Source organism: Mesoplodon mirus, assembly GCF_964341445.2.
Source record: "Mesoplodon mirus genome assembly, chromosome: 6".
NCBI classification, from domain to species: Eukaryota; Metazoa; Chordata; class Mammalia; order Artiodactyla; family Ziphiidae; genus Mesoplodon; species Mesoplodon mirus.
In genome coordinates, this window is record NC_138982.1 from 38,701,405 (window position 1) to 38,845,583 (window position 144,179).

At 42.3% G+C, this 144,179-nt stretch overlaps 1 protein-coding gene across 5 annotated transcripts; it reads left to right on the top strand.

Moving 5' to 3' along the window:
• Positions 1-2,472: 2,472 nt before the first annotated feature.
• Positions 2,473-114,321, top strand: MB21D2 (Mab-21 domain containing 2). Of its 5 annotated transcripts, XM_082624536.1 has the most exons (5): positions 2,940-3,019; positions 59,045-59,175; positions 60,692-60,742; positions 61,590-61,706; positions 111,164-114,321. In XM_082624536.1, the coding sequence occupies exon 5, from the start codon at positions 111,166-111,168 to the stop codon at positions 112,426-112,428; it is 1,263 nt and encodes a 420-aa protein (XP_082480662.1). In that variant the 5' UTR covers positions 2,940-3,019; positions 59,045-59,175; positions 60,692-60,742; positions 61,590-61,706; positions 111,164-111,165; the 3' UTR covers positions 112,429-114,321. The 5 variants fall into 5 exon arrangements, with proteins under 5 accessions (XP_082480661.1, XP_082480662.1, XP_082480663.1 ...); XM_082624537.1 differs by lacking the exon at positions 61,590-61,706; XM_082624538.1 differs by lacking the exons at positions 60,692-60,742; positions 61,590-61,706.
• Positions 114,322-144,179: the final 29,858 nt, after the last annotated feature.

The following is a 144,179-nucleotide window of genomic DNA, read 5'->3' on the forward strand; positions in this document are numbered from 1 at the left end:
ATGTTTTCGGTATTTAGTTTGTAATTTGATTTAAAAAAATTTAAAACCAAAAAAAAAAAAGTCTCCCCAAAGACCAATTCAGGAAATTACGGTCTGATCCTCTTTCCCTATTTTGCCAATTGGACAAGGGATATTTATATCATCTTATCAGAGTTGTATAAGAGCATATAAAAGGTATTTAGTTTACTATTCAGGACATTCTCCAAATATATAGACTCACTGAAGGTCAATGATTCTTAGAATTCTGATCTGGCTGATGGAAAGTAAACAGAAAATGTAAAAGAACAGAGAGACCATTTGTTGACTCCCTCATTCAAAACATCCAAAACCCAGGGCTGAGGCACAATAAGGCACAATTCCTGCTAACTACCTGTTTTACCTCTATCAATATAAGTATCACAAGGGAGGAGCATTGCCTCATTCACACTTTTGGAAATTAACGAAGAAAAAGTGTCTTGACTTTTTTGTCTGAATTCTTTCAAACTGTATTAGGTTGGAGGTTGTTGCTTGCATGGGTGAACTAGGATCATTCTGATCCATGAAATGACTGTGCCTCAGCCAGCTGTCTCACAGATGCCTACCATTGATCATGAGAGAAGCACTGACAGATGGGAGTGGATGGATTTGTGTTGGAGTTCCGACCGCTTGCATAGCTTATCCCACTGCCCAGTTAATGGTAATACCCTCTCAGATGAGAAGTCAGGGCAGCATAGCAGACCTGCAAAAGCCAGGGTTTTAAGTAGCTCCCTCATCAGTGCACCAACGTTCATGTGGACATGTATCCTCCCTCTTTAATATTGAGTAGGTAAGGAAGCTTGTTTCGAAGAGAAGGAAACCAAAAGCAAAAGAAATTAACTGGTTATGCCAAAGTTCTTCACTCATCACTTGGTTCAATAAACATTGAGGACCTTCCTGCAGGGACAAATCTGAAGATGAGTAAGATGTAGTTCTTATCCTAGGGAAGCTCATAGTTTGAAACTTGCATTAATGATAAAGTAGGGTCAAAATTCATCAGAGGCATATGAAAGTTTCTGAAAGGGTGCAGTGGAGGTTCTAAGGAGGAAGATGTTGTCATCAGTTTGGGGGAGGGTCTTAGGGAAGGCTTTCGAAAAAGGCATGTTATGGAATTGGCATTGGTATAAAGTTGGGGAGGGAGTAAAGAGGAGAAAAATCCAGGAGGATGTCAATACCCAGATCTGTGTTTTGTAAAAATCACCATGGCAACAATGTGGATAGGTTGGAAAGAGGAAAGATTTAAGTTTATAACAACAATAATAGTAAAAGCTAACATTTAATTAAATGTTTATTATGTCAGTCATTGCACTTAGTGCTTGACCCACTTTATTTAATGTAATCCTTGAAACAACATATGAGACAGGAATTATCATCTCCATTTTATAGGGAAAGGCATGACAGAGCCTGGACGAACAAAAGAGTTTGTATTATTGGCCATGAGAACCCAGGTAAGAAAAGGCTTTTATCTTATATCAGGGACTGTGGGATAGAGATGAGTTGGATTTTGGAGAATTAGGGAGGAAGATAACCTTTTTTTCTAAGAACAAATAGGTCTCCTTAGTGTCTGAGTCAAAAACCTCATAAGCACTGAAAACACCTCTGAGATCCTATTCTGTCTAAAGGACCATGACTTGGTAAAATCTGCCTTGTCAGGTGAGTATGACTCCATCTCAGGAACCATGTCCTTTGGCTTATCCCTGTCCACTGAGATTCTGGCACTCTGCCTGGCAAATAGTGGATGCTCGAATGCTGTATGAGAGAATTTTCACCTGTCATTCAACATTCATTGGAACCTGGGGCAATTCATTGTTCTTCTCCCTCCTCCACACCTACTCTTGAGTTTTCCTATCTTTATATTGGAGGGGGCTGAACCGCATTAAGTCATTGTATGTTAAGTTTAATAGGCTGTTATCCAGGAAAAATTAATTACCTCTGGCAAAGGTTGGGATACTTTAGTGGCTAATGGGCGTGTCTATACGGGACGGGGTGGGCACTGTCTTTTTTTTTGATACGCTTAATCATATCGTATTTGGCAATCTGTGCAGAAACGGCAGAAGATTGGTTTATATTCCTTAAGGCAGGTTCCTTCACCACCTAAAGGCTTTGGAGTTCTAGAGATGGAAACGCTCCCATAGGGATGCCCTCGCCCAGGACACCGCCCTTAAAATCAGACAGAGGAAGGCTCCCTTCATGAACGCGCTTGGCAAGGCAAGCCCTGCCCCCAAAAGGGGTGGAGGTAGAGAAAGAATACGTCTACACCTCTCTCGTCTGCCCGAGTACAGATTGGCAAGTGGCCTAGGCGCTCAGACCTCTGTCATTTATTTATTTTTCTTTCCACTGGGTGCGCTGTCCCTTTAAATGAGGGACGCTGGTGCTGGCTCCGTAACACCGGAGCCGGCAGCTTGTTGATTTCAGAGCTGGTGAATTTCACATTGTTTCCACTTCACTTTCCTCGCCCGGGGGAGGCTCGGGTTGGCTCCACAACCGCTACCGCAGTTGCCAGCTAGGTCCAGGGGAGGGCAGAGACCTGCAGCATCTGGGCGGGCGTGGGGCCGCAGGGAAGGGTGTCGGGGCCACACACGCACTCTCGCTGCAGTCCATATCCTTCTGAAGCCCGGACGCCCGGAGCGCACCGAGCCAGAACCGCCCGCCTAGACGCCCGCCCGCCAGCCCGCCCACGGGCCCGGGTCACAGCCAGGGAGCCGGCGAGGGGAGGAGGCCCAGGGGGGCTGGGTGGGGGGGGGCGGGGTGGGTGCTGCCGCCGCCGCGGAGCTGCTACTCGGCGCGTTTTGTATGAAGATGGCGGCTCCCACCGCCAGCAAGGCAGCCTCCCTGGGCTGTAACAACAAGCCTGCGTTCCCGGAGCTGGATTTCAGGTCGGGAGCTCGGGTGGAGGAATTGAACAAACTCATCCAAGAATTCACGAAGCACGACCAGCGGGAATATGACGACCAGAGAGCACTGGAGATTCACACAGCCAAGGATTTCATCTTTTCCATGCTGGGTAAGGAGGAAAAAGAGGGAGGGAGGGATATGTGTGTGTGGGGGGATGTGTGTGTGTGTGCGTGTGCGTGTGCGTGTGTGTGTGTGAGAGAGAGAGAGAGAGAGAGAGAGAGAGAGAGAGAGAGAGAAAGAGAAAGAGATGGGAAGCGGGGTAAAGAACCCATTCCCCCTTCTCGCGCGCTCTTTCCTTCTTGATTTTCTTCCCGGAGCCGCCGGGTGCCTGGGGTATAACCCATCTCTGTTCCGCCTCTTCCCTTCTTTCTCCGCGGCAACCTGAGCTGCCTTCCCTCCCCTCCCTACTACACTTTGTGCCGGGTCCCTTTTCCACCCCAGTTCGCTGGCTCTTTTGTTAATTTCTCACCGACGGGGGGCTGGAAGGCAGGTGAAGTGTTCGTGGTGAAACATCTCACTGTTTGGGGGAAGCCCCTGGAAGCCGCGCGGTCCAGGTGAGAACCGGCTGCGCCTTTCAGTTAAGGGATCTGTCACCAGAGACACGGATCTGCTCCTTCCCAACGCCGAGTCTCGAGTCCTCTCCAGAGCTCGGGGCGCGGAGACAGCCTGGGGCTCTGGCTCGGCGCCCGAGCGACAAGTTGCTCTCTAGTCTCGCTTGCGGCGCGGCGCTGTCAAGCCGGGCCCCCGGTGTCCAAACTTGTTGGGTGTTCCCTGGTAACCCGCTCAAGTAGGCTGGGCGCAGGGAGTTCCTGCAACTTTGATTTGCAAGTAGATTTCCCATTGAAGCGGTCGGAAGCATTTCCGGTGCTTCTCCGGGCTTCTTGCTGAGCTCGGAATTCCTAATTCCCAGATCGAAAATGACCACGCTCAGTGCTCTGACCCCGAGGAGCGCCAACCCCTTCCTCTTTGTGTGTTGTCTATGCACCGGCCGAGAGAGGTGTCCTGGGTTTCGAACCCCGGCGACGTCCGGGTTTAGAATAATGCCGCCCCTCCCACCCCCCAGCCTGGCAACTACAGTTCCTTAACAGATTGTTGAATGTTGTGTAAAGGAAAATAATTGAGTCAGGCCGGGGAGACCGAACCCCTCCCCAGGTGTCCTGTCGTTCGTATTAGTGCTGTGAGTGTCCGCTGCTGGGAGCCTCCCGCGTAGCTTGCGACTCCACCAGTGCAACTCTGGCTGCATGCAGTACGTGGCCTGGCGGTGAACACTCCGCAGAACTGGGACTCCAGTGTAGCGCTGCCCTACCGCGTGTCTCTGTGCGCTTGACAAATACATTCTTAGGCAATTTTCCGGGTAGTGGGAAATTTAATTGAAAAAGGTCTTGGACCACAGAGGAAGACTGAGCTTTTGCCTTCCTCCTGCCGTCTACTTGGATTTCAGCCGGCTGTCTGCTGTCCTTGCTGGTTCTATTATCGGGTATTACCTCTCGGTTTGCTTCCTCCCCACAGCCCAGGTTGGGGGTAATACAAATTGTACGTGTGCCGGCGGTGGGTAGTAACGCTTTGGGAAGTTGGATGAAGCATGTTAAAACTTGGGGCTGGATTTTACTTTTTGCGCCACACTCCCCAAGTGTGTATGGGGTTGAAAAGCTCTCCGTTGAGAGATTCGACCATTCAACTAATATTGAATTAAATGTGGGGTGTGTGTGTGTGTGTGTGCGCGCGCGCGCGCGTGTGCGTGTGTGTTTAAATAAATCGCTAACCGTGCGGTGGGAAGCTTACAAGCTTACAAAGCTTTCAGATCTGAAAACCAGCACAGTGATTGTCAGAAGGGTGGGACACACAGAGAAGGCTCAGAGCAGTTATTTAAGTTGCTTAATCATGTCCTTTCTCTTTGACGTATATAATGGAAGTCTGCCATTGTGTTGTTATAGCGCCGGCCTCAATTCCAATGTCTCCTGTCCTAGGTCGTTCACTAGGAAAAGGTGCTGGGTCACCATCAGTCAGGATAGTCATGGAACAGAAAATGGGAGGCTGTGGGGAGGGGTAAGTTTAAGTGCCCAGCTCATGAGGAAATCCTGTGCTAACCCCACGGCTGATACACTGATTTCTCAAAGCCTTTACGAAGGGTGAATTATTGCAGGGTGCTTAATTTATTTTGTGTTTAATGTCATGAGTGGCATGGTGTTGACAGGTAAACGAAATTCCCTTTTATTCATTTTTACCCAGTTGATCTTGCAGGAGAAGTCTTTCTTGCCCCCTGGGAATTTGATGTTTCCACCTGCGGGAGAGAAAATTCAGGAGAATGTCGTTTAAGCCTCTTGCCCCTCTGGACCCTAGAAGGCAGATGGCGAAATGAGCCTGCCTGTGTGTGGTGCTGCATTCATTTGTGAGTTGCTTGCTTTCCTTTAATGAGGTGCTGGCTGCTCTAGACAAGTGAAGGTTTGGCAACAGCAAGGGTCCCTGTGTGGATTCACTTTTCCTAAAGCGGATTTTCACTTGGCTTGAAAAAACAAAATCTCTTTTTGTGCACTTTGTTTCACTTGCCACAGTCCAGTCTTTCATGAATATGCGAATGATGTGTCTTAATGACCCTCAGCTTGTTAAGGTGTTAACAGGGGTGGCGCCAGGCCCTTATTTCTGGGAGTTTTTGGGGGGTGGGTGTAAGTCCTCTTGGCTTTGTTCTGCTTCTGTCTGAGCGGCACCTGAGGATTGTCAGCAGCCTGAAAACATTATCCTCTCACACAGAACGAAAGGGCAGAGGAGTTTGCTGCAAACCTCTTTAATGGAGCTGTGGATAACGCTACCTCTGTTTTTAGGCAGCTGGCAGGGGCAGCCACTTTCTGTATGAGATTGTTAGCCTGAACTAAAGCCCCCGCCCACCGGCTTCCCAGATTCTTTTTGTTTTATCGAGATTGGAGGCAACTTTACTACGCAGAAGGGCAAAGTTGTGGTAGGCTATTGTCATAAACAATGACCTGTCAGCACCAGGAAACTCCACTGTCCTATCAAAGCAGGGTCTGCATAGGCTGTGGAGTTGATCTGAGCCTGCTACTGGTCACCCAGCTGTCCATGGTCTGTCCTGACCTTCTCTGATTGTCCGGAGATTCTGATTCCTTTGGAGGCAGGTATTTGCGGGAGTCATCTAGATTCACTATTTATTTCTCTACACCTTGGTCTTTTAGGAGAATGATGGCTGTTATTATCTAGTTAATATGTGAGAGCCCAGATTGTGGGAGAGGCTGGCAGTGCATAATAAACACCATTTATCAAAATTCAGGGAAATTTCCAGAGTTCATTAATATTTTAATAATATTTGGTATTTGCATAATGTCTCTGCCAGCTCTTTTGTTATCTTCATTCCCTGGTGAGGTCAAATGAAGACTGGTTGTGTCCCCATTGAACAGATGCAGAGCAGGGGTTATGAAGAAGCTAGAAGAGCCAGGAAGAAATAAGAAGTCGCTTCCCCTTCAGTCCAAATGTTTGGTACCATGGTGTGGTCATTAAGTAAGTTATCACTTACTGACTGCCTTCTCTGTGCCAGGAACTTCACACAACCTTAGGAGTGGTATTGCTTTCCCATTACCCAGATGAGGATATTGAAATTTACCAGGGTTAAGAATCATCCAGGGTCCCATGGCTAATAAATGGAAGAGACGTTGCTAAAACTCTCTTGGCCCGATTCTAAGTCTTTTTCTATCAAGAATTGATGTATTAAATCCAGAGGAAGGGCTTTGTTTAAAAAAAAATATTGTCTCTTCTTTCAGAAATTTGTTTCTGCTTTCAGCTGTATCAGGGTAATCCAATCAGCATTTGACATGAGTTCTGGAGCAGTCTGAGTTGGAGTATTTTATTCCATAGAAAGATCATACATTTGAATTTCAGGTTAAGAAACTGATGGTCATTAGAATAAAATGTTAAAATCTATAGTTCCTGTCTCAGTCTGCCTCTTGCTGGCTAGATGGTCTTAGTTTTTTCATCCATTAAACACAGATAATAGTATTTTCATCTATTAAACATGGAATCATAGTAATGCACTGTTTCAGAATTATGTGTGTGAATATGAAGTTATTTTGTAAACTGAAAAGTTTATTATTTATTTAAAGAAATGGGCATTGTTAGAAAATCTAGTGAACTTACACTGGAATTATTTCTGCAGCTTCCTATCAGAAAGACTATAGAGTATGATTAGAGGTGACCTAGGAGAATATAGGCTCTGGCTGGAGAGGGCAGGATTAATTCCAACCCACATTGCCATTTGTTAAGTTCATACTGTATGCTGGCCCTTGTGCTAGCTACTTTGCATAACTATATTCATGTAATTTTCTTCCAGAAACTTTTTTAAGGATAAATACCATCATGCCTGTTTTAGAGGTGAAGTAGGTGGTATTAATCCCCCTTTAAAGATGAAACACTGAGGCTCAAAGAGGTCAAGTACTTATGCCAAGATCATACGGAGTTTGAGTTTGAACCCAAGTATTCCTGACTCAAAAGCTCATGTTCCTTCCGCTGTGTGGGCAATCAGTTTCTATAGCTCTTGGCCCAGACAACCAAAAAGGCCCCACCCCGTGGGGAATGCTATACTCAGTACCCTGCTTAGCCTGCAGGAGCAGAGATGGTCTCTTTTGGCCTGTCTTTCTTACTTTCATGCGTTCAACAAATATTTACTGAATGTTATACTGTTTGTCAAGCAGTATGCAGGGTCCTAAGGATAAAATAATGAGAAAAATCTTTAATTCATATGAGCCTGTGGAGACCCTTCCCTCTTCTGCTTTGCCCATCACCTTTAAGAGAATAGTTTGCTGACTCTTGTCTCCTTTCAGGCACATGGTTGTGGTGTTTCTGAGTACTGTCGGAACTACCATATTTTTAGGTACTTTCTATATCTACAGAGTAGGCCATTTTGAAGCCCTGTCTTTCGAGTGTTTGAATGTCACTTTTCCTTAATGAATTCATCCAGCAGTCTTTACTGAGGGAATTTATTGTGAGTCTTTGCTTTGTGGGCCTCCAAGTCTTGGTACGTTCCTCAGTGTTCTAGTCACTAATGTGCTGTGGTATCTGTATAATGGACGTCATCTTTGAAGTCCGTTCCAGCTCTGAAAACATTATGCATCTGGGGCAGGGAAGTCCCTCTGAACATTTGTTTTTGCTTCTGGTTTGAGTTGGTTTCAATTCTCCCTCCATGGTTCTGGGCGTTTGCTGTCCTTCATGACAGAAGAGCCCTGGAACCACTGATGATCCCTGGTCTTCCTGTGATGCCTTGTTGGGCCACCCATTGGATAATGCATTGCTTGTGATTAGACTGGGTCCCTTTTGTAGTCACAGAAATAGTAGAGTCTCTCATGTCAAACTAGGAATTTGTCCTTGAATGTTAGCTCTTTAGATTCTCCTGGAGCTTTTTAACAATTTGGAATCTCTGGTCCTGTTTCAGACCTATTGAATCCGAATCCCTAGAGATCCCCAAACTGGCTGCTCAGCACTCTGACATTCTGTCCCGTGTTAGGCCTGACGTTGTTCATTTCCTGCCCAGTAGAGCTGCTTGTGCACACGATGAGCTGATCCCAGTTGACTTTTGAGACTAGAACTGGGCTGCTGTGTCTAATGAGCAGATATGTCTGCTGGCTTCTGGTAGAGCTGGAGTCCTTCCCCCTGGGACAGAGGCAGGGAGGCATAGTGATTGAGATGATTATTAGAATGTTTCCTCTGTGTCAGAGGTTGTAATAGGGTTTCACATCATTGGATGTTTTCCCAAGGACACCATAACCCTTTGAAGTAAAGAAGTATGGAGAACTCTAGGATTAGAAAAATTCAGGAATTTGTCCAAGTTTACTAGCAAGTAAGTGGTATAGCTGAGACTTAACTAAGGTCAGGCTGATGCAAAACTCTTGCTTTCAACAGTGATACTATTCTGCCTTCCAGAGGGGCAGGAGAACTGGATTCTAGCCCCAACTCCTCCAGTTAACTTGCTCTGTGATTTTGGGCAAGTCACTTAACAGACTCTGAGTCTCAGAGTCTGAATATGTAAGTTGGGGCAAATAGTTATACCTACCTCCTGTGTTCAGATGCATTCAGTTCTGAAGATGAAGGTACAAAAAAAGGACATTTCTGAGTTCTAGTAAAGCTCTGTTTTGTACTGTGTGGAATGTGTGTTACCCTAAGTCACCTAACCTTTTCTGGGCCTTTTTTTGGCCCATTTTCCAATTGTAGAAAATACAAAGAAGAAAGTAAAATCACCTCCAAATTCTAATTACTGTTAATATTTGAGATACATTTTTTCTGGACATCTATGTTTATAAAACATGCTTACACCCACTCATACTTACATGCTTACAGTTTTACATACATAATCCTATTGGATATGTGGGGTTTTTTTTAGTAAATTTATCAATGTGCTGTCATCTACTACACTTTTGGAAAGGAGCTATAACCTGTGTTAAGATGTTTTCTTACTTCTTTCATTCATCTTTTATTTCAAAAGAAGATACTGTTCTGGAACTTAGAGCACATTCTGTGGTTTAATGATTGGGGAATGAAGAACCTTCTTGTTGGTGACTTCTGAGGGTTTGGCCTGCCTTTCAATGCCATCTCCTATTTGTGTCTTTGCATGTTCTACATGGTCTCATAACATTACCCGAATTTCTCACTTTCTTCTTTTGCTTGGGCTGTTTTCTCTATCAGGATTTCTTAACCTGGGTCCATGGAAACAAAAAGTTGGAACCTGTGAACTTGATTGGGGAAAAATTACCTCTTTATTTTTATTGACCGCTAACTGCAGTAGCATTTACTTTCATTATAAAAGTAGGTAACAAATCATAGTGGTATTAGCAGTACCTCTGTTTTTTGCTTTTGTTGCCAATAGAAATCACAGATATTTTCACTTCACATTACAGATATTACAGACGTCTCAAAAAGCCATTCACTGCTGCTTTGAAATTATGGTAGATGTTAGACTTGCTGCTAGATTTTATTGACTGCATTAATAAAGAATCACATATGGTACTCTATCACAAATTTGTTTTTTAACTGCATTTTGTGTGTTTTTTTTTTCTTTTTTTTCCGGTACGCGGGCCTCTCACTGTTGTGGCCTCTCCCGTTGCGGAGCACCGGCTCTGGACACGCAGGCTCAGTGGCCATGGCTCACGGGCCCAGCCGCTCCACGGCATGTGGGATCTTCCCAGACCGGGGCACAAACCCGTGTCCCCTGCATCAGCAGGCAGACTCTCAACCACTGTGCCACCAGGGAAGCCTGCATTTTGTGTTTTAATACCAATTTTCTTTGAAGTCCTGTGTAATTTTATCATTTATTTAAATATACTTGTTTTTTTTGCAGGGGTCGCCAGGCTTTTCTAGCTTGTCAAGGCATCTGTGTCACAGAAGCAGTTAAGAGTCTCAGCATTCTGACATCTCATCTCTGCTTTGTTTTCTTCTCCCAGCTCAAATGCCACTTGACTCATGAAGCTTTCCTATATCTCTCCAAGGAGAAAAGAAATTTCCCTTCCCTCTGTGTTCTCCTAACACCTGGTCCCCTTTCATAGCCCTTACCACATGTTCCCCATGCTGTAGGCTAAATAATCCCTGCTCATTTACCTTTGCAGCGCCCAGTGGGCTTATGTAAACAGTAGGTGCCAACAGAGTGTTACGTGACTTCATGCATTTTAAAAGAGCCTTTCTGTGCACAGCTTCTGATTTCAGGCTCTGTTTAAGGCATGAGTGCTTTCTGACATTGTCTCTTTATGGTTGCTCCCCTCATTAAGCCATATTCCGTCATCTTCTTTGGAGTCAAGAAAATCTTGATCTGATCTCCTCATGTGGTAGGGGAGTTTTTTCCTAGATTCCAATAATAACATCCTTAAGGCTTATCATAGGGCAGTTTAAGAAATGTCCCAATTAATTGCTGTAGCTTGTTGACCAGGAGCGGCAAACCGTGACTTGTGGGAAATTCCCCTTTCTTGTAGACCCTGACTTTTCTTCCCTGGGCATCTGGGGTACTTGCGAACCTCCTGCATTCCCACACTTGGGGCTTTAAAGGATGCATAGAAAGCATAAGTCATCTTTCTCATGAAGGTGTTCCTTGTGCTTATCAGTCAACCTCCAGCTGTTTGGATGCCTATTCTGGAATCCTAACTGCAGCAATTATTTATGATTATAAGCTAATTTGCCATCAATACTTTATCTTTGTGCAGTGCTTTATAGATTCAATACATATTAGCATCTGATATGGTGTGGTATTATTCTTTGGACCAGCCTTTGAGAAAGGAACTAGTAACCCCCCATTTACAAATGGGAATACTGAGACTCTGGAAGGTGAGTTGGAGGTTATAGAGTAGGTTGTAGAACAGGACTCAACCCAGATCTTCGGTGTCTTCTGCTCCAGCATATAGCCTGCAAAGAGCTTGTGGCTTTTCTACCCAGATATCTTTCATGGTTGCTGGGGTGAGTCTGTGTTCCCAGACCAGGCAAGGGTAGCAGCTTTCATACCTCTCTGGCTTTTCTACTCTCCACGGGGCCAAGGGTACACAGTGGGTAAGGCTGGCTGAGGGTGGCATGGCTCAGTACATACCCTGTAGGCATGCATTCTTCATGTCTGTTTGTTAGCCTCGCATATCTGAGGGCCTGTGACAGCATTCACAATGGACTTGGGTGACTACTTGCCAGCTGAGTGATCTCTTTAAGGACAGTTCATAATTATGCCATTATGTGAGGCCCTGTCTCCAGGAAACAGCTATCTGTTTTTCGTCCACTTAAGTGCCTTTTCATGAATTCCCTCTGCACAAGATAAAGAGACAGATTACTAGGGACAGTGCTGCTATGAATAAAGCTGGCATGGGGAGCTGTTGTTCAGTTTGTTTATTTTTTTATAGTTTTTTTCCTCAACACAGGAAGACATGATTAATACTTGTGAGTTAAGTCAATAGTGGGAGTTGGTGTAAGGCTTGTTGAGGTTTTTGTTTCTTCTAATGAGTATTTGAATATCTAGTGTGCATAGAATTAAGTATTCATTCATTAATTCATAAAATTCATTCAACATATGTTGGAGTGCCTACCATGAACTAATGTAATTACTATGGTGAAGTTACTGTATTGTAAGAGCACAGAGTGGTGAATTAGAGAAGCAAGGTCACTACCTCCATAAGACTTATGTTCTCTGGGGAATTCAACAAGATTTAAGCACATGAATAAATAGGGATGTGCGCTTAAAAAAAAAAAACACAGAACCTTATGATGGAAGGTCACTGGGTAGGATGGAGTGAAGAGTGATAGAGAAGGCCTCTGAAGCAGAGACATTTGAACTGGAAAGATAAGAAGGACCTGGCTACCTGAAGACTGATGGAAGTGTATTCAAGTAGGTAGAACAACATGTGCAAAGGCCCTGGGGTGGGTCCATTTGAAAGCAGCTTTCAAGGCTGCTTAAATTATAGCAAGTCTGATTTGGTCTCTACAAGGAGGAATGGTCTATGTTTGGATTAGGCCCACGGGGGAAGGAATGGGCTGCCTGCCTTGGAATATAGTGAGTTTCCTGCAGGTGGAGGTATTCCAAGTGGGGCCACCCTTTGGCTAGGCTCTTGTTGATAGCATTCAGGGACTGGTGCAGAGGGGGACAGTGTAGAAAGGTTGGATTACAGGTCCTCAAAAGGCCCTTTGTAGCCATGTGATTCTCTGATTTCACCTCTGATAGCCCTAAGCTAACAACAGTGAATTCTGTATTAGATGGTTTACGCATCAAACTGCAGTTTTCATGGGAAAATGATAAACTTGTATTTTTTCATCTGGACTTCCACAGTCTACAAAATACTTTCATAAGCATAATCTAGTTTTGACTTCTCACAACAACCCTTTAGAGTAGGTATTATTATTGTCTCTATTTTAACATAGGAAGAAACCCATGGTCAAGAGAAGTAACTCACTCAAGGTCACTGAATGGTTGAGGTGGAATCAAATTGAAATCCTTTGAAGTTCACCCCAAATTCTTTGTATTAGGCTGATTCTAGAAACCTCCCTTAACCACGCCACCTCAGGGTATGGAAGAAGGAGGATTTCTGGTCCCGAGAGAGGCACTGAGGATCGGTAGGAAGAACCAAGCCGATAGACTGCAGGTCTGCACGTGCCCGTTGTCGGTATGCAACTTGGAAGCACTTTTCTAGGCTGCTTCAAGATCACCCTTTTAGCAGCTGCAGCTGTTCCTGATAGCAGCTGCTTGTACGGATGATGCTGTGATTAATAAAGAAATCTCAACAGTTTGTTCTCAACTGTGCCCTTGGTGTGCGCAGCCTGCTTTAACACAGGCTGTGTTTCTGATCTGGAACAACAGAGTCCTGCTGGCATATGGTGCCCCAGGGGCTCATAGCCCAGTTGTGAGAAGGGGTGGTCCCTCTAGATCTGAACCAGGGAACCAAAGGCGCACCAGGGACTGGGTGGTAAGGAAAGTGTGTGTGGTGTGCCGCGTGGTAAATGCCAGCTGGTTCTTGATGTCAGAGTCAGGGATGCCGGGCAGTAGGGGGCTGCGCTGGTGAAGGAGATCACCTCTCACCTCCCTTGTAGGTCAAACTGTGGCTGCCAGTTTATCACCTCTGATTTGGAATCTGAGGCCCCAGAGAGGGGGCCATAGTTCATCCGCTACTGTACAGCTAGTTTGGGGGCAGAATCATGGTTAGAACCCAGGTTTCCCATCTACCTGCTGTGTGTGTTTGTGTGTGTTGGTGTCACTTCTTGCATGCCATTTCCAAATAAATTTTCCCTTTGAATGAAAAACTATCTGTGTAACTGAAAATAATAATAACCACACTCAAATAATGTCTACCATATTCCAAGAATAGTTCTAAGTGCTTTATACTTTATGTACATTATCTAAATTAATCCTAGCAACAACCCTATGAGGAAGGTATTATTCTAATTTACTGATGAGCAATCCAAAGCACAGAGAGATTAAGCAATTTGCCCAAAGCCACAAAGCTAGTGGTAGACTGGCAATTTGAACTCAGGAAACCTAGCTTCAGGCAGAAAATAACAAATAACTATGGATCTTTTTTTACCTCATTAAGAAAAAAAACCTTTCCTCCTGCAAAGTGGAAATCATTGATGGAATACTACAATATATTTTTTAAATTAATTAATTTATTTATTTTTAGCTGCGTTGGGTCTTTGTTGCTGCACGTGGGCTTTCTCTAGTTGCAGTGAGTAGGGACTACTCTTCGTTGTGGTGTGTGGGCTTCTCATTGCAGTGGCTTCTCTTGTTGTGGAGCATGGGCTCTAGGCGCAAGGGCTTCGGTAGTTGTGGCACGTGGGCTCAGTAGTTGTGGCTTGTGGGCTCTAGAGCGCAGGCTCAGTAGTTGTGGCACAAGGGCTTAGTTGCTCCGTGGCATGCGGGATCTTCCTGGACCAGGGATTGAACCCGTGTCCCCTGCATTGGCAGGCAGATTCTTAACCGCTGTGCCACCAGGGAAGTCCTGGAATACTACAATTTTAACGCTGTTAGGAAACTTGGAAGTTAGGTGACCTGAGTTGCTGCCCCCTCCATTTTACAGAAGTGCAAACTGAGGCCCAGAAGGGAAAGGGGACTTGATCATCCTGAACACTGATTTTACTTTTGGGCAGAGTGGAGGTGAGTTAAACGTCTGGCAAGTGACTGCTTCCTGAGAAAGGTGTTTGTACCTAAGACTGTCTACCCAGTAGCATCTGCTCCCTGGGGAGCATCTGCCTGGGTTTAAAGTGAAGGGAAATCCCTTTGAGAGGGCTGTGCTTCTAGATAGGGAACATTTCCCTGCCTCAGAGCTGCCTTGTAGTTTGAAGGTTTTTTAAGCTATTAGGTGAAGAATGCTGAATAAATAACCTGGTGGGCACAGTATTTCTGGTGTGTCATGTTTGCTTTTTGTCTTTTGATTGTTCCTTGTCTTTCTCTCTGGTTCCCCCTGCCGCCCACCCTGTGACGTGTGTCCTTTTCTCACACCTCTGCTGTCTACACAGCTTTGAGTATCACAATGAATATTTTTGTCTCTGAACAGTCTGTATCTACGGTAAGAAAGGGGACTGGCTGAGTAGACTGTGGGGCGCTGTGTCCAGCCTGTGTTTGGGAGGAGTTGAAGCTCCATGGGCTAGTAAGACTCCTGGCAATGGATCTTCCTTCTCTGCTGCTGGTCTGAGAACTCAGAGCCTTAGGAGGATTTCGAGAGTTGTAATAGGATTCAAAGAATTATAGAGGAGTTAAGCTAGTGGGGATCTTCCTGAGATCAGTTCATCCACCCCATCATGTCGCTGGTGGGGAAATTTAACCCCACGGTGGACAGTAACTTGCTCAAGGTCAAGCTGGTGGTGGTGATATAATGACTGTATTGGGAAACTCTTCCCTGCTGTTTATCAGGCATTGTTCCTAGTGCTTTGTAATCATTAACCCATGTAATCCTCACAATAATACTGCGATGGTAACAATGCTGCTACCACCCCCCTGCTTTACCTGTAAAGCAACTACATCAGTTAGGTCACTTGCTCAAGCTAGTGAGAGGCTGGATTCAAATCTAGGCAGTTGAGCTCTTAACCCCATGTACCTTTCCATAACATGAGCGCCATCACCATGCCAGGCGCTGTGCTCGTTGCTGGCATAAAACATGAGGTGATACTAAACATTGAGGGAGAGGATGGAAGTGAGGGAATAGTGGGCAGAGTGGAGAAGAGGTTGGTTTGATTGTCCGGCGAGCCAGTTGCTAATATGGCTCCTGTTCCAGACTCTTTTCATTCTAACACTTGGCCTTTCTTGGCAGCCCTCAGGACAAGCATTCTTTTGATGCTTGTGGTTTATGTTTATTGAAAGTCCTTTGTGTGAAATACCATCTTATCCATGCCATCTCCTCATTTTGAAAGTAAGAAGGTGTGTCTCAGCTAATTGATTTAAGGCTCTATAAAGGTCAACTGGGCCCTTGATGCTAAGTAAATTAGGGCAAGTCTTATGAAGGTACGGGCTCTGCCCCCCTCTTTCCCCCCATGTCATTCCAGATTTAGAACATTTAATTAGGACATAGTTAATGTAGTCTATCATTGTGGGGGGAATGGGAGCTCATCTTTTTTCAGTGAAAGGCAGATGCCAAACGTACTCTTAAGACAGTTACTGTGAAATCAAAATTTATAAATCAAATTGGGTTTTAAGTGAACTAAGGGATCTGACTCTTTAGTGCAGTAAGTGACTACTTTTGAAAAGGGAATAATTCTTTAAGTAAAAATTGGATCTAGTTGCCCTGCTTTGTAAGGGCAGATGTTTGTACGTTGACTTGACTTACAGCACTGAAGCACATTGGCTTCATGCTACAAAATCAGTCGTTGGGATGAAATCACTTCTTGAAAATCTGGTGCTCGTGATGCAGAGGATTGGAACTAGAATCCTCAGAGAAACCTCATCCCCAACCTACTTACTCATTTTTTCCTGGAATAAAATCTCAGGGGAATGGAGCATCTGGGATGGGCAAGCCCATCTGGACAGTGTAGAAACTCATGGGAGAGAATTTTTATCATCTCTGGTTCTTGGGGAGGAGGATGGATGGGAAATGATCTTTCTGAGTATCTTTGTGTCATTCAGGACCAACCTACCTCTGTTCCTGTCTCCTGGGTCCCATCCTCTCTGCCGGACCAGCTTTCTTCCCTGGGGATTATTTCTGCCCCTTTTATCTGCAGTTTCTCCTTCATTACTGATTCCTTCTTAAACACTCACATGTGCATTCTACATATTCCTTCAACAGAGATCTTTGAGAATTTCTGTGCAACAAGCCCTCTGTGAGCAGTAGGAATACAGTGGGGAACAAACCTTCATATTTGGTTACAAGTCTTAGAAGGAGATGGACAGTGAAAAAAAGTTGTAGGTTATGATTAACGTCCTGAAGGAAATACCAACCAGAACAGAATGTGGTGCTGTGATCTGTCATTCCTTCTCCAACTTGACCTTGTTGACCATTCTCTCCTAAACTCTCTTCCCTTGGCTTCCATCCAGCATACTCTTGCTGGGTTTCTCCGTTTCCTCAGTCTCCATGTAGGGGACAGATTTGTATTTCTTTGTCCAGCCCTTGGTGATCCTTCTGTCTTTTCTCCCCTCACACTTTCTCTGATCCTCTCGTAGTATCATTTTCCATCTCTCTTGTTGCCTTCCGAGCCTGTGGCCCAGCCCGGACTTGACTGCCTCTTGGACAAGTCCACTTGGTTGACCCAAAGGTGCCACGAATTGAGTGTCCAAAGTGAATCTGTCTGTGCTTCAAGCCTGCTCCTCCTGGATCAGCCACACCACCTTTCACCAGTCATAAGACGGGAACTCGGGAATCATCCTGAGCCCCTCTCTCGTCCTCCTACCCCGAAGCTGAAAAGGAACTGAGGCCTGTCCATTCTGCCTCATCCTTTAGGCTCTGTTTTCTTCTCTCCATTCCCACTGTCACCACCTTAGTTAGGGTCACTACTGTCAGTTTCCTGGGTTACTGCAATAATCTCCCTGGGTTTTCTGCTTCCAATCCCTTAAACCCATTCTCCACGCTGAGTCACCTTTTAAATAGGCCTAAACCCTCAGGGACAACCCATCATTCTTCACAGTAAAGTTAAACTGCTTAGCGTGTTTTACAGAGTCTTTGGAGACCCAGCTCCTGCTCACATCTCTGGCTTCACCTCCTGCTACCCCTTCAGTTTCACTGTATGTTTCTTATACACCTGCTTTGAGATGGGCGCTCTGTAAGGTGCTGACACTGCAATCTCTCTTGAAGTAAAAGCCTAAACATTCTGAACAGGATTAGAAGGCCTCAGTGCTCTGTTTCCTAAGGCCTTTTCAAGCCCCATCTCAAACCTCAGATGTCCTCACTCTCTTAGTTTCAGCCACACAGGCCTTTCAGTTCCTTGGAAATACCATATCCCCACCACTGAGGCCCTTTGCTGGAATGCACCATCCCTCCTCCCACACACTCATGCAACCAACGCCTTAACTTCTACTTCCCTAGATGATCTCAGCTCAATCCAAATGTCACTTCTCGAGGAGGCCTTTCAGGCTAGCCCAGGACAGGTCACATTCTCCTAAACCTGCATTCTATCTTCATAGGTGTCTTAGTTGCACTGATCCGTTATGAGTTTGCTGATGTCTGACGTTTCCCATTGTCATGAAGGCTCAATGATAGCTTATCTCGGACTATTCTTGCTTGTCTTTTTCTACTTGCCTGAAACACAGTTGTTCAATGAACATTGCTAGTGTGGTTGGCTACTTTGCTTTTGTTCTTGAACTTGAACAGTTAGGTAGAACATAGTTCACAATAGGCATTGAGTTAGTCATTGTGTGCCAAGTTTTAAGGACATACCTTGGTGTGTTCAGGGGACTTCTCTTCCTAGACTCCCACCTCTCTGCAGCTTATAGCCATGGAATTATAAAAATGTACACCTTAGAAATTATCTAGTTCAGTCATTTCCAACCTTTTCTAAACATGAGGGTCTTTTTTTTTTTTTTTTTTTAATTAAAAAATGATGAGGGGCTTCCCTGGTGGCGCAGTTGTTGAGAGTCTGCCTGCCGATGCAGGGGACACGGGTTCGTGCCCCGGTCCAGGAAGATCCCACGTGTCGCGGAGCGGCTGAGCCCATGAGCCATGGCCGCTGAGCCTGCGTGTCCAGAGCCTGTGCTCCGCAACGGGAGAAGCCACAACAGTGAGAGGCCCGCATACCGCAAAAAAAAAAAAAAAAAAAAAAAAAATGATGAGGATTCAAATGGTAGTGGTTATATTTTTACTATCAGTTTATTGGAGAAAAATGAGTAGTTATAGAAAGCTACTATGAATTTAGCTAACCATGTGAATTACTTTGAATTTTTTCATAATAGTGTCTATATATACTTGAAAAATAGTAGTATGTAGGCTTGAGAGGTAGTGCTTGGTGGGCACATGGATTTCTAGCACCAATAACTCCATGCCCTTGTGGTCCCTTAGTTAGGAACTAGCTTGGTCTCGCCCTTTATTATGCAAATTAACATCAGATTTAGAACTGGTTACCTGTGGGTTTGGTTTCCCCTGTATGTGTTTGATTTGACCAACATGGTGTTTTTAAATATTTAGAGCAAACATTTAAAAAGTTGGGAGATTTTTCACAAAGCCAGATTTCCAGCTTGAAAAATGAGAAGGACTACATTTATTTCCTGTATGGCCATAATCTGGTACTGAATAGCAGCTGTGTCCTTTAGAGGCACCACACTTTCTCCAGTTTGTCACAGTCCTCACTCTATCTCTGTCGCTATATAGCAAGTTCATGGTAGAATGGGGACTAGAAACCCAGTGACTTCACCTGACGTGAGTGAGTGAGGCCAACTCCATCTCCACAGAGGCTTGTGAGCAGAAAGAGCCCTGGGCCCAGAGTCAGGAAACCTGAATCCTTGTCTGCTCGCTGTTACTGTCTAGCTTGGTGACCTTGAACAAGCTACGTAACTTCTCTGAACCTCATTTTTGTCTTTTGTCATTTTGTAGTAAATACCTCTTAAGGCTCACTGAGTTGCTGGATCTCGGGACGGAAAGTTGTTTAGTCTAATGGAACATGTTTGTTATTAACTCCCCCATCTTCTCTTTCCTTGTCTTTTTTTTTTTTCCTCTCACTGTTATAGAGGAATCTACCATTTATTGTTGCACCTTGATGTTCATTTTAGAAATATGAGAAGGGAGCTATTGATTTCTCTCCCCAACCCTTTCTTATCCACATCATGTCTGGAGGCAGCTCTAATCCTTTCATCCCATGCCGTGTGCTCCTGCTGGGGCTCCCATGGCCATAAGCAAGCTCCTGCTTGTGACATCCAAGACACCCCAGAGTTGAAGTCCAAATATTAAAGAATTGGAGCCCACTGATTACCTGTGGAGATGCTCAGTAACTAGCCAGCTCTGTCATTGCTCACATCTATGAAATACTAACAGGATACCAGGCTAACATGGAGGATTTCATTTTTAGTAGCAATATCCTTGTAGCCAGATTTGTGGAACAAACAAATTTCATTGTTTCAGAGGAACCATACTGGTTATTTTTGTCCTTCTGGATCTGGAAGGGAGAGGAGGCATCAGTACCACAAGAGGACATAAATAGGAGTGTCAGCCTCTGAGATTACAAGAAGCAGGGTGATCCTGGAAAACAAAAATGGGGACTTTGGAGTCAGGCAGACCTGAGTCTGTTACTGCATAGCTGTGTGACCTTGACTAGCTTGTGTGACCTTGAGCCAACTAGCCTTTTTGATGCTTTTCTTCATTCATAAAGCAGGGATAAAAGAATGTATTTCATCTTTTAATTTTATACTCAGTTTTAGTTTTTAAGGATTTTGAATAGAATGCCAACTTCATAGGGTTGTTTTAAGGATGAAATTAATGCATGTTTAATATGTTAAATGAGCAACACAGTACACGAAACTGCCCTTCTCTTCCAACTTTTGGCTGAAAATCCTTTTTTACTTCCTTTAGATAGAATTAATGGGTCAGCCTGTGAACAGGGAAGCAGAACATAAAGTTGCCTGAATAAAGGTCTAGTGTACTTCTTTGTGCAAACCTTTTGGTTTAACATTTTACGGAACAGGTAGAGTGGAGCTCCTACTGATGGTTTTTTTTTTTTTTTTTTTTTTAAGTTTTGTAAATAAAAAGCTAGGTTTTCCAGGAAACTAAAAGAAATTTCTTCTGCCTTTATTAGTTTCCCAGACATTTCGAAAAGTGTAGGACTGACCAGCAGGATGCTTACTGTGGCCACCCTGTGAACCCAGCCCGAGGGGCCTTTGGAAGGGGAACAGAACACCCCTTGCTTGGCTGGATTAAAGTAATTGAAGTAAAGCTGAGGTTTTCAATCTGATGCTTATACGAACAATTTTCACTTAGAAGAGAGGGAGATAGTTTAGGGGAGACCTGACTTGGAGATGGTTGGGTTGTGTATTCAGCTGTGGGAGAATGTGGAACTCTCACTCAAAAGTCTGCATATGGAGTTTAAGGTTACACTAATCCTTTTGAGAATTTAGGGTGGTGCTGGAGATTGCGCACCTGCTGGTGAAATGAAGAAGGTGGGCACTGGACCGGAAGTAATGGTATTAAGAAAAGGCATCCCCATTTATACGTCCCTTGAGAAGTGAGGGCCGTGGTGAGATTCCCTAGCAGGTCCCCCAGTCCCTCACCCACCCCCCAGTTCTCTTCATTTCCTGAATCTGTAGGAAATCCCTGTGGCCAGCTGGTTGTGCGGAGAGGGTTGATGAAATTGGATTGATCATGAGTTGGATACCGAGAAGAATCTTTTTTTTTTTTTTTTTACTTGAAGTACCCTTGATTTATGGTGTTGTGTTAGTTTCAGGTGTATAGCAAAAGTGATTCAGTTATACATACATACATTTTTTTTTCAGACTCTTTTCCATTATAGGTTATTACAAGATATTGAATATACTTCCTTGTGCTATACAGTAGATCCTTGTTGTTTATTTTATATATATTAGTGTGTATCTGTTAATCCCAAACTCCTAATTTAGTCCTCCCTGCCTCTTTCCCCTTTGGTAACCATAAATTTGTGTTCTGTGTCTGTGAGTCTGTTTTGTAAATAAGCTCGTTTGTATCAATTTTTTTTTTAGATTCTACATGTAAGTGATATGATACTTGCCTTTCTGTGTCTGACTTACTTCACTTGGTATGACAATCTCTGGGTCCATCCATGTTGCTGCAAGAGGCATTATTTTACTCTTTTTAAAGGCTGCGTACTATTCCATTTTGCGTACGTACCACACCTTCTGTTTCTGTTCTTCTGTCGATGGACGCTTAGGCTGCTCCCATGTCCTGGCTATTGTAACTAGTGCTGCTGTGAACAGTGGGGTACATGCATCTTTTCAAATTAGGGTTTTCATTTTTTGTGGATATATGCCCAGGAAGGGGATTGTTGGGTCACATGGTAACTCTATTTTTAGTTTTTTAAGGATACCAAGAAGAATCTTGAAGAGACTGAGAAGGGCTTGGAAATGTGCTCCAAGATTTCAGACAAAGAAGAGATTTCTTACCAATCCTTATCTTTCTTATTAGTCTTACCTTTTTGCATTGTGATTGGATGAGAAGAAGCCTAAGGGGGTCTTCCCCTTGAGGGATAGCTGCCTCATGAAATGGGGGCATCTCTGGTCAGAATGCTTGCTCCTGTTGCTCAGGTGGGAGATGGAGGGGTGGGGTGCTGGGTGGAGAGAAGAGGGCTTCTTAAAGAACGGAGAGGTGGAGGTTCATCTCCAGTTTGAGGAACAGAAGGGGAAACTCTAAAAATGTTCTCAGGAAAAAAATTAGACTGTACATTATGGACCATGGGCAACAAGTTTATAAGATTCTGGCAGCTTTTAAGCTTTTAAATGTTCTTGGGTTTGGTGTTCTATTTACCTGTTGTCTCTCTGTTGTGATGAGAGGTTGAGATCTTCCAGGATGAAAAAGATCATGTATTTGTCTTCAGGGAAACCAGGTAGAGGGTTGGTCAGAAAGCTGGGCGGCACTATGCTGTACTCCAGAATCAGCTGGGGAGAGAAGAGCCTGGGCTGGGCTCTGAGAGATGGTCAGCGAAGCCTGCCTCAACAAGGCTAAGGATTGTTGAGGACGTTTCCCAAGCATTGCAGGAAATGGAGTATTGTTTTATATGACCGGCATTGGATATCTCATTCTGTTACTGTGTCTTCATCTTCAGCAAGGCACTTCCTCTCTCCAGCCCTGACTTTCCCCAACTGTCAAATGAAGAAATTGGGCTGCCCTAGTCTGTGATGCTAGGATTCCATAAGTAGAATCATCTCTCTCTTAACTGATACCAAAACTTGCATCAAATAGCTCTACTTTTGAATCCTGGGATAGACATGGAGATTTGCTGCAGTGGTTGGTTTGGGGGCAGTTATTTATTTTTCGAGGGAGTGTCTGGAGGGCAGTTTCTGTTCTCATTTGAGGCAGTCCTGGTGTCTGTCACAGGACACATGGGGAAGCCCAGATCCCCTCCTGAGGCTCTCAGAAGAGTGACTTATAGATTCCAGGGGAGTTTGGCCCCTGTCAGGGTTTGGTCCCTTGGCCTCTTCTGCTGTCAGTGGTACAAAAGCTCAGGGCTTTCTCCTGAGCAGCCTGTGTCATTGCTATGGAAGGCCCCAAGGAGGCAGTTTACACTGAAAGTGACAGCCAAATCTTTTTGTGCAAAGTAAGTAGGACACCAAATGGGAAATTCATCTTCATCTTCTTTAAATACTTCCTGCTCATCTGCTAAGGTTCTAAGTAATACAGTTTCAAAGGTTCAGAGGTGTCTAATATAATTTCCCCTCCACCCTGTACATAATTCTGTGCCCATTGTGTAGCTCTATTAGAAGCACTAGGGTAATTATGGAGCTACTTTCTGCTTTTCAATTGCTGTAACATTAGCCCCAGAGTCTGCCCGGACTGGCCGTATTAATAAGCAATGACTGAAAATTAAAAAGAATTCAACAGAATTTTCTGAGGCTTTCTCCCTCAGAATGTGCTACTACAGGCAGGCAGTGTGGTCCACGGGGATGCACTTTGGGTTAGGAGTTCAGAGGCTCAGTTTCTAAATCTTCATCTGTAAAATGGAGACAAAAGTCTCTGAACTCCGAGTCACTTGTGGGTGACTGGTGGGTGAGGACTAACGAGCCTGTTGGGTGTGAAGGTAGGTACTTTGGAAGCTCATGATGGATCGTACATGTGATAAGCAGTGGGGGTTGTCTGAGCAACAAGGAGCTGCCACTTTCTCATGTGCTTCTTATGTGTGTATTTTGTGGAATAGAAATATTATATTTCATATTTGGGCTAATAGTTGTAATATTTGTTTGACACGGAATAGTGTACAAAGTGCTTTTACCCCCAAACCCTGTGAGGTAAGTAGTTTTGTTTTTTCCCCTCGTACCAACCCAGCAATTAAGGTGTAGATGGGTTAAATAATATGCCTAAAATCAGATTAAACTATTGGAAAGTAATTTGTTAAAATTTTGCCTTGTGTTCACAGCTTTTGGAGCTTTTCTTTTCTCATGTAGCTCATTTTTACTTCGGGAAGGGCTTCCCATCACCTCTGTAACAATAACAATAGTTGACATTTATTGAAGCTTGGTCTATTCTAGCACATTTTATAGATGGGGAAGGTGAGGCACAGAGAGGTTAAGTAGCTTGCCAAAGGTGACACAGCTCATGTGGAAGACCAATTTGAGCTTTTTCTATACTATTACTACAACTACTAAAAACATTAACATTGACATTTCTTGTTAACTCCTGTCTCTGCCCCTCTCTCACAGTCGATTTGATTTTCAGAATCCCTCTTTTGCTTTTCTCTTACTGATTTGGAAACAGGAAAAGTCAGTGCTTTTCTGACTCTCCTATTAGATTTGTTATTCTAATCCAGATGTTTTATGTCAGCTGTCTGCAGCCTGAATGTTGCTTGTAGACCTATTGTGTTTGGCCCTGATTGTATTAAAAGCAAACACAGAGTTGAATTAGATGACAACATCTCAGGCGACTATTTAAAACAAATCTAGTAGCTAGTGGGAAGCAGCACAGGGAGATCAGCTCGGTGCTTTGTGACCACCTAGAGGAGTGGGATAGGGAGGGTGGGAGGGAGACGCAAGAGGGAGGAGATATGTATATGTACAGCTGATTCACTTTGTTATAAAGCAGAAACTAACACACCATTGTAAAGCTTTATACTCCAGTAAAGATGTTAAAAAAATTAATAAACAATATAAGGAGAATCCAGAATTCAAAGGTGTAAATTCAAGCATAGAGGTAAAATAAAGGGAGCGAATTGGATAAATTTATTGCTACTGCCTAAATGACCTGCCTTCTATTACCAAAGTCAAAGATTATGTAATAAATCTTTTGTGTAACTAAAAAATAAATAAAACAAATCTAGATTTCTGGTTTCTCATGTAAAATTGTGGCAAGGACTTCCGGGTAAGATGGCGGAAGAGTAAGACGCGGAGATCACCTTCCTCCCCACGGATACACCAGAAATACAGCTACACGTGGAACAACTCCTACAGAACACCTACTGAACGCTGGCAGAAGACCCCAGACCTCCCAAAAGGCAAGAAACTCCCCACATACCTGGGTAGGGCAAAGCGGAGAGATCCGCGCACAGAGGATCGGTGCCGAGCGGCACTCACCAGCCCGAAAGGCTTGTCTGCTCGCCCGCCGGGGCGCGCAGCGTTGGAAGCTGAGGCTCGGGCTTCGGTCAGAGCGCAGGGAGAGGACTGGGGCTGGCGGCGAGAACTCAGCCTGAAGGGGGCTAATGTGCCACAGCTAGCCGGGAGGGAGTCCGGGAAAACTCTGGAGCTGCCGAAGAGGCAAGAGACTTTTTCTCCCCTCTTGGTTTCCTGGTGCGCGAGGAGAGGGGATTAAGAGCGCTGCTTAAAGGGGCTCCACGGACGGGCGCGAGTCGCGACTGAAAGCGCGGAGCCCAGTGACAGGCGTGGGACGCTGGGGCTGCTGCTGCCGCCGCCAAGAAGCCTGTGTGCAAGCGCAGGTCACTGCCCACACCGCCCTTCCGGGAGCCTGTGCAGCCCGCCACTGCCGGGGTCCCGGGATCCAGGGGCGGCTTCCCTGGGAGAATGCACGGCGCGCCTCGGGCTGGTGCAACGTCACGCCGACCTCTGCCGCTGCAGGCTTGCCCCGCACTCCGTGCCCCTCCCTCCCGCCCGGCCTGAGTGAGCCAGAGTCCCCGAAGAGGCTTCTCCTTTAACCCTGTCCTATCTGAGCGAAGAACAGACGCCCTCCAGCGACCTACACGCAGAGGCGGGGCCAAATGCAAAGCTGAGACCCAGGAGCTGTGAGAACAAAGAAGAGAAAGGGAAACCTCTCCCAGCAGCCTCAGAAGCAGCGGATTAAAGCTCCACAATCAACTTGATGTACCCTGCATCTGCGGAATACATGAATAGACAACACATCATCCCAAATTGAGGAGCCCGGAGTCAGTGCTGTGCCTCTGAGGTGGGAGAGCCAACTTCAGGACACTGGTCCACAAGAGACCTCCCAGCTCCACATAATATCAAACGGCGAAAATCTTCCAGAGATCTCCATCTCAACACCAGCACCCAGCTTCACTCAACGACCAGCAGGCTACAGTGCTGGACACCCTGAGCCAAACAACTAGCAAGACAGGAACACAACGCCACCCATTAGCAGAGAGGTGGCCTAAAATCATAAAAAGTCCACAGACACCCCAAAACACACCACCAGACGTGGACCTGCCCACCAGAAAGACAAGATCCAGCCTCATCCACCAGAACACAGGCACTAGTCCCCTCCACCAGGAAGCCTACACAACCCACTAAACCAACCTTAGCCACTGGGGACAGACACCAAAAACAACAGGAACTACGAACCTGCAGCCTGCAAAAAGGAGACCCCAAACACAGTAACATAAGCAAAATGAGAAGACAGAAAAACACACAGCAGGAGAAGGAGCAAGATAAAAACCCACCAGACCTAACAAATGAAGAGGTAATAGGCAGTCTACCTGAAAAAGAATTCAGAATAATGATGGTAAAGATGATCCAAGATTCTATTTCCCAGATCCAAAATCTTGGAAATAGAATAGACAAAATGCAAGAAACAGTTAACAAGGACCTAGAAGAACTAAAGATGAATCAAACATCGATTAAAAACACAATACATGAAATAAAAAATACTCTAGATGGGATCAATAGCAGAATAACTGAGGCAGAAGAACGGATAAGTGAGGTGGAAGATAAAATAGTGGAAATGACTGCTGCAGAGCAAAATAAAGAAAAAAGAATGAAAAGAACAGAGGACAGTCTCAGAGACCTCTGGGACAACATTAAACGCACCAACATTCGAATTATAGGGGTTCCAGAAGAAGAAGAGAAAAAGAAAGGGACTGAGAAACTATTTGAAGAGATTATAGTTGAAAACTTCCCTAATATGGGAAAGGAAATAGTTAATCAAGTCCAGGAGGCACAGAGAGTCCCATACAGAATAAATCCAAGGAGAAATACGCCAAGACACATATTAATCAAACTGTCAAAAATTAAACACAAAGAAATCCTATTAAAAGCAGCAAGGCAAAAACAACAAATAACACACAAGGGAATCCCCATCAGGATAACAGCTGATCTCTCAGCAGAAACTCTACAAGCCAGAAGGGAGTGGCAGGACATACTTAAAGTGATGAAGGAGAAAAACCTGCAACCAAGATTACTCTACCCAGCAAGGATCTCATTCAGATTTGATGGAGAAATTAAAACGTTTACAGACAAGCAAAAGCTGAGAGAGTTCAGCACCACCAAACCAGCTTTACAACAAATGCTAAAGGAACTTCTCTAGGCAAGAAACACAACAGAAGTAAAAGACCTACAATAATGAACCCAAAACAATTAAGAAAATGGGAATAGGAACATACATATCGATAATTACCTTAAATGTAAATGGACTAAATGCTCCCACCAAAAGACACAGAGTGGCTGAATGGATACAAAAACAAGACCCATCTATATGCTGTCTACAAGAGACCCACTTCAGAGCTAGAGACACATACAGACTGAAAGTAAGGGGATGGAAAAAGATATTCCATGCAAATGGAAACCAAAAGAAAGCTGGAGTAGCAATTCTCATATCAGACAAAATAGACTTTAAAATAAGGACTACTAGAAGAGACAAAGAAGGACACTACATAATGATCAAGGGATCGATCCAAGAAGAAGATATAACAATTGTAAATATTTATGCACCCAACATAGGAGCACCTCAATACATAAGGCAAATACTAACATCCATAAAAGGAGAAATCGACAGTAACACACTCATAGTAGGGGACTTTAACACCCCACTTTCACCAATGGACAGATCATCCAAAATGAAAATAAATAAGGAAACACAAGCTTTAAATGATACATTAAACAAGATGGACTTAATTGACATTTATAGGACATTCCATCCAAAAACAACAGAATACACATTTTTCTCAAGTGCTCATGGAACATTCTCCAGGATAGATCATATCTTGGGTCACAAATCAAGCCTTGGTAAATTTAAGAAAATTGAAATTGTATCAAGTATCTTTTCCGACCACAATGCTATGAGACTAGATATCAATTACAGGAAAAGAGCTGTAAAAAATACAAACACATGGAGGCTAAACAATACACTACTTAATAATGAAGTGATCACTGAAGAAATCAAAGAGGAAATTAAAAAATACCTAGAAACAAATGACAATGGAGACACGACGACCCAAAACCTATGGGATGCAGCAAAAGCAGTTCTAAGAGGGAAGTTTATAGCAATACAATCCCACCTTAAGAAACAGGAAACATCTCGAATAAACAACCTAACCTTGCACCTAAAGCAATTAGAGAAAGAAGAACAAAAACATCCCAAAGTTAGCAGAAGGAAAGAAATCATAAAAATCAGATCAGAAATAAATGAAAAAGAAATGAAGGAAACGATAGCAAAGATCAATAAAACTAAAAGCTGGTTCTTTGAGAAGATAAACAAAATTGATAAACCATTAGCCAGACTCATCAAGAAAAAAAGGGAGAAGACTCAAATCAATAGAATTAGAAATGAAAAAGGAGAAGTAACAACTGACACTACAGAAATACAAAAGATCATGAGAGATTACTGTAAGCAACTCTATGCCAATAAAATGGACAACCTGGAAGAAATGGACAAATTCTTAGAAATGCACAACCTGCCAAGACTGAATCAGGAAGAAATAGAAAATATGAACAGACCAATCACAAGCACTGAAATTGAAACTGTGATAAAAAATCTTCCAACAAACAAAAGCCCAGGACCAGATGGCTTCACAGGCGAATTCTATCAAACATTTAGAGAAGAGCTAACACCTATCCTTCTGAAACTCTTCCAAAATATAGCAGAGGGAGGAACACTCCCAAACTCATTCTACGAGGCCACCATCACCTTGATACCAAAACCAGGCAAGGATGTCACAAAGAAAGAAAACTACAGGCCAATATCACTGATGAACATAGATGCAAAAATCCTCAACAAAATACTAGCAAACAGAATCCAACAGCACATTAAAAGGATCATACACCATGATCAAGTGGGGTTTATTCCAGGAATGCAAGGATTCTTCAATATATGCAAATCAATCAACGTGATACACCATATTAACAAATTGAAGGAGAAAAACCATATGATCATCTCAATAGATGCAGAGAAAGCTTTCGACAAAATTCAACACCCATTTATGATAAAAACCCTGCAGAAAGTAGGCATAGAGGGAACTTTCCTCAACATAATAAAGGCCATATATGACAAACCCACAGCCAGCATCGTCCTCAATGGTGAAAAACTGAAACCATTTCCACTAAGATCAGGAACTAGACAAGGTTGCCCACTTTCACCACTCTTATTCAACCTAGTTTTGGAAGTTTTAGCCACAGCAATCAGAGAAGAAAAGGAAATAAAAGGAATCCAAATTGGAAAAGAAGAAGTAAAGCTGTCACTGTTTGCAGATGACATGATACTATACATAGAGAATCCTAAAGATGCTACCAGAAAACTACTAGAGTTAATCAATGAATTTGGTAAAGTTGCAGGATACAAAATTAATGCACAGAAATCTCTGGCATTCCTATATACTGATGATGAAAAATCTGAAAGTGAAATCAAGGAAACACTCCCATTTACCATTGCAACAAAAAGAATAAAATATCTAGGAATAAACCTACCTAAGGAGACAAAAGACCTGTATGCAGAAAATTATAAGACACTGATGAAAGAAATTAAAGATGATACAAATAGATGGAGAGATGTACCATGTTCTTGGATTGGAAGAATCAACATTGTGAAAATGACTCTACTACCCAAAGCAATCTACAGGTTCAATGCAATCCCTATCAAACTACCACTGGCATTTTTCACAGAACTAGAACAAAAAATTTCACAATTTGTATGGAAACACAAAAGACCCCGAATAGCCAAAGCAATCTTGAGAACGAAAAATGGAGCTGGAGGAATCAGGCTCCCTGACTTCAGACTATACTACAAAGCTACAGTAATCAAGACAGTATGGTACTGGCACAAAAACAGAAAGATAGATCAATGGAACAGGATAGAAAGCCCAGAGTTAAACCCACGGACATATGGTCACCTTATCTTTGATAAAGGAGGCAGGAATGTACAGTGGAGAAAGGACAGTCTCTTCAATAAGTGGTGCTGGGAAAACTGGATAGGGACATGTAAAAGTATGAGATTAGATCACTCCCTAACACCATACACAAAAATAAGCTCAAAATGGATTAAAGACCTAAATGTAAGGCCAGACACTATCAAACTCTTAGAGGAAAACATAGGCAGAACACTCTGTGACATAAATCACAGCAAGATCCTTTTTGACCCACCTCCTAGAGAAATGGAAATAAAGACAAAAATAAACACATGGGACCTAATGAAACTTAAAAGCTTTTGCACAGCAAAGGAAACCATAAACAAGACCAAAAGACAACCCTCAGAATGGGAGAAAATATTTGCAAATGAAGCAACTGACAAAGGATTAATCTCCAAAATTTATAAGCAGCTCATGCAGCTCAATAACAAAAAAACAAACAACCCAATCCAAAAATGGGCAGAAGACCTAAATAGACATTTCTCCACAGAAGATATACAGACTGCCAACAAACACATGAAAGGATGCTCAACATCTTTACTCATTAGAGAAATGCAAATCAAAACTACAATGAGATATCATCTCACACCAGTCAGAATGGCCATCATCAAAAAATCTAGAAACAATAAATGCTGGAGAGGGTGTGGAAAAAAGGGAACACTCTTGCACTGCTGGTGGGAATGTGAATTGGTACAGCCCCTATGGAGAACGGTATGGAGGTTCCTTAAAAAATTACAAATAGAACTACCATATGACCCAGCAATCCCACTACTGGGCATATACCCTGAGAAAACCATAATTCAAAAAGAGACATGTACCAAAATGTTCATAGCAGCCCTATTTACAATAGCCCGGAGATGGAAACAACCTAAGTGTCCATCATCGGAAGAATGGATAAAGAAGATGTGGCACATATATACAATGGAATATTACTCAGCCATAAAAAGAAATGAAATTGAGCTATTTGTAATGGGGTGGATAGACCTAGAGTCTGTCATACAGAGTGAAGTAAGTCAGAAAGAGAAAGACAAATACTGTATGCTAACACATATATATGGAATTTAAGAAAAAAAAATGTCATGAAGAACATAGGGGTAAGACAGGAATAAAGACACAGACCTACTAGAGAATGGACTTGAGGATATGGGGAGGGGGAAGGGTAAGCTGTGACAAAGTGAAAGAGCGGCATGGACATATATACACTACCAAACGTGAGGTAGATAGCTAGTGGGAAGCAGCCGCATAGCACAGGGAGATCAGCTCGGTACTTTGTGACTGCCTGGAGGGGTGGGATAGGGAGGGTGGGAGGGAGACGCAAAAGGGAGGGGATATGGAAACATATGTATATGTATAACTGATTAAATTTGTTATAAAGCAAAAAAATAAAATAAATTAAAATTAAAGACTTTCAAAAAAAAAAAATAAAATAAAATAAAATTGTGGCAATATGGGATCTGCTTATCCACACACTACAAAGGGAGTAGCATCACACTACTCTCTTTAGCCTGGAAATGATCTTCATTTTTTTCTCCCTATCTCCTTTCTCCATCCCCCACCTAACTACTAGACTGAGATCCCTAGGAGTATATACTTTATGCAAGAGAAAAAATAAGTAAATTTTGGCATAGAGATGAAATGCAGTAAGTGTATGTTGGGTTGAATTAAAGTGGGTGGCTTAAGAAATAAGCCTAGTTTGGTAACAGAACATTTGCTATTTGTGAGGTGACTTGTTCTTATGGTACTTTTTGCGCAGGTGGGCATATAGGGCTTAATCTGTTATGTAAGAGAATAAGGGCGCTATCCCTCTCCTTGAAGGTCTGTGACTCATCAAAAGTTTTAAAAGGTCATATACTCAGACCTGCTCTTAATAAAAGTACTTGATTATACTGCCCAGCATTTTGGAAATATGAGGAAACTATTTTCTTTAAAACAAATGGTAGAATTGATGAGTTAAATGAGATAACATATGTGAAAGCCCTTTCTATATTGTTGGGTATGAAACCAATAAGTTATTGGAGACGTTTGGAGAGCGTTATCCCCTTATTACCATTTCAAGCTCAAGATAGCCTTTGAAATCTTTGCTCACTGCCACTTTGTCCCTGGCTCAACAAGCCACTTAACCTCTCTGAGCCATTTCCACAAATGTATGTAAATGTGGCTAATGCTATCTCCCTCCTCCCCTTTGCCAGTGCCTGGCAAAGACAAAGTGTTCAATATATATGCTGAATAAGCGAATGAATAAATAAATAAATATGGTGATTTTTGAGACCTCACACACACATTTTTGAGACCGAGCTAATGCACATAAAGCATCAAGCAGAGTGTCAGCGTATATTAGACAGCTTGCAGTTATTAATTTAGGTTGGTTTTTAAACCTTTCTCCTGCATGCAAGCTTGAAAATGATCTAAATTCTTGGATGAAGGGAGCTGAGGGCTGGCAGGTATGCTGGCAGGCAGGTGACAGGAACCAGAGAGCCCCAACTACATGAGAGACATTGGATAGAGAGAAGCAAACTCATACCTGTGCCAGAGCTGCCCTTGATGCTCTGATCCGTGTCTTTTCCCATCCAGAGCATGCTGCAAGCAAATAATTAGGCACGGGCAAGATGAGTTCAGACGTATGGAAATCTGGATCTGAACATGAAGACTATTGGAAATAAAATGTCAGATCTGGAAGGGCCCTTAACAGTCATCAGGCTGAACACTTTTCTTTTTATGAAAGCTGTGTAGAGATGTGGAGAGAACAAAGAGCAAGGACTTTGGAGTTGGACAGTCCTTGGTCTAAATTTCTGCTTTGCCTTTTCCTATCTAAATGTTAGCATGAGTCTTAACTTCCTTGACCCTCATGGCAATTCACTGGATGTTTGTGAGGTTGAATTAAGTATAAAACATTCTTAGCCCAATGCCTGATGTGTAGTTGGTACCTAAGAAAAATGGCCACCATCCTTGTTATGGAAAAGAAATGGAAGCCCAGAGAGATAGGACTCGTTGGTCAAAGGTACCAGCCATGTGGGTGGAGCTGGTGCAGACACTTCCTGATGTGGGAGTGTGTGGTGGGAAAGGACAGGGTGAAGGGGAGGGGGGGAGGGGATGTGGACTTACTATGACCAAGATTGAGTTGCCTCTTTTGGGGAGGGAGCTAAGACAGTAAGTTTAGGACCATCAAGGCAGGACCTTACTCGCCTGTTTGAAATAAAATGGCTCAACCGATTAAGTTGAGCAGGAAGCTTCCAGTGGAACTTTCTATGAGTCAGAAGATGATGTGTGTTTTTTAGTCTAAATAAACCTTTTGTTTCATCTTCCCCTGAGTGGTGTTCTTTTTCTTTGAGATAAGCTGTTAAGAAATGATGAGAAAATGACCTCTAAAAGTACAGCTTTGAGCATGTCACCATCATTTTTCCTCCACTGAAGACAGTCTTTGAATTTTTATTATTAATATGTTAAAATCTCCATTCTTCCTCTCCCCATTGCTCTGCCTGGATCTGATATTTCTGAGAGGCCTGCACATTCTATAACATAACCACCTGCCATGGGAGATGTGAGGGCGGCCGTTATGACTTCACGCCATGTTCTCATGTCATATATCGTTTTTGCTGAAATTCACTTGTTTCAGAGGTTTTTACAAGATAGCACAATCACTTGGCTTCATGGCTTTCAGAATTTATGATCCTCTGCAGTCAGGAAGAGGCATGGTTTGCCAACTGTTAACTTCATAGGTAAGGTTTTTTCTTTACTCATTTCTTACAAAACAGACTTTTTCAATACCTAGAAAATTATCTTGCAGGAAGCTCAGGTTGTTTTCCTCCTTCCTGTATTATAAGTACCCATATTTCAAGGCCCAGCCTGAAAACCATCTTAATGGAGACCTCCTTAATCCTCTCGTCAGAAGGATTCCCTCTGCCTCCTCTGAAGAGAATTATAGGATGTGCATGTGTGAGGGGGGAGTGAATAAATAATATTTTAATTTTTCTGCTGGTGACATTCCACTTGTCTGTTTGTTGAAGGCAGGGACGATGTGGATTTCTTCCATACCCTTCCTGTGGCTGGTCCCTGCTCTGCCTGTGTGAATGGTGAGGGAGGGGCGTATTCTGAGTCTTTCCCCTAGACTTTGGATCCCTTGGATCTGGAGTTCAAAGGGCAGAGAGCTAGTGCCTTTTGTGCAACATCATTCCCTGCTGAGAAAAGCAAGAATGAACCTTTTAGGAAAAATATTTGCAAAGAGGCGAGGGATTTAGAAGCTTGTAATTAGATTGCAAAAGACAATGAGTGAAGACAAAGCATTTTAAGTGAAATAATTCATATAAACTGCTCAGTGCTTGCCTAGCACTTAGCAAGCTCTCAGGGAGCTGTGAGATGATATGGTAATGGCTTAATCACATATCATACTGGCTAAAGGAGGGAATCCTCGATTATAAATTATAATCCCTGCCCTCTGGGCATGCCTAGTCTAACAGATAATAGAATAGTCTCTGAGGACCAAAGACTTTGTCCTCAAGTTTACCTGATGACCATAAAACATTAGACAAACTAATTGGATTTTGTGGTAGGATTTTTACAGGTAGAAATTCTTTTTTTTTTGGTTCTTGAGAGATTGATGGTTGTTTAGGCATGCTTAAATGGATTTTTGTTTCTTTTATCAGATGGAATTTACTAGAGTTTCTAAGATATTTTGCTCTTTTAACCTCACAGCTTGTTAATGATTCCCAAGTCTTGCCTTGGCCTCTGAGCTTTGACTTCTAGAAGCGTTTCTTTGGTTTAGTCATTACTTAATAGATTTAAAAGCAGAAGACTATCAGGGCAGGAAGTTTTCATTGTTACTTAATGAGTTTAGGTGTACAGGACTGGCCCTGAAAAAAACAAACTTGATTCCTGGGATTCTTCTGTTCTTGTCCTGTCCGTTTTGGTGGTTACCACTGGGTAAGTAGTGGTGCCTGGTGCTGGGCTGCAAAGGAGTGGGGAGACCTTGCTCCAGAACAGGGCAGTAGTGTTGGCGCCCTTCTACTCCCCAGAGAAGCAATCTAAATAAAGCTTTGCTGACTTCTCCCCTTGCAAACGCTTGCTGCCTATAAGCCTTGCTACTCAAGCTGTGACCCTTGGACCGTCAGCATCACCTGGGAACTTGTTAGAAATGCAGAATTTCAGGCCCTTCCCTAGGCCTGCTGAACGGAAACCACATTTTAACAAGGTCTCAAGGTGAACCATATGCACATGCATTCAACTTGGAGAGGTACTGTCCATTCTAGAACTACAACAGGTGAAAAAGGTCTCAGAACCATTAGCATTTGAAAAATATGCTGCTTTTAATTTCTACTTAAAAGCAAAACAACTGGTTAAGCAAGCTGGGTGGGGGGTTGTGGCTGGGCTAAACCCTTATTTAAATTTTCTTATTTTGGAGAACTTCAAAGATATAAAAACAGGGAGACTAGTAAAATGAATCCCCATTTACCTATCACCTAGCTTCAGTTGTTGTCAACTCGGCTGATTTTGTTTCATCAGTAACCCCCATCCTACCCTGGATTATTTTAAAGCAAATCCCAGACATATAATTCTCCCCTAAGGATTTCTTTTTCCTTTTTCAAAATTGAGGGTAAAATATATAGAAAATAAAATTTACTAACTTAACCCTTCACAGTTCAATGGTGTTCAGTACTGCATTCATATTTCTGTGCAACCAATCTCGGGAACACTTTCCATCTTGCAAAACTGAAACTTTGTAAACATTAAGCAACATCTTTTGCCTTTTTAACATAGCCACAGTACCATCACACCTCAAAGGATGTTCCATTAATTCCTTAATAGCATCAAATACCCCAGCAGTGTCCAAATTTCCCAGAGTGTAGTTTAGCTTAAAGAAATCAAAGGCATTCAGTTTGGCATCTTCTCTGCATGAAGTTGGTGGCCTAGTTTGTTCAGTGAAGAATCTCGAGACAATGGTGAGAGTGGAGGTTTTTCTCCTTTCCCAACCTGAAGCTGGGTAGGATTTTGTGTGAAGACTTTGTAATTTCTAGTCTTATTCTGTTTTCAGGTATCAAGAATTTTGCAGTAAAAAGAGCATGGGACTTTTGAATAAGAAGAATTAAGTGAGAGTCAATCACTGTTTCATAGAATTGGGCAAAATATTTACCCTGTTATCATTTCAGGCACAAGATGACTATGAAAATCGAATTAAATTCTAATACCGTATAGCAATCAGAATGTATGAACTAGAGTCATATTTTCAACATAGGACAATGTCAAAATCATAACGTTTAGAAGAGAAAGTTGCAGAACGGTTTGTACAACAACACTATTTAATGTTCAACAAAAAACAATACTAGGCATTGTTTATGATTACACATGGAGTAAAAGCACATGAATACATGCTTGAGAATGACACCTTCACATTTCAGGGTAGGAATCAGCACGCTAAATGGAATGGAATAATCGTATCTGTATTCTCTATTCAAAAATCTGAAGGGAATGTGGCAAAGTATCAAGATTTGCCTGATGGATACATGGGTATTCATGGTATCATCTCTGTTACGTACGTTTGGAAATATTGTAAAAGAAAGACTTTTAAAAAGCTGGTCAATTTATGTACACATATTTTGTAAACTCAAGTACTCAAAAATGTTCATGTGATTTATTGGTGCACCCAGCTCATCACAAAAAATTGGATGCTGTGGACAAAAATTATGAAAATGATTTAACTGGTGGGGTTCAAGACAAAAAAAAGTGAAAAGGGACCACTGTGAAGTGTGGGAAATTTGTCTCAAATTTCCGCTGGTCTTCTGTGCCCTGCCCACCTCGTCTACATAGATTCTGGTGACGTTCCAAAGAGTTATAATGGTGCGCCAGGGCCATTTTGATTTTATTGGAATTTATAGCTGCTTCTGAGGAAGCTTTGAGGTGGCAAAGTCCCAGCTCTGCCGTGGCCTTGAAAGCATTTTACACTCCCAGAGCCTGCACGTTGCTCTCACTTTCATCTGTTGCTGTCCCAGCCCTAGATAGCACTACTTCTGAGTCCTCTGAGACAGATGGTGTTTTTAAAGATCACTGAGAAAGGGGGCTTCTCGGAGGACTGTTTCATGTTTAATCACCTCTCCCTTCGGAATGGCCTTCCTCACATCCGGGTTTTCCTGCTGTGCGAGTGGAGACCACTGATCAGTGGTCTCATTATAATAATCCTTGCCTAGAGGATGTGATAAAGGTCACAAACTTGATATTTATTCATGAGCAGAGTATAGAACTGAAACTGATCATAGTGGATCTTCTTTCTGGCAGAAAGGAGGAGGATTTGGGCTTTTAAACCAAAATACGTTTGCTGGGGGTGGGAGCAGACACGTTGTTAACTGAGCCACATTGACAAAAATGGTAGAATATGTCTTCCCAAGAGTTTAAATACTGAGCTATTTCTGAGGTTGTCTAGCGGCAAGATCCCTTCGTTGTGGATGTTTTATTGTTAGTAATTAAATGGAGCTTGCAACTGTAGTCTCATTGGTATCTGAAGACAGCCCGAAGGTCTGCCTCCGGTCTAATGTAACCCTTGCTACTATGATTTTATTTGCCTCACAGAACCGATTTTTTTCACTACTTAATCATATTTATTGCTCTTAGCTCTCAAATATGTCTAATCTTCCAGAAACGTATATAATTATCTTTTAAGGGTCAGAATCGTGCCAGATGTAGCAAAAGAATTGCTTCTCGGCTCTTGCATGTCACTAAATCTTTCTGTACCAGGTTTTACCTCTTTGGAGTAGGAATGTTACTCTGTCCTTTCCCATCTCTAAGTGATTCATGGATTTGTCCTCTTATTTAGGTATTCATCAGATGTCTTCTGAGCTCAGAAACGTTCATTTGTTCATTTATTTAATAATTATTGAATGTCAGTTTTGTGCCGAGCAGTAGGGTAGGCGTTAGAGACGTGTAACTGAATGAGGCAGATGATCCTTGCTCTCATGGACCTCAGAGCCTACTCTAATAACATCCTAAAAGGGAGGCAGGGAGTTCTTTTCAGGAATTAGAAACAATGGGAATGATCTTTGTTGGCTCTCAGTCCCTTGAGGTCTCAGTGCTTACAAGGCTAGGATAAAGGGCAAATATCACAGAGAATGACAACTAGACCTCAGTACATTTGGGGACAAGAGCAGATAACATTGATGCCACTTCTTTTTGTCTACATCACATTTATACCTTTCTAGTGATAAAATTCCACAGGATCAAGGTTTTGTCATCCGACTCGGAGGGCTCCCACTGGCCCGTCCTGCCAAGTTTCTCCAGAGGCTTCCCTCTGTTTCCCTCTGTACAGATATGCTTATTAATTTAACCAGTTTGTGACATAAACTTCATCAATTTCTGTAGCAAAGACCTGCTGGAGAGCCTGCTTTTTCTCAGCAGGGTTTTGGTAACTGACAGCTCAGATTTCATGACTGTCAGTACAGTTTTCTTACAGCAAAGATATGCATTTATTTAGGGTATTTGGAGGGTTTGTCAGTTAAATTTAATTTTTCATTTCAAAAAATAGTGGTGTGGGGGAGTGGCTGACATTTCTCTTAGAACTATAAAACACTGGCCTGCAAGGACCTGTAGAGGTCTTCCAGCTTCCCCCTTCCCCAGCTAACAGGTAGGGAAACCAAGGTCCAGAGTGGCTGGAAATTAGCCTTTGTTCTTCTGGTGAGTCACTACCGGATCTAGGACTTTTCTCTAGACTAGGGTTCCTTCTTCTATTATGGTGATTCTCACTTGGATTCATAGGTGGGATATAGAAGTCCAGAAAGGATGCTTTTGTTTTGAGTTTGCATCTTTGTATCTGTTCACAAAGACAGATGCTTGTTACAGAAAATTCAATTAATACTGAAAGATATTAAGAAGAAAGCAAAAATCCTCTGAAATCGCAGCACCCAGAGATAATTATACTGAACATTTTGGAGATGTTCATATTGGGGAACATCCTTCCAGGCAATCCTCTATATAATTTTATACATTTATATCTGTCTTAGTATACAGTTACAGATGTATATAACTCTTTATAATTTTCAGTAAATGGGAAGAGCAACATTTTTTTGCAATTATTTTTCCTTTAATCTGAAAAATGATTATCAACTTATTTTAAGTGCAGATGGAAATATTCTCCTATTGGTTTGTATTTTACTCATATTAGTATATCCCCAGTAATGTAAATTATATTCTTACTATTTTTAAATTTAATCATAAATATCAAGGCAGGTTATGTCTTTGAAGAGGTGGCTGTGAAGAGATGAGCCACTCAGGTCCCCTTTGAGGGAAGGGCTGGCTGACAGTTGCACAGAGCGTGGTCTGCAGACAGCCTTGTGCTAGCTGTCAGCTCTGTGAGGGTCCCCTGGGCTGGGCTGCGCAGAGAGCTGCTCACCCTAGGACATGTCTTCCTGGGGCCACCTGCATTGGGGTAATACCTGGTGACATCAGGCGATAAGGGAAAGGAGTATGAAGGCTCCCCAGAAACCAGAACACCCCCTGATAGACTGAGGCTTTGGATGCTTTGCTGCCTCCTCTTCTGCCCAATCCTGCTTCCTCCTCCTCCCCTTACAAGGGTTGACCCCTAATTAACATCTTGAACCCCAAACTCCATCTCAGCTTCTGCTTCTGGAGAACCCAACTTGCAACTGTGGATATTGTCCTCATAGTAATCATTGATGCAGCAGGAATGCCTACTGCAGCCCCTCCTGGGAGCCAGTGGAATCCTAGGGAGCTCAGGAATCTCCTCATCCTTTCGTAGTCTCCAAGTGAGCTCACCCTCTCACCCCTCCTCAGAGGTTTGCCATTTGAAGAATTTGGCCTTGGGCAAGCTCACTGCTCTGTGGGTTTAAGGGAAAGCTTAAAGGCTTTCTTGCTATGAGGTATTCTCTGCAATAAATATCTATTTTAATTGTTTATGACATTAGTCAGTTAAAGATTCATCTACTTTGGGGACTTCCCTGGCAGCCCAGTAGTTAGGACTCCCCCTTCCAATGCAGGGGGTGCGGGTTCGATCCCTGGTCGGGGAGCTAGGATCCCACATGCCTCGTGGCCAAAAAACCAAAACATAAAACAGAAGCAATATGGTAACAAATTCAATAAAGACTTAAAAAAAAAAAGATTCATCTGCTTTGGGAGAAATTTGTCTAGAACTGTTGAAAGCTCCTGCCTAAGAGTTGATTACGAAGGGTTTGTTGTTGTTGTTGATTTGGGGTTTTTTTTTGCCTCCAGCAGATACCCCTTTCTTTAGCTCTCCCCTTCTTCCAACCTGCTGCATGGTGATTGGCTTCCTGTCTTGAGGTTTCCTATTTGCATAATCTCTCCAATCATTCTTTCATTTCTGGGAGAAATTAATAATCTCACTAATCAGCTAGAAAGGAATACGGAGATGGAGGAAGCAGTGAATGCCTTTTCGAGGCCCGATGGGGGTTTGTTCCAGTCACTGCCTTTGCTCAAATGCTGTGTCGTCTTGGTTATTGTTGGGAGCATCCGTGGGCCCCGCCTCTCCATCTTCTTGGGGTCCCCTTGGAGACTTTAATTTCAAGGCTGTTTGTGCTGCCACCCCTTGTGCTGGTGGCATCTGGCTTAAAAAGAGCCACATGTGCTCTGTGGTCCCTTGGAATCTCTCCTTTCTCTTTATTAAATACTACTGGGGGCAGAGAGAGCCGTTTTTGATCTCTCCCCTCCTAACCCCTAAGATACAGTTTTTTTGGCGCTTTTAATCTTCAGCCTTAGCCAGCAACTGCTGTGTGCATTTTGGAATCTGTGAATTTTAGGGAGATAAGGAATGCTTGCGGAAGGTTTGGTCACTGCTTCTTTACTACCTATTCTGTCTCTTTTTTCCCCTGGGGTGGGGGGCTGGGGCAGGTGTCCTTTCGTATTTTGCTGACACCATGATCCTCTTCTTCAGCACAAAATGCCCACCACGTGATCAGCGTGCATGTAGCTTGGGCTGAAGAGTGGAAATGGGATTCTCACAGTAAGGCCTGCAAGACACAGTTCATATAAATGCAGACATTCAAAAGCCTCACTTGCCTAACGGATGTTTTTTAAGGCTATTAAAAAGTTAGTTTTTCATGAAAGGGCAGACTAGACCAGAAGATGCTGCTGAGTAAGTCTTTATTCTATAGAAGGTAATAGGCAAAAATCTGGTTTCAAAGAAGTTGTTAAGCTTTTTATTTCTTGTCCAGTTTTCTCTATAGGGGGAGAAAGGTCTATAAAGGCACTCAACCTGTATCCACCTTTTTAATAACTTAGCCCTGCCACTAAATTTGCCTGGGGGAAGAGAACTTATAAGTAGATGATGCACCATAGCGTCAAAAAGCTTTTTGAAGTCTTTTAGTTCACATTTACCATTTTGGATGTTGAGAGATGGGAAAAAGGGGATGGCAAACATTTGGTTGGGGGACAGTCCCTTCCTAATTCCAGGGTTTTTTTCTCCACCATCATGCTGCCTCTCTGCAGTTTTTTTCTTTGGCAACAGTAGGTTTGTGTGAAAAGGGCGTTATGATTTTCTTGGAAACCCTGAATTCCCAACAACTGGTATCTTTGGTCCTTCCAAGTTCTGACAACAAAAATGCCCATCAGAATTTTGACATGGAAACACCTGGAGAGAAAGATGTGCAAAACCTGTGCATCAGTCTGTAATACTTGCATATGAGTAGCCTGGTGTCACTCAGTTGTCACTTATTCTTGTTAATAAAGATGCATTGGCTAGGAGTTTGAGCAAGTATTTGAATAACTACAGAGAAATGTTGTAAAATATGTATGTATAGTATGTAACTACAAATAAACAATGAATATTTGAGTAATTTCAGATGAACAGTGTGGACCATGAGAAGATCTCTGTATGAAGCTTTGTGGGAGGACAGTGAGGGTAAACTCTACCTTTATTCTCACTCACATGGATGGCCGGGGAAGCCTTTGCGGATGAGTTTATATTTGAGATGGGCAGAGCTTGGAGTAGAGAACTGGGAATGGCACTGAAGAAAGGTTCAGATACTGAAAAAGTACATATATCACCTGTTTGGTGGAGGGTACCTAGTTTGAAATGGTTCTGAACACTCAGAATAATTGTCAGACTTCCTTACTTTGAAAGCTTAATTTCAGATTAAAAAAAAAAAAGTTATGACCTAGATAGTTATGAGTGTTACTTTAAAGATGAGCTTGGAATCATCTGGAATGATTTGAGGGTAATACAGCTTGAGCACAAAATAATAGATGTAGTAATCTCTGAGAATTCATTCCATCTCCTAAGTTAGAACTCTGAGAAAATGTTAAGTGTGCAGCCAAGGCCTTTATGGAATCTCTGGGGTCCTGGCTAACATGAATCCTGTGTGGTACAGGGTCTTAGACTTGCCTACAAATCAGTTGCTTTTCATCTCCTACTTCTTTCTTCTTTCTCCCTCTTTCTCTTTCATGCATTCATCCATAATCATTTTTAATTACCGTGGGCAGACATAGTTCTTGATTCTGGAAATAAGTGATGAGAAAGCCTCTCGAGTTTCACTTATAAAACAGGCTATTGTATTTCTGAATAATAAGCATAAGGTGCTACAAGAGCAACATAGGGAGACCATCTAACCCAGATTTGGAGCCCTAAGGAAGTTTTTGGAGAAAGCTGGAGCCTTAGGGACCAGGAGTAGGAAGTAGCCAGACCAACATGTAGGAAAAATGTGGAAAGGAAGACCGTTCTAACCAGAGGGCGTGTTGTGTTCAGAGGCCATGAGCCCAAGGAAAACGTGGTCCCTGGGGGAGCTGCAAATAGCTTAGAATGACTGACAATAGAGGGACAGGAGGAAGTGGCGGGAGTGAGGCTGAGAGTCAACAGGGGCTAGATAATGTAGAGCCTGTGAACCGACCTTGAAATATAGGGCATTATCCTTAAGATAAAAGGGAACTGAAGGGTTTTTTTAAGCAGGGGCATGAACTGCTCTTTAGGAAGACCACCATGGCTACCATGTTGATAACAGATTGAATACACTAACTGAAGAAGACCGGTTAGATGTGTGTTGCAATGGTCCAGGAGAGGGATGATGAGAGCCTGAGCTGGAGTAGGAGCAGCAATTATGGCAAAAACAGGAGCGGGTCAAGAGACAGGGGACTTCCCTGGTGGCTCAGTGGTTGAGAATCCACCTGCCAATGCAGGGGACATGGGTTCGAGCCATGGTCCAGGAATATCCCACATGGCGTGGAGCAACTAAGCCTGGGCGCCACAACTACTGAGCCCTCGCTCTAGAGCCCGTGAGCCACAACTACTGAGCCTGCATGCCACAACTACTGAAGTCTGCAAGCCTAGAGCCCGTGTTCCGCAGCAAGAGAAGCCACGCAATGAGAAGCCCGCGCACCGCAACAGAGTAGCCCCTGCTTGCCGCAACTAGGGAAAGCCCGCACGCAGCAACGAAAACCCAGTGCAGCCAAAACTAAATAAAATAAGTAAATAAATTTATTTTAAAAAAAAGAGAAAGTGAAACTGATCAGTTGAGGGGGTTTGATGTGGGTGGTAAAGGAGAGGCAGAAATCTAAGGTGATGGCCAGGTTGCTCTCCTGGGCACAAGAATACACGGTGGAGGCATTCACAGCAAAGAAAGACAGAGCAAAGGGGAGCAAGGTTTTGTGTGAGATAGAGAGGTTGGCATTGGTCCTATTGAGTTGGGAATGCCTCGGGAATGTTCTAGTAATTGACATTCCATCTTTGCCATCAGATGTCCTAACACTCCAGGTAGTGAGCGTAGAATGTCAGAAGTATAGGGACTTCCAAGTTTGGCATGGATCCTCTGATTTTCCACATCAGGGAAGTGGAGTCCAGAGTGGTAAAACAACTTGCTGAGTGTCAGTCACACAGCTACTTACTGATTGATCTGGACCTAGTATCTAAGTCTCCAGCATCTGTGTAGAAGTATTTCCACTCTGACTGTAGCATCTGAAAAATGTATAGAAGTAAATAAATGTGTATAACAATGTAGTCCCTTGCTTGGAAAGAACTGCTGGCAGTAAAAATGTGGGCCATTGGGCTTCCCTGGTGGCGCAGTGGTTGAGAGTCTGCCTGCCGATGCAGGGGACGTGGGTTCGTGCCCCAGTCCGGGAGGATCCCACATGCCGCGGAGCGGCTGGGCCCGTGAGCCATGGCCGCTGAGCCTGCGCGTCTGGAGCCTGTGCTCCGCAATGGGAGAGGCCACAACTGTGAGAGGCCTGCATACAGCAAAAAAAAAAAAAAAATGTGGGCCATAAATCCATGTGGGGACTATGCCCTGTTTGCATCTCATTTGCTTCCATCTGCCTTGACTTAACATGATTATGGCAACTTTGTTAGGCAAGTGGTTGCTTAACACAGTGGAAAGTCTTAATTACTCTTTAATGCTATGTGTGGTGGGAAAGTCAACTTTAATGTTTAATCATTTGGCTGTCTCTTATTTTAGTATTCCATTTGTGTACCCATAAAATATATAAATGGATATTTTTTTACATTTCCCTTCTCATTCCAGATTTCAGTGACACAAAAATATTTTCTTTTTAAAGTATTATTGCTATATAAACACTGCGACTTTAATAAAAAATTAAAAATTAAAAATCCACCCACAGTCTTTTCCTAATAACAACAACAAAAAATCAAGCTTTATGTTCTTTTCCTTCTTTTCTCTCTACATCCATATGGTAATTCTAATTCATATTCAGTTTTCTGACTTTTTTCTTCCATCAGATATTTTACCATATTGTCCGTTTATCCATTCATTCATTCATTCACTCATTCATCCATCTCTTTGGCAAGCATCTGAGTATCTTCTAAATGCCGGGTCCTCTGCATGGTATTAGGGGATACAGCAGCATCAGTCCTCGCGAAGCTGACATTTGGAGAATAGGGGAATGGTTGGTGGGTAACATATTAATAAGTAACAAAACCTAATAGAAAAAAAAACTTACAATTGAGTTACTAAACATGGTGCAGGCGGCTGTTTTCATGTTGTAGATGTAACATAACTACTTTCTTGTTGTTCAACATGGTATCAGTCAGGGTCTCAAGAGGAAATAGGTGGCACACCCAAATTAGGGAACACAGAGGACCGTTTCCTAGAGGGAAATTTACAAAAGTGTGGTCAGCGTGTAGGAAACCCCCAGGGTGGTGCAGTACTCCAGGGCTGGGGACCATAAAGCACATATTTGCCTGAAGGTGCCATAGGAGGAGACATTTTAAATGCAAACATTTAAAAAGCATCTTCCAGGCTTCCCTGGTGGCGCAGTGGTTAAGAGTCCGCCTGCCGATGCAGGGGGCGCGGGTTCGTACCCCTGTCCGGGAGGATCCCACGTGCCGCGAAGCGGCTGGGCCCGTGAGCCATGGCTGCTGAGCCTGCGCGTCCAGAGCCTGTGGAGAGGCCACAACAGTGAGAGGCCCGCGTACCACAAAAATAAATAAATAAATAAATAAAAATAAATAAATAAAATAAAAAGCATCTTCCAGTATTGTGCCCAGTGCTGAAGAGAAGGGAAGGAATGTTCTAGGGGAGTCTTCTGCTTCCAGGGAGTGGAGCTCACAGAGCAGGGCAGCAGATCAGAGAGCGGTAAGGGAGAGATAACAGGGGAGAGGCACTAAGAGGCTGCTTGGTCTCTTCAGCTGTGAAATTGGCTGAATGGTGGGCGTGGGGGGATGGGAAGAGAAGGGAGGGAAGCCTGGGTTGACCTCAGTGGTTCCTTCAGGCAGAGCTTTTCAGATTGGGGCAATGGACGGGTTATAGATGAGGAGGGGGAGTGGGCATGGAGGCCTCCTGGGACTGGTGACTTCTGGTCCTGGAAGCCTCTTCCTCTTAACCCCAGTATCATACTCACTCTCTTCTGTGTGCTATGACATGGTGAAGCTGGGAAGTATCCAGGGCTCCTTGAGTTATTAAGTACTGTCATTCTAGAAATTCTCTCTGTGGTGTCTGAATTTACACCCTTGAGTGCTGGTAACCATTACTCAACTCTAATGTAATCATATCAATAGTTACTTCCTGTACAGTGGCTTTCCATTGTCGAGATGGGGGGAGGCAGATGGTGCCAGGGGGAAGGGCTTCATTTTGCAGCGAAGCACATAAGCACTACCCCCCTACTCTTGGTGTATAGGACAGGGGTGGGGGGCTGCTTCCTTGCGGTTTGTGTCTTCTAAACTGGTGAATTTCATGCTTGGTGCTTTGCCGAGCATTGCCCGTTTGGGGATCTGTTTGGCTTGGGGAGCTAATCACTTAGGCTGAGCCTCAAGGAAAAGGCAATAGAGGTCAGGATCCAATGACATGTTTAATAGCTGTGCCTGTGTGTGTGCGTGTGTGTGTGCGTGTGTGTGTGTATGCATGCGCATACCTTTGTCTTTCTGAAAGAGGGAAACCTTGGCTGTGGCCTCTGTTTTCAAAGACATAGTGTGGGATCTTTTTTTTTTTTTTTTTTTTTTTCTTTTTGCGGTATGCGGGCCTCTCACTGTTGTGGCCTCTCCCGTTGCGGAGCACAGGCTCCGGATGCGCAGGCCCAGCGGCCATGGCTCACGGGCCCAGCCGCTCCGCGGCATATGGGATCCTCCCAGACCGGGGCACGAACCCGTATCCCCTGCATCGGCAGGCGGACTCTCAACCACTGCGCCACCAGGGAGGCCCGTGTGTGATCTTTAATGTTATCAAGTTATTTATTCATCCATTGTTTTGTTCTCTTTGGCTCTTCTGAAGGAGGGAAAGGGGTTTGTCCAGACATGAGCCTGAAAAGAACCTGGAAACTGATTCTGTGTCTTCATTTCAGCCATCCCTTGACCCACACGATTCTTTTCTCTCTATTGAAATGTTTGGCCCTAAAGTCAGAGCTTTGCCCTTTTGATCCAGAGGCCTCCAGGGGTGGTGCAGAAGGTTAACAGTGAGCTCCCCTTTACCTTGGGATACATTTTGGTTTTTTGGTCTCTCTTTATCTTTTTTTTATTATTGCCTCAAATCCTTTTTGGAAACAGGTTGAGCAGTAAATGAGTAAATGTTCCTTTATCGAAATCTAAACAGCCCAAAAGCAAGGCAAGCATTATTTCCATACTTCAGTGTTATGAGACACAAACTTGGATCATGATTATAAGAAAGTGGGTGAAATGTCTGGGATATGTCACAAGATTAGGTCAGCTCTTTGTTTTCCTTTATATCTCAGTACCTTATGATGTCTCTGTTTAGTACCCAAAGGTATTTCTAGTTACTAAAATGCCTTTTGAACCATCCAATAGAGTCTAACTGATTGCTCTCCCCATAGAGCTTTGCCCCCATCATGTCACTCCTCTGCTTGAAACCTTCCATGGCTCCCATTATCATGAAATTGAGAGTCATCCCTGTCAACGTGTCTTTAGGGACCTCCTGGCCTCTGCCCACTCCCCCAACCTCATCTCATGCCTCTAGCCTCTTCGTGCTCTCCACTCTGGGTTCCTTCAAGGTCCTTTAACCCGACTCACTTCCTCTTGACTTCAGACCTTGGAACATGCTCTCTCTGCCCTCTCTCTCTCTCTCTCCTATTCTTCAAGTCTTTCCCTAACCCCATAGATAAGGCTAGATTTTTCGGTTCTATTCCCACATCTGTACCTGTACTTGTCAGCTCTTCTCCATAGAAGTTGCTCCCCATGAGGACAGGTTTTGTGTTGTTCTTGGCACCATTGTTGCCTAGCTTCCTGCACAGTGTCTTTTTGTTGAGAAAAAGGAAGCATGTTTTACAGTAGTCAGGTTTTTTCTGACATTATTAATCCATGTTTAGTAGGTCCCATCACCTCCTAGAGAACCATAATTTTTAATAAGTTAGTACCCTTCCTTTTCCAAAGAACCTGAATACCTTCAATCTGCAAACAGCTGTAACTTTCCACGCTAGGGGACTGTCAGCCTGGGTGGCCTGGGCAGAAGGTGGATTGTGTATAGAAGTGACTGACTCCTGAGCGTGCTCACCTTCCCTGTGAATTAAAGCCTTATCATTGGAAATTCTTCTTTGTATAATATCCACCGGTGGCCTCATAATAACCTCTGAAAGTTCTTTATCCACATCTTACCCCTAAGAGATGTTCCTGGTAACTGTGTAGTGTCTGCTTGAGAAGTCACATTGGATATTTGCTCTGGGGATGGAGATGACCAATTAGGCCACATTGATTAGAAAGAGAGCAGTATGGAGTTATAGAAGGAGACCATTCTGTTTGGAAGTAATATATATATATATATATATATATATATATATATATATATATATATATATATATATTAATATAAACATTGAAGAGGTATATTTTTTTTAATGTTGAGCCTTCTTTTAATTAATTTATTTTTATTTTTGGCTATGTTGGGTCTTCGTTTCTGTGCGAGGGCTTTCTCTAGTTGCGGCAAGTGGGGGCCGCTCTTCATCACGGTGTGTGGACCTCTCACTATCGTGGCCTCTCTTGTTGCGGAGCACAGGCTCCAGACGCGCATGCTCAGTAGTTGTGGCTCACGGGCCTAGTTGCTCCGCAGCATGTGGGATCTTCCCAGACCAGGGCTCGAACCCGTGTCCCCTGCGTTAGCAGGCAGATTCTCAACCACTGCACCACCAGGGAAGCCCTGGAAGTAATATATTTTAACCTAAACAAGGCATGTGATGAGACGCTATCCCTGGACCTGCCTGTTTCAATGTGGGTTTTGTATTTTTAAATATAAGGGTAACATGGTCAAAACACCCAGCTGATCTAGGGCACTCACTCATTGCCATCACTATGCTGTAAATGTTCTGGTTTATTTACCCATTTTACAGATAAGAAGCTGAGAGTCAGAGGATGTCATTTCTCAGGGAGACTCAGTTGGGGGGATGGAGTTGAGGTTCAGATCCAGGTTTCCTGACTCATGCTGGGGAAATCCTCTCTGGACACTTGAGAATAAAGGGCAGCCCTGATTGCATGGTTTGGGGATCATTGTGTGCCTGAGCAGTTCTGGGCCAAGATCATCAGATTTGGTTGTATGAATGTATTTCATGATGGCTGTTAATTGGTCTCCTCCAGAAAGTCATTCTGACAAATCTCAGGCCCTTGTTCCACTCGAGCATCATCCATCCAGGTACTATTGCTGTACAATTTAGTTTCCTCTGGGAATTGCTTTGCATGCCTCTAATAGAATGTGAGCGCTGCAGCTGCCCTGTTTCTTGCTGTTCAGTTCCCTTTCCTTGCTCAGTTCGGCAGTTGTAGACAGTGCTGGTGGCTGCCCAGAGAGCCGTGGTCTTTTCCATTATTCATGATGTTCGTGGCAGGTCGCTTGCTTTGGCCTGTGCAGGCTGGAATAGACTCATTGGTGGCAGGGGGTGCAGCTACTTCTCTTTCCTGTGGAACTGGCCATCACCCCAAGTGCAAGCCGAGGTCTAGGGCTATTGGGGTGGGGTTTGCAGAGTGAAGTGTCTCATCTGGGTAATTGGCAGCCTTCACTCTCCCTTGGCACAGCCAGGAAACCCAACTGTGATTAGAGTTTGGGCAGTGTAAGCCACGTACTATGTTGTGCTTGGGGTATATTCTAGTGATGTGGGAAACGGGATTTGAGCATCAGACCTCAGCTGGAGCCAGCTTTCGGATTCTGGATCTCTTCCTTCACTGTGTCTTGTCTCCTTCACCACCCAATCCAGCCACATTATTTTTCCTCCTCTTATCCCATTACTAGATACAGTACATTTATTTTAACAGCTAGTCTGTGGCCTACTTAATCAGTTAGTGTTTTATTAGATGGACACATTTTCAGTTAGTAACATAGTCCCCAAACTCTCTGTTTCATTGCCTCTGTCATTTCCCACTGTGCTTTCTGTGGTAGTTTGCTTAGCTATCCACTAATACCAGTCTGCTGGGTTACCTTCAGTTTTTAAGGATTATATGATGTAGTGAATAGCATAGAAGTGTTGACCTCACAGAATCCCAGGGATGTTCTTCCTAGGATTATTCTCTCCTAAGAAAGAAAGAATTCTTCCTTCCCTCAACATAACTCAGTCCAATCTTTCATTTTAAAGACCAGAAAGTGAGGCCCGGATGTGTTTTAAAATGTTGCCTGTATGACTCCCCCTACTTCATCTGCCTCCAAGATGATGTCTTTCTCTGCTACTGATGCCTGATTGGCTAGGAATGGAAGAAAGCAAGGGCCAGCGATACCCCTTTCTTCATTAACTGGCAGTTAGGAATTTCAGCAGCAGCAAAGTGTCAGAAAACTCAACATGAAGTTGCTTAAGCAAAATGTGAATTTATTGACATGCATCACTGACAAGTCCAGGGGTAGGTTTGCTCTACCTGCCTCTTCTGTTTCAAGTTCATGGGGGGAACCTCTGCCTTATTTATGTCTCATTGGCTCTGAGTAAATCAGTTACCCACTCCTGAAGCAATCACTGTCATCAGAGGGATAGATAGAGGGTGGGATTACCCCTGGAGCAATGGAAGGTGAATCCCTTCCTTTTATGTGGACTGAGAGTGGAGAAGGGGTGGTTCCTCAAATGAAAATCTTGTTCCTGAGCTATGGGGAGGATGGACGCAGACAATGATGGTCCACCATAAACATGCACCCAACCCTTCCAACTTCTGGATTTGGCTGCCCTAGCGAGGATGGGGTAAGAAGTGGAGGACCACCAAGATGCGTGAAGGTCACAGAATCAGAGTTGTTCGAGCTGGAAGGGCTTTTATAGGTCTCTGTTTCAGGTACTGATTGCTGCATGAAAAACTACCCTAAAACCTAGTAGCTTGAAGTAAGGACTTTTGTATTAGACGACCCTGTGAGACAGGAATTCAGACTGTACATAGGGGATGGCTTGTAATTGCTCTATGGTTTCTGTACCTCAGTTGAGAGCTGGCCAGACACCTCTCTGCCTTGCTCCTACCAACCTCTCCCCCACCTCTAGTCTTTCTTTGTGACTAGTTTGGCTTATGTCATAGCATGACAGACTCCATGTAAGTCAGGCTTCTTATGTGGAAGATGAAGGTTCCCAGAGAGAATGCTCCAAGAAGCTGAAAGTGGAAGGTGCTAGCTTCCTAAGGCCTGGGCCTGAAAGCCTGCAAAGCATTCTTCCATGGTATTCTGTTGATCAAGTGGTGGCAGAGTCAGCCTAGATTCCAGGGGAGAGGTCCTCTTCCATTCATAGATAAAATAAAACACCTGGGGCTCCCCTGGTGGCGCAGTGGTTGAGAGTCCGCCTGCCGATGCAGGGGACACAGGTTCGTGCCCCGGTCCGGGAGGATCCCACATGCCGCGGAGCGGCTGGGCCCGTGAGCCATGGCCGCTGGGCCTGTGCGTCTGGAGCCTGTGCTCCTCAACGGGAGAGGCCACAACAGTGAGAGGCCCACATACCGCAAAAAATAAAAAAATAAAAAAATAAAACACCTGAAGCCCTAAAGGAAGCAGTGATTGACCTCATTTCTCAAGAGCCCTCTTTCCAGAAATAACATGGAAACAAACAACAACCTGGACCAAGTCCACACCCTCTCCAGCCAGAATGCCTGCCCTCACCACATTTTGCTGCCTCTCCTTGTGCCATCTGTGAGCCATGGGGCCCAGAGCAGGGGAAGCCAGGGCATAGGGTTTCCTCTCTGCAAATAAGATGCTGACAAAATGCCACTTGGTGGTCTGGGGAGCCACTTTACATCAGCCTTAGGCCGCTTGGCTCTGCTGGGACTCCTTCCTCAGCCAAGAGCAGGAGCCATGAGCCCATGAGCCCGTTTGAATTGTGCTGCAGAGGATTCCTTGTTGCATTTTTCCTCCCTGCAAGGGTTGTGGGCGTCGGGTGTGAGGGACTGAGGGTTCCACAGCTTGGCTTATCTGAGCTGCCTTTTCCTCCTTTCACCCCAGCGCTGCTCCCGCTAATTAGCGAGGCACTGACATTCCTGTTTGAGTTAGTCACTTCATAACCTAATATTTCAATCGTTTCTGGGTTTATTGTCTCCCTGCAACCCCTGGCTTCACACCATCTTGTGTGTACGCGCTCGGGAGAGGAGATGAGGGGGAAGGGGAATGGGTTTCTCCAATCCCTCTGTGTTCTCCCTTCTCTTCTGGGAGGAGGGAAAATTTACAACCTTTCCACACACAGGGTGAGACATCTATTTCTAGGTATGTGGGGCTGGAGGAGAAAGATGGTCAGAAAACATAGTTGTGCTTAGTATTTCAGCAATTTCCCAGGAAACCAGTGGGCTCCTCTAAAGATGAGAACCATCTTCTCTCCTTCTGAATGATCTCATACCTAGTGTGAGGACAGATTGTTTTTTATATCCTTATGTTTCATGCGATCACCTAAGTGCCTCAAAAGCAGGTGCTGCCTTCATGGAAATGCAAGACAATTAAGTTAGTTCAGAATTCATTTACAACCTGGGGCACCTGGAAAAGAATACATAACAATTCAGAATGATATGAGCATGTGTGTGTGTGCGTGTGTATATGTGCACGCACGCATGTATGCTGAGATGCACTGTGTCTTTAACATTATAGATTAGGCAGAAATAAATCCCTGAAACACACATACTGGTCGATGGGATAGGATGAGGTAAGGAGATTAATTAAATGTAAACTTCATTTATTTCCTTGCATTAATTCCCTTTTTAATCAGGGAGACATCTTAAAACCAGAAGATGCGATCTAATTGCTGTTCTTTTTGTTTTTTTAATCCTCATAAAGAGACAACGCCAGTAGTATTCTCAGTTCTTTCAGGAAGAATGTGATTCTGGTTTACGCTTGTATGTTGCAGCTTTAGTCTGTTTAAATTTAAATTTTGCAGTTACTTTCTTAACTTGAGCATTTGGGAGAAATCCTGAGCCCTGGAAATGAACAATTAGCTTAATAGAGTGATACTTAAGGAAAAGTCCATGGGCACAAGGGTCAATGACTCTGTTCTCAGTTTCTGATGAGTTGATTTCCTCATTACCATTGGTATCAGCAACTTCAGGCAACCTCCCTTGCTTTTTAAAGGAGGCAAATATAGTCATATATTGGACACAGAAGTCATATATTGAACATAGGAGCATGGCAGGGGTGGCAGATCAGGGAAGGGGTTAGAGGGGTCTGCTGGACCAGATCTGCTCCCTGAGCTCTATCGCAGCTACATGCATCCCACATCTTCAATTCCTACTTTACCCTCAAGTCGTTTCTTAAGACACCAATATTCAGAATGTGGAGATGTAGTTATTTTGATGGTATGCATGAAATCCCTCTCACTTATAAGATGGAGGAAAGCAGGACTTGCTCTTTTTGCTCTTCCAGTAGACTCTTCGTGTAAGTTGAGTAGTTTCCGTTTACTGCTGCTGAACCATCCTAGGAGTCTTTTTACATGCTTCAAAAGTCAAATACGGGCTTCCCTGGTGGCGCAGTGGTCGAGAGTCCACCTGCCGATGCAGGGGACACGGGTTCGTGCCCTGGTCCGGGAGGATCCCACATGCCGTGGAGCGGCTAGGCCCATGACCCATGGCTGCTGAGCCTGCGCGTCCGGAGCCTGCGCTCTGCAGTGGGAGAGGCCACAACAGTGAGAGGCCCGCGTACTGCAAAAAAAAAAAAAGGTCAAATACACAGAGCTATGAAGGCAGGAGCACCCTGGGGTCAGGAGACTGAGGTCTAACCTTGGGGGAGCCTCCAACTTGTAGTTCACCTAACCCCTGGGCTACCTCTTAACCTCATAGATGCTACTCGGCTCCCATGGTTGTTATAGGAATAAAACCCAGTGACACGTGAGAGTGCTCTGGAAGTGGGGAAGCTCTCTACACCAGAGCTTGTATAATTATGTTCTGAGAGTGCTCACAGCTGTCATGTGTGACACACTGACATCTTCTTATGCTCCTCCACTATTGAGAAGCAGCTGTTAGTTTCATTTCTGCTTCTCCCATCTCCATATGCCAGAGTGAGGAGAAATGAATGGATTAAAAATCTGGTGGGGGAAACCATCTGATGCATCTAGCTTTTCATCCATGAGTATTTTAAGTGTTGACATCCCCATTAGAACTACAAGGTGGATATGTATATGTATGGCTGAGTCGCTTTGCTGTGCACCTGAAACTATCACAACATTGTTAATTGGCTGTACTCCAATATAAAAGAAAAAGTTAAAAAAAATAAAACGCTGAAAAAGAAAAAAAAAGAAAAAAAAGAACTACAAGGTGGTATATAACCAGCCATGGGTGAAGGAATCTAGCACTCCAGTTACTCTAAAATGAAACAATAAACATGACATAGTGTTCTGGGTGTGAGGGGGGGGTAATTGAATAGGACTCTTAAAAATTGGAGTCAGGGTTGTCCAAGCACTTGTGAGGTTTCCTAGACTATTTCCTGTACAGGTTAAGATGCTTCCCCATAGCTCTTATTTTTTGTCCCTTCTTAGGCCCTAATCTACCCATATCTGGAGGAGTTAGTCCACGGCCTTTGTACTGGGCTGTCATGTCTAGAAAGCACTTCCTTATCTGCTTCACCTGGAGAACACCTACTTTTTAAAGATCTAGTGCAGATGTAACCTTTGCAAAAAGTCTTCCCTGCCACCCACTGTCACAGATGACATTCTACTCTTTTGCTTACCACTGTGTTTATAAATGCCTCTGTTACAGCACCCATCACTGATGTAAAGGCATCTGTCAAGTTACGGTAGAAGGTGGATGGTGAGTTCTCTGAGGGCAGGAATCATGTCTCCTTTTTCCTGTGTCCTCAGGGCTTAGCAGAATTTTTGTCACATGTTAAGCACTCAGTGAATGAGTTTTAAAAAACCCAACTAGGGCTTCCCTGGTGGCGCAGTGGTTGAGAGTCCACCTGCCGATGCAGGGGACACGGGTTCGTGCCCCGGTCCGGGAAGATCCCACATGCAGCGGAGTGGCTGGGCCCGTGAGCTATGGCTGCTGAGACTGCGCGTCCGGAGCCTGCACTCTGCAATGGGAGAGACCACAGCAGTGAGAGGCCCGCATACGGCAAAAAAAAAAAAAAAAAAAAAAGAAAAAAAAGAAAAAAACCCAACTAAACCAGTTTCCTGCCATTCCTTCTGATTCAAAAATTAATGTTACTACTCCATCAAAATTCCCACTTGGAAAACAACTTTCAGTTCCTGAGACAGAGATAGAATGTCACCGGGTTCAGGGATTGCTGCGTTTATCAATTCTGAAGGGCTGCAGTAACACATTGTCACAAATTGGGTGGCTTCAAACCAATTTATTCCCTCACAGCTCTGGAGGCTCGAATTCTGACATCAAGGAGCTGGCAGGGCCGTGCTCCCTCTGAAGGCCCTAAGGAAAAATCTTTTCCTTGCCTCTTCCTAGCTTCTGGTGGTTGCTGGCCATCCTTAGCGTTCCTTGTCTTGCGGCTGCATGATTTCAGTGTGTGCCTCTATCTTAACATGCCGTCTTCTCTGTGTGTGTCTGTGTCCAGCTTTCCCTCTGGTCATTGGATTTAGGGCTCACCCTAATTCATAAGGACCTCCTCTTCACTTGATTACATCTGCAATGACCCTATTTCCAAATAAGGGCATGCTCATAGATAAGGGAGTTGGGGGGGTTAGGACCTGATCTTTTTTGCAGGACACAGTTCATCCCAAATTGCACTTTGACCTCTTATGGAATCATGACTCCTTAACTCCTCAGCCTCTTTTCTCAATGGTTGTCCAGCCCCTGCTTCAGTGCCTCTAGCCCTGGGGAGGGACTCTTGCAGAGGCAAATTTTCTATATTTGGGTGGCAGCCTTTGGGGAATTTCTTTCTTTAATGGGGCCCATTCTCCCTCCCGCCATCTCCATCATTCAGCAATGAGGGTGAACATGGAGTAATAAGCGTCCTCCTCTCAAGGGAGGAGGGAGGGCTTTCAGGCTTTGAAGATGGTGCTCCTGGCTTCCAAGGCTTCTCTTTAAATCTTCCCAGTTTCTTCAAGTCTTCGTTCAGGTATAGTTTCATCACCAAGCTTCCTCCACACTAATGGAACTTCCTATTTGTCAGTGCGTTGGGTGAAATGAAATGAGAATCTTCCAGGTGTAGTGTGGGCACAAATCAAAGCAGACACATCTACTTCCAGAGAATCCACTTCTGTTCATGCAGCTTCAGTCACACAATCTTAGTGGTCAACACACACCCTTGAAACATTTGAATTATCCTCCGTTGCATGTGGTGCTGCTAAGCTCCGTTCTTCTCATTTAGCATTTTGGCCCCTAGAGCAGGGCCTGGCCCTAGGGTGATTATACTTTTCTCTGCTACACTTGGCCTGTGGCCCCAGCCTATGGAAACAACTGTTATCACAGAGTTGTCATTGCACATTGGATGATAATGGACTGTGATGGGGGAGGGTGATAGGAGGGGCTGTCACTAGAAATGGGCCTTTGTTAGAGGTCATGGTACTGCTTCTCTGTCCCCAGACAGCTAATCAGAACAGAGCCCAGATATTATTTGGGGCTGTAAGGAGCTTTTCACTGCTTCTCTGATTTGCTACTGAGGTGGCAGACACCTTTCATACTATTAGGTGGGAGGTCTCCTCCCATACTTGGGTGCTATTTGAATGCAAGTAGACTCTGGTGGCCTCAACCCTTTCTATTTGAATGAGTTTACACAGATGAATAAATGAGTGCCTTAGGTGGTCAGAGCCAGAAGGAGCTTGGAGATGATAACCTGAGGGCAGTATAGGGTTTGGATTAAGAACATGAGACTGGGAATCAGGCAGATTCGAAGTCCTGGCTCAGTTAGCAGATATTTGATCCTGTCCAAAATGCTCATAAGACATTTGGTTCATAAAACATTTGGTCCATGCCAAAAGGGTTTTGATATTCGGTCATATTTGGTCCTGTCTAAAATGTCCACGGAGATGGAGACAGTTGATCCACACCCAAAGGTTCTTGATATTTGGTCCTGTCTGAAACCATTTGGCATGGAACAAATATGTTCATGGACGTTTTGGATAGGACCAGCTTTTAAGGACCTTTTGGCGTGGACCTAATGTCTTATGGATGTTTTGGACAGGACCAAATGTCCAGCGAGGCCCGGCTCTTCCTCTTGCCTGTGAGTTTGGAAAAATTATTTTGTTAAATGGGGTTCATAATAGTATCAACTCAGAGGGTTGTTACAATTCAATGAACTAATAGTATCCATTTAATTCTCAGTAAGATGCAGTCAGGAAGGGAAGCTGAAGCCCAAGGAAGCCTAATGATTTGTCCAAGGTCACTTGGTGTGCGCTGCCCCAAAGCAGGAACGAAGTTTTACCTTTTAGTTTTTCGTTTAAGGCACTTTCCTCTAAACCACTCCGGCGCTTCAGAACTCATCAGCTTACGTTATTTATTTACCAATCTGCTTTTGTTCACAGAATAAAGAAAGAGAAATAAAATTGGTATTGAAAACCTTCCTCACTAGAACATCAATTGTATCCCTCTGAGTGTCTGTGGATTTGTTTCAGATGCGTTTAGATTACTTGTGGGAAATGGCTGCCTTCTGAGTCAGGGACATAAGTGAAGAAGTTGCCATAGACGTTGGTAATGTCGCCTGATTGTCCTGAGTGGCTCTGGCAGTGCTGGCTCCTGGGGCGGGCAGGCAGACAGAGCACAGAGGCTGTCTGTGCCCACTCAGCAACTGCCTGCATCCTGAGGCCATGTTCTCTCCATTTAATATGCAGTGTGGACTGTATTTTCTCTCAATTTCCTGTGAATTGGAGAGGTACATTGTGCCAGCTTTCCTGAATTGCCACAATCAATATTCTACTGCCTTTATTTTTTATGCATGCTAATGACTTTTCTCCTTTTCAGATTTACTTGTTGCCCAAATCAGTCTTTGCAGCGTTAAAAAATATGTAAATAAAATCACTAGAAAAGAAAAAAAAAAAAAGCCCTTTGCATCCCCGTGAGTTTCTGCCCAGTTTTGTGGCATGAACCTGAAATGGGGGTGGAAACCAATGCAGGAGAGACCCTGGCTGGCCTTTCTGGGCTGGCCAAGGCAGTGTGAAGAGCGAGGCAGCGCTTTGGCTCAGGGAAACACTTGGCCTCGTGAACAACAGCTTGAAGGCCTGTGCTACATTCAGTGGCTTCAAGCATCATTCTCTCCCCTACCCTCCCCGCCTCCCCAGCTGAATTGCTTTTTAACAGGGTCTGTGTGAGATTGGGGCTACCAGAGTGGCCTCCTGAGATTGGGTGGTAGCCTTCCAGCTCTATTTATACAGAATTATGTGTATACACTGTTCCAGACATTTTGGGTTTCCGTGTACGGTATCTCTGCTTTAGTTTTCTTTAACCATCTTGCATTTAGGACAGGGAACCCCTCACTGGTGTGACACTGCTTACCCCACCTGTAATGTCTACTCTGACACCTACTCATGTCAGCATCTGTTTTTTTGGTTTTTTTTTTCTGAATACTATGCATCATTTCAGGATGAGGGCAAATGATGTTTTCTTCAGGAAGCCTCTGATCTCTGTGTTTATTCATTGTTTTCAATAAACATTTCATTGGGTGTCTAATACACGCTTGGTTCTGTGGATGAAACTCTGAGGAAAACGGACAGAGATCACTGCCCATGGCCCTTCCATCCTACGCAGGGGAGAGAGAGAAAAAATGTGTGCATAGGGTGTCAGATGGTGGAGCAGGGATGGGGTTGTCCTTAATCAAATAAATGGTCCAGGAGAGAGGGCCTCACTGGGAAGGTGATACTTGAGTTGGGATATGAAGATGGAAATTCTGCCTTCTTCTCTGACCAACCTTCAGGCACTCTCTTAGCTCTGTTGTGGGCAAGGAATCCTTTTGGGGGTGGGGGGAGGAGGGAGAAAGAAAGAAACACGAGAGAGCATGTGCATGTGTCCGTGTATGCACACACTTGCCACGCTGTCTAGCATTTTGTCTCATGGTGGTTAATAAGTGACTTTCTAGTAAAGATTGATAGCCAGGCTTGTTTTACTGCTGTTCCCAGTGAGGTGCAGTGAGACCTATTCTGTATTGTACAGTATTGTTCAGCGAGGGTCCATGGTCTTTGGTGGTGGGGCTGCCATTGCTGTGTGAGCTCACTACCCAAGAGCCCCTTCCAAAGCCGTAGTTTTCTCAAGCTTAAAATAATGGAGTTGAATAACTGACTTTTTAAGAGCTCTCCTAGATCCATCGTCCATCCATTTTGTGTTATGAAATCCTGGTTCAAGTGTCATCCTGTGTAGGATCCTTTGCGGATGAGTCCAGCTCACAAATTTCTCCCCTCCCTATGCTGTGGTCTGTATCCTGTAAGTAGCATCTGGTGTATCGTCTTCAGCCCTGTGTGTCCTGAGAGCGTGTCTGCTCCAACTAGATTGTGAGTACTTACGAGATAGGTCCAGGAACATATCTTGTCCCATTTATAACCTGCAATAGATGATACTAAATTGAGGGTTAGCTGATTCATAACTTTATCCATTGATCTCCATTATTTATTGAGTGCCTGGAAAATCTGTCAGGCTCTGTGTTAGATCCTGTAAATACTCCTCCTTGAGTCCACTGGAAATTCACAACATATGAGATGAATAATATTATTGTAAAGCACTTGGTTGTTTTCACAGTGGTTTCACGTCTCTTTTACCCTCTTGGTCTTTAGACATCCCTCTGATCGAGGCAGAACTTATAATATGATGTTATATTTTGTGCCCTTTAATTACAGAAGTGTAATAATATGACTTGGAAAAAAATAGAAAGAGGACAAGCAATTTAAATGGTGCTGGTGACTTGGAGTCTGGAGTCCCACCAGGAGGCAGTGTCCTCAGGGGCAGGAGATGGCAGATGGAGACAGAAGTGTGTGCTCTCCTTTGGCCTCAGGTCCCGTGTGCTCTCGTGGTATATGCATTAAGACATGTTGACCCTACCATCTGGGTGAGTGTAGGGATATCCAGGGCTGCTTTTTTTTTCCAGTTTTAATATTTTTAATTATTTTTTTAGTTTTTCTTTTAGTTTTAATATTTTTTAAATTTAAATATTTTTTAATATTTTTTAAATATTTAAAATTTTTAATTTTTTTAAATATTTAAATTAAATATTTTTTAAATATTTTTTAAATTAAATAAATTTAAAAATTTTTTAAATTTAATATTTTTTAAATTTAATATTTTCTAAAATTTTTTAAATTGAGTGTAGGGATATCCAGGGCTGCTTTTTTTTTTCCAGTTTTAATATTTTTAATTATTTTTTTAGTTTTTCTTTTAGTTTTAATATTTTTTAAATTGAAGTATAGTTGATTTAAAATATTGTGTTAATTTCTGCTATACAACAAAGTGATTTAGTTATACATAATATATATATATATATTCTTTTTAAAATATTCTTGTCCATTATGGTTTATCATAGGATATTGAATATAGGTCTCTGTACTATACAGTAGGACCTTGTTATTTATCCATTCTGTATATAAAAGTTTGCATCTGCTAATCCCAACCTCCCACTCCATCCCTCCCCCAACCCCCTCTGCCTCTGTGATTCTGTTTCTGTTTCATAGATAGGTTCATTTGTGTCATATTTTAGATTCTACATATAAGTGATATCACATGGCAGTTGTCTTTCTCTTTCTGACTTACTTCACATAGTATGATAATCTTTAGTTGCATCCATGTTGCTGGAAATGGTATTATTTCGTTCCTTTTTATGGCTGAGTAGTATTCCATTATATACACCACATCTTTGTTTTCCATCTGTCGATGGACATTTAGGTTGTTTCCATGTCTTGGCTATTGTGAATAGCGCTGCTGTGAACACAGGGGTGTATGTATCTTTTTCAGTTATAGTTTTGTCTGTATATGTGCAGGGCTGCTTTTAACATATTTGATTTTTGCCCATTGACTTAGGAACCAATATCCTGATGTGATGTATTCCTCCTGCCTTTTCCCACATCACAGGTGAGGAAACTGCCTCAGAGGGAGGAATTTCCCCCTCTCTCTGCATGAGGGACAGAGTAAGAATTGATCTCATGCCCTCCTAACTGCAGCCAGGGCTTTTTCCTCTTTAGCCACATTTCTGTAATTCCTCAGCGATAATGGACATGTGGACTAGCAATGCCTATGGGAGGAAATGAGCCCAGGAGCTGGGTAAGACGCACAGACTGGATGGGTTAATCAAAGAGTGGTTTTCCTTTGAGTCTTCAACCAGCTCTGGGCTGCCTCGGGCTCCTCCTGGCCTGGGCTGGAGATGCCTGTTCAGAAATCTGTGGCTGCTTCTCCTCTGGCGTCTAATGAATTCCAACTCACTTTGAATGCTCCCTCGGCTCAACTGCAGTTCTTTAAAGCCCATCTTCCACGTGGAATTGGCAGGTTCATTTAATTGTTTGGGAGCCAGATAAAAACGCTTTGTTCTTTGTTCCTAGGTTATGCCATTTCAGAATATTTCTTCTCCCACAAATTGCTGAGACTGTTCAATTTGGGCTTTCAATCAGTTCTCTCTCAGCAGATCTTTCAATTTATATTCCAAGGCCTGTTCTTTTTGATTACACGTTTAGGCTATCAGTTAGATTTCTTAATTTATTCATATTTCTTTTTGCTTTCTCTTTTCTTCCTTTATGTCTCTTCCATTGTGAAAAGTGTGCAGTCATGGTAGCTGTAATGAAATGCAAATACTTCTTTTTCCTGTTTGCCTGATGTAGGATATTATTTTTTAATTTATTTTTGCTTAATTTCTTTTCCTTATGTTTTAGGGTGGTGGTAATAATGATGATGACGAATATGACGATGATGTCTTCATTATTTTTAGATATCACGTAGGCAGCAGGTTATTAGTGGACAAGAGAAACACCCAGGAAACCATGATTCAGACTTCAGAAAATGTGCCAAGTGCAGTGCCAGGGGCAGGGGTAGAGCTGTGTAAAAGGTAAACTGGATCTCTTTCCTCGTGGTGCTTGGGGTCTGGATTCCCTAGCGTTTCTTCATTTCTCCTGTGAGATAGGCATTGCGATTCTCATTGGACCCGTGACGTAACTGAGACGCAGAGTGCTGAAGCGATCTGCACCAGCTCACAGTGTTAAAAAGTCTGGAAGCTGGGGGTTAAAGCCAAGTGAGGAGGCTCCAGAGCTTGTGCTAAAGCAAGGTATCCCACATCTCACCTCCTCAAACCTGCCCTCTCATAAGACGTGGTGGGGGCAGCCCGTCCTGAGTACAATCAGAAGCTCTTCTGATTTCCTTTATTCTGAGCATAGATCTCTGGCGTCTTTGTCTTGCTTTACAACCTCTCCAAAGCTCCATTTTCTATCCATTAAATGGTAGGGGGTGGGGAAGGGGGAGGGCAAGAGAGAGAGGAGGTTAATGTTCAAGAGAATGAGTTCTGGAATCAACAGACCTCACACAGAATCCTGGCACTGCTGCGTTTTGACTCTGATCTTAGAAGCTGGAACCCTAGTTTCCTTATTTGTAAAATGGAAATGATGGTACTTACCTGAAAGGTCATTTGAGGATTTAATTAAAACTCACCCCCCCCCCACAAACACACACACAAAAACAAAACCAGAAACGTAGGTGAAGCATTTAGTATAATGCCCGTCATTTAGCATAGTGCAAAATAAATGTCCGCAGACATCATATTTCTGTTGGGGTCCCTTATTCATTGACATAGTCAGTGGGCATTTATTGAACGGCGCTCAGGTTGTAACCCCGATACTATGGTTGTAACCCTTGTGTTGGCCCATCATAGGTACTCAGTAAGGAATTGTAAATAAGACATGGTTACATTTGTGGTGAACTGAAACTTGGTAAGCATCAAATGATAAAAGTCTTATTGCATTAAATGCTACCTTAGTGTGAAAAACCACTTGCTACAGAAGTGCCCTGCAGAGAAAGGAGTGTTGAATTCTGACAGGGTCATGATGGAATAGAATGGCTGTGGAATGGTGTGGAGGTGACAGTCAAGTGGCCTTAAGTGGGAGAGGAGCGGATGTGGGTGTGATTGGTCTAAAGGTCAGGTTGAGGACTTCAGGCTTCACTCAGGTATGCACACATGTATTCATTCATTTGCTTATTTGTTCATTTATTTATATTGGGGTGTGTAGAAGATGGATCAAAGAGCTATACAGTAAGATAAACCAGGTCAGTGGTGATTCAAATAGTCTCGGGGGAGGGATATGTTGAGGGCTGGATTCAGGGTGATAATGGGAAAGAAAAGTAGCTGAGAGAGATCAGAGACGATGAGATGGAAGCACTTTTAAGAGTCTGGATTTCTGAGTGCTCTGGAAAATAGAAACAGGCAAACCCAGAGTAATTTGGAAATGGAATAAGATTGCTACAGGCAGAGAAAATGGGCCTCTTGATGAAAGTGACCTGGAGACACCATCCAGAGAGTCTGTGGTGAGGAGTTAATTCTGAAAATCCTAAGGCACAGTTTGAGGATTTGCTGGATGACTGGGCTTCACCTGTTTCTTTATCTATCTTCTAATTATGTCGGCCATATTGACACATTTTCTTTGTTCTAATTGTTTTAAATTTCCTATATGTAGAGCCTTTGGAGTCTGGAAAATGCAAGAAAGAACATTTATTTTTTCTCTCCATCATAAAAGGAAAACACTATTTTCCTTTTCTTATTTGAGACTATAGTGCATTTCCCCTTCCTCTGTTTATTTCCTCCTTAAAACATTTCTGTGGGGAAAATGACCTCTAGAACGTGTGTATGGGGCAAGTGGCAAGGATGGTTCAGCTGAGCGCTAGAATATATTTAAGAATTCTTCACTGCCCGTGGGTTCCAGAAAAGAAACTGTTGCTTTGAAATATGTGCCAGTTTGTTTCCTATGCATTCTGTCCTTACAACCCTCCTTTCCAGTTCATTTATTTTTGTAGTCATTACATTGATTAAAGGGAGGCGGTATAAATAGGTCTGCATGTTGAAAATTGAGGCTGGGCACGCTGATGGAGGACTCTGATTATGACCCCAACTGAAAGGATGAGATAGGTTCCCCCTCCCCCTCCCCCTTTTTAATCCTGAACTGATGCGTCCAAGTTCTGTTGTTTGATCGTTTCCCCTGTTGACACAACCTGCTTTGACCCTCAGCCTCAGTGAATGAGTGTGTGCTGGCATGACTCCAAATGCCTGGGAGACCAAACTTGGCCTAAGTTGGCCAATCATTCCTCATAGCTGCTCAGTTGTTCTAGTCTTTGTTGATGTTTCCTAGAAAATTTTGGCTCCGCATTTGTCATCAGTTACTTAGTTTATCTGATGTTTAGTTTGTCTTGCTTTTTGTTGGGGACTTTGAGGGATACGATGATAAGACTTGGGCATAGTTCTGGAGGCCGTAGAGGAGGAAGAGGGGGGATAATGCCCTTTTTCTTTAAAGTGTACAGTTTAGTGGTTTTAGTCTACTTACAGCATTGTACAGCGATCACCACTCTCTAATTCAAGAACATTTTCATCACCTTGAAAAGAAAGCCCATACCCATGAGCAGTCATTTTCCTTTCCCTCCTCCATAGCGACCCCTGGCAACCACCAAATCTACTTTCTGAATATAGATTTGCCTATTCTAGACATTGCATATAAGTGGTATCATATAACATGTGGCCTTTTGTGTCTGGCTTCTTTCATTTAGCAGGTTTTCAACGTTCATCCATTTCGTAGCATGTATCAGAACTTCATTTCTTTTTATAGCCAAATAATATTCCATTGTGTAGCTATACTTCATTTCGTTTATGGGAGTTTATGGGAGTATCTTGAGTATTTGCTTGGAGTGTTTCTATGTTCACTGTTCCATGAGCTTTGCCTTCTTAAGTTCGTCTGTCCTCACACTTGACCTATGGTAGGTGCACTTGCAATCACCATTGTAAACCTAGTAATTGGCACAGCTAGTAACTGGCAGAGCAGGCTTGTTTTAACTACAGTCTGTGTTCTTAACCCCCACCCGCGTTACAAGTCAGAGGATATGAAGCATTTAAAAGTGATTATAAACATGGAAGAAGGTTGCAAAAGTCTTAAACTGCTGTATGGGTCAGTAGCTCAGAGTCTGGGGTGGCTCGTGGTTGGAGGGTGGCTGATACAATGTGTGTTGTACTCTGAATCGTTCTTACATGCCCTTTGGATGATGGTGCACTGTGGATTTAAGTCAGCAAAAGTGATCCAGGCCGCATGGCTGACTCAGGCAATGGGCGGGGCTGAGCCTGGGGTTCTCAGACAGTCTGTGCACATAGGTGGGGCTGGGGGCAGGCAGGGACAAGCAGCTTTTTCGGTGGAATGTAGAGGAGTACATGCAGGGCTAAGGGTGATGCCTGGCTCACCACACATGTGATGAGTGACGGAGGGAATGAGATACCATGGCTGGGTGCCAGATTGGAGAGCCTTGAACCTCGAATTGAAGAGTCCACGCAGTAGGGCGCCTTGGAAGGTGCTGAACACTGCAGGGATGAGATGCTTGCTTTTTGGGCGGTGTATGTCTTGTCCAAGTCTGTCCATATTTCTGTTACTCTGCTTGAGCTTTTGTCCAACATCTGCCTGGGGTCCTTTCCAGGAGTCCTGTCCAGGTCCTTTCCTGTGGCATTGTAGAGTAAACGCCCTAGGAGATGGAATCTTCAGGCCTAGTCTCTGCCTTAGCAGAGCCCCAGGGAGTCGTTCTGTCATAAAGCACTTCCGTCTCTGGCAATTCAGTTATTCAGCCAATATTTGAGGTCCTACTATGCATCAGGAAGTGTTCTAGGCACTTGAGACACATATCATTAAACGAACTGGAGAAGGACTCCCACTCTTTTGGAACTTAAACATTCCAGCAGGGGAAAACAGACAATAAACAATTGACATGATAATAAATTATTTTGTTTTTTATTTATTTAAATTTTTTATTGAAAAAAATTTTTTTGGCTGTGTTGGGTCTGTTGCACGCAACGAAGTTGCGGAGAGCGGGGGCTACTCTTCGTTGCGGTGTACGGGCTTCTCATTGCAGTGGCTTCTCTTGTTGTGGAGTATGGGCTCTAGGTGCGCGGCCTTCAGTAGTTGCAGCACGCGGGCTCAGTCGTTGTGGTTCACGGGCTCTAGAGCGCAGACTCAGTAGTTGTTGTGCACAGGCTTATTTGCTCCATGGCATGTGGGATCTTCCCGGACCGGGGATCGAACCTGTGTCCGCTGCATTGGCAGGTGGGTTCTTAACCACTGTGCCACCAAGGAAGTCCCATTTTGTTTTTTATTGAATACAGTAAGTGACATGAAAAAAAAGGAAAAGTAGAGCAGGGTAAAAGGCAATGGGAAGAGGTTGCAATTTTGAATAGACTAAGATGGTGATACTAAAGCAAAAACTAGAAGATTGTTAAAGATGAGCTGTGAGACCATTGGAGAAGAGTCTTCTAGCCAGGGCAGAATTCTAAAGATGTTCAAGGAACAGCAAGGGGCAAGTGTAGCTGGTGTGAGCAGAGCAGAGGAAAGTGGTGGGCAAGCAAGGCTTGTCACCCCTCTGGCCATTGGGAGGACTCCAGCCTTTCCTCTAAGTGGGATGACATTTCAGGACTGAACAGGGGAGTGACACATTTGCACGTGTGCTTTAAAATGACCTCCCTGGCTGCAGCATTGAGAGTCTTATAATGGTATTGAATCTGTAATACGTTAAGTACACTTCTTTGTGTAGACAGATTAACTACTCAAGAAATAAAAAAATCATAACTGTGGTGGATCCAGAACTTGGGGAATTCTAGAGTTCTCTGTTAGGCTCCCAGGGGCCCTCTGAATACATTTGCTTTTCCTTGTCTGTGGTCATTCAGAGCCTCAAGGGGAAATAACACTTTCTATAGCAGAAGCTTATCCAATGCCATGGTCATGGGGATGGGTTACCCTGCTGCTGGCTGTACATGACCAGGCTTTGGATTTTATTCTAGGAAGATTTGGCAATTAGTACTGAATCACTTGTATACCTTAAGTGTATACTTTAAGAAATAGAGATGTGTACACACACACACACACACACACACACACAGTATGTAGTTCCTGGATGCTAGTGTATTAAACTGTTGTAGGTTGGCTTATTGCATTTTACAAGGTTTTCTTCAGGTTAGAAATATGAACTCAGAAGTATACTTTTAGTCTGCAAAATAGTGGGTCTGTCACAATCTCAGCTTACTTTGTTTGGAGTAGGAAGTGGGTCAGGAATTATCTCCTATATGAATGGACAGCCTGTTGTGGCATAAGTGTATAATAATATTAAAGTACTGATGTCACTTTTTAAAATCTGGCTTGATATTGGGCCTTCTCTGGGCCAGAATATTTTTGAAGACACCTCCAGTGTTTGAAATTCGTGTATAATTGTTGAATTCCCTTCTCCCCTCCCCGTTAGAGATCTGTGGGATAACTCTTTGGCAAAATGTCAATGCAAATGTTTGTAGAGGTGGGTGAATGAATGAGAAAGCAGAGCAGGCATTTAACTGGCAGGTTGAAAGGAAAATGTCAGTTTTTGTGGGTTAAGCAGTATCTTTGCAGCATATTTGCACTTGACTTCTTCCAGATTGGTCTACATGAAATAACCTCTGTGTTTGCATATAGGAAATATTTGCATAACTTTAAAATATGTGTGTAATGCTGGGTATGTGACCAGATGGACGAGCATTTTTTGGCTGAGACATGTAAACAAGCCGCCGCTAATGTTAATGTCACAGCTGTAGACATAAATATATTTTGGTTGGTTATATTTTATTTTTGAGAGTGTACAGTACTTTGAAACTAAGCCCAAATGAAGTTTCTATTTGAATCTTGTTGATGGAATTTTCATTTGTTTATAAATTTTGCCTGCTCTGATTCAGCTAGAGTATTTCAACCCCATGTTAAATGGATGCAACTGTTTACATTTTTCAGATTGTGTCCAGATAATCATTTCCATCTCTAGATCCCTGGAAGACAGCGCTCTGCAAACAGCTTTAGGATGTTGTAGTCAGTGAAAAGTAAGTTGTCGACTAGGTTGATGGGGTTCTGAGTTTGTAAAAAGTCTGAGCAACTGATTTGCTGCTGTGTTGAACTGGGAATTGTTTGTCCTGCAAGAACTCTGATTTGGGATGTTATGGTGTTCCATTGTTGTATAACCTGGGAATGAAGGAAGATGAAGTACCTACTATGTAACAAGAAACATCCTGTCATGTGCTATCTTATTTAATCCCAGCTCTTCATGAAAATTGATATTATTTCTGTTTCATAATGAGGAAAGTTACCCTTTGAGAGACACAATTCCCAAGATGCTTAACTACTAGTTAGTGGCAGAGCCAAGATTTGGAATCAGTTCTAATCTCCTCAAAAACCCCTGTTCTTTTTACTGTCTTTGGTTGACTTAAGGGAGGGAGCAATCTGACGTTTGTCAAGCATGTCCCAAAAGATTGGGTCTGACAGGTCTAATGTTTCTTAATCTCTGGATAATTAAATGGAGAACCTATGCCTTTGCCTGATTGTGAGTTTATTTCAACCCTTAATCAGCAAAGTAATATTGGGTCTCTGATACCCAATCATCTGGATTCTGTTTTGACAAATAATTGTGCGATTGTCTTGGGGACTAATAAAGCCTTAGGTTCTTTCCAGCTCTGTGACCCTGAGACCGTGAAGACTCAGGAATGGCTTCTCCCAGGGGATTCCCGGAGACTCTGCTTCCATGTGGTTAGTTTTCCCTGCATCTGGGCTCTGGTTGCTACCTCCAAATAAAGGGGTTCAGGGAACCCTGAAATCAGGTCATCTGGGAGAGCTTAAATTAACTGGCATTTAACAAAAACGTTTGTAGGAATCAAGGTCCCATGCACACGGCTGCCTATACCATAGTCTCACACGCCATTGCCTGAGTTAGGGATGGTGTAATGTGCTTCCTGAGACTAGTAATGAATGAAGTGGTTGGAGTTGCTTTTTCCCTGGCTCTTAATTACATATGGAAAGAAAAACCTTATTCAGTAAATTATGTCATTTGAAGAAAGTGCCAGTCACCCCATAATCCTTTTTTTACAATTCTTTAGGCTTCTCATCACTTAAGTCTGCAACTTCTGAGCTTCCCAAGGAAGTAGGACAATGCATACATGTGTTTCTTTTACTTTTGAATCCTATTTACTTAGCAGTCAAATCGTTGGTGAGAAGAGGATCACTCTTGTTAAGAGGCTGTTAATCACCCATTGTAAAAGTTCCAAGTGAGAACTAAAGGGCCAGAGCTTTAATCTTGTTGCCCTCCCTCTGGAGGAAATGAGGGAAGAGGTTGCCAACTGGCTGGCTGAGGGATGGGAGGCTTGGAGGTAGACTTTCTCCTGCAGATCAAAGGGGGGCTCTTTGCTTATTCAGGCTTCTCTTTTTTAGGCAAAACATGGGCCGTGTGTGAATGGTGTCCTTGTGAAGGAAGAGGCTGGAATGGGGCCCTGGGGTTTAACCTGGGGAAGGGGTCATGCTCGGTGAAGGGTGTTGAAGCATTTCATCTCCCTCTGGGGTCCCCAGCCTGTCGGAATGTGGGAGCTTTGTCACGGAGGCACTTAAACCTCCACCCCGTCTCCCTCAGGGGGTTTTGCTGGCTCCACTTGCCAGAGGAGAGAAATGACAGGGGAGAGATCTGCTGGGGAACAGAAGTGGGTGATGCCATTTTGTTTACCTTCATCACCTGTGTTTCTGGATTGCATGGGCACTTTGGTATCATGTTAGCAGTGTGGTGTATCTGCCCATCAGTCTTTGAAAGGGCAGGAAAGGGCAAGGCGAGCAGCACCGCGGGGGAGAGATGAATGGAGATTGCCAAAGGTTTTAGGGAAAAGGTGCTGATGTCTCTGAAGTAACCACATGCTTGAGGGCATCCAGCTCACACCAAGGCAAGGAATAGAGAGAGAGTTAATCACATGAGCACTAACTAGCCTTCCAGGGTAACAAAAATTGTCTAAACCCATTCTTTCCAAGGGTTAAACAGACTTGAATGTCGATGGGCATTGTGTATCCAGGCCCAACCATCGCAGAGACTGGGACGAGGTAAAGTGTCTCCTGAGACTTGGCCGGTGGGGAGGACCCCATTCAGGCGGTTTCAGTGTAGGTTTCTGACCAAGGGAGGCACAACTAGAAGGAACACGACTGAGCAGAAATCAAAACCTGGACGACAGCAGCATATTTCATAATCAGCAATGGAGAGCGGTCGCTCCAGAGCTGGGAGGACAGGAGCTCTGGCCCAAATCTGGCAGTTTGGGACTCAGTCTGCAAAGGGGGAGTCCATTTCAGGAGGCTGCTTGTCTGACTCTGCTAGGAGGGTAGCTCTGGCTGCTTACATCCTGGGCTGGGCACTGTGTGAGCACCTTTCTCCCTCAGGCTTCTTGACATGTGGGCAAAGAAGAGGGCATTTATTTCTGTTTAACGGATGAGGAAACCGAGGCTCAGGAAAGTGAAATAACCTGCAGGTTAGGCGGCTGCTAAGTCGCAGAGCCAGGATGGAAATACAGGCGTTCCCTTCCAACGTCTGGAGCTCTTTCTTCCCTGACCCAGCTATAGTTGTTTATATATATGTACTGTACATGTGCCCTTTGGCAGATTTCACTGTCTCCCAAACAGATGTTTCTCTTTCTGTGACTTTATCAAGCCCAATTTTCAGGAGCAAACATCCCTCCCTCTATTGCTTTTGAACCGAGTAGGATGCTTGGCATCTCTTTGGTCCTGATACGGCATGGTGTTAGCAGAGTTGTCCCTAAGTGGTGATGACAGTCCTGTGTCATCACAGCAGGAGGAGAAGCACAGTTACTGAAGCTGGGTTCTTTGCACCTTCACTCCCTGGAAGGCTAATTGGCATTCTGCTAGGACATGTCAAAGACAGGAAGGAGCTTGCTTTCAGTCCTTGTCTTTTGTAGTTCCCCTGAAAGGACAGCCTTAGTGACAGACGATCTTCGTTTAGCAAGCTACAGATGGGGCTGATGGAGCTCCGCCCTGTCTGGGGTTGAATAGTGTTACTCCCTTTGTAAAGGAGTCCATGTCTCCCCATTGCCTGAGAGATAAAGTTCACATTTCTCTTGGAATTCCAAGCCTCCCTGTGCACCTGGACTCTCAGTCATCTCCTTCTCAGGCCTCCCTAGAGCCAGCCTTCCAGTGTGCACCATGGCCTTCCCAGACTTTCTGAATGGCCTCTGCCACCACCTCCCCGTTAGGACCCTAACTGCACTCTGAATGTCACCTTCTCCAGTAAGTCTGCTCTCCCCTCACCCTTGATAGTCAGCCTGTGGTTAGTCGGCTACGACCATCTTCTGCCTCCACTAAAGTACCCCAATCCCTGCTTCCATTTGCTCACAGACTCATCTCTACCTCACAGGACCTGGCAGAGTGCTGGGTGTAGGGTAGATGCTCAAAGTGTGCTGAATTGAAGGGTTCAAGTTTTGTTTCTGGGTGGAGGTGAATGTCAGAGCACAGTGCATTCCCTGGAGGCTCGAAGAATCTGCCTTCATCTTCTTCTTCCTGTCCACCGTGGGGTGGAAGGAAACGAGAAGAGTGCCGGGCTGGGGGTTAGAGAAACCAGGATGTAGTCCCAATCGACTTTCTAGGCTGCGCGACCTGGGCCAGTAGCTTTAAGTCTCTCTTAAGTCTCTCTCAGCCTCAGTCTCCCTAGCTGTCAAATGGGTGTAGGCCAGACGACCTCCCGCACATGCTAAACCACGTGGGCGTTAGCCGTGTAGGACTGGGAAGGGATAGCCACGTGTGCTCTTCCCACCATGTGTGGCATGCTGCTCCCTCTCCTCCGGTCCCTTGGAGACTCTGTGAGTCAAAGACAGTCAGCCAAAGGGTGGGGCGCCTTTGTCAGCTGTCCTGCTATAATTTCACCAGAATGGCCCTCACCGCTCTCAACATTAGCAGCAGCTTCGGCAGCCTCTGAGTAATTGGATGGTGTCACTTCCCAGAGAACCCCAGGGATCCCACAATGTAAATGTTGTCTGAATCTCCATTGGCATTTTGGTGATTTTTCTCCTGTTACATAGATGACTGGGCGAGATTGATAGTACTAATATTGTTTCTTAGGGCTTTCCTCCTCCAACCTATCGCTGGCGTGAAGGATTGTTTTTGAATTTTCTGAGTGTCACTTACACAGTGTCCTCTTTTATTAGTATTTGACATTATTAAGGATAACAGTGTAATTTGGAGTCCATTCTTGCAGTCGAGGTGATTTAAAAGGAAACAAAGCTTACACATTCACTCTAATTTTGTGTCTAAATCATCTCCAATATTTATGGCATTAATTTCATAGTGCAATGTGTTGTATGCCAGGACAGCATGTTATATGAATGACTGAGGGATGTGTCCCGTGGTAGTTGTGTCCTCAGGCATGTAACTGACTCTGCACACAGATTAAATGACCGAGTGGAGATTCAGACACCTCAGGCTCTGGCAGACGGCCATGCTTGACATGGTGGACCATGTTCATGATGTATCTCACATTCATTTCTTCTCTCCATTCTTACTTCAGCTGCACTCTAGGGCAGCTCCTTATTTCCTCCCCTGGGGCATTACAGAAGACTCCTGCTTGACTTCCTCGCCTCTGGTTTTTTTTTTTTTTTTTTAATGTTGAGCCTTCTTTTAATTTATTTATTTTTATTTTTGGCTGTGTTGGGTCTTCGTTTCCATGCAAGGGCTTTCTCTAGTTGTGGCAAGCGGGGGCCACTCTTCATCGTGGTGCATGGGCCGCTCACTGTTGTGGCCTCTCTTGTTGCAGAGCACAGGCTCCAGACGCGCAGGCTCAGTAGTTGTGGCTCATGGGCCTAGTTGCTCCACAGCATGTGGGATCCTCCCAGACCAGGGCTCGAACCCGTGTCCCCTGCATTAGCAGGCAGATTCTCAACCACTGTGCCACCAGGGAAGCCCCTTGCCTCTGGTTTTGTGTAGCTAATTCATCTTCTACTACATGCCCACCAGTGGGAACTCTCAGCCCTAGTTACTGCCTAGGCATCTCCTTACTCAAGGATCTGTACTCACCCCTCCACGGTCTGAATTAGAAGTGGCAGATGCCCTGGCTGGCATCCTGTCTCTCTCCACACTGCACGCTGAACCTGTCTGATGCTTTCCTGCCTCTCTGCCTCGTTCACTCATGTCTGCAACCCAGGGCTGCCCCCTCACCTTCCTTCCAAACTTAATTCTTTGGCAAACAACTCCCAGACTTCAGGGATTTCTTCCTCTTCCAAACCTTGCAACTTTTAGTGTAACCTACTGTATTAGTGATTTATTGCTGTGTAACAGATTCCTCCATAACTTAAAACAACAAACATCTATTATCTCCCACAATTTCAGAGGGTCAGGCATCTGGGAGTGGCTTAGGTAGGTGCTTGGGTCTGGCTCAGGGTTTCTCAACCAGGGCTGCGGTCATTTGAAGGCTTGACTGAGGTTGGAGGATCCATTTCTAAGCTCAATTATGAGGCTTTTGGCCAGAGACCTGAGTTCTTTTCCACTTGGTCCTCTCCAGAGGGCTGTGCGATGATATGACAGCTGGCTTGCCCAAAGTGAGTGATCAGAGAGAGAGAAAGAAACACCAACTTAGATGGAAGCTGAAATGCCTTTTGTTACCTAATCTTGGAAGTGAAAACCATCACTTCTGTTGGTCACATTGACCCGCCTTGGTACATTGTGAGAGGTGACCACTCAAAGATGTGACTACCAGAAGGTGAGATCATCAGGGCTGGTTACTGTACCTGCCTTGTCTTTTTCATTCATATACTCTGTTTTTCCAGCTAGCCTGGGGATTGTGGAAGATCAGAAGCTGGTGTCATTCACTGTTGTGGCGTCATTACTTCATTCAAAGTACTTTTTCGTGGAGATGCTTATTTTGTCTTCACAATAAGCTGTTGGCTTTAAAAAAAAAAAAAGGTGGGGAGGGAAATGTAAGAAACTAAGGCCCAGGGGGTTTAGTTATCTAAGTCAGTCAATCAGCTACTATGAGGCAGGGCTTGTGAATTCAGCCCTAGGTCCTTCTGATCTAAGACCTGTGTTCTTTCCAGTATACAAGTGGTTTGCTGATTCTGATTTCTGTAAAATATTTTCTACAACCTGCTTCCTGTCTGTAAGCTCTGGTGAAAATTGAGAGACAACTCAGCAGCACCCAGTGATGGCAGGAAATATTTGTATGTAGCAATCCCAAATTGTATGAAAGTTTCTAAGAGGTTGTGCTAATCGACTGAAACCTCGTCTTCTAGGCCTTCATTTATTCAGCACTTGCTTCATCAAAGCCTCTGATATCTGGCTGTTCTACTGGACAAGGTCACTTAAGAGGCCCTTACCAGTGCCGTCTTTCAGCAGGACTTTTCTTATTTGGTCATCTGGGGAGATCCAGCCTGTCACCTCCCACCACAAGAAACTTCCTACCGCAAAACCTTGCTCATCTGTTTTAAACAACGAAGGCTCTTGAGAACAAACTCTAGATTTTTTAGGTTTGGCAGGATTGGGCTATAATTTAAATGGGAATAACTCCCGATCAATTGCCCCAGGTACTGTGTGACTTAACTTCTCAGGGAGGGGGGAGGGTTTGTGGGGAGGGAGGAAAAGCAAAAAGGCAAAAAGGAAAAGTCCTTGCTGTACCCTCAAGCACAAAGTTATGGTGGTTGGATTAAAAGAGCTTTGATTTTCTTTTTCATTTCGAACACACTCTGTCCCCCTTCGTTGACTTTGAAACTGTGGGATGAGTATAAGCGTTTCTAATTTCAGCCCTTCTCCCTTTATTCTCTGCAAAAAGGGGAGCGCGGCAGGTGGCTTTCTAAAACTTGAACACCTCCAGTTTTTGTGTTCCCTCTCATGATCACCTTTTATGTCCGCAGGGGACCTTTACACCTATTCTTGTAATGCTCCTTGAATTTTTGACTTATTAACTAAAGATACATTAAAAACATACTTTTGATTTAGGTATGTCCTCCAGGCCTCAGTGCTTGGAAGAGTTTTGAGTATTGTTTTTCAAGCTCTTTTCTTATCTCTGCATGGGTATGCTTTTTGTTTTTTATTTTTTTCAAGGCCACGGGGTGGTTTAATATTACATGCCTTACCACAGTGAGTTTCCCCCAAATGGTGAAATCTCTTGGATCTCTTTAATGAGTCTGAAAACCCTGGGGAGGAGGAGAAAGGGATTTGAAAAAGAATTGGGAATGAGCTTTCTCAGATGCGTTCCTACACCTCGGTGTTTGTAAGTTTGTTTTCTGTGTAGATTGACGTTTCCTTTGGCAGCCGTACTCTGAATCAGATTCTTCAGAGCTCCAAGGAAGTTCCCATTCTGATTACAGTAGAATTCTGTCTCACTATTTTGTTTTATTTTTGCATATAGCAGGTTTAGATAAATAATACTTAAATATGTATATATAGACATACCCACAAGCACAAGATATTTCCAGATGTGTCCATACTTATTTGCAGTTCTTCTCACTCTCGCCTTCAATATGAATGGGCATTTACAAATTCAGGGGCACAAATATAAGTCCTTGAGAGGCATTACCTGATCAGGTAGCGTTAGGCAGTTTAGATACATTTTGCAGGGCCTGTGCAGACATAATTGCTAGGAACAGCACAGGTAGGATGTGTCCGCCAGAAAGAATTTAGAGCAGGGAGATGAGTGTCCCTGTGGGTGGGATTTCCTTAGAGAGTGCTAAGGGGCTGCTTTGCAGCTAGAAGGAAGGTACACAAATCCAGAGAGGGACTATGCAAAAGGAATTAAGGTGACCTGGGTATATTGGCCTCATCACCTTCTGATGTGCATACCTTTGCTTATAATAAACATGCTAGTAATCATAATTATTAATATGTCTAGCACGTTGCTGTGTGTCCCTCACTGTCATGGATTTTATCTGCTTTGCCTTTGTAGAGTCTCTGCCCCCAACTCTGCCCCTTTACCACTAGTGAGTAATAAATAATTTTCATTTTGTAAAGAAAGAGGGTAGTAGTTCAGTGGCTAAGTGAGGTACAAAGCTAAAGCTGGGCAAGTCGGGTCTCACGCCCAAGTCTTTTTGACTTCTAATTTATTACATTTATGTGCCTCTGCCCCTAACCTAACTGACTGTTCGCTAGCTTGACTTCATAAAAGGAAAATAATGTATTGGGTACCCTGGTCCTTTCTTCTACCCCTCCCAGATTCCTCCCAGAATCTGCTCCCAGATTCCATGAGGGCAGCATGAAGACCAGAGATGCTTCTGCATTTCTAATTTCTATTCCATTCTCAGAGTATGACGTATATTGGAAATTGTAGTAGTTTAAAATATGTCCACAAATTCTTTGACACTTCCTTTAAAAGGTGAGGCCTAGGGCTTCCCTGGTGGTGCAGTGGTTGAGAGTCCACCTGCCGATGCAGGGGACGCGGGTTCATGCCCCGGTCCAGGAAGATCCCACATGCCACGGAGAGGCTGGGCCCGTGAGCCATGGCTGCTGAGCCTGCACATCCAGAGCCTGTGCTCTGCAACGGGAGAGGCCACAACAGTGAGAAGCCTGCGCACCATAAAAAAAAAAGATGAGGCCTATTCTCCATGAATGTGAGTTGGACTTAATGACTCATTTCTAATGAATAGAAAAAAGTGAAAGTGATAATGTGTAACTTCAGGGACTGGATCATGAAAGGAACTGTGGCTTCCTCCTTTCTCTCTCTGTTGGATTACTTTCTCCTAGGGGAGGTACCTGCCATGTCATGAGGACACATAGGATGTCTTATGTAGAAGCCTAGGTGGGGAGGAACTAAGGCCTCTGCCAGCAGTCAGTGAGAAACTGAGGCCTCAGTTTGGAAGTGGATTATTCGGCCTCAGTCACGCCTTCAGATGACTGCAGCCCCAGCCAGTGACTTAATGGCAACCTCGTGAAAACCCTTGAGCCAGAAATACCCAGCCCCACCACACCTGAATTCCCAACTTACAGAAACTGAAAGATAAGAAATGTTTGTTGGGACTTCCCTGGTGGCGCAGTGGTTGAGAGTCTGCCTGCTAAGGCAGGGGACACGGGTTCGAGCCCTGGTCTGGGAGGATCCCACATGCCGCGGAGCAACTAGGCCCGTGAGCCACAACTACTGAGCCTGCGCGTCTGGAGCCTGTGCTCTGCCACAAGAGAGGCCGCCATGGTGAGAGGCCCGCGCGCCGTGATGAAGAGTGGCCCCCGCTTGCCGCAACTGGAGAAAGCCCTCGCACAGAAACGAAGACACAACACAGCAAAAATAAATTAATTAATTAATAATAAAAAAAAAAATTAAAAAAAAAAAAAAAAAAAATGTTTGTTGTTACAAGTCACTAAGTTTTGGGATGTTCTGTTATTTAACAGTGAATAAGCTAATATAAAAACAGATGGATGGTACCTCAAAGAACTCCAGTATAGTTAATGATAATGACTCAATGATATAAACTATGATTTGTAGACACCGGCTACTTCTCAGTTGTTTTCTTTCAACTCTGAGAAATGTAGAGCGGTTTTGAGTATTTCCCAAATTTTATACTCACCTGAGGATCACCTAAAAATACACAGTCCAGAGCCCCACCCTAGATCCGTGAAATAGCACAGCCTGAGGATGAGGTTTTGAAGTTTATATTTTTAAAAGAACCCAAACCTTTTTGAGATGATTCAGATGCAGACAGCCTGAACATGTCCATTTAGGAACTAGTGAACTAGGACCTTTCCCTTTTTCCTTAAGCCAGTTTTGATAATCAGGGTTTGCTATTGATAATTTCATCTGAGTTCTCTTTCAGGGCCTCCGTCTTCTGTGGTGGGGGAACATGCAGCTAGGTCCCCCCTGGAGCCTCATCTCAGGCTTGGCATGGAGCCCATGTCAGCCCAAGGGCCCAGGGACTGCCTGGTCAGGTCTTGTGTGTGACCAGGAGTAGAGAACGGAGATGGGTTCCAGTGCAAATGTTGAGTCTCATGCCTGGTATTAGTCTCAGAAACAGTCATGCTTATGTATGAGTGTCTCTCCCTGTACACAGACTTCAGGAGGCCCATTTGGGAAAGAATAGAGCACAAAGGAAAGTCAGTAGCTAAGGTGAGCACTCCCTGGAGGAAAGTTGTTAGCCTTCTAGAGTAGAAGAAGTCCTAATACCTCCTGGATGCTGACAGAGTTCTGGGTAAAACAGGGCATGTCTTAAACATGTGTTTTCAGTTCAGTGAAATACCATAATTTATAATTGGTCACTCAAGCATATTATGACTGTACACTGGGTATGAGTTCTTTGATGCATATGTCTATGCCAAGTTTCAGTGTTTTATTGTATGACATGGATTGTTTTTAAGGAAAAAGTCCAGGCTGTTGAATATACCTATTTCCCTCTATAAGCTCTGTTCTAGTGTCTCTTTAGGCACTAAGTACCTGTGTGACCTTGGGAAAGTTACTTTCCTGCTTTAGAACTGAAGTCTTTTCATTGGAGAAAGGAGAGATATAGACAAGAAGATCCAAGTTCTTATCTAAACAGGTGAATCAGTTCAGCATTGTATTAGTTGACAAGGGCTGCTGTAACAAAATACCACAGACTAGGTGGCTTAAACAACAGACATTTATTTTCTCACAGTTCTGGAGGCTGGAAGTCCGAGATCAAGTGGTCAGCGGATTTAGTTTCTCCTGAGACCCCTCTCCTTGGCTTCTCAATGTGTCCTTACATGGCCTTTCCTCTGGGTCTCTTTGTGTCCAGTTTCCTGTTCCTATAAGGACATCAGTCTGCTGGGATTAGGGTTCCAATAGAGTCACATTTGGAGGTACTGGGGGGTTAGAGCTTCAAAATATGAATTTGACGGGAGCACACTTCAGCCCATAACAAGCATCCAGATTACCTTTGGATGTTAGAGGTCCACTGTGAAGCAATGGCCAGGGTTAGGCACAGAGCACCCATGGGGCATCTATAGCGGAGGCAGAACAGACAGTAAACCCCCCTCTAGATATCTGGTCCTTTCTCTGCTTTCCCAGAAGCAAGCTCTGAGGTTTTCTCTCTGTGTTAGTAGGGTCAGAGTTAGAGTCACAGGATGCTAGTGATAACCGGGACCTTTGAGTAATGCCCTTTATTTAATAATAGAGGAAGGTGAGGTCCAGGGAAGGATGGTGCTATGTTTATAATTAGGTCTCTTGATTTATGACCCAAGTCTATTCACTCAAAGCCTAATCAGAGCACATAACCATACTCGCTGACATCACTGTTGCCTCACTCCAACACCTCTGAGATACCCCAGCTTAGGAGAGGTAGGACATTTTTTTCAAGCTCCAAGGAGGGGAAGATATAATGGTTTTTCATAGGGAATGTGCTAAGAACATTCCAAAAATAGTGACATCCTGTAATCAAAGCTTTTTGTCCAAGGGAGGGCTTTTCTCACCACTTTGTTCTCGGTCTTCCAAAGGAGGGCAGGTTTTTCACCATGAGTTGTAGGATCAAGGCTAGTAAACCTTCAAACTGACAAGAGTTTTGTTATATTTAAACAGGTGAGGAAGAGAGAAACAGAAGTGAGCCATTTACTTCTTTAGTTAATTCCAGAGTTAGAACTGGAAACGATGTTTGATATCTAATTAAACTGTTTTAGACCCAACAGATTGTCAAAATGTTCTAAGCAATTACATCAAATTGTCATATTTCTTTCTGGAATCTGTAAGTGACTTGGGGATTAGAGACATGACCTGGCCCTTTCTCTGGGTTAAGTGGGAAAAAATTGCAAATATTGCTACACGCTTTTAAGAAACTTTTTAAAGATGCAGGGGCAAATTGAATTAGAATAATCCTCTCAAATATCCATACCTGTTGTAGAAAGCAGTTGTCTACATAATCCAGATATTTCAGTCTATCCTGGGAAAGAAATTCTGTGAGCATCACACTGCTGGTCCCAGTTTGTCTTAATCTCATGCTAAAATAACTAGCATTTCATTGTGAACCCACTGAAAGAAGAAGGCTGCCCAGGTTTTTCCCAGATTCTGAAACAGGGACATCTGAGTTTAAGCATCAGTTCCATGTTATCTATAAAGTGAATTATCTGAACGCAAAAATAGAGATATCTTTTAATATTGTACAGGAAGGGTGAGCTGCTTTTGTTGTATCTCTGCTATTCATGAGATGGAATATTTGTACGACTGACCCACTCCTTATTTTTGGAGAGTTTTTAAATGATTTATTCATTCAACAAAAAATTAGTCGAGTGAGGCTTCCTGCACTAGGGATATAGCAGTGAATGGCAGCAACAAATACATGTTTCTACTCTCAGGGAGTTTAGTGAGAAAGCTGGACCTTCATAAAATAGTTTCACTTTTGAAAGTATAATTGCAGGCTGGGATACATTCTCCACAGGAAAGAAGCATGATTCGAGGAGGTATGGGAGCAGATACTGAAGGAGCCTGCCCCAGGCTGGAAGGTTTTTCCCTGAGGACCTGATTCTGGATTGAGAAATGATGGATGAGGGAGAGACTAACTAAATTGGAAGGTCCAAGAAGTGGTGGCAGAAGACAGGGATCTGACAAATAGGTCAGAGGTCGTGTAATAGGTCCAGTAAAGGAGAATCAATGGGTTGGGAATGAGAAAATTTGGATTTTTGTCTGTCTTGTTTCCTTTTTTTGGTGTAACTCTGGGAAAGATGGGTTCTTTGGGCCTAATGTCCTTATTTGCATAATGACTGAATTTGTATCAGAGACTCTGAGGGACCTCAGAGTCCCTGAACTAGATTCTTTCATTCATACAAATTGACCAAGCACCTGATGTGTACCGGGTTAATCTGATTGGTCCTGCAGTTCAAAGAGGAATTAACTAGGATCACTGACCTCAAGCAACTTGGTCCAGCAGCGGAGACAAATAGATAAGGCAATCCATTGTGTTGCCATGTTGTGAGTGTCACAGGAAGACAGATGAGAATGGGATTAACCCTGATGGGAGGAGAGGGGCAGTTGGGAAGGCTTCACAGAGTAAAGGACCTTTGACCGAAAAAACAGGGTGAAGTCAGCTTGGGTAGGCAGATGGTATGAGGAAATTCGTGGAGATTGGAAATATTTATTGGAACATCAGTGGGTTAACACTATTCCATACTCTATATCGATAACTTAGTCACGTCCTTTTGAGCCTCTACGTGCACCTCAGACTCCAAGGTTGATTATGAAAATCCTTGCCCTGAGTCTCCTTGCTCCATAAGGCTGGGGAAGAGTAGAAGCAATTTCCATGTTCTGTCTTGGTATCCCATCTGTCAGAAAATGCCCTTTACACAGCAGGGTTGTGGTGACTTAATTATTGTTTGGGAGATATTTAGACATTCAGGTCAAGGATGAAATTCTGTTGCAAAACTGAAAGCACATGAGTAAAATATTGGAAAATGAAGTGGAAGATTTTTTTGTGTGTTTTGTTCTTATAGGGAAAGATTTTAAATGGCCTGACTCTGCTGCCATAGTTGGGTCAGATTGTCAGAAAATTATGTCATGCACCAGAGAAGACAAGAAGAGGCTTTTGAGGAGGTGCTCTAAAATTATTTTCTGTTTATTTGCATAAGTATTTGGCTTGAATAGGAAATCAACATTCCTTGCCAAGATGGGGTTAGCATTCCTATGATGTTTTAAAAGCTGGCCAAGGAATTGGCATGAGAGGAGACAACCCATGCAACTCAGCAAAGAGTTGCTAGAAATTGGGTTGTGGTCATTTAGTCTAAACGTGATTAGAAACAGAACAAAACAAAACAAACAGTATTCATTTTAAAATCTGTTTCTTGCCTACTTCCCAAAAGACTTGTGAGTATTAAGAAAAAACACATGACTAAAACATGACCATTAAAATACACAACAAACTCAAAACCTCCCAAGAAGCTTTGTGCAGCAGCAACTATGTTTTTGCCCAAAAATATTAATTATTTCTAATGTTATTATCATTTGGGGGGCATGGATTTTAGGTGAAAGATTCCTGGCAGTCTAAGCAAAAAAGGAAAATATGGTTGCTTAGCAACTCTTATTGACTGATAAAAAAGGAAACAGGTCACAAACTATGTATAAAATAAATAAGTGACAAGGATATATTGTACAGTGCAGGGAATATAGATAATATTTTATAATTATAAATGGCGATTAACCTTTAAAAATTGTGAATCACTATGTTGTACACCTGAAACTTATATAATATTGTACGTCAGCTATACCTCAATTTTTAAAAAAGGAAACAGATCAGCCTGTTAGGAGATACATTCTTTAATATATCTCCTCTAATATTATGCAGATCTTTACACTATAAGCATTGAATAGTATAATTTTCCATGACTTCAGTAAGCTTTCTAGTGATGGCAAATTCCTTTGCAAGACAGCTTGTTTGTTTTTACATTGACCTTCAGTAAAATCTTATACCAGATCGAAGGCCTTTTTTATATGGGGACATAGCTAAGGCAATCCAGACTTATACTTTCCTATTATGCTTTGATGCAAGGAAAAATATTAATAAGGGATGGATATTATCTTGTTTTGATCAGTGTTTTAAATCTTGTGTGTTCATAAGAACTGCCTGGGGCCCTTGGTAAAATATAGATTCCAACGCTCACGCCAGATTTATTGAATCAAAGTCTCTAGCAAGGGGCCTGGGTGTATATTTAACAAATGCACTGAGTCATTTCTTATGCTCCAGCAAGTTTAGGGAGCACTGCCATAGATGGTTTTCCTTAACTATTTTTCCCTCTCAGTTGGGCTTTGTAGCAGTCATTTTGAGCATAGATTGTGATAGGAGCCTGAGGCAAGAGCATTAAAAGTGAAATGATGAAGCCCAGCAGAGCCAGTTTAATTAGCTGGTCTGGAACCATAGTGTCATTTCCCTTTCTCAGGCAGTGGTGCTTCAGAATGCTGCCCATCACTTCCCGCCTTCTCATCTGCTGTGCCATTGATGCTTTTACCATCTCCGTGTGGCAGGCAGAACGAACATCATACTGTATTTCATCAATTTTAAGATGCACATCTTCCCACAATTTAACATCTCTAAAATTTGTGTGCATTTGAGGACCTAAGATGTACTAATTGGATGACATCTTGCTTTCCTGTCTTAGTGATATATAAAGTAATGGTGCATCTGTATGTTCAAAGGGGTTGAAGATTGATTGGATGAACTGTGATTGTTCCTTTTGTAGATGAGGCATCTGAGGCACGAAGAAGGTGATGTGAGTGTGGAAAACCACTCCTAGTAGAGGGGGAGCCCCATTTCAGACCCAGCTCTCTGTCCTTGTGCTAGTTATTTGTCACTGAATAAGCAATACTGCAAAATTCAGTGGCTTAAAACAGCATTAAACATTGATTCGCTCACACAGTTTCTTGGGATCAGGCATTTGGGGGTGGCTTAGTTGGGTGGTCCTGGCTTGGGGTCTCTCATGAAGTAGCACGTAAGGTGTTGACTGGATCTGCAGTCACCAGAAAGCTTGGCTGGGCCTGGAGGTGCCACCTACAAGCTGGCTTGTTCCCGTGACTGGCAGTTGGTGCTGGGAGGCCCCAATTTATCCCCATGTGGGCCTCTCCACCAGGTCTTGAAAGAGGCCCCCACATAGTGATGGGCTTTCCACCCGCCTCCCCTCCCCACCCCAGCAAGTGATCCAAAGGACCAAGCCAGGAAAATGTTGTGGTGCCTGTTATGACCTTGCCCCGGAAGTCTCGTGCTCTCACTTCTACACATATGATTTGCCACACAGACCAACCCTGACTCCGGGTTCGCGGGAACTATACAAGGGCATGAATATCAGACAGTGAGGGTCTCTGGGGCTGGCTGTTTCCTTCGCACCACATTGCCTTTCCAACATAGTTTGTCCCGACCTGCTTGGCCATCTTATATGCTTAGGTAAGGCTCTTGGAAAACTCTTTGGGGTTTATACCCCATTCGAGCACTTCTGAAACTTTAATGTGCCTACACATACTTGGGGTCCCCTGCTTCAGTAGGTCTAGAGTCTGGCCTGAGACTCTGCATTCTAATGAACATTCTAATCTAATGCCCTTGCTCCTGGTCCATGAACCACACTCATAGTAGGAAAGTGAACTGAGCCAGGCAGGCCTCCAGTGGCCTTCTGCAGGGCTGCCCTGCAACCGGAACTCCTCTCTCCTCAAGGGGTACTTGCCCCCTCCTCTTATTTTGGCCGAGAGACTAATGGTTTGGGGGAAGGAACTAGGGGAACCAGCCCACTTCACTAAGTTGGTTAAGGGAAAGAGAGGCATGAAGCCGATAAGAACCCAGGCATTACTAGGTAGACAGCTTGCTGCAGCTGTGAGCCTCTTCACAATGAAGGTCAGGTTTCAGACAGCAACAGCTGGGTGCTCAAAACAGCAAGGCAGTTAGCTTGCAGGGGGGTGGGATGAAACACAAACAGCGCTTAAAATGAAACGTGTTGTTGCATTACTCAGAGCTCAGATGCCCATCAGTGGAATCCCCGTCCTCCTTTCTTGCCTCTCTCCTCTCTCCCTGTTTAACACACACGTGCGCGTGCGCACACACACACACATTAGCATTTAGGAAACCTTTGGACCTACGGTATATTTCCCTGAATAAAATGGAAGTTAGAGCTGCAGCAATCCCATAAATGCTGCCACACTTTAAGCTGCTTGGCTGAGATCTAGAATGCTGGCCCCGGCACTCTGCCTTTTTCCTTGCCGATGGCAAAACTTCTGTCCTGTGTCTTTCTACACATCAGTTAAAAGGAACACATTAGACTCTAAGCTCAACAAGAGAGGAACTCTTTCTTTTGTTCATTTCTCTCTCTCTCTCTCTCGCTGTATGTACGTATTTAATACATACACGTATACACATGTGTATACATTATAAATAAGGAGAAGAATAAATACACCAACATAATGCGTGGAGAGAGGGAACTCTTGAACCATTTGAATCTATCGGGAAAACATGGTGAGGCCTCTGCAGTGGAACACAGGGCACTCCAGTTTCACATTCTAGTTGTTGTTGGGGACTTTTGGAAGGGGGTCAAGTTTATCACCTACCATTTCTTTATCAGCCACGCCAGTCTATAACTGTAGAAGCTAAAAATTGCTATTTACCGGGCACTTACTGTGGGTTGAGCACACATAATTACATCATTTAATCTTCCGACAACCTGCGCGGGAGGTAATGATCACCTCCAGTTTGCAGAAGAGGAAATCAAGCCTGTGAGAGGTGAAAGTATTTAACGTACACAGCTAGTAGGTGGTAGTTTTGCAGGCCGTCCCAGACCGATTTCAGCCTAAAGCCGGTGTTTAGTGTCCACTGTCACAGAACAAGATGTCCAGAGAAGGAAAAAAGAGAATGATAGCACTATCAGACCCAGAAGGGCTCCCAACACTGAGTCCGTGCACTTACTTTGCATCTGTCCTTGGTGCTGTGAAGGCTACTGAGATGCATTTCATGGAACCTCTGCCCTGGAAGAGTCGATATGTTCATGGAACATTGATAGGAATCGCAGTCATCTGAGGCTACCTATTAAATAGCAACCAGTCCATATACATGGCTGGTGGGAATGCACAATGGCACAGCCACTTTGGGAAACAGTGAGACACTTTATAAGAAAGTTAAACACACACCTCACACTTAACAAATGGCACAGCTGTCATACACCTAAGTATTTACCTAAAAGAAATGGAATTTATGTTAACACAAAGGCATACAGTTTTATTCATACTAGCAAAAACTAGACACAACCCAACTGTGCATCACCTGGTGAGTAGATAAACAAAGTGCATCATATCCATACAGGGAAATACTGCTCAAGAATAAGTAGAAGCCAGCTATTGGTGAATTCAACATGAATGAATATTAAAAGTTCCATGCTAAGTAAAAGAAGCCAGCCATGAAAGGCTATATACTTTGTCACCTATGTGCCCTTCAGGAAATGGTAAAACTATAGGGATAGAAATCGGATCTGAGATTGCCTGGGGCTTGGAAAGGGGATTGACTGCAAAAGGGCATGAGGACATTTTGGGGGGTGATGGAAGTCTTCTGTGTCTTAATTGTGGCTATAGTTATCAAACTGTATACCTTTGTCAGACTCATCAAACTGTATCTGTCAAAGGGGTGAGTTTTATTGTAGATAAGTTATACCTCAATAGACTTGACTTTAAAAAATACATCATTCGGTCCAAACCCACCATTTTCCAGATGGGGAAACAGGCCCCAGATGAGGGGAATGACTTGCTACAGTTGTGAGTTGGGAATACAGGTTTCTCGGCCCCAGTCCTGAGGCAAAAGCAAGCTGGAACCTTGGCCTCCTGTCTCGGTCCATGGCGCATTCCAGGGAGGACTGGAGCACTGATCCTCAGCTCTGAATGCAGCTCCATGGGTGGCTTTCTAAAAACTCACACTCCACTGTGCCGCTCATCAGGCTGTTGACCTGCAATTTGGCTAGAGGTCTCCTCATTAGAGAATAAAGTAAATTAACATTCAGCCAGAACGAAAGCACATAAAGCTCCCATGATGAACTTCTGTGTACATATTCCATTGACTCTGTTGGGAAGAAAAGGCCTCAGTGTAGTACCATTAATTTATTCGGAAGAGTGCCTTGCAAGGCTTTGTCATCCAGTCTAGAAAGAACAAAATATCCCAGAGATTCACACCAACATCTTGTTGCAGAAAGCTGGTGAGATTTGGAGTGAGCCAGACCTGGTTTTAGTTCCTAAATTTCTTACTTCCTCACTTCGTGCCCTTGAGTAACCACTTCTCTGTCTGCAAAATAGTAATCCTAATACCTACCTCTTATAGTTTCTTCAAGGTTTAGGTAGGAGATTGGGAAATTAAGCACCTAGCCCGGCTATGATAGACTTCAGCGCGCAGCCAGCCGTGGGCTTGTGCTTGACACACATTAACTATCATCCCACCCATTGTGGAAATGATCAATCCCAGGGTAAGTAATCTGTCAGCCATTGTACCACCTGGCCAGAACCACTGGGCTGTGTGTAGACTTCAGTAAATGGTTATGGATCTGAGTCAAGTCCTATTTATAAAATAATTGATTATAGAGTTTGGAAAGGAGTGGAATTTTGCTTCTTAATTTGAGAGAAAGCCTTACTTTAACTTTTTTGCTTTTTAAGAAAGAATGGGAAACCATTGAAAACAAAATTAGGGCTCTGAGTGAGTGCCCAACTCCCAGTTGAAGGGAGGGTATTTTTCCCACTCAGACTCCTCTATCTTTGCCCAGAAAAAAATACCCCAACCACTCAAGAGACCTTGAGCTATTTAGGGCCCAGGGAGACTTCCCTCCCACCCCTCAGCAGGGCGACTCTCTGGGGACATTCTCTGTAATCACAAATCATTTTGCCTTCTAAGATTGAGTCTGCTTTAACACTAATGGAAATAGGGTCAACTAGGCTTAGGGTTGACTTTTCTTAAACTTAATTGTTTTTCCTCTTTTATAATTGTACTAATATACCAAGTAAGTTTTTCATCTTTACTTGAAAATTTGTCTCATTCTGTCACACAGCCAGATTTACAAAACACCAACTAGTTTTAATAACCCAAGACAACTGGCAAAATACCAACTGGCAAACTTACCAAAGACAGTAGAATTTGTTTCTTTTTTTGTTTTAATTTTTATTGGAGTGGAGTTGATTTACACTGTTGTGTTTCAGGTGTGCAGCAAAGTGAATCAGTTATACACATGCACGTATCCACTCTTTTTCAGATTCCTTTCCCATAGAGGTCATTACAGAGTATTGAGTAGAATTCCCCGTGTTATATAGCAGGTTCTTACACGCTCTGTCTGTTTAAATTCCTCCATTATATGCTTCATGTGTGTGGACTCAATTTTCCTTTCCCAACTACTGTCTTCCAGTATGAAGTGGTCAGTTACAGGCTCTAGTGCATTCTCTCAAGCACAGTAACAACAATGGTTTAGGTGCCAGAGATTTCTCCGCTGCTCAGGGCAGAATTATCCTCTTGGGTAGTTAGGAGCCTGAGGACTAGAAAAACTGAAGTCAAGCCTAATGGTCAAAGTGGGACAGTCTCCCAACACCAGCTCGGAGCTGTTTCCACTAGCCCACACCACATTCCCTTTGTGTAGGTTATTTAATAAATTCATTTCACAACCCGTAGAGCACAGTAGGAAACAATGCAATTACTGAACCATAGGAACACAGCTGCCAACATCTTGTTGATTCAGAATTGTCCAAACACTTCCATGTGTGGGCGGGACTGATGCAATTTGCTGGTCCAACAGTTGACATTGATAAATTGGAGTTTCGTTTCCTCAGCCTTCTGTTGGAGGTGCTAATGAGCATGAAAAGCTGGAGAAACACAGGCGGGAGAGGAAGAGAGAATCTTGCCTGATCTACATACTAAGTAATTGAGCCTGGATGATGTAGACTTGACACTGCCAGGTAATAGATGGACACTTTTGAAGGCACTAATAGAAGCCAGATAAAATTAGCACTGTGAACATTTTAATTAAGTTCTGCTTGCAGATTGTGTGGGCTGGTATCTTCCTTCATTAGAGGGAATGTTTGCTTTTCCTAATATTCTTTCATATGTTTTCTGAAATATTCTTTTATAGTTCATGCAGCACTAAGCCAAGATTACTTGGCTTCTGGAAGATGAGGAGGTTGGGCCAGATGATCTCTGAGGTCTTTTCTACACTCCATGTTTTTACTTCCTTGGCAAGAGAGTTTGTCTGAAATGAATTGCATTCCTCACACATACATTCATCCAGGCCTCTGTTCTCCCCATTCATTGTTTCCATTCATCCAGTAAGCACTTGGATGCTTTCTCTGTGCCGCTTACTGTGCTAGGCACTAGAAGTAAAGAAGGGAACAGGCCACAACGCCACCAGGCCCCTACACCCAGGAGCTGACATTCTAATTGGGAGCTAGGTAAGTAAGTAGAGTGTATCAGGGATATGCCTGGGGCAACACATGGAAGCAACTAGACGGAATCAAGGAGGGCTGCTCAGAGGATGTAATATTTTAAGTTGCTCCTTGAAATAAGGTGGAGACTGGGGGGAAGAAGAGTGTTTGGATGGACTTTGCTCTGTGTACCTCCCAGGACTTTTTGCCCTAAAGGTCATTTGGCTATCTGTGGGATGTCCTTCCAGTGGAAGTATTTCTGTTAATGCTTTGGCATAGGAGTCAATGATTACTTCCATGACTTTTATATTTTCTCAACTGCTTAATCTTAATTTTATTCAGAAAAAAATTGATTTGAATAAAATGGGTTGGCAAAAGTACTGAACTTTTGAAATTAACCTTTTACGTATACATATGTGAAGTCCAAACCAGCCATGAGTAATCTTTTTCCTATCCTTTCAGCTGTCAGCCAGGAGAGTACACTTATCTTGGAGAGATGCATTTTGTTAAGCCGTGATCACCACCCAGTTAGGAATCCTCCAGCTACAAGTCATTTTAGAGATTATCAGACATTTATTGACTCAATGTTTTTAAAGCAAATTGGATTCATTTTTATATGGCATTAGTCAAAATTAAATCTGTTCTAAACAGAATTTCTTTGCAGGTAATCCTGATTTTTAAAAAGAATGTTAAATGTGTTTGGTTAAAGTTACCTATGAATAGAGAACTCAGGATATTCACTGTGAAACTAATGTTTTAAAAAATGCCAATTTAACTTTGAACGAATACTATAGTAGCTTCTAAATGTGTCAAAAACAACTTCTATCATATTATTATATTCTATCATAGCTGTTTGGTAGAAACCAGAGAAATCAAATGTGAACTGATTATTGGCATTAGTGTGATGGCCAGGCTGTCCTGTAAAGGATTTAGGTTTGTATATTTATAGCCCATCTCAGCAACTCTGTGTGGTCATACTTGACTCTTATACCAGAGTGTCAGTGCTGATCCAAGAATTAGGAGACCTTGACCCGCTCCAGGCTCTGACACTCACTAGCTTTGTGGGTTTTAAGTACTTGTAGTCCTGCTTTGGCGTCCTTGCCCATAAGTGTTCTCATCCCTACAATGAAGTGGTGAGACTAGATGCTCTAAGGACCCTGGTACTTTTGAGATGGATGAATGTGAGTGATGAATGCTTCCTTCCCATTTGCACGCAGAGAAGCAAAGCCATGAAAGAGGAAATGATCCCCTCGTGGCTGTGGGGAGCGTCACTGGCTCAGTAAGAATAGGTCAGCATGCTCCCTTTTAATCACCCTGATAGCACTTACTTGATATTGGATTTTATGGTTCACAAAGCCCAGTGATTTGCATTTGGTCTTACGTTTGTGGGATAACTTCTAGGTGGATATTTAAAGGGCACGAGAGTAATAAAGTTAGTTGGCAAGATCTTGTTTTAATAGTGAATTCTATCCCACCATGCCTATCAAAATGGGTGTCTGAAATGAACTAATATTACTTTTTTTTTTTTTACTGAATCTTATTTTGAAGAGAAACGAATAATTAAAATGAAACAGTAAGAGTTACTCTCCAGGGTATCACAGGTTCTCCTCTTCAACCACATTTAGAAACAACTTCCTGTAGGAGTGAAGTATTTAAGCAGATTCCCTCACTCCCCATTGCCTTTGGATTGATTCTGTTAAGCTTGTTTGTGCTCATGTAATTAGCTTCTGTATGACTTGCTGTGAATAATGTCTCTTGGTAGCCTCACATTTAGGAATGTGATGAATATATATTTGTTTGTTTGGAATCAGATCACATATTTCCATGTAAAAACACCCCAAATAATGCCTGGGTTCATTGGTGCCATTTTAACTCAGTCATCAGCTGAGCCCTAGTACTTGTCTTCTTAGCGTGGGTTGGGGGTAGGAGTCCGTGTAGTAGGAAGGAGGAGCAGTTTTGAAACCGGCACATCATTTCCTTGGCCCGGCCTCTGGAGGCCTCCCTGTCTCTGACTTCTGTCCTCAGGACCTTCCAGCACAAATCACAGTCCACTGAATCAAAGCTCCCATCCCAGCCAGGCAGGTGGTCTCCACTGTGGTGAGAATGTCTCACTTCTATTGAACACATTTATACTAAGGAGGAAATGGTAATTAGCACCTTAACTTCCAAGAAGCGATTTCCATTTTCTCTTTTTAATTGTGAAAATGAACCTGATGGGTAGAATTTCAGGCAAGAGGAGAGGGAAAAGACAGAAAATCCAGGCCTGAAAATCTGTCTCCAGGTTCAATTCTCCCCAGATTTCCCAGCTTCTTTCATTTCTTCACCCCTAGTATTAGAAAGCTTTAGTCCCTTTGCCATCTCCCTGGAGCTGTGAGAAGGAGCTTAAGAAAAGGGGGAAACGGGATGTGGCTACTCGTTCCCACTGACCTGTGCGAGATGTTTGTAAGTCAACTGTCTTCTTCTTTACATATATATATATATATATATATATATATATATATATATATATATATATATATATATAATATATGTTGGTGACACTGCTTGGCATGCAGGGATCCCAATTCCCTGACCAGGAATCAGACCCGTGCCCCCTGCCTGCAGTGGAAGAGCAGAGTCCTAACCACTGGGACGCCAGGGAATTCCCAAGTTAACTGTCTTCTGAATCAGACACCTGGGTTCAAAGGTCAGATCCACAGACTATGTAACTTTGGGCAATTATTTAACCTCAGAATCTCCCTTTCTTCATACCACTCAGGGGCAGCGTAAAGGTGAACAGTAATACATTAAAAATCCTTGGCTCAAAGTAGATGCTCAATAAATGGGCTATGTTATTAAGAGGCTAGGAGTGGTTGGATGATGGCATGAGCAATATCTGGAAGACAGCAGCATCAAGAAGAATTTTCATATCAGTGACATGGACATCGTTATTTCAAGGAGGCATAATGTCGGACTCTTCTGTGTGTGTGTTTGAAATAGATTTCTGGGAATGGAAAACAGGTGGTGAGGCTGCAATGTAGGTACCCCAGGGGTGGTACCTCCAGATGTGTGCAGGTGCGGCCAGCTGAGCTGCTCCCGCAGGGAGGGGGATGGGCCTTTGCAGTGACAGCCCGGGGAGGGGGTGTGCGGGGGCCAGGATGCTGGGGAAGCTTTCAGACACAAGCTGAGCAGTCACCGAGGCATGCGTGCTTTCATCTGCAATCACTTGTTGTCTGTCTGAGGCGAGAATCAATACCAGAAGGAGAAGGCGACGAATCATTCATCGCCCAGAGACTGGCTGTAGATCCAGTGCCCGTTGTTTTCTTTCTAACCACTTTAAAGAAACTTCCACGCACGTCCTTTCCCTGAGACATGGAGCCTCACCACTGGACGCGGAGAGGCCCTTGGAAAGATCTGAAACGAACTTTTGTGTTGTTAGACATTACTCTCTCGGGGGGAATTAAAGATAGATGTATTCTGTCCCATTCTGCTTCAGTTATATCAGCACTCGTCATATTTCGCTTTCTTTTTTCGCATCTGTTCCTTACTACTCATGACGTTTAGAGAAACAACCCATACGAAAGGTCTGTATTTGCCTCTGCGTGTGTCTGTGGGGCATGTGCTTTATACCCATTGCACCCATTACACCCATTTGCTTGCTATATAAACTCACTCTTAAAACATCTCCCCCTCCTTCCCTCGGCTCAGAAACACACTCTTCTCAGTCAGGAAGAGCATTAAAGAGCATCCTGTCCAACCAGCTCTCTTGGTGGCAAGGAGCCGGCCTCTCTTAGGGAGCACCAGGACTGGGCCCTGGGGGTCCTGCTCCGGTTCGGAGCTACTTCGGATCCACCTTCTCCCTAGGGCATTAGCTGGAGGGTCTGCCCTCCAGGCTCCTGCACCTCTGCCAGCCCCCAACATGCCTTGCAATGTCTGGAAAGGGGTAGAGAGAGTCAAATGAGCGAGTAAAGTGGGCATAACGTGAAGTCTTTTTAGAGTCTTTTTGGAATGATTAGAGCAGGGAATTGGGGGGACACCCCCCCAATCCCACAACAGCATTCTGTATAGAGTAGATCTTTTGTAAGCAACTGATTTATTTTTCTGCTGAAGGCCAGCCTCAGGCAGAATTGGGAAATAGCCAGCTTGATAGGATGCAGTGATTTTCAACCCTTTTTATTCCTCCCTTTTAAAACTGTAGGATTCTTACTTCAGATAGAAGCATCAGAGGAAGCCCAATATGTAAAACAGATAAAAGTGGTTCTAGCGGGGGGCGGGAGGCCCAGGGGCTGCCCATCTGGCGCAGGCGCAGTCTCCCTTACCCTTCACACGCCCTCACCCTCCACTCGCTACAGGACCTGAGAAGAGCGCTCCGCCCTTGGCACTCAGTTTGGAAGCCACCATAGCAGTGGAAAGCCCACGGGGCTCAGGCAACCCTGTGTGAGTCACCACAGCAAAACCCTTAACCACTGAGTCTGGCTCTTTTCTTGTAAATTGAAGGTAGAATGTCAGACTGAAAGATTTTGCATATAAGTAGTGAGATAACATATAATATACTTGGTTCGTAGCAGACACTCAGGAAACAACAGGGCTTGTGGGGAAAACAGGGTTAGGAGCAGATCCATCCAAGCCTATTTGAGCTTGTAACCAGGAAATTAACAAAAGCAGTAGCAGTACTGAACAAAAAAAGACAGAATACTCTAATACAGGAGTTTACCGTTGAAAAAAGGTTGAAAGTGGCTTCATGAAAAGGGTTTTAGCGGGGAAGAAAAGGGGGTAAAGCTGTTGAATTGTGGAGACAAAGATGAAATGCACTAAAATCATACAAAAGCATTTCCATGACAGATCACATGCCAATTTGAGTCTCTAAGAATGTGAGTGTCATTCGTTCTGTGGGTTGATGCATTCTGCTGTGTTTGAGCATGTTTTGTTTGATGGCTATTCCTTGGTTGTACAGAATATTAATATAATAATAAAATAATAATAATAATAAAATATTCTTGGAAAATTGCATATGAACTAACACTACTTTTATTGTGCTGACATAATTTCGCTATTTGCAGTCCGAACTAGTTCATATTATAAAGACATTCTGTATCAGGATGGACTGTTTCTAGATCTCAGTAGCCTAACCCCCAGGACTCGGGGGGACACGGGTGAGTCCGCAAAAAACTTATCTTGTGTGAGGCTTGGGAATGAATTCAGATAGCTGTCATACAAGTCACCTCATAAATCTCAGAAAATATCAGGTTAATCAAAAAGATTGTACAAAGAAAGAAAGGAAATAACATATGTGAACATGGGGAGTTAGGAGGCAGAAGCTTTTAGATGGAGTTGGCCGGATTTCAACAGGCAAGGATGGAGGGTCAAAAGGAGAGAATGAGCAAAGGCTTGGGAGCTGGAAAGCAAGGACATAGTTAGGGGACCAGTAGAGTTTGGAGGATCCACTTTGGGGCTGGAGCCACTGAGGAAGATAAGGGAGCAGTAAGACCCATGTTGAAATGGAAGTTGGCCTCAGAATGTGGGAGGCCCTTTTTAAAAAAATTAATTATTATTATTATTTTTTGCGGTACGCAGGCCTCTCACTGTTGTGGCCTCTCCCATTGCGGAGCACAGGCTCCGGACGCGCAGGCTCAGCGACCATGGCTCATGGGCCCAGCCGCTCCGCGGCATGTGGTATCTTCCCGGACCGGGGCATGAACCCGTGTCCCCTGTATCGGCAGGTGGACTCTCAACCACTGCGCCACCAGGGAAGCCCAATTAATTATGTTTATCAATATTTTTTGGCTGTGCCTCATGTCATGTGGGACCTTAGTTCCCTGACCAGGGATTGAACCCATGCCCCCTGCAGTGGAAGCACCAAGTCTTAACCACTGGACCGCCAGGGAAGTCCCCTGGGAGGCCTTGGCTACAGGGATGGTGGCCACCCTATAGGATTTGGAGCAGGTGAGTGATGCGATCAGATCCGACCTTGAAGGAGCTCCTTTTGGCAGCTTATGCTGGGTGGTGGTGAAGGGGAGTGGAGTCCAGTTAAGAGGGGTTGCAGTTGTCCTTGTGAGAGACATGAGGGCTTAAGTTCAACTGTGACAATGACATACAGTGGCAATAGGATGTATGGGGAGGGCATGACACAGCAGACATTTTAGAGACAGAATCTCAAGCATTTGTCAACTGAATGGATGGTGTAGGGCTCTGGTGATCTAATGATGACAAATGTACTGTTTCAGTAGTGATAGCCAATACGGAGCTTGGTTTTGGAATGTTTGAGAGCTCAGGCTGAGGGCTGGCAGGGCTATGGCACACCTGGGTTCTGGGACTGGTCTACACTGAAGTGTGGGCCAAGGTTGTGGCCCTTAGGTTACTGCTGGGTGATCCATGCAGACAGAATAAAAGAACTTGCCCTCAGCTCTGGGAGGGGAGATGGTGTTCCCTAGATTGAGACCTGCCCGAGCCCCAATCACTGCTCATGTTCTGATCCTAGGACCATAGCATTTTTACATTCGAAAGACCTTAAGGATCATCTTATCTCTAAACCTCTTGCTAGATGGAAAACTATGACCCATGAGGGTTAAGTGTGTGTCCAGGATAAGTCAGAGGCAGAACCAGACTAGAACCCAGGACTGTCACTTTCCAGTCTTTTAAGGAAATCTTTTAAGTAATGGCTGTGTATTAGAGTTCTCCAAAGAAACAGAACCAGCAGGATATAAAAGGATATTTATTATGAAGAATCGACTCATGCAATTATGGAGGCTGAGAATTGTCACTATCTGCCGATTGCAAGCTGGAGACCAGGAAAGTTGGTGCTATAATTCAGTCTGAGTCTGAAGGCCTGGAGGGGAGTCAATGGTGTAAATCCCAGTCTGAGGGTGGGACAAGATGAGATGAGATGTGCCAGCTCAAGGAGTGAGGAAGGAAAAAGAGGGTGACTCCTTGCTTCCTGCACCTTTTTGTTCTGTTCAGGCCCTTGACAGATCAGATGATGCCCACCCACACTGGGGAGGGCCATCTACCTTACTGAGGCTACCAATTCAAATGCTAATCTCATCTGGAAACACCCTGCAGACAGCCCCCCAGATTTGGGCATCCCCTGATGTAGTCAAGTTGGCATCTCAGGTGAACTCTCATAGGCTGTTAGAATTGTTGATCCGTTACTTTGTTCCTCCAGAGTAGTTTCTAATTTTTCAAAGTTTTAATTTACCCATTTCTTCTTTTGACCCTCATTTGATCTCATCAGTAGAGAGACATTGTTCCTCTTTCCAGGTAAGCAAATTGGGCATGACAGGTAATGAACCTTCCTCACCACACAGTGAATTAATGGAAGATCAGGATTAGAGCCTAGATTCCTTAAACTGATTCCATTTTCTTTCCTGTAATTGGATTGTAAATTTTGTGACGGTGCTAAACCAGTTCTAAAAGAGTAGTCCTGGACCAGCATCAGCATCAACTGGGAACTTGTTAGAAATGCACATTCCCAGGTCTTCCACCAGAACCACTGAATCAGAAACTCTGGTGGCCGAGGCCCAACAATCTGCGTTTTAATAATTTCTCCAGATGATTATTCTGCATGCTCATTAGAGAACCACTGTAGTTACAAGACAGAATCTATTCAGTATCAAGGATTTCACTACATTTTGTTCATATACCAAATTCCCAGAGAACAAAAAAGATTGTATTAAGCTAAAACTGACCATAAAAATCAGTACGTCTGTCTTTTCTTGTTCCTCCCGTTTCCCTCTCTGCATCACTCCTACCAACCAGGTACTTTGCACTGACTTTTCATTAAAAATGCTTTCTGTCCCCTACAAAGTTGGCAGAGTTGTCATGAGCTTTGATTCATTCAACCCACATTACTTGACAAACGTGGGGAAACGAAAATCAAAAGAAGAAAACAAGAAGGGAGGGAGGGAGGGAGGGAGGGAGATGGTTGAACAGATAGGCAAATACTGGAACATTTCCTTAAAAAAAAAAAAAAATCACATGCCCAAACAGCAAGGTAAAAGCCAGTAATATTAATTGACCCAGAGAAGTGTGAACAGAATGCTATTTTAAAAAGAAAATTACAATTTCTCAGCATCTGCAAAGTTCCGGAAATTGTATTGGGAGCTTTATGTAACTGTTTCAGGCAAGTCTCATAATAGCCTTGTGAAAGAGGTAGTATTATCCTCATTTTTTTTTTTTTAATGGGGAAACTAAAGTTTCAAAAAGTTCAGTACACTTACCCAAATGTCACAAAGGTAATAAATCATGAAGCTAGGGTTCACATTCAAGCTTTTCTATATCCTGAAATTATGATCTCCCCATCACATCATCCACATTATCTCTTAGGGTATCTTCCTTTTCCATATGCCTTCTTTACCTTAAAGCTGTGGAAATTTATCAGTGAATGTATGACATCCATCCCACTATTTCAAAAGAATTGCTGCAAGCAGCACGCGGACACTGGGGATTCACCGATAAGAAACACTGTATCTGAAACCCAAATCCATTTCGGACTCACTTAGAAAGCATATCAGTAAAATCAGGTATGAATTTTAAAAATTTATATCCAACCTTCAGGCCTTTCTCCAGTCATTTGGCTTGGAGCCAGTCCGAAACCTTAAAGAAAAAGGAAGGCACGACCTCTAGTGGAAACATGGAAAATGTCCTATGGTTTTGCTTGAGGGTTTCTCCCCAAACCACCCTTCCCCCCTTTTAAAATGAATTTATGGAAATTTTCATCTGAAAGGTACTCTCATGACAAGACTTGGGTCAGTGCACAAATGTCATTTTCGTAACGACCTTAAAATGAGATTTCTCCATCTCACAGTCACATCACACTTGGGTTTGAGTCCTTAAATGACCTCTCTCAAGCTGGCACTACTTTTCAAAAGAATGCTTCTCATTTAGTCTTTTTCCCGCTTCACTAGAAAACCTAATCTCACTGGATTTTTGGAAGGGACACAGTATGCATATGGGTGTCTGTATTAAATCCACCGTGTCTAAATTCACCTCCCGGGCAGTTGATAGCTTTGGAGATTGTACACTTCTGTCTAAACGGTGTGATCTTTGATTTCAAGGACTGAGCTGTGATTGTGCCCATAGCCACAGGTGTATGGCTGGGCTGCCGAGTCATACCCCTTGACCCACATACGTGCTCCCGAGTGAGGGTGGTGCTTGGGCAAAGTACCCTTAAGGATTTTGGTCGATTCCACAGTTGCTTTGTCCAAGCTTAAGATTGAACAGAAGACAAAAATCAGCCACTGTCTGATAGGTAGAGGGAGTTAGAGGGGTTGAAAAAATAATTGGCAGGAATCTAACAAAAATATCTTTTTCATTCAAAGCAAACTGAATAACTTGGAGGTTGGAGAGGTAAATGAGTTCCCCAGGTGTGAGGCATGAGAGATGTCTCGTCTTTCCTGAATCTCAATTACTGACATGTTTCCAAAAGTCCCACCAAAGTTGTATCTCTCCTGATTTGAAGGGTGGTTAATCTCAGCTCTTGAAGATTTTTGAAGTATCACTGGCCCAGTGAACCCCTTCCTCTAACCAGACAACTCTGCCTTTTCTTGAGTCCGTGTAATAAAACTTCCTGCTTTGAAATTGAGGGAGGGAGCAGGCAGTCTCCATTTTTAAAAGCATTTAAAGATTTGCTAGTTTAAAACACATATGTCTCCTTAGAGATTATGCTTCAGTCCTTCTGGTGTGGGATGGGGGGACCCATATTTTCCCACCGTTTGGTTAGTGACCCCGGCATGAAGTGGAGAGAGCCCTTGACTGAGGGTCAGAACTTTGCGTTTGCTTCTCAGTACCTGTGCCAGGTCCTGTGCTGTGTCACCCTTGCCCTTTGGGCCTTAGCAACATGTTCTGTCCCATGACAGGTGGAGTACAGAACTTTGGAATTCATTTCTGTCCCCAGTAATCTATGATTCATTCCCATTCTTTGTGCAGGGTACACACAAGTTCAGCTTCATCCCTTGGAGTCCAAGAGTTACCGAATTGGCAACTGATTGAAACAACTCCTTCAACAGTATAAAGCTAAAAAACAAAAAACAAAACCAACCCCCTTTATATCTTTCTTAGCCACCATTTTAGTTTACAATCTCTGGCTAGAATATCGAATTTCCCTTTTCATCCTCATACCACTGACTCTTGCTCTAGTTTTTGATGGTTGGAGGAAAAGTAGGCGAAAGAAGCCATTTTCAAAGTATCACTTGCGCTTGTCAGCATGAAGAGACTTCCTTTTTAACTTTCTCTTTGACTTTTTTTTGTGCATGTGCCAGCCTGGATTTAAAAACACTGCAACAAATTGACCCTCTTTCAAGTGATCTACTCATGCTTTTAAACTGCAAATTTCAACCTCCTGCACAGGGCTTTTTGACTAGTTGTTTTTTAAGTCTGACTTCTTTTGATGTGAACATTTTCACGCTCAAACAATAAAGTATGGTTTCATCCAGTCATTGAAAGTAATTATCAGGTAGACAATTGTGGCTCAGAAGTAGATTCTGCTCTTTATTAGTGTGTCAGGCTGTCAGTACTTTTTTCCAGGTCTGTTTTCCTTGGAAATATTTATTTGATCCCCTCGTCCTTCCTTAAATTTTAGGTACGGGTGTAATTGTACTAATCTGAACTTTTGTATGGAATGTTCCAGCTTTATACAGTGGAAAAACTTTTAAGACTTGTTAACTGAGATATTATTTTTTGAAGTAGCAGATTTTTAGGATGTTACTACTTTGTTCTTTGGAAACTTGATTTGAGGGTATTAGTCTAATGAAATAACATTTTTTTTCAAGTTAAATGAAGATAAGACAATATAGACAAGGGGGTCATCGCTACTAATAGGTGTTATAACAATATGTGGAAAATTAATTACTAATTTTAGGTATCTCATTATTTGAAACTTAAAGACGAATTATTTTCTAGGGATGATGTGTGCTTGTTTAGCAGGTGTGGTTAAGGAAAGAGGGGCATTTTGTCAGTAACCCAGTCAGTCTAGGCGTAACTCAGACCTCTAGGTTTATCATCCGTAGGTTGCCCCTGGCAGAGCAAGCTTTACATTTTCAGCCCTTTCTTTCTCCTTCTGCTAACTCTGTAAGAAACAAATTGATAACCTGGTAAAGAACTCAAATAACACCCCCTTCCTTCTTTCAAAATAATTGTATGTGATCAGACTAGTTTTTAATCTTGTTCAGGCCAAAGAACTCTGTGGATATTTTGTACACGTATCTTGGCTAGTCACTTAGCTGTCAAGAGCCAGCTTCCACGCCTGTACAATGAGAACCCTAGTGTTCTTCACTGCATTATTGCTGAGAACAAATGAGAAAAGGATCTGGGAACTACAAAGCATCATACAAAGTAAGGCAGTGTTTATCTGGATTATTTATTGATTGAAGCCAGGTTTAAAAAAATCAATTCCATCTTGGCTCCTGAAATCTTTGAGTGTGTTATTTATAGTCAGAATGAAACAGTTTTGCAGAAAGAGTGGTGCCTTAAACCTCATACCATCAGAAACTGTTTACTCTGCCTTCTCTCTCCCTTATTCCTGGCACCTGAAGCTTTATTCATGTTTTTTTTGTTTTGTTTTCATCTCAGCTGCAACCGATGAGAGCTGAAACTGTACTTTGCAACAAGGTCTTCAATATACTCTTAAGAATCGTTTGCCAACCATGTTGCCTGCCCAGACAAAGCATCTTTCAGCCTGGGCTCCGCGTAGGTGGAGCACATCAGCTCCCGAATAACCAGATTTCCTCTGGGAGACCAAAAGGCAAGGTTTTGAGTCGCTGAGGGCAAATAGGCCCCGGAGTGGTGCTTTAATATAGTCTTATCAAGTCTTAGCCCTTTGCTAAGCCTGTTTCCCTAGAGCTTTCTTTGGAGGATTTTGTGACTTTGGTTCCAAAAACTCTTAGTAAAAGAATGGAGTATGGGCGCCACCTCCTGGCAATTATTGGGAATTGCTTTATAAGACGGAATCCGTTTATTTACGTGGTCTGTTCTGGGGCATCAAAGGAAAAATGCAGTTATAATCTTTTTTAAAAATCAGGTATTAGACTATGATCTTAGCTCACACTGTAATTATATAGTAGCTTTTCAAAAATCTCTGGCTAAGGTTGTTGGCTGCAAATTGGTGCTTTGGAAAATGTCCTAGAGTTAAATTATTCTCAGAGGACAAGAGGAGATGCCTTTAGGTAGTTACCATGTTTATAGTCAGCTTATTAACAGGCTCCTAGTTTCTTCTCCCTTCCATCTCTTCTGAGTATGTAATAGGAGTCCCTTGGTTGCAGATATAGTGGCTCTGGGGTCTCTCATCATGTCAGGAGGTAACAGTGTCAGACTGACAGTGTCAATCCAAGTATCCAATCTGAAAATTTTCACCCTTGAAGATTCCAGTAAACCCTTGATGTGGTAGCTCACTTGGGAGGTGATTGTGAGAAGCACGAGGGAGGGAGTACATCAGTTGAGACGGAGAAGGGAGAAAAGCCAATTAAGGGACTGTTCATGAGCAGATTCATCTTGTGGGACCCTCTGGGAAGTTGTATAGAACTCAGAATTGTCCCACCAGAGTCTGGGGAAGCGGGGCACTTGTCTGCTGATTCCTGCCCTCCCCTGCTGTTGGATTAAAGTAAGTAAGTTCTCCTGCATGAACTCCCCTGCACTTCCCAGTGGTGCCAGAGCAGAGATGACCCTCAGGCCAAAGAGCAGAATCATTGGCCTTAAGGAGGGAAGTTGCCATCTCACAGGAAACCGCCTGCCGTGGCTGCAGGTGCAGGGCATCAACAGCCTGTCCTACACATGCACACACTCATATATTCACGCATATTAGGAAAAAGGTAAAATCAGTGAAGTCAATAATAGTAATAATAAGTAATCATCTTAAATCTTCTTTAGATATGAAAATGGTGGTTACAGTTTTAAAAGGTTTTGTCAGTCAGACAAACATTTTGAAGTGTTTTATGGGTGAAATGGTATAATATCTGGGCTTTGCTTTAAAGAACTACAGCCAAAAGTGTGTGAATAAATGAAACAAGCATGGCAAGCATAATTGTTGAAGCTGAGCAGTGGGTACATGGTGATTCATTATACTGTTAGCTCTACATTTCTGTATGTTTGAACATTTCCAAAGTAAACTCATTTTAAGACAGGACTTTTGCTAGCCAATGAAGTTTTAAAATCCTTTAGCTGGGTCTTTATATAAATTGCAACCATTTTTGAGCTAATGTAGCAACTCTGAGTGTGTCGTGTAGACCACAGCTACACTACACTGTGGAGTCCCTTTTTAATCAACAGTGACATAGTTTCTCAGGCTGCTGAGTCACAACGGGCATGTCTCTTATTGAGACTCAGGATAACAGTTAGGTTGTTTAGATTTGATTTGGGTTTGGGTTGCTTTTTTTTTTTTTTTTTTTTTTAGAGAAGGCACAGAATTCGTCATGTTTCTTTCCCCGTGGCTTAGTGTGCCTGAGCTGAGTTTTGCACAGAGGAAAAAAGTGACGGTGGTAGATACTGCTGTGTCCACAAATGAAAAAGATTTAGAACTCAGTAACAGCTTCTGGCTTTGTGGTTAGTATTTCCCTTGGTAATGATGTCCTCAGCCACTCCCAGTCTAGTAGTAAAAACTTAGGGGATAGGACTTTAAAATTTAGGCTTTGCTGTTGGATTAAAGTAAGCAAATTAAACTATGCATCTGAATATATAGGAACATTTTCAGAGTTTGTCATGGGGGACTGAAAGAATTCCAAGGATGCCCTTGGAATTAAAATACTTGTGGAATGCTCTTTCAGAATTGTCTGAGTTAAGTATGCAGCACAAATACGTGCATGCACACATGGCTGTGTGTCGCAGCACTAGATACTCACTTTTTTTAAAAATAAAAAGTCATCTATAATCTTGTCTTTCCCTATAATCCTTGACCCATTTTGCTTATAATACTTCATTTCCCAGGGATGGCTAAAATGAGCTTTTAATCTGCTTTAAAAATCATTTTACTCCAAAATAGAATTTGTTTTATTTTTGGACAGAGAAATAAGCTTCCACTAACTGTTTCTTACAGTGTTTCATGTGGCAATTTTAAAGGTCCAAAGATATTAAATTATTTATCCTCTCAGGAGAGCCCATTTAATGCTGGAAAGCATCACTGGGATAGTGAAAAGAGTATGGAATGAACCTGAATTTTCATCCCATTTCCGTTTTTATGGCCATGAACGATTTATTCGACTGTTATTTTTCTTGATTTCCTCATCTGTAAAATGGGGATAGGATGATCTACTTCCAAGTGCCAAGAGGATAGAAAGAAATGACACAGGTGAGACATTCAGCCTATGCCTCAATGCATAGTAGAGCCAATCAATGTTTGTACCCTTCTCGGAGAGCCCTTGATATGAGATGTACATACTTTGAAAGTGTGCTTTGTAAAGTCAGTCCTTCTTTTGTTCTGATGTGTGTTATTGCTACTACTGTGACCTCTTCTTTTAAAATCGGTGGAGTTGGTTGGAGGATTGTGATAGCAGCTGGGTTCCAGGTTAGAAATGACAGAGTAAAACAGATGAGAGAGAAGACCTAAAGTCCGTTTCTCCTTTACCAGGACAACTCATCACATATTTGAAGATGGATCTCACGGTCTTCTTGAATTTTTCATTCTCCAGGCGAAACAATTTGCAGTCCTCCTCATCCTCTTCTATGTTTTGGCTAGGACCTTTATTCACTTCCTTCAGAGTTATTATCTCAGCTTATAATTATATGTTCATTAGTGTGTGCTTATTTGGTTAGTGTGGGAGTTGTTCATACTGCTTATCAAATATTTCTGGCTCTCTGCTTTCCCAGCATGAGGTAGAACTGCAGTTTCTTCCCTGGGGTTGGGTGGGACTAGTTTTGGCCAGTGATGTGTGAATGAAAATGACATATGCCCTTCCCAGGCCAAGGCATTTAGCTGCCGAAAAGAGATCCCCCAGGGCTTCCTTTTCCTCCAGTAGAGGGCCTGTGAGTTTCTAGATGAGGGGTACTGTAGCCACCTGGGTCCTGGATGAAGGAAAGAAGAGCGCTAGCCAGCAACCTCCGATGGTCACGTTGCCTCCTGACTTTGTTGTTTGAAGTCACTGAGGTTTTAGGTTTGTTACTCAGCATAATCACATCTCTCCTGATTGATACAAATGTAACTGATACAAATGTAACTGGCTTTCTCGCTCCACATAAGGACCATGTAGCGGAGACAGTGTGTTTCTTTTCACTGTTGTGTCTTCAGTATCTGGCATAGTACTGGCTCCGAGGAGGCACTGATACTTATGGGTCACATGCATGAATAAGTCAAACCCAAGTTTTGAATCCCACCACCATCCTTGCAATTTCCTAGACTTGGCCTCCTTCATTATTCCTCTTCTAAAATCTAGAGCCTCCCCCCCACCCATCAAACCCAGACTTCCAGTTTCAGAGTACTTAAGTAGTTGGCATATACATCCCCAAATGAGAAAGGAATACAAACCGGACTCAGCTGGGTCACAGGCTGAAGGAGGGTACATTTGACTTAATGCCGAACATCTCCATTAGAAGCTTCTTGCTGCTTCTGAAGATCAGGAGAGAGGTAATCTGGTCATCACTGGTATATTTCTGTATCCTTAGGTAGCCTTATGGCGTCACTCTTTTCACTTACTACTGTTTTTATCTTTCAAGAATGAACCTTCTAAAATGATCACTCCTTTTGTAAACTAACAACCTATCTTTCATGCCCTCCCTGTTATAGCTGTAGGCGGCTGCTAGGTGGGGCTAATGAGACACTCCTTTGAGTCTTGCCAATAAGTCTTGATTGGCAGAAACCATGAGTTTTTAAACTATCCTAAGAACTAAAAGGAGGAAAAGGGCAAGACTTATTGGATGGGAAAAATATTTTGCTAATGTGGGCACATGCGCAGAACCCTCTGTTTATTGACTGCCAAGTGAGTACCAGACCACACACTAAGTAATTTGGTGTGCATTTTCTTGTTTTATCCCCATGGCCACCCAGCAAACTTTTAATTGTTATTCCCCAATGTCATTTAAGGAAACCTAGGCCCACAATGTTTAATTAGGTGGGTCCTGGATGAATCGGACTGGGTCCACGTCTAACTCATGTTCATTCTGTTCAGAATAGCTCAGTAGCGCTTTCCTGGTGGCGCAGGGGTTGAGAGTCTGCCTGCCGATGCAGGGGACACGGGTTCGTGGCCCGGTCCGGGAGGATCCCACATGCCGCGGAGCGGCTCGGCCCGTGAGCCATGGCCGCTGAGCCTGCGCGTCCGGAACCTGTGCTCCGCAACGGGAGAGGCCACAACAGTGAAAGGCCCGCGTACCAAAAAAAAAAAAAAATTGCTTAGTAAACTTTGCCAAAGCCCACCAGTTTTTAGAACTTGAGTTTTAATTTTTAAGAAAGAAAATAATGAAAGATTAGAGAGGCTTTTTTTTTCCAACCTGACTTTTGGATGATTTTATAGAGATATGCTGATAGTATTTTCTATTACATTATATGGAAAATCTCATGATTCCCAATTTGTGATTGATGATGTAGTCAAGTTGACTGAGCCAAATGATGCATCCAACCCACAGTTGCCTTCTAATCCCAAAGTCTGTATTAGCCCCTGCAGTAGTAAAACCTTGACTGCAGGAGCTCATAGACTATTGACTGTGAGAGCATCTTTCATTTACTGACATGCTTTGCCAGTTACTGTGCCAAATGTTGTTATCTCATTAAGGAAGGACAATGAGCCATGAATACAACCCACTATGATTATAGGTGTAGAAAGTGTTAGGGTAAGAATTCAGATCAAGGTCCTTCACAGGGGTGTATAGGTTGTTCATTTTGCAGGGCACTTGTTCTGAGGGAACACGAAAGGGCTGGAATACAGCCCACCTTCTACTGGCCAGGCTGTGCACCATGCTACCCAATGGCAGCCACTAGAGGAGGCATCCCTGGGCTAGCTTCAGTCTGGGTGCGGCTGGAGGAGAGGACGCTCCGTTCGTTTCCCTTCATCTAACATGTTTTGTAGGCCTTACACATGCTTAGAGGCTTTAGATAGATTATCAACTCTGTGGAATAGGAGTTGTTTGGCCAAGCCAGTTTTATAGATGGTGAAGAAAGGGAAGACTATATGGGGAAAATGAACTAAATATCTACAGTGTGCTTAGGCATTTCATATCAACTCTAGAAGTGCAGTTTTATGGTTTTATTTGTTCATTTTGAATAGATGAGGAATTGGAAGCTCAGAGAGGTTAAATAACTTGTCAGGCTTACTTAAGTAGTAAATGACAAAACCAGGATTCAAATCCAAGCCTGTCTTGCTCTGACTCCAGTGTTCTTGCAGACATAATTAGTGTCAAGATGCGAAAAGATCAAGGAAGACTTCTTTGAGGAGGCATCTTTTGAATCAGTCCTATTACTATATATATTTGGTCAATAGGTTATTACCATACGTGAATTAATCAGGTCTCTAAAAAGTTTAAATAAAATTACCTGCAGTTGTCTCAGAAGTTATGCCAAATAAAACAGACTCTTTGACTTATAAAACATACTATAAAATTGTTAATATTAATGATCACTCAGCAGATAATTGAAAAGCTAGGAAGCTCCACTGGTGTTTTACTTCTGTATTTCCTGTGTCTTATAGTGTATTTATTTGGGAATATGGGTAGCTTCTTGTAAGACAGATCAGGTGCATTCTTCCTTCTGATAAATGTGGATGATGGGGCATGTTCTGCTGATGGTCCAAGGTCACATGAAAGCTTTGACCAACAAAAGTGCAAAGCTGGCACTTTGCCTTGAGACCTCTGCTACTTTCCTTCCCAGCCATTCTACATTCATGTCAGGTCATTGTCATAGGGAGAACAGTGTGCATTTGCCACTCTGACCTTCACAACAAATGTGGGAATTAAAGGCAATGCTGTTAATCTGTCCCCAGGGCTGTGTGACCTTGAATGAGTTATTTCTCCTCTCTGAACTCAGTTTTTCACCTATAAAGTGAAGGACTTCATATAGATGATTTCTGGCTGTGAATAAAGAAAATGAAAAAACTTTCCCCAATTTGAAGTCATTAAAAATCTCATAGATTGGTGACTTTTTTAGAAGAAGATGGCCATGCCTACTTTTTAGATTGTTGCTCAGACTATCAAATAAGTTTGACAAAAATATTTGAAACATAGATTATAATATTTTTACCGGAAGGTTTATATTGTTTATTAATAGCTAAGGAGACTGCTACCCTAAGGGAATGTATCAAAATCATAGAAGGACTTTGCAAAATCACCCCATTCTGTACCCTTCCTACTATAAGGATCAGTGCTATAAAGGCACCATTATTGGTGTTTCACATGAGTTGAGGTGAAAAACGTAATACTTTTTTTATGAAACAATGAATATTATTGAGATATTCAGGTCTTTTTTATCTACATAGAAATCTTTTTTATATACATAGTCAAAGATATATAGAGAGATAAAATGTATTCTGTAGCTTTAATTACAAGACATAAAAGCTTTCTCTCTTTGATAGATCTTTATCTCTTCAACATAGTTAAGAATTCTTTCTTTTAAAGGAATCTATATAAGTACTAATTTCACTTATCTATTTACTAATTGAGTTCTCATAGATGTACTTGAGGGAAACTGTGAAGATGGGAGAAGACAAATGATACTTAGTTCTTGTGCTCTGGTGTCAACCAGCTGGCATTATATGTTTGAGTGATGGGAATTAGTAATCTGAACTCAACAGAATGTGATAAAGTTTTGTTCACCAGAATACAAGGGAGTCCAGGACAGACTTCAGTTTTTCACTTGATATTCTAAAGGCAGTCAGCAAAGAACTAAGTGGATGATAGGGAACTCATTCCTTAAACTTGGGGCCCCAGTACCTAAAACAGTAGTTTTAAGGTCCTCATAAGTAGACATTATGAAATAAACTGAAATCAAGGAATCAGTTACAGGAAGAGAGGCTGGGAGGCACTTTTGCTTTGTGTTTTTAAGAGCAAACATATGCGTGCCAGTGCTTCCCTGAAAAGAAGAGACCCACCCAGGGGAATAAGCTACTTCTCCATCTCTCCTTTTCTCTGCTGCTAACAAGCTCAGTGGTGTGTGTTCAACCTTTCTTTTGTTCCCATTCACTGTTTCCGATAATTTACTGATAGCTAAACAGCCAGAGGCACGTGATATCACAAAAGTCTCCTGTAATTACACAAAAAACCTTGGATCAGTTCAGAGATGGCACTTGTTGGAACTAATGCCTACAGCCAAAGTGTACAGTAGAATTTTTTTCCCCTCTCAGACCCTGCCTGTGTTTTAGTTGCCTGGCAACCCATCTGGGATGATAGCTAATGTCAGCTGATTTTTACTTAAACTTAGCGCAGGGAAGTTTTCAAGGAGGGCCTTTGAGTTTGTGCAGTTCTGGGGAAGGCTCCAATTTGTGCTACCAAATAATCTGTAAAACTGCAGACTAATGGGCTCAGGCAGGCTAAATGTAAATGTGGAGGTCTCAGGGGATCAGCTTCCTGGAACAGTGTGGCCTTAGGGATTTTGTTTCTAGCTCCTAGGAGCTTAGCAAATGAGCTTCAGCTGTATTCTCACTACTGCTCAAGTTCTGTGTGCCCTTTTTAAAGGAATAAGAAATGTCCAACATTATCCTAACCCCTGAATATTAGAATTTAGCCAAATACTTTATACGGCTCTTTTGAAAGAAGGGCCAACATTTTAGGTGCATAAGCAGCAATTGGGAGGAAAGTGGAATATTCTAACAAGTGAAAATATGTTAAAACTTCTTCTTTAATCCAGTAGAGGGCAGAAAGGAATTTTAGCTTTTTTCTCACCCTTAATTATCCGGACAAAACTGTGGCAATCCAAGGCAAAGTTCAGTGACACGTTTGTTAACAAGTTATCCCCAGCCCATTACTACAGATGTTATTCTGGTTGTGTAGACAGGTTCTGGCTAGTGTGCTCAGAGCCAGTTGGATCCTGTCTAGGAGAAAAAGATGTATATAATTTTGAGTTATTTATGCCTAAAAGGGGACAATTATGTAGTGTGCATATAACAATACTACTAATCAATTCAGATCTTATTTACTACTTACAACCCAGCATGTCATGGTTTTCCCCATGTGTGTTTGGGGCGCTCCAGATGCTGTAATGAAACAATATATGAAATAATGAGTAAATTATTTCAAGATCAAGTGTTTCCTTTTGAAAGTATCTGTACCTCCATGTGAGCCTGTAAAATAGTAAAAGTGATTTTCACCACCTGCTCGGGATTCTGAAAGTTCCATCTTATCCTTTTAGAGCTACAGCCAAAACTTGTGGAGGTGGTAGCTATTACTTTGTAAAGATGAGGTTAATACTGAGACATGATGACAGCTGAGAAATGAATCTTTTTCTCGGTGTTACAGTTTCCACACTGGTTGCTGTCTGGCTTTTAAAAACCACTTTTAAAAGGAAAATAAATTGTTCACTGCTGATTTGTAGTGAAGGCTGCTTGGGTTAGTATGTAGTGTTTTAGATTGGGTTCCTCAGGAAGCAGCCCCTGAGATGGAGTGAGGATATTTACAAAGGAACACCCTTGGGATCTGCACCTGTGCAAGGGAGGGGGCGGAAGCAGGGTCAGGAGGAGGGGGAAGTGTGGTGTCCTTCTCAGCGGGCCCTAGTGGGAACTCTGAATGCTGGGGACTCATCAGAGTACCCTGAACTGGGGCACTTCCACACTGATTGGTTACGGGATGTTTACCTCCTACCCTAACCCTAACCACAGCCCACGGTCTTAGTTGAGGTGGCTCTTTGCGGTCAGACCATCCTTGAGGGATAAGCACTGACAGCCTCAGCAGCTGAGACAAGAAGTCTTTATTGAAGAGGGATCTGGGTGCCACATCACAGCACAGGGAGCGTGAGAAACAGCACCGCCACCACCCCAAAAAAATCAGGTACACTGAATTCTCTTTCTGATGAATTGTTGACTCTTTAATGCTGGATATCTTATTGATTGCTTTAAAAAGAAAGTGATCGTTCGCTCTTTGTTGTTTGGAAAATAGGATTTTAAAGAATGAAAAAGAACACATTTTTATCAGAGAGTGTCAGATTCTGAAATACAGCGGTAGCATAGACACATATACATGGTTTATTTATTTGCATTGGTATTGCCTTATGAATAAAAAACTATGCTGATTAAAAGTAACTACAATGACTAATGGAATCATAGTTTGTGGTCATTCTTTTTGATCTTTCAGGAAAAGTTGTTAAATAAGTCACGGAGTGATGCTGGTAGTTTGTCAGATAATGAAGCACAGGTAAATCCATAATAAAAAGACAGGAAGCAGGGAAGGTAAATTTGTATGTTGGTCGTGGAACAGTCATTTCCGTCTCGCCTTTATGTATTTCATATTTAAGCCTATTAATTTCATCTATTTGTTCCTTTGTCATTCAGTCATAGCTTCAATTGTGTGCCTGCTGGGAGCAGACCCCTGTGGCTGCTTCATACATCTTTGAGACATGGTTCTCACTCTCAAAGAGCTCATAATATCATCCCTAAAAGTCACATTTGTTCTATCACCACCAATCTCATTAGAAAAGTATACAATTTGGGAAGATGTTAAGTTTATGGTGCAGGAGATAAGTTTTCTAAAATAATGTTTTTTTTCCTGAAGGGTCTGATGTTTTCATTGGCAATAAATATTTCAGTTTTTTTGTGGAGTCAGTCTTAATTTGTTCAGTTTTTAAGAAAATGTCTATTACATACTGAAGTCTAAATACCCATAGTTTATATGTAATTCTTTAAATTAAAAATGGTGTTCCATGAAGAAAGCAGCTCATTTAGCCTCCAACTCAAACATGAGCGCTTTTGTTGAAGACAGAGTTTGTATTTCAGTATGCAGCAGAGGTGCTTTATGGTTACTTCCTATTTTGTCACATAAAAAGGAGGTTTGAAAGTTGGGATTCAACAAAATTAATCCAGTTTTCTTTTCCATTAAGGATTTTAAGTGAAACTGGATTATTACTAATTTTTAAATGCTAGTGCATGCCAATAAAAAAGAATCAAGTGACTGTTAGTACGGTTGGTGCCACTGTCTTGACTAATGCTAAGGCACCAGCAATTTTGCCCTCCTTTACTTTTGTACCATTAAATGTCAGCTTAAGTGTCAACACAGTTTAAAAGGCAAATAATGTATTAGTATTATGAAAGGAGTCATGACCTCACTGTCCTCTGAAAGTGTCTTAACTTTCAGTGTCCACAGCCCACATTGAGAATCATCGGAACAGAGGAAAGTTTAAGCAGGGGGAGGGTGTGGGGGAGGGAGACAGCTTTGGCAAGAGATAGAAGAGCCAGGCATTATATGATGGCAGCAGAGATGGAGAACAGGGAAGGAACAAGAAATGTTGCAGAGGCTATATAGATAAGATTTGGCAGTAGAAAGGCAAGTAAGACTTGAAACTTACTAAGGTTTTTCAGCCTGGGTGACTGAGTGGATGGCAGTGCCATTAACCGAGGTGATGACTAGGGGAAGAGGAGCCATGGTTTATGATTGAAAATGATACTGCTCTCACCATGAGAGAAGAATCTGCGTAATTCTCCCATTTGGAAAAGGATGGATTCTAGCACCAATGAAAGTGAACAATGTACTGTTGGCTGGGTCCGTGCAGCAGCCTAAGATCTGGTTTTGTATTGATAACGAATAGTGGCTCTTAGAAGCTCAGCACATTCTCGATTGATGCATTAAGACTCTTGTATCTGTGCTTCCTGTAATAGTGTTTTCTCCTTCTGTTTTTAGGAATGGTGCAAAAGCTGGACCAAAAACTTCCAGTGGCCAATGAGTATCTATTGCTTTCTGGAGGAGTCCGGGAAGGCGTGGTAGACCTGGACTTAGATGAGCTTAATGTCTATGCCCGAGGGACCGACTATGATATGGACTTCACTCTTCTGGTGCCAGCCCTGAAGCTTCATGACCGTAATCAGCCTGTGACACTGGATATGCGCCATTCAGCCTTGTGCCACTCTTGGCTGAGCCTTCGGCTCTTTGACGAGGGGACGATCAGTAAGTGGAAAGACTGTTGCACCATCGTAGATCACATCAATGGTGCCACCAACTACTTCTTCTCCCCAACCAAAGTGGCTGACTGGTTCTATGACTCCATCAGCATTGTCCTATCAGAGATACAGAAGAAACCCCAGCGAGGGATGCCAAAGGTGGAAAAGGTAGAAAAGAATGGGACCATCATCTCCATCATTCTGGGTGTGGGGAGCAGTCGCATGTTGTATGATATTGTCCCGGTGGTCTCTTTCAAGGGTTGGCCGGCAGTGGCCCAGAGCTGGCTCATGGAGAACCACTTTTGGGATGGGAAGATCACTGAGGAAGAAGTCATCAGTGGGTTTTACCTGGTGCCTGCTTGCTCCTACAAGGGAAAGAAGGACAATGAGTGGCGGCTGTCCTTTGCCAGGAGTGAGGTGCAGTTGAAGAAGTGCATCTCCAGCAGCCTCATGCAGGCCTACCAGGCCTGCAAAGCCATCATCATTAAACTCCTGTCCCGGCCTAAGGCGATCAGCCCCTATCACCTGCGGAGCATGATGCTCTGGGCCTGCGACAGACTTCCTGCCAACTATTTGGCCCAAGAAGACTATGCAGCCCACTTTTTGCTGGGCCTCATTGATGACCTGCAACACTGTCTGGTCAACAAGATGTGTCCCAATTACTTCATCCCGCAGTGCAACATGCTGGAGCCCCTGTCCGAGGAGACGGTCATGCTCCACGCACGGAAGCTCTCCTCCGTCCGCTCAGACCCGGCGGAGCACTTGCGCACCGCCATCGAGCACGTCAAGGCAGCCAACCGGCTGACACTGGAGCTCCAGAGACGAGGGAGCACCACTAGCATCCCCTCCCCGCAGTCCGATGGAGGCGACCCCAACCAGCCCGATGACCGTCTGGCCAAAAAACTGCAGCAACTAGTGACTGAGAACCCGGGGAAGTCGATCTCCGTCTTCATTAACCCTGATGATGTGACAAGGCCCCATTTCAGAATTGATGATAAATTTTTCTGAGCGTGTTTGCTGCCTTTTTTTCCCCTCTGGTTCTAAAACTCTCATAATATGTAGTGTGGTTTGTGATGCCGTCTTTCTGTTTTTTACATATCCAGCCTAGATTGGATCTGTTAAGAACACATTTTAAGTTTCCTGGTTCTGCAGGATGGTGCAGGCTCTGAAACAGTATATTACTATTTCATATTCTGCCTCTGATTCTGTTGTTTACTTTTTGTAGTTATTACACATTGTTTTGGTGTTTGGTTTTGTTTTTTTTTAAGGAGAACTTGAGCCATAGATGAAAATACCCATGAATTCTCTCTTTTTTCTGTTTCATACTTTGTGCTTTCATACTTTTGTTCATGGGAGTGGGGAAACAAATCTCTTTCTCATGCTTCAGGATTCTCTTATTTTTTTGTTTTCCTTCTTTTGTCTTTATTTTTTTTTTTAATTAGCGTTCATCACCACAGATATTTAAAAATCATCTGAACCTGGGAACTACCTGGTACGTTAGTTGGATTTATTTCTTTCGACCAGTGGCCAGGGTATTTTCTCCCTCTCTGCCAAACAATGTAGACTTTGGAAGTGATAATGCTATAAATTGTGTCTGGAGCAACTTCATTGAATGTAATTGTCCTTAAATCAGAACTTTGGATGGTTTGGAAGGGTGTCTTTGACAACTTTCCAGATAGAATTAAGGTTTCCAAATGGTAGTTTTAGTGTGTGTAATTATTTGAAGCCTTATTTAAATCCTATTAAAGAATATACCATTATAATTGTTATTTGCACTAATGAGATTTTTGCCATTGTCGGAGTAACAATGCGTGTATTTCAATATAAATTGACATCCACTGTTGAGATGCTATCATTTCTTCATTTAGCCCATTTGTCTTAATCAATAGAATGATTCTTTGTATTTGTTTAGTTCTTTAATTGTGGGGTCCTGTTTTGCCCTCCTTGATATTCCTGGTTCCTATCTTACTGAGAAATTTTTAAAGCTTTATATCTGCTAAGTGACTTTATCTGAAGCTGGGGAAAGTACATGCTAGATAAAGTAGTTGTCTTTGTATGTACAGTTGATCCTTGAACAACACGGGTTTAAACTGCGTGGGTTCACTTATACACGGATTTTTTCCACTAAATGTGTTAGTTGAATATATGGATTTGGAATCGTGAATAAAAGGTCAACTGTAAAGTTATATATGGATATTCAACCTCACAGGGGTCGGTGCCTCTGACCCCTGCATTATTCATGGGTCAACTGTATTTCTTTTGACATTATAGAGGTAAGCTTTTTTGTAAAGTCTCTTTGCTTCTACAGAGAGTTTTGAGGAAAACTAGAAGGAAAAATTAATATCAGTCCCCACATAGAAGATACCATGCCTGTTCAAAAGCAGACTTTTCTATAGAGCAGGAACCAGGAGATAACTGTGGGTGGCAGCCTTGGTGTAGAGGTGTCCTGTCTTCATGAATGAAATTACTTGCCAGGTTTAGGTGCTGCAAGGCGTCGATCGGCTCCCTGTTTTGGTATGAACTCATGGCAAACTGTAGTGTTTGGGAGGTCAGGGGCCTGCCGATCTCTCAAAGGATGACCGTGATGTCTACTATTGGAAAGGTCAAGCAACATTTTGATTTTGATCTTGAATGTCCAGTCTCATGGGTTGGATTTTGGCCGATTGCAATTAGGCATATACGGTCTTGGTTTTTGCATGGGAATTATTGTAATGCTTATAAATGAAAATGAAATCATTCAACCATCTTAAGTCAAACAAAAATAATAATAATAAAAGAAACATACTGGCCTTGGAATTTTGGTGTTGTTTGTTAGTTTGTAATCTGGAAACTGTTATTAGTAATCCAACAGTAATTTTCAGTATATATAGCCCTGGGCTTGCTGTTATCTTTCAGGCCAGATGTCTATGTAGTGAACAACCAGTATTCATTCTTCCCTTTCTCCAATTTTCCTACTAGTATCTACCTATCCTCCATATAATCTGTGTCCTTCTTGGGAAATGACTTCATCCCCAGCTTCAGACATGCACCCTGATTGGTGTAGGCCAATCAAAATAACCATTTTCCTGGCCACAATCATTAGTTAGGGATTGGGCATACAATGTCAGCTGCTCCATTTGGGGACATGCTCAGGATTCTAGCTTGGGATGCGGGGGGAGCAGCATGCACCCTGGATATGGAAGAGGAAGTACTTGGATTTGCTATCAGTACCGTAAACCTAGGGCTGGTAAGTCAGGCATTGTTGAAGGTGAGTAGAAATGAGATGTAGTCCGATACCTTTTCTTGTCTGAAACATAAGCAAATCATTGACCTACTAACCCTCTGTCCTTTTGAAGCCTGGAAGGTTGGTTAAAATAATGTTTCAAGTACAATATAAAATGCCTCAAGGGAGCAGTCATCATTTTAATGTTACCTACATATACTTCTTTGGGTTGTGGGAATTTATAAGCTATAACTCAACAGGATTCCAGTTCTCTGATGGGACATGTTTTTACATATTTCAAGAATAGATTATTCTGGACTGTATGGCTTTCTCATCTGAAATGGAAGATCCAAAGGTGCAAGTAAAGGTTGGTTTCAGAGTGGATGGAGCCAAACAGGACCAGACATTTGAAAAATAAGAATGTCCTTGAAATTACTGTGCAAAGTTATTTCAGAGAAAATGAGAGGCAGGTATATGTGGCTAATTTTACTTTCAGGTGGAGATGTGAGCAAACAGGGAGGAGGCTTTGGGGGCTCGTTGAAGAGCCCCTAGTGACTTCTTCACCAACCCCTTATAAACATACACACACACACACACACACACACACATTTGCTTTCACATCATGAATTGTAGGTTTCTTTAGGGTGTTTTGTAACACTTCCTGGAAGGATTAAGCCCATCGGCTGGTCACAGCTAAGTGCTGATTATTTTGGATCAGATCATTACCTTGCTGAGAAAATTTTCCTGACTTGGAGTTCAGCCTTGGACAGGATGGCCGGGAAGGAAAAGGAAGGCTGTGCTTAGCAGCAGCTGCTGGGTCAGGGAGCTTCCTGCTGCTCCATACCTCAGCAGTGGTCTTCGGGGAAGGTACTGAACTCCATCCTTATAAGCTCTCTCCAGAACCTCTTCCTTTGAGTCACCCAAGGGACTGCTTGTGTGGCTATTCCATTCCCCATCTGGTCATTACTGGGGGTCAAGGAAAGACTCCCCATATTCTTATCTGCAGGTAAACCTTTTTACCATGAAATGGAGCACTAACTACTACCTATACTAAAGGAAGGGGATGGACATTATTTCCTGTTCCTGTTATTTTATTAATATCAGGTAAATATGTATATAGTTTTAAACTGATTGAATCGATGTAGTTAATGCTCCTCTCTGAGAAAAATAGCCAATTTTGAAAATGTACCTCTTATGCTGTAATTTTCATTAGGTAAACAAAAAATGTATGATCTAAACCTTGTTTAGAATAAATATTCACCAGTGGAGTATTATTTGCAATATGTCTAAAGTTCTCTAAATTTCTACCTTCTGTTAATTAACTGGAAAAATTTCTTTTTTTCATTTTTTAAGAAAATATACATGGTAGAAATGAAGCTATAAAAATTTTAACTAATTCTGTTTCTTTCTCTATGCCCATTTTATAATGATACCCTATTAGCAGTAAGTTCAAAAGCAGCATGTTTAATAAACTGGGGCATTTGCCATATGGCACTGAACTCATACTAATGTAGTGTGACCCCGGCTTTCTAAGTGTGGGCTGGCAGTTTTCAATCCGCACTTGGGTCCTGACATTCATCAAACTTCAGGGCGTCCATATGCCTGGGTCTCTGTGGTTTAGGGTAATGAAGAAATTTCAGAAAACTCAAATATTAATCTCCCATATAAAAGCATTGTTTTTCAAAGATCTTTAAAGACACATTTAGCTTTCATTTGACATGGCAGCTGAGATGAAAATATTTGCATTTCTAGGCCACATTCCCTCTCTTTTCAGGATGAATGGATTCTTAATGTGGCTTGGGAAGGGAAGGCACATTTTTCATCTGCCATCTTCTGTTCCACCAATTTGTCACAGATGCTTAAGGGGGGGCTAAGTGTGGTTAGAAGCAAAACCTTGTTTCTTTGACTTTACATTCTTATCTGTAAAATGGAGAAATGAGGCTGTTCCCTGCCTTTCTGGCTTTCACAATCTAAGATTAATTACCTCTGTTTCCAAAATAATCTCAATTTTAGATTTATAAATCCATCTATTTTACACACATAGAGTAGTCATTTCTGCAGAGTGTCATTTTAAAAAATCTTATTTATTACACTGGCATATGTGGGGGGCCCAGCAAACATTTATTGAATACTTGCTGGTGCAGATCTTCTTGCTAGATGCTTTTACTCATGAACCTGTTTACACCTCACAATAACTCTAAACATTTAGGGAAACCACAATTCAGACATTAGATAACTTGTTCAAAGTTCCAAAGACAATTAAGTGGTAGGGCAGGACCAACATTTGAAACCATTTGTTTGTTTCCAAAATTAAGAACTTTTTACTATGCCACTCTGCCTCTGATATTAGTATCTATTATTATTATTTAGATTAAATTCTGTGCATTTATACAGGACCTTCATTTAGTTAAAAGGTAAACCATAAATAACAGAACCTGGGGTAAACTTTTCTTCAGAGCTTTTCATCAGCAGAGTAGATGGATCATTTAGAGAAAGTTAATTTTTTTGTCACTGACAGATCCTGGGAGAAGAGAGATGACCATGGTGGGAAAGTTTCCAGTTGGGATGGGAAATGGACCAAATATGAAGTAGCAGTATCACCTATGAAGTATTCTTGCCAGTAGTGAGTTTATTCAAAGTTTTGTTACACCTTCTACTTCATACAGAATTCAGAAACTAGACAAACAACTAGCACCACAAGGAAATAAACAAATCTAGGAGGCAGGTCATCTTGTAGACAACTGGTCTGGACTTTTCAACAGTTAATACCATGGTACAAAAGAAGAGTGGGGAGGAGGTGTTTTAGAGTTACATAATGAGCAAATGCTATCCATGATCCTTCAGAGGATACTGATTTGAACAAACCAGCTATAAAAAAATTTTTTTGGAGCAATTTGGGATTTTTGAGTATGGTATTAAGGAATTACTAATAAGTTTTTTCAGGTATGATAATGGTATTGTGATTATATAAGAAAATATCCTTATTTAAAGACACATGCTGAAGTATTAGGGAGTGAGATGTGTCTGTAACTTATGTTAAAATATTTCAACAAAAAATTAAAGCAAATATGACAAAATGCTAAAGAAATTTATTTTAATTCCTGAGCTCAAAGGAATGGGCAGTAGGAGAACTACTACTATTAGCAAAACACTACTCATTTTTCAAGATGTAGGGAGAGAGGTATTGTCTTTGAAAGAAAAAAAAAATGTGCAGTTGGAAACTTAAGTTACATTTAAAAATTAACTACTAATGATAGGTAACCAACAACTTTAATAGATCTTTCAGAGGCATTGATGTAAAAATGAAATACATGTAAATAGAACAGCTTGTATTTTTAGAACTGTATTTTGGTAATTTAGGTTTTTTTGTAATGTGATGGTATTTTAAAAATTTTCTGGTCATTGGTTAAAACTTTGACTAAACCTCTATAAAATCTTACCATTTACATTTTATAAACCTATACATTTATTATTTACATTCATACATCTTTTCATAGAAATCACACTCTTAAACCAGATTTTATAAAACCAGCTATCAGTAAATTAAAGACATGATTTTAGTGATAACTTAAGGGCTGGCCCCAAGGGGCAGGATGGCATTTCTTGGTTATGACTGTCAAAGCTATCTTGAAATAAACAGGTTCGTTTGTGATCCTTGCTTCTTCCAGCCTCAACACAGGCTGTGCTTGGAAGACTGAAATATCTGTCATCATGAGCCAAGCTCTTCCTTGTTTATGGGAATGAATAAATGCAAAGAAGCTTTCCATTTCATGTGATAATAAGAATTATTAAAAATAAAATAAAACACTTGGTTCGCAACCAGTGGAGCTTCCCGAGTGAAATCTGAAATTCACCCCTGTACACAGAGGGCAAGAGGCTGAAGAAAGGGCCAAACGACTCCAGGTTGGTAGGTGGCAGACTTAATAAGCAAGGGAACTTATATTTGAGGGTAGGCTTGTCTTGGGTGGCTGCAGGAGTAGATCTCTTTAAGTTTCCATAGAGGCCTTCACAGGGTTCAGTCAGTATCCAGTCCAGATGGTCTCAGCAACACTTTACTCTCTCAAGGCTTCATCCTTGCTCTTAGTGTGGGAATGGTGGGCGGAGCATACATTACCAGGACGAGAGGAGGGGTGAAGAGCCTCCGACTGCCAGGGTCCAGCTCTTGGGTCAGCTGGAGGTTTCATCCTCTTGATAATCTCCTCCAGAAAACACACCAGATCTTCTACGGTGATTGGCGGGTACTTTCTATAATGCTTATTGAAATTCACAGAATGACTGTCCTCCCCTTTTCTGGGTCTTGTTTGCTCTTGTCATTTATAAATTGAGGATTGAGATTTGTGATCTCTAAGGACCCTCCTTGAAGAGTTCTTGGCTGTAGAGGGAGAAAAAGCACAAAGATAGGAGCTGGACACGAGGGAAGATTAATTGATGACACTTTATGACTGGTAGATGGAATTTGCAGACCCCAGCGGGCGCTCCAAATGAACTGAGGTGGCTGGACATTTGGGGCAGTGCTCCGATAGGCTAGGTTAATGAGAAGACGTCACTTTTGCTTATCCCATCCTTCCCCTCCTCCCCTTCCCCCTCCCCTCCCCCTTGTTTTAAAAATTTCACTCCAGGGTGGCATCATTGTTCTGAAAGTTCCCCAAGGCCAGTCTCGTGGTCATAGGTACAAATCTCTCTGTGCCCTCCAAACAGCTGTGTTTGTGACATTTTATAAAGCTATTGCTTACAAAAGGACTTTATTGGAAAGTTGAAACTGTTTTTGCTCTCAAGTTGCTAAATATAGCATTGACCCTGGCTAACTCACACATCAGTTTTGTTCAGCTTCTTTATACAAGAATTCTAAGAAGAAAAAAGCCATTTGGGGGTTTGTGTGACATGAAGGTAGATTGGGTGTATAATCCACTTAAATTTGATCTCTGACTACTATGTGTTCCCCTCGTGGTAGAAACCTTTGGGGCATGTCTTCCATCATAATTCTGTGACTCTGACAAGATCATAGCATGACTCCAGCCTCATACTGACCTTCCAGTCATTTTGTGTTTTTCTATGTTGATAGTGTGGGAAAGAATCATAACAGAAGTATAGCAGAGAGCCCAGGAATGGTTTCCTTATCTTCACAGTAAAGGTCCTGGCCTACATCTCTGGCCTTTGGCATTGGCCGCTTCATTTTCCAAACGTTCAATGCCCAGACTCAATCCTCTTTCAATTGTTTTTAACACCAGCTATGTAGAACGTTGAAAGGTCCCAGGTCATTACATGAAATTCCCTGTGTTCTACCTCCCACTTTTAAATATCTTGCAGTCTTCTGATAAACACAAAACCTCATGCTCCTTGTGAGATTCTCTTAGACATCCCTTTTCTGCTTTCCTATTATTTGTTAGAGAATCACTGTCTTCTAAGTATTCCCACCAGCCAGCCAAAAATATTTTGACAAGCTTTCTGAGGTATGTATTACAAAAATTATAGGTATTGGGGGGAGGTTAAAAATAAATTTACAGGCTATGCTTTTTCAGACTACACATTCTCCTAATTCCAAGATCCCATTATGCAACAACACTCCCCCCCCCATTAAGAATCATTTATTTACACAGAAGGGCAAGTGGGTGTTAAAGGACTTTAAAAAATTTTTTCCTCTCTAAATTGATCTCACATAAATACCTGTCTCACTAGAAAGAAGGATTCATAAAGAAATGTCTCTATAGCTAGTTGATCCACAGATTTTGTTCGTCTTGAATTTCCATGGTGGCGAGGGGCCTCATGGAGTTTTTAGGAGGTGAATGTGGTAGTGGGGGGAATCAGCCCTAGTTGCTCAGATATAAACACACACACATATTAGCATAGTATAATATTAGGTTAGTTCAACATAATAGGAACCTTTGTTCTGCACCTGTCTTTCAGGGTGCTTAATGAATGAACACAGCTTCAGTTAGTGACCTACCACTATCTAGCCTTCTGACTTTATTCTAGTTACTTTCACTTTCTACTTCAGTTTTCCTGATTGTTATTTGAGTGTAATTTGAGTGGGTTGGTTTCTCAATGTCCACCTTAGGGGTGGACTGGCCGTTGGGCTCTGGATCCCTCACCTTGACTCAATGGAGCATCTCTATTTTTATCTGCCTTCCATGTTAGAATTTCCCATAGGAAGTTATTTGAAGAAAAGTTGCCACTGTCTTGAATATTAAAAAGCACATGATGCACTTATCTCTGAAGGTCCTTCTAGATTGTTGAAGGGTCAGTCATTCTAGAAAGCAAGTGTTAAACAAATGTGTTGGGAAGAATGGATAATATTTCAATACTTCATTATCCATTTAACAAACACTTACTGAGCACCTCAAAGAGGAGGGCCAGTTTCCAGCCTCATGAACGTATTAGTCTAGTGAAGTGGGGGTGAATGGGAGGGGAGAACATTAGCCCTAGATTCACAGATATAAAAAATAAGTCATATGAAAACGTCATAATTCAGAAGATGAAAACAAATACTGAGAACTATTTTTATATATCTCAGCCCACATTGGCACAGAAAATTAGTTTCTCAACCTTGGTACTATTGACATTTTTTTTGAGCCAGATAATTCTTTGTTGTGGACGGCTGCCCTGTGCATTGCAGTGTGCCTAACAGCATCCTTGGGTTCTATTCACTATATGCCAATAGCATCCTGCACCTCCTAGTTGCCACAAACAAAAATGTTTTCAGATAGTGCTAAGTGTCCCCTGGGGAGCAAAACTTCCTCTAGTTGAGAGCCACTGCAGGAAATAATTCTACCTTACCTTTTTCTGGGAGTAGAGACAATTTCAGGTTTATTTCTGTGACTAGCCAAAAGTAAGTGAATACCTAAGAAATGTTAATTCATTAAATTTGTAAGAGCAAAGTGTGGATGAGTTTTCATTTATTACTTTTATGTTTGCAACTAAAAATACCTGCTCAAGCAGTTAATCAACCAACAGTTTCCAGTGTTTCAAGTATTGCCAGCAGGGGCTGTGGATTGTACTCTAAGATGTAACTTTTTCCCTCAAGAAATTTACAGCATATATGGGGAGATATTGATTGTGTAGGTGGATATATAATAAGCAAGAAAAGATCAATACACAAAGGGTCAAATGAACGACCAGATAATAGTTATTACAGGAGTTGAACTTAGGGAGAAATCTTGGGCCGGGATGTTTAGGGAAGCCTTTGAAGGTTAAGAGGATTTATAAAATTATGAGGATGGTTGGGAAAGTGTTGTAGAGGGAGAATCTTAAAGCAGGAGGTATGGTGGGGCCACATATGGGAATAAAAGATAAGAAACACAGATAGTTCCATTCTTTCATACACTGAGGTCTGGAAAATACTCCTGGAACTGTAGTTTGAACTTGGAAAATATATCTGCAAATTTGTGTGGAAATGGAATTTCATTTCTTGTTTTATCTTTGGCCAACATGGGAAGTGTAAAGCAGTTTGAATGTACTTGAGATTTAAATATTAGTTGTCAATGAAATGACTTTAGTATTGAATAAGTTTCACACATTAGCACTGTTTTGCCCTGTTATTTTTGGTTGAATTCATTAAGAAACATTATCAAATTTGTAGTAACAGCTTATTTCCAAAGCTATTAAAAGTTTAACAATAGCCAATGAGGGCAGTTCTTATTCAAAAAAATGTCAATCTCAGCCCTGTGCTCAGAAAAGTCAGCAAAATTTTACTAGTGTTAGGTTGTTAACATTCTATATGGTTGGGTAACTAAAGCTATTCAACTATTTCTGAACAAAAATTATCAGAATTGCCAGTGATTAAGTCTATAAGAGCACATAAAGTTCACTGTTAATGCCACTGTGTTCATAACACACGATCGATTCAAATATCATCCTCAAAGTCCCTGTTGATGAATCATGCAATGAATAATAAAAGGGTTTAAACATTACATTTTCCACAAGTTTTGCAAATTTGTCAATCTAAGCTTTTGTTCTGCTCCACATGTATTTATGCCACCATCAGTTGTAATACATGTTGGCAGATTCCACACTTCAGGTTGTACAGAATTAGTGTTTTTCTTAACTTTGAAAATGTTCTCACCTGTAATTCTTCAGTTACATCAAACTCTGCATTGATTCCTCAAACAAACAACAACTCAGCAGTATTGATAAACCTTTGAACACATCAAGAGCCAAGGAAAACCACTCAAAATCCTTTTCTTATTTTTGACTGTTGGCTTTGCTCCCAATGTCATTTTCTCTTCTGTTACGATTATCCCTCCCATGTTTTTTTTTTTTTTTTAATTTTCTCTAACATTGAAATTCCACATTAGAATAGGTTTTGGTTTGACCACTCTGAGAAATATTTACCAGTTCTCTGGAGTTTTACTTCAGCTTATATATTCAATACTTTATTTTTAATTTTAGAAAACTTTCTTAAGATATAGTTTTAAATATTTATTTTTGTTTTGATTTTTCTTCTTCTGAGATTCAGTAGTAACCATATTCCATTTCCCGGTTGGTCTTCCATATCTGTCATTGTCTTAAAATCTTTTTGTATCTAATTTTTAAAATTTATTTTAAGTTCTTAACCATTTTTCATTTTCTTTGCTCTGCTTTCTGTGTCTATCTATTCTTATCTCCCTTCTAATTTACTCTTTTCTTTTTTTTTGAAACAATGTCAAATTTACAGAAAATTTGAAAGTACAACACAAAGACATTTTCCCTTGAAACTTTTGAGAGTAAAATGTAGATATGATGCCCCATCACCACCAAATGCTTATGTGCATTTCCTACTAACAAGGAAATTTTTCCACATAACTACAACTGTCAAATATAGAGAATTGACATTGATATATTGTTACTATTTAATATCCTGCCTCAATTCAAGTTGGACCAATATCTCTAGCAATGTCCTTTACAGCAAAGAAGATCCATCTCAGATTCTTACATTGCATTTAATTGTCACATTTCTTTAGTCTTCTTAGCTATCTACAACCATTTCTCAGTCTTTCCTTCGTTTTTAGGGCCTTGATGCTTTTGAAGATTACAAGATAGTTAATTTAGACAAGTCAGTTTAGACTTGTCAGTTTTTCCTACATGTTTATAATTCATTTTTGCATCATTGACTGTAAAAACAAACTCTGTGCTGTTGTGTATATATATATATATATATATATATATATATATATATATATATATATATATATATATATATAAAACGTCTTCTTTATCCATTCATCTGTTGATGGACACATAGGTTGCTTCCATGTCTTGGCTATTGTAAACAGTGTTACTATGAACATTGGGGTACATGTATCTTTTCAAATTAAAGTTTTCATCTTTTCCAGATATATACCCAGCAGTGGGATTGCTGTATCTTTTTTTTAGTTTTTTAAGGAACCTACCTACTGTTTTTCATAGTAGCTGCACAAGTTTACATTCCCACAGTGTAGGAGGGTTTCCTTTTCTCCACACCCTCTCCAGCATTTATTATTTGTAGATTTTTTGATGATAGCCATTCTGACTGGTGTGAGATGATACCTCATTTTGGTTTTGGTTTGCATTTCTCTAATAATTAGCGATGTTGAACATGTTTTCATGTGCCTGTTGGCCATCTGTATGTCTTCTTTGGAGAAAAGACCTATTTAGGTCTTCTGCCAATTTTTTTATTTTTTTTCAATTGAGTTGTATGAGCTGTTTGTATATTTTGGAAATTAAGCCCTTGTCAGTTGCATCATTTGCAAATATTTTCTCCCATTCCATATGTTGTCTTTTTGTTTTGTTTATGGTTTCCTTTGCTGTTATGCTGAGCTCGCAATGCATCCCATTCCATAGTATATTATTTAGATTTTCCTATTACTGGTAATGTTAACTTAGCTACTTGATTACGATGTTGTCTTCCAGGTTCCTCTACTAATTTTTTTCTCAAAGGTATTTTGTAAAGAATTACTTTCAAACTATGTAAATATTCTATTCCTCAACATGTTATTACTTAGTTCATTTATTTAAATTAGGATGGATTTGTGGATTTTTAAGGTCTTATAATCCATTATCATCATTGTTTATTATAAAGTTCAAATTGTCCCAGATTTGGCCAGTGGGAATCCCTTAAAGATGGCTTCTGTGTCCTCTCAAATTGACCCTATTACTTCTTTGTTTTCATGCACAACAAGATATTCCAGACTTATTTTGTACTTTCCCTGCCCTAGGCCTGGAATTATTCATTTTTCCAAGGAACTCGGATTTCTTTTAGTAGAAAATGGTATTTAAAAACCAAGATCTGGGTTCTGAGTGTGCTAATTGCTACTGGTATGTCACTTCTCCCAGGCCCTCCCAGTGGGGACATGAAGCAAGAACCAAGAGATCTCTGAGAATAATTAAGAAAGAAAAAAAAAACCCTCTTTTTGAACAATTTGGTCCAAAACTATTAGATGAAGCCAAACGTGGTAGAGATTCACATAACGTATGTGTGTTCGTGTGTGTGTGGTGCATATTAGCTTGAAGGACTAATTTCTGAGATTCTCTATTTCTGATTTGTGCTTTTCTCTCAAAGGTGCAATAATTTTCTTAATGTGCTTTAGTTCATTTTGTAATCTCAGTTTTCATCTGCTTTGTCAGCCATTTTTCTGTGTTCTCATCATCAGAATATTATGAAGTTCATTTTAATATTTTTGCTTATAATTTGTAATTTATGGGGTTAAATTGTATCCTTTGTGTTACCCATGTTTAAATAAGGTGTTTTTCTGGGCTATTAGGAGTTTCCTGTTGAATGGGAAGGATGGAGTAGGATATATTTCCTAGCTGCTCTGTTATTACCATAGAAAACTTAAAATATGGCCTCTCTTTGTAGCCTTGCTGGATTCAGTAACATCGGATTCAAGGGACAAGTTGGATTCAATAACATTTTCTGCCTCTAGCCCTGTGTGCTCCAGCTTCCACCCTATAGGCCTTGCTGCCAGGTTGGTGCTCTCCACTTTAGACTGTTTTGCTGTTGTACTACTTTCTGGGATCTGCTTCCTCAGAGCCTTTTTTCTTTTAGTCTCTTTTGTCCTTGCTCTGTTCAATTTGGTATGTTTAGAATATTTTCTCTCAAGATAGAGCTTTGTCCTTCTGGAAGATAACGCTTGGTGGTTATTTCTGAGATTCTCAAAGGCCCAGACAGCCTTAGCACTTTTTCATCCATATGACTTTCGCTGCTGCAGCTGTTGCTGTTGTAGTTACCAAAACTTGGACCTCATGAAAGTCTTTCCCTATTGCTGTTTATCAAGTCCATACTGGTTTTCCATCAGGATGGTGTTTCCCTTCTTGTGGATGAGCACTTATTGGTAATTTTTTAGTTTTGATATCTTTTAGGATACAGTAGCGAACTTCCACCACACAACAGTTATTTCATGCAGATCCTACTGCTATTGATGGTTTGGCCACAGATGCTTTTTGGGGGGATCTTGCTGAAAATGTTGTCCATGTCTTTTCCTCTCCTATACTGGTGGATGTATTTTCTTTTCAGGAAATTTTGGTAAAATTAAAAACTACACATGCGGTGCCACCCCACAGCAAGTGCCTTGGATTTTGAATGAGGTAACTTCTTCCTTGGCTAGTTATCTGCAACAGGATAGTGTGGAAAACCCAGGAATTCTCTCGAACTCAGAATGAAGCTCATGTAAAACAGGGGCTATGGTTATAAGGGGTTACGTCCTGTTCATTTTGGCTGAGAAAGATTAGCAACCGCAGAGCTTCATGCTCATCAAAATTCTTTCCAACTCTGGCACATGGTAGCAGATGTGGCATGTTGGAAGCTTTTTTCTTCTGTCTCTTTCCTCATTTGTCCTTACTTCCTTTGCCTCTCTGTGATATTAAAGGGGATTCAATGAGGCTCTCAGATGCTGCTTCCTCATCTGCAAACAAAAGTTCATTGATTTTGCCCTCTTTCATGTCCCTCACATTTTAGAATCAGCTGCTTCCAATTGAGCTCTGTAGTGAGCATGCTCCCTCCACATTCTCCCTTCCCTGGTCCAATTTTCACCATTCCTGGCAGGAATTCTTCAAATATATGTGAATATGGGCATGGGTGTTTCCTAGTTTTATCTCAGAAAGGATTTTCTTTTCCCACTTCAATTGTTGCTTTCAATTGATTGCTTTAAAAAGTTAGCAAAGATATCTTTACTACACCATTTTACAGCTCTTTAGCTGTTATTTATTGTCTTTTCATACACAGAAGTATTGTTTTTCTTTACCTAAAACCTACCAATCTTTTCATTTATGATTACTAAAGTTATTTTTAGAAAGGCCTTTAATTATAAGAATGCTCATGTGGGCTTCCCTGGTGGCGCAGTGGTCGAGAGTCCGCCTGCCGATGCAGGGGACATGGGTTCGTGCCCCGGTCCGGGAAGATCCCACATGCCGCGGAGCGGCTGGGCCCATGAGCCATGGCCGCTGAGCCTGCGTGTCCGGAGCCTCTGTTCCGCAACGGGAGAGGCCACAACAGTGAGAGGCCTGCGTACCACAAAAAAAAGAAAAAAAAATGCTCATGTATTATTTTCTTTCCGTGTTTTGTATATTTTTAGAGATTTAATTCCCTAATCCTACTGGAGTTTATTTTTGTATAAGGTATTGTAAACGTTTAATTTACTTATTTTTTAAAATAAATTTATTTATTTTTGGCTGAGTTGCGTCTTTGTTGCTGCGCGCGGGCTTTCTCTAGTTGCAGCGAGCGGGGGCTACTCTTCGTTGCAGTGCGCAGGCTTTTCCTTGCAGTGGCTTCTTTTGTTGTGGGGTACAGGCTCTAGGTGCGTGGGCTTCAGTAGTTGTGGAGCACGGACTTAGTTGCTTCTCTGCATGTGGGATCTTCCTAGACCAGGGCTTGAACCCATGTCCCCTGCATTGGCAGGTGGATTCTTAACCACTGTGCCACCAGGGAAGCCCTGAATTACTTATTTTTATGAATGGTTAGTCTGTTTACCTCCTAGCATTTGTTTATATCTGTCCTTTCCCCACTGTTATGTAATGCCACAAAATGTATTAAATTCTGATGTAGACTTTCTGGAGCTCAATGTGCTATTTAACTCAGTCATCTGTCATTCTGTTTCTGTTTCAGATCCACAGTGTCTTAATTATTGTATCTTGAATATGTGGTTTATTATATGAAAGAGTAAGTCTATCTCTTTTTTTCCCTCCAAAATTTGTCCTAGCTATTCCAGCTATTTTTGAGGCATTTTGTTAAATTGATTAATTGATATTTTGCACCCTCGAGGTCCCTTTCAGAAATATGGAATTTATTTCCATTATGTCAGTATGTCAGTAAAGTTTTCTGATTTTCTTCACAGATCCCATTCCTGCAAATGTGATTTCCACTCTTATTCTATTATGCAGTTTCTTAATAGTGACTACAGTAATAGAGACAAATTTAATATCAAGTTGAGACTGGACCTGTGAAATTCACTGGAAAGATTGCCATTAAAAGTCCATTTAGAGTGTTTAAATATTAAGAATGGTCTATTCCTTGAATATTTAAAGAAATTCCATTAAAACCAGCTAGGACTGATGCCATGCTGTGGGAGGGCTACATTTGCATTTTTAAAAAGTTTTTAATAGATTTAACGGCATAAGAGAGACAAAACCATCCACTTAATTCAGTCATTTAATAAACATCACATGCCAGGCATTGTGCAGTGTTGGGGATACTAAAGTAAGACATGTTTTTTGCTTCCTAGTATCTCAAGAATTTATTTTAACTGAATAAAGTGGCAAATATTCAGATATTAAATAATGATTAAACTGGCAAAATAATCTGAGTTAAAGTTCTTTTGACAAGTCCTTCTTTTGAGGTTATCACTTCTTAAAGTAATTCTGGAAGGTTGACTGCTATAATCTTCAAATGAGTCATTGATTAGCTTTCTATCTGAGCTCCCACTATAACTTCTAGAGCAGCAGTTGTCAGTCTTATCTCTATCCCAACCGGCACACCCAAGGGATATTATGCAATACTACTGATGTCAGTGATTCATTGAGTTAGTTTGAATTGTTTGAAGAAACCCCATGCTGATTTCTCATCACCCACTCCACACATGTGAAATCACTTTTTTAGAGCTTATAAAACTCACATGTGGGCCTCCCTGGTGGTGCAGTGGTTGAGAGTCCGCCTGCCGATGCAGGGGATACGGGTTCGTGCCCCGGTCTGGGAGGATCCCATATGCCGCGGAGCGGCTGGGCCCGTGAGCCATGGCCGCTGAGCCTGTGCGTCCGGAGCCTGTGCTCCGCGACGGGAGAGGCCACAACAGTGAGAGGCCCGCGTACAGCAAAAAAAAAAAAAAAAAAAAAAAAAAAAAAAAAAACAACTCACATGTGTTTATCCTTTTGTTACATATAAAATGAATTCACAATTATTTTTTCATTTCCTTCCCAGAACATTTTATGGGGTAGTTAGGGTAAAGATTATTTCCTTCATTTTTCAATTGACAAAACTGAGGCTTAAACAGAATGATTTTTCCTAGGCTACACAGCTAGTGAGAGATGGCTAAAAGGCATGTTGGAGGAGGTCATTAAAAGGAAGTGACCACTAGTTGATCAGTGAGCTTGACCCAGGCATTCAGAGGCTCCTTACTCCCTCCCCTGCCCTTGAAATATATGTCTACCCACCATTCCCACAGTGGGAGTCATTTTCAAGAATGCAGCCTTGAGGGAGTAATGTGGCGTTGAGACCATCTGGACTGAATACATGACAGCCCTATTATGACCTCTGTATAAACTTTTAAGATTCTGGTGGTCGGGGTAGAGATGTATTCATCTTGACAAGCCTCGTAAGTTAAAACTGCCACCCAGTCTGCTGTGGTCTTCCCCTTTCTCCTGTCTCTCCTTGCCTTCTTTGTATGAGGGCCACTCTGTGAACCAACAGGCATAGATCCAGACTCCTCACTGCAAATGTCTATGAAGAAAGTAGTAGTTGTTGTTTATTATTATTATTATATTTTTTTGCGGTACGTGGGCCGCTCACCGCTGCGGCCTCTCCCGTTGCAGAGCACAGGCTCCGGACGCGAAGGCTCAGCGGCCATGGCTCACGGGCCCAGCCGCTCTGCAGCATGTGGGATCTTCCCGGACCGGGACACGAACCCATGTCCCCTGCGGGTGGACTCTCAACCACTGAGCCACCAGGGAAGCCCCCAAGAAAGTAGTTTTTAATTTACATAGTTTCTACTACAGACAGTGATGACTGTTTGGATCTAAATTCTGTAGTGACTAAATTTCCTTTTGAATTATCTTGTAACTGGATAACTGGATAGTTCTTCCTCTGTGCCTGGCAATGGCTCCTGCCCTTCCTTTTACTTGGCCACACCGCTTGGCATGCAGGATCTTAATTCCCCGACCAGGGATTGAACCCACACCCCCTGCAGTGGAAGCACCTAGTCTTTTTTTTTTTTTTTTTTTACATCTTTATTGGAGTATAATTGCTTACCAATGGTGCGTTAGTTTCTGCTTTATAACAAAATGAATCAGTTATACATATACATATGTTCCCATATCCCCTCCCTCTTGCGTCTCCCTCCCACCCTCCCTATCCCACCCCTCCAGGCGGTCACAAAGCACTGAGCTGATCTCCCTGTGCTATGCGGCTGCTTCCCACTAGCTATCTACCTTACGTTTGGTACTGTATATATGTCCATGCCTCTCTTTCGCTTTGTCACAGCTTACCCTTCCCCCTCCCCATAACCTCAAGTCCATTCTCTAGTAGGTCTGTGTCTTTATTCCTGACTTACCCCTAGGTTCTTCATGACATTTTTTTTCTTCTTAAATATTTACAATTGTTATATCTTCTTCTTGGATCGATCCCTTGATCATTATGTAGTGTCCTTCTTTTTCTCTTCTAGTAGTCTTTATTGTAAAGTCTATTTTGTCTGATATGAGAATTGCTACTCCAGCTTTCTTTTGGTTTCCATTTGCATGGAATATCTTTTTTCATCCCCTTACTTTCAGTCTGTATGTGTCTCTAGGTCTGAAGTGGGTCTCTTGTAGACAGCATATATATGGGTCTTGTTTTTGCATCCATTCAGCCAATATGTGTCTTTTGGTGGGAGCATTTAGTCCATTTACATTTAAGGTAATTATCAATATGTATGTTCCTATTCCCATTTTCTTAATTGTTTTGGGTTTGTTACTGTAGGTCATTTCCTTCTGTTGTGTTTCTTGCCTAGAGAAGTTCCTTTAGCATTTGTTGTAAAGCTGGTTTGGTGGTGCTGAACTCTCTCAGCTTTTGCTTGTCTGTAAACATTTTAATTTCTCCATCAAATCTGAATGAGATCCTTGCTGGGTAGAGTAATCTTGGTTGCAGGTTTTTCTCCTTCATCATTTTATATATGTCCTGCCAGTCCCTCCTGGCTTGCAGAGTTTCTGCTGAAAGATCAGCTGTTAACCTGATGGGGATTCCCTTGTGTGTTATTTGTTGTTTTTCCCTTGCTGCTTTTAATATGTTTTCTTTTTATTTAATTTTTGACAGTTTGATTAATATGTGTCTTGGCATATTTCTCCTTGGATTTATCGTGTGTGGGACTCTCTGTGCCTCCTGGACTTGATTAAGTATTTCCTTTCCCATATTAGGGAAGTTTTCCACTATAGTCTCTTCAAATATTTTCTCAGTCCCTTTCTTTTTCTCTTCTTCTTCTGGAACCCCTATAATTCGAATGTTGGTGCATTTAATGTTGTCCCAGAGGTCTCTGAGACTGTCCTCAGTTCTTTTCATTCTTTTTTTCTTTCTTCTGCTCTGCAGTATTTATTTGCACTATTTTATCTTCCAGGTCACTTATCCGTTCTTCTGCCTCAGTTATTCTGCTATTGATCCCATCTAGAGTATTTTTAAGTTCATTTATTGTGTTTCTAATCATTGCTTGATTCATCTTTAGTTCTTCTACGTCCTTGTTAACTGTTTCTTGCATTTTGTCTATTCTATTTCCAAGATTTTGGATCATCTTTACTATCATTATTCTGAATTCTTTTTCAGGTAGACTGCCTATTTCCTCTTCATTTGTTAGGTCTGGTGGGTTTTTATCTTGCTCCTTCTCCTGCTGTGTGTTTTTCTGTCTTCTCATTTTGCTTATCTTACTGTGTTTGGGGTCTCCTTTTTGCAGGCTGCAGGTTCGTAGTTCCCATTGTTTTTTGTGTCTGTCCCCAGTGGCTAAGGTTGGTTCAGTGGGTTGTGTAGGCTTCCTGGTGGAGGGGACTAGTGCCTGTGTTCTGGTGGATGAGGCTGGATCTTGTCTTTCTGGTGGGCAGGTCCACGTCTGGTGGTGTGTTTTGGGGGTGTCTGTGGACTTTTTATGATTTTAGGCAGCCTCTCTGCTAATGGGTGGCATTGTGTTCCTGTCTTGCTAGTTGTTTGGCATAGGGTGTCCTGCACTGTAGCTTGCTGGTTGTTGAGTGAAGCTGGGTGCTGGTGTTGAGATGGAGATCGCTGGGAGATTTTCGTTGTTTGATATTATGTGGAGCTGGGAGGTCTCATGTGGACCCGTGTCCTGAAGTTGGCTCTCCCACCTCAGAGGCACAGCATTGACTCCTGGCTGCAGCACCAAGAACCTTTTATCCACACGGCTCGTCAATTTGGGATGATTCGTTGTCTATTCATGTATTCCACAGATGCAGGTACATCACGTTGATTGTGGAGCTTTAATCCACTGCTTCTGAGGCTGCTGGGAGAGATTTCCCTTTCTCTTCTTTGTTCTCACAGCTCCCGGGTCTCAGCTTTGGATTTGGCCCCGCCTCTGCGTGTAGGTCGCCGGAGGGCGTCTGTTCTTCACTCAGACCGGACGGGGTTAAAGGAGTAGCCGCTTGGCTCACTCAGGCCGGGGGGGAGGGAGCGGCACGGTGTGCGGGGTGAGCCTGAGGCGGCAGAGGCCGGCGTGACATTGCACCAGCCCGAGGCGCGCGGTGCACTCTCCCGGGGAAGCTGTCCCTGGATCCCGGTACCCCGGGAGTGACGGGCTGCACAGGCTCCCCGGAAGGGGCGCGTGGTCAGTGAGCTGCACTCGCACACAGGCCTCTTGGCGGCAGCAGCAGCAGCCCCAGCATCCCACGCCCGTCTCTGGGGTCCGTGCTTTCAGCCGCGGCTCGCGCCCTTTTCTGGAGCTCCTTTAAACAGTGCTCTTAATCCCCTCTCCTCGTGCACCAGAAAACAAAGAGGGAGGAAAAGGTCTCTTGCCTCTTCGGCAGCTCCAGACTTTTTCCCGGACTCCCTCCCGGCTAGCTGTGGTGCATTAGCCCCTTCAGGCTGTGTTCACGCCGCCAACCCCAGTCCTCTCCCTCGGATTCGACCGAAGCCCGAGCCTCAGCTCCCAGCCCCGCCCGTCCCGGCGGCCGAGCAGACAAGCCTCTCGGGCTGGGGAGTGCCTGAGGGCACTGATCCTCTGTGCAGGAATCTCTCCGCTTTGCTCTCTGTACCCCTGTTCCTGCGCTCTCCTCCGTGGCTCCAAAGCTTCCCCCCTCTGCCACCCACAGTCTCCGCCCACGAAGGGGCTCCTAGTGTGTGGAAATCTTTCCGCCTTCACAGCTCCCTCCTGCTGGTGCAGGTCCCGTCCCTATTTTTTTGATTCTGTTTTTCTTTTGCCCTACCCAGGTACGTGGGGGGTTTCTTGCCTTTTGGGAGGTCTGAGGTCTTCTGCCAGCGTACAGTAGGTGTTCTGTAGGAGTTGTTCCACGTGTAGCTGTATTTCTGGTGTATCTGTGGGGAGGAAGGTGATCTCCGCGTCTTACTCTTCCGCCATCTTCCCCGAAGTCTGCTGCTCACCGGAAGCACCTAGTCTTAACCACGGGACTACCATGGAAGTCCCAGCTTCTACCCTTCCTTTTTAACAAGGAGCTGAAAAGCGCCATTGTGTCAGGCTTCTAACTTGGCATGTGGGTCCTGACTAAATTATAGGAGTTGTTTTTTCATGAAGACAACTTTTTTTTTTTATCTTTCTAACCTTCCAGCGTTGTTGAATTTTATTCTAATTTGTTATTTGTAATTTTTTTTCTGAGAGAAAAATAGGCTGTGTAATGAGACTAGTAGGGAGATATAATTTTGTATTATTGAGATATAATTTTCTGTCCTGTTTTGTATTTTATAATGAAAGAAGAACCTTAAAATTATTTCCTACCTTTGGGATTAGAGTCTTTAAGTGAGTGAGATAATATTTCCAAGAGTAAGCATGCACTTATAAACAGATAATGAAAATAGAGTTTTTTCCACGCCTTTTTTTTTGTGAAATGTAATATCGTTCAGAAAAAGGCATAAAATGTAAATGCACAGCTTAACTTTAACAAATTTTTAGAAAACTGAACACCCATTTAACCACCACCCAGATCAAGAAATAGAACATCGCCAGCCCCCTGGAGATCTACCTGTGCTTCATCCCAATTACAACTCCCTTTTGCCCTAACAAATGTAACTTTGCTAAACTTTATAATAATCTCTTCTTTGCCTTTCTTTGTAGCATTTCTGTATGCCACTGCAGTTTTAGATGATGTAGTTTAGTTTGTGTTTTTGAATTTTGTATAAATGGAATCATACTTTTGTGTCTGATTTCCTCCACTTACCTTTATGTTTGAGATTTGTCCATGTAATTTTAGGAAGTTGTAGTTTGTTAATTTCCAATGCTATCCAATATTCCATTACACAAATACACCACTATTTATTTCACTATATATTGTTGGTGAATATGAAACCATAGGTAATCATTAGTTAAATCATTATACCTGTAACCTGACCTCACTAATCAAGGTCGTTTTAATGGTTGCTACAAAAAAACTTGCATGTCCTCCGAGCGGCAAGAACCCTAAACAAGATGTTCGCCAGAGCTCTTTTCCAGGAACCTGGAGTCAGATGAGTCTAGTTCCAGCTGATCTGGTTAAGACTAGATGGGACCAACTAACACAACATTGTAAATCAATTATACTCCAATAAAAAAATTAATTAAAAAAAAAAGCCTGGATAGGACCATTGACCCTCCAACTGGGCATGCGCAAATGTCCTCCTGGCTTTCTGAGGCCTATAGCTTAGCTACACCTGCGCAGAATGACTGCCGTCTCACCTTTTCCCAATCACCTTTCCTCACGTCCTCCATGCCCCCCACGCTCCTCACGCTCCTCATGCCCTCCACGCTCCCCACACCCCCCACACCCCCCATGCTCCTCACGCCCCCCATGCTCCACACGCCCTCCATGCCCCTCACACTCCCCATGCCCCCCACGCCCCTCACTCTCCTCATGCCCCCACGCTCCTCACGCCCCCCACGCCCTCCACGCTCCTCACGCCCTCCATGCTCCTCACGCCCCTCATGCCCCTCATGCCCCTCACGCCTCTAAAAACCCTGCTTCTTTATCCCATAAATACCCGAGTTACTCGTCTTCCTTTAAGTGATGCAGGTCTGAGGTTTGTCTCCTTGCTTGGCTGCTTGGTGAATAAACCCTCTCTTTGCTGCAGACCTCGGCATCTTCTCGGCTTGGCTGGCTGCGCATCAGGTAAAATGAACTTGTTTTGGTAACAAATATTTGACTTCTTTCTAGCTTTTTAGTTATTATAAATAATACTGTTACAAACATTCTTATCCATGTCTCCTCGTATTCATATGAATACCTTTTTTTTGCACATAAATCCTGGAATAGAATAGTTTTAAATATTTCAAATATCTTCTCCCACTCTGTGACTTGTGTTTTCATCCACTTAGTGATATCTTTTGATAAGTAGTTCTTAATTTTATAGTAATATAAAATTTATCAGTCATTTCATCCTGTTTAGAAATTTCTTTGACTTGATGGTTGAAGCCATTTTCCTATATTATCGTCTAAAGGGTTTATAGTTTTTCTTTTCAAATTTATGTTTACAATCCACCTGGTAACATTAGGGTTGTTTCCAAATTTTGCCTGTTTTTAACAGCTTTTAATGGTTAGGAATAAAACTCCTATGTATATTTTGTACATGTCTTTTTATTGAGCATATGTACTCATTCCCCTCAGATATATATACTGTATAGGAGTAGAATTTCTGATTCAGATGATAGTAGATAATTCCAAACAGTTATCTAAAGTGTTGGCCAATTTATACGTCCACAGCAATATATGAGATTTCCAGTTCTTTCACATCTTTGCCAGCACATGATATTGCCAAGGCTTTTTATCTGTGGTCATTTTGGTGGGTGTATACTGGTATCTCATTGCCATTCTAATTTGCATGTTCTAATATTAATGATGTTGAATCATTTGTCTTATGTTGATATTTTCTTTGGTAAACTGCCTGTTTTAAGTTATTTGCCCATTTTTGCCATTGTTTTGTTTTTTGGTTTTTCCTTATTAATATATGAATTCTATATATATTTCAGAAACAAGCACTTTACCATGTAAATGTAAACACTTTTCTCACTACATATCTTTTTTTTTAATATAAATTTATTTATTTATTTATTTATTTTTACTTTTGGCTGCTTTGGGTCTTCGTTGCTGTGCGCGGGCTTTCTCTGGTTGCGGCGAGCAGGGGCCACTCTTCATTGTGGTGAGCAGACTTCTCACCACAGTGGCCTCTCTTATTGTGGAGCACGGGCTCCAGGGGCACGGGTTTCAGTAGTTGTGGTTTGCGAGCTCTAGAGCGCAGGCTCAGTCATTGTGGTGCACAGGCCTAGTTGCTCCGTGGCATGTGGGATCCTCCCAGGCCAGGACTCGAACCTGTGTCCCCTGCACTGGCAGGCAGGTTCCCAACCACTACACCACCAGGGAAGCCCCTCACTACATATCTTTTCACTCTCCTAATAATGTCTTTGATAAATAGAAGCTTAATTGCAACAAAGTCCACTTTCTCTAGCTCTTTTCTTTTATGATTATTGTTATTTGTGTTCTATTAAAAAAAATCTTTGTCTACCTCATGTCATAGAGATATTCTCATTTGTTTCTTTTAGAAGTTTTGTTTCATCTTTGCCACTTAGATTTATAATGTATCTCAAATTAAAATTTACATGTGAGGTGGGGGTCAAGGTTTATTTTTTCCCTATGACTATCCAACTGACCCAGTACCATTCTATTAAAAGCTCATTCTATCTCCTGTGAATTTCAAAGATACCTTTGTTGAAAATCAAGCGACTATACAGACACACACATATTTCTGGATACTTTATTCTGTTTTATGGTTGATTTCTCTATCCTATGGCCAGTGCTGTTACCTACCCTTTGTTTGGTTCTTTCCCTACCTGGTTATTGTTCTCATCAATAAGGCAAAATTACTTTTTGTAGCAGCAAACAGAAACCTTATTCATTGGCCAAGGAATGGAGAAGGGAGAGCTCATCCTCTGAAAGCACCTTCTCCCTGATTACAAGTGAGAACAGGTTTTTTATAGACAAGGGTTTAGGAGGTTGTGGGGGGCAAGGGTGTATTGTCATCCTGATTAGTTGAAATGGGTGGGGATTTCCCAGAGTGCAGTTCTCACTTCTTTTCTGCCCTTGTATGGTCCTCTGGTGTCTGGGTCAGAAGCAGGTCCAACAACCTCGGTGCAGGCGGTGGAGATCTTATTATTACAGTGAACTGTAGAAATGTAAGGAACTGTAGAGCAACCTTTGTCCCAGTTTTGAAGTTCAACCAACCTATGCCAGTTTCTTGTGGTTAAGGCCTCTTGTTTCCTTTCATGTAAACACATCTAGAAGATACAGTCAGCTTTGGTTTTCTGCAGGTTTGCCCGGAGGGGAGGTTTGTATTAGAAATGGGGAATGGCGTTTCTCACCTCTTTGCCTCAAGACAGGTGCACTTGTATACTACTATACAGAGAGAGTTTAGGTATGGATTGAGGACCCTGGGGTTGTTCCCCTGGGAGACAGTGCCACACTCTGTGAATTACTGTGGCTTTAAAGTAAGTCCTGAAATCTGGAGATGTAAAACTTTTAAATTTGTTCTTCTTCAAAGCCTATTCTAGGTTTTATGCATTTCCATATAAATTTGAGAATTGTTTTCAATTTTCACACACACACAAACCTTGCTGGGATTGATTGGGATGGTGTTGAATCTACAAATTAATTTGTGGAGAAGGACACTTAATAATTTAGGGAGAAGATACAATTTAAAATATTGCATCTTTCAATCTATAAATATGGTTTAACTCTGCATTTATAAGGTCATCTTTAATTTCTCTCAATCATATTTGATAGTTTTAATTAGAGATATTGTACATTTTATTAGATTTATTCCTAGATATTAGACTTTTTTATGCTATTGTAAAAGGTATTGTTTTTTTTGCAGTACGCGGGCCTCTCACTGCTGTGGCCTCTCCTGTTGTGGAGCACAGGCTCTGGACGTGCAGGCCCAGTGGCCATGGCCCACAGACCCAGCCACTCCGCGGCATGTGGGATCCTCCTGGACTGGGGCACGAACCCGCGTCCCCTGCATTGGCAGGTGGACTCCCAACCACTGCGCCAGCAGGGAAGCCCCTAAGGTATTGTTTTTTAAATGTAATTGTCCAGTTATGATTTTCTTATTATGTTTTCAGTTAAATCTAACCCTTTGGACACCTGTAATATGATGATACTTTGAGAAGATTGCATCTTTTTTAATCTTTCCTAGCTTCAGTTCACTTTTGTTTCACAGTTTCACTATTTCTTTGTTTACTTCCATTCTGGGTTTTTTAATTTCTTAATTGAAATGCCCTTTCATATCTGCAAATTCTTGTTTAATTGTTTTGAACTCATATCAGAGCACTTGGGTACAGTTTTTGTTGTGATTGTTGTTTTGTGGACAGTTATCACTAGCTAAATATTTTCATTTTTAAATCCCGTTTTATTCTTGTAATCGCTTTTGCATGCAAAATTTTATTGGGGAGTACTCTCATTAAAAACACTTGTGGGAACCAACAAGGACTCTCAGTGCTGTACTTGGAGAGAAGTTAAAATGGACAATCACTTAGAACACTTAGAGAAGTCAGAGGAAATAATCGTTTGAATGAATCATTGACCCAAACAAGAAAAGCTTCTATACTATTTTAAATGCATCAGAAACCCTAAAATAATTAGTTGCAAATATGAGTACAGTGGAACAAGCCTAGATCTTTGCTCCAAGAGCAAAATGGTGAATCATCCTTGTGGGGCCCATCTAAAATTAACATTCTTCAAGACTCCCTTCATAGCATTTACTGTAGGTATGTTTTCACTTCATCAGAGAAGAGTATGCATAAACTGGTGTTAAAATACGCAATCTAGCCTGAAAAAAATTATTATTCCTTACAATTTTCTGTTTTTCTATAAAATGCCACTTTTTGATATCACTATCCAAACAACTCCACTAAAAAAATAATGAAAATTAAAATGCTAATTGGCTATTGTCTCTAGTCTGTCCATAACAATATATCTGCTTGAAAGATCTATTTTTACACTTCTTGAAATTAGTAATATCTGTGAATACCAAAAAAAATTGTATTTCCTGATCTGGATAGTGCTTACAGAACTGTCTTCACTTAAAAAAAAAATCATGAATTTAAGTATGTTTTGTGTGTATGTTATACTTCAATAAAATATTTTTTTTAAAAAAAAAAAACCAAAACACTTGTGGGAACCAACAAGGACCTACTGTGTAACACAGGGAACTCTACTCAATATTCTGTAATAACCTGTATGGGAAAAGAATCTGAAAAAGAATGAGTACATGTATATGTATAACTGAATCACTTTGCCATACACCTGAAACCAACATGACATTGCAAGTCAACCATACTCCAATAAAATCAAAATTAAGAAGAAAAAAAAACACTTATGGGAGGAAAAGAAGGAAGCAGGTTTGGGCCGAAGGAGAAGATGGTGCAGTCGTAACAAGCCCTCAACCTACCCTTTAGGGACCCCTGAAATTGGGATGGCCCATTAGAGTTACCCCATTTGGAGTGAAGAAGTTATGTCTTGATTCCCCATAACAACCAGTCACTGGATGCAGGCTTCCCTGGGAAGGGAGTATTACTCTAAGCTAGGCAGCTCTCTTTAGCCAACAACTTTCCCAGAAGCTGAAGGAATAAGTCCTTTGGTGGTGAAGGGGAACCTGAGTGGTACAGCACCCCATCCCGACAGTAGCCTTCACCAAGATTGGCCCACCAAATTCTGTTCATTTTTAAATGTCTTAGGTTTTCGAAACTCCCCCAGCCATGGCAAGTGTTTCTGTGAAGGAGGTGTATGAGGGGTTTTGTTCTTGCTGTGCTACTTATGTATGTTTCTTTCAAGTGTACTCTTGTGTCAGTTCAGTGACGTATAGTTTTATTAATAGATGATGTTCTTTGTGGGGGGCAAGAGATGCATTATTGTGACTTATGATTTTGTGATATTCTCATTTTAATTAAAAAAACCTATAATCTTGGATTTGACCAATGATTTCAGAATGTCTTTACCTATATCTGTTTCTTCAGTGACTGCTACCTATACTAATTCAAAATTTAGATAACATCAAATTTAAGGGTAAAAAATTTTCTCAGTTCTAGACCTTTAAACACTACAAAAATCTATTCAACTTATTCCTTTGCAGGCTTTATTATGAATCTCTAGTAAAATGTAAATGTCTCCACTCTATCTATATTCAGTTCCTTGGTTGCTGTTCTTTCTGTGATGGTTATTGGAATGCATTTACTTAAAGCTTCTAGTCCCCTTTACGGTAATATAGAAAACATTTTGCAGTTCTGTACAGTGGTTACTTTCATTAGAGACTTTCAGAGCACTTTATACACATTGAACAGTGGATAATTTTATTAGAAAGGATAACCAACAATTTAGATTCTTTCTATGTAACTTTATTGTGATTTTCTTTTGGCAAATAGGAATAGAAGAAGAAACTGAACTCTTAGGAAGGCTGAGAGACTGATTCTAGTGTTTTATCATTTATGCTTCTTCTGGGATCAAACATTTTGAAAGTGTTGAAGATTAACCAGAAAGAAAATATCCAGAGAGTGAGGAAGCCCAACTGACACCAATTTATCTCAATACCATTTTCAGAGTCTGAGATGCTAAGAGAATAGCTCCATATTATGGAAGACAGTTTCAACCCTGAGACTTAATTACTCTTCTATCTATTGCTTGTAATTGTTCACAGAGATAAACATTTTTTCTCATAGGTCCATCAATAGCTTGGATGCTTCCCTTCATGAAGTTCATTTCATCACCAGTAGAACAAAGCCTCTCTCTGATGGCCAAGGTCCCCTAGGGGCAGCAGAGTAGCAGGTGCCATCTACTTGGCAGTTACTGGAGGAGTCTGGAGGAGTCCTGGGACTGTGGGGAAGCCCCAGTCTGTGAGAAAGACCAGGAGACAAGAGCAGAAAAGTGTCAGGACGTCAGGATCAAGAAAATGCATACAAGTGTGCTCTGGGGGCAGAACTGTAACTGAGTTAGAAATGAGAGCTGGGTTTGTGGCAGTTAAATAGAGAAGGTAATGTGTACACTTTCAGCCAGTGTTTCCTGAATACTTGACCTGGGACAGGCCCTTAAGGAGTGTAATAAGGAGTTTTCTGCTCAGTGTGGTACTAAGACACATAAGTAAGTAATTAAAGTACAATGCATTAAGTGCCTCAAAGAAATGCAAAAGTGCTGTAGGATTTCAAGATGGTGACTACTGGGGTGGTAGTGTGGCAGTTAGGAGGGGCTTCAAGGGTGGGTGACATTGATACCAAGTCTTAGGGAATGAATAGTAAGAGAACAGGGAGAGGTTAAAGTATGTACTGCACATCTGGGCAGTGGTGAGCCTTTGGTTGAGATGCAACATAATGTCCACATGAGGAAGTGGGAAAATGAGACTTTCAACTTTGCCGTCTGTGCAACTGCCCTTGAATGCATATCATCTCTGTTAATATACTCTGAAGATAAGGTCCAGGAACCCCATTCATCAATATTTCATGGATCTTTGGGGTTCTTAAGAGAATGAAGACTAACCTGGTTTGTGGAAAGTTGGGAGGTTTTATAATTTGGTCAAAGCCTGAAAGCCCCAAGGAAAATAAGCACCTGTGAGCCCTTCCTCAGCTACAATGTTGCAAGCCTAGGACATGGGGGTGGGGAGGAGGGACTTTACCAACAAAGATAAAATAGGTCAGCTCGTCACATAACCTTTGTTCATTATTCCCCTTGCAGCTTCTCTTTGTAAGATCTAGACATCATGAAATTCTAGGGCTTAAGTATTAAAGGATCCAGGTTTTTAAGATGTGTTGACAGTTGGGTGCTTTCCTTAGTATTGATATATAAGACATCCAGAAAAATATAGGTCTTGAAAATCAACTAGTGGAGGGAATTCCCTGGTGGTCCAGTGGTTAGGACTCTGAGTTTTCACTGCTAAGGGCCCAGGTTCGATTCCTGGTAGGGGAACTAAGATCCCACAAGCTGAGCAGTGCCGTTAAAAACAAAACAAACAAACAAAAAAACAACAACTAGTGGAGAGGTAACGTACATCCTGTGAAAAGTGAGTGTGGGTAATCACTGGTTAGCTTGTTTGATGTGATGTGGGATGTGGTAGTACCAATTGCTTTGTCTGAAGTTAAGATTCCAGACTCCTAGTGCCTAAGTAAAGGCTCCCAGAACCTCTGCTCAATTCCATTTGCAGCAATGTTTAGACTAACATTAGTGCCTGGACAGAATAAGCACTTGGTCAGTAGTTTTCAAATAGATGGATGAAGTCATCAATCAATCAGCTGAACTGTATGAAAACAAAGATATTTGTGAGAGTTTCTAGTCCTGAATGTGCTGCTCTCTAGCTCTTGCCTAAGAAAATTCGAGAACATTGAAACCTGTGAGAGAAAGTCGTAGAGACATGCTAATTTTTCTCTGAAGCAGAGTTTCCCAACCAGCATACTGGGGACGGTTTAATGCATGAGCAGTGAGAAGCTGATCAACTTATAGCTGATGAGGTTCTCCCACAGCTAAGGCCCTTACGCTAGTTCCTCAGGACATATACAGCCTCATCTGAGGGTCCTCAGAGGGTAGCATGATTGGAGAAGAATTTGAGGGTATGCCCCATGGTGCCCACAAACTCAAAGAATGAAAGTTGGTGTTCTCTGCTTGGTGACAAGAGACCGAGTGTCCAGGAGATGCTCTTCCACCTAGATTTCTATCTCAGCTGCCAAGTACAGAGTGTGGCTGACCATTTTGGAAAAGAGAGGTGCGATGATATAGGAGTTCCTGTTCCAGTTGACCAGAAAGCATTGCCGAGGTAGCTCAAGGTGCAGCTGGTAAGGGTTGGCGGAGGGCTGACTGTGGGCTCCTGGTGATGCACTTTTCAAGTCTGTCTTTACTAATAGGGGATACTTTTGTCACTTTTGTGGACGATGTACCCTTTAAGTGGAGTCCGAACTAGCCCCAGGGGGACTGTTCTAACAATGCATGTACCATCTGCAAGTTAAAGCATTATCACTATTTTGAAATATTTGATATTGAAAATTTTTATTGCAGTCAAACCCCACTTAAAAGTCACAAGAAAATTCACCATTGAATATGTTAATAAAAGTCAAGGAAAAGTTGTTAGATTCTTTAAATGTTATTTCAAAAGTTTAAAATATTTAGATGGTTGTAAAAAAAAAGTGGCTTTTAATTTTTTATCATTTTCTTTTGCGAATGGTTTCTCATCAACAATGACTGGAGAATTTGAAAAGTTCACTAAGAAACTTTGTCAGGAATAGCCATTTCAAGTATAAAATCTGAATTAAAACTTACATTGACAAATTTTGTCATTGACAAAATTTCAACTTTCTCTTCAAATTTTGGAAAATATTTTATTCATGTTTTATCAAATTTAATAGTATTTCCCCTAATATGTGATTTTATTTATCTTATATATTAAAAAGAAAATCTAACAATTTTTTTTAACCAAACCCTCTAGAGAGTCTCCAGAATAACTCAGTTTTCTTCAGTGTGCCATACAAATACTATCACTTACTGTGAGAACCAAGATGTGCACAGCCACCCGTCCACGAACACACAAAAGGGAGAAAACATGATCTAAGTCTCTGAGACTGGTTAGGACACTTACCTTGACTTTTTTTTTTTTTTGGTCCCCTTGAGAACTGCCTTTAGGTCTTATGATTTAATTCTTTATGCTTGGCTTATGTCAAAGATCAGAAAATTGCTGCAGTTTTAGTGTTTTAGATATTGCTTATTAAAATACCCAATTGCATGTGATAGGAAACTTTTTGAATGTTTTTTTCTCCTAATGGACTGGTATGATCTGATGTGGATTTGTTTTATCATCCATTAAAAACTGAGCAACCTATTGGATTTCCTTTTGTCATGGCTTCCAGTACAGTAATTCCCAACTGCAGCAAAAATTATTGTTAAGACATAATAGAACTATTGCTGTTTGATATTAAAATAGAATAAATTATTCAGGCAAATAGGCAAGAGTTATAATTCATTGCAAAAAACTTGATGTTATCTGAAGATAAAAAGCTTAATCACCCAAGTTTTTTTTGCTATAGATTAATCACCCAAATTGACCTACATAACAGATTTTCCTCTGTTTTTTTTCTCCCAACGTTTAAAATATATCTTTACTGATGCCTACACATCATTCTTTTCATTTTTAATTTTTTTAAGGTTGTCTTGCCTCCTCTCTTATTTATTTATTTATTTTTATTATACAGCAGGTTCTTATTATCTA

Excerpts from the sequence above, each read along its gene's own strand:
- MB21D2 (XM_082624535.1), top strand. The coding sequence starts at position 2,809 with ATGAAGATGGCGGCTCCCACCGCCAGCAAGGCAGCCTCCCTGGGCTGT. Across the intron at positions 3,020-111,163 it reads TTTCATCTTTTCCATGCTGG|GAATGGTGCAAAAGCTGGAC; the intron begins GTAAGGAGGAAA and ends TTCTGTTTTTAG.